The sequence below is a fragment of the Styela clava genome, chromosome 9 (genome assembly GCF_964204865.1).
Source record: "Styela clava chromosome 9, kaStyClav1.hap1.2, whole genome shotgun sequence".
NCBI classification, from domain to species: domain Eukaryota; kingdom Metazoa; phylum Chordata; class Ascidiacea; order Stolidobranchia; family Styelidae; genus Styela; species Styela clava.
In genome coordinates, this window is record NC_135258.1 from 11,025,710 (window position 1) to 11,147,605 (window position 121,896).

The 121,896-nt window shown below is 34.5% G+C and overlaps 9 protein-coding genes and 1 long non-coding RNA gene across 14 annotated transcripts; 7 read left to right on the plus strand and 3 right to left on the minus strand.

Moving 5' to 3' along the window:
• Nucleotides 1-7,045: 7,045 nt before the first annotated feature.
• On the plus strand, nt 7,046-13,250 carry LOC120339956 (uncharacterized). Of its 2 annotated transcripts, none has more exons than XM_078116333.1 (3): nt 7,046-7,225; nt 7,290-7,483; nt 12,079-13,250. In XM_078116333.1, the coding sequence occupies exons 1-3, from the start codon at nt 7,070-7,072 to the stop codon at nt 12,122-12,124; spliced, it is 396 nt and encodes a 131-aa protein (XP_077972459.1). In that variant the 5' UTR covers nt 7,046-7,069; the 3' UTR covers nt 12,125-13,250. The 2 variants fall into 2 exon arrangements, with proteins under 2 accessions (XP_077972459.1, XP_039264135.2); XM_039408201.2 differs by lacking the exon at nt 12,079-13,250 and adding an exon at nt 10,151-11,611.
• A 3,097-nt stretch (nt 13,251-16,347) lies between these two features.
• On the minus strand, nt 16,348-18,064 carry LOC120339364 (uncharacterized). The gene is made up of 3 exons (XM_039407472.2): nt 17,710-18,064; nt 17,451-17,644; nt 16,348-16,816 (listed from the first exon to the last, which is right to left on the minus strand). Exons 1-3 carry the CDS (start codon nt 17,863-17,865, stop codon nt 16,405-16,407), a joined length of 762 nt encoding a protein of 253 aa, XP_039263406.2. The 5' UTR covers nt 17,866-18,064; the 3' UTR covers nt 16,348-16,404.
• Nucleotides 18,065-18,347: 283 nt separating this feature from the next.
• LOC120338946 (uncharacterized) lies at nt 18,348-78,222 on the plus strand. Its single transcript, XR_005569153.2, has 4 exons — nt 18,348-18,361; nt 75,649-75,842; nt 76,301-76,350; nt 77,656-78,222. It is a non-coding gene; the product is annotated as an uncharacterized LOC120338946 (long non-coding RNA).
• Nucleotides 26,751-28,519, minus strand: LOC120338944 (uncharacterized). Its single transcript, XM_039406969.2, has 3 exons — nt 28,303-28,519; nt 28,063-28,232; nt 26,751-27,309 (listed from the first exon to the last, which is right to left on the minus strand). Exons 1-3 carry the CDS (start codon nt 28,456-28,458, stop codon nt 26,901-26,903), a joined length of 735 nt encoding a protein of 244 aa, XP_039262903.2. The 5' UTR covers nt 28,459-28,519; the 3' UTR covers nt 26,751-26,900.
• On the plus strand, nt 53,749-60,993 carry LOC120338941 (uncharacterized). The gene is made up of 4 exons (XM_039406966.2): nt 53,749-54,690; nt 55,574-55,755; nt 56,135-56,291; nt 58,661-60,993. The coding sequence occupies exons 1-4, from the start codon at nt 53,808-53,810 to the stop codon at nt 59,524-59,526; spliced, it is 2,088 nt and encodes a 695-aa protein (XP_039262900.2). The 5' UTR covers nt 53,749-53,807; the 3' UTR covers nt 59,527-60,993.
• A 2,429-nt stretch (nt 78,223-80,651) lies between the features above and the next one.
• LOC144427395 (uncharacterized) lies at nt 80,652-82,979 on the plus strand. The gene is made up of 3 exons (XM_078116568.1): nt 80,652-82,044; nt 82,237-82,352; nt 82,852-82,979. Exons 1-3 carry the CDS (start codon nt 81,824-81,826, stop codon nt 82,977-82,979), a joined length of 465 nt encoding a protein of 154 aa, XP_077972694.1. The 5' UTR covers nt 80,652-81,823.
• Nucleotides 82,980-83,212: 233 nt separating this feature from the next.
• LOC120338942 (uncharacterized) lies at nt 83,213-88,146 on the plus strand. Its single transcript, XM_039406967.2, has 5 exons — nt 83,213-83,299; nt 84,107-84,202; nt 84,383-84,530; nt 84,888-84,967; nt 86,004-88,146. Exon 5 carries the CDS (start codon nt 86,141-86,143, stop codon nt 86,888-86,890), a length of 750 nt encoding a protein of 249 aa, XP_039262901.2. The 5' UTR covers nt 83,213-83,299; nt 84,107-84,202; nt 84,383-84,530; nt 84,888-84,967; nt 86,004-86,140; the 3' UTR covers nt 86,891-88,146.
• A 505-nt stretch (nt 88,147-88,651) lies between these two features.
• LOC120338943 (actin, muscle-type) lies at nt 88,652-93,176 on the plus strand. Its single transcript, XM_039406968.2, has 6 exons — nt 88,652-88,808; nt 90,748-90,894; nt 91,076-91,400; nt 91,534-91,695; nt 92,086-92,277; nt 92,648-93,176. Exons 2-6 carry the CDS (start codon nt 90,760-90,762, stop codon nt 92,971-92,973), a joined length of 1,140 nt encoding a protein of 379 aa, XP_039262902.1. The 5' UTR covers nt 88,652-88,808; nt 90,748-90,759; the 3' UTR covers nt 92,974-93,176.
• A 1,214-nt stretch (nt 93,177-94,390) lies between these two features.
• Nucleotides 94,391-103,481, plus strand: LOC120338939 (uncharacterized). 4 transcript variants are annotated; one of them, XM_039406956.2, is made up of 22 exons: nt 94,391-94,543; nt 94,914-94,954; nt 95,059-95,226; nt 95,589-95,753; nt 96,076-96,234; nt 96,529-96,687; nt 96,889-97,044; nt 97,901-98,056; nt 98,615-98,770; nt 99,464-99,622; nt 99,827-99,985; nt 100,110-100,271; nt 100,350-100,496; nt 100,654-100,815; nt 100,952-101,092; nt 101,172-101,315; nt 101,513-101,653; nt 101,902-102,121; nt 102,194-102,368; nt 102,501-102,734; nt 102,980-103,226; nt 103,303-103,481. In XM_039406956.2, the coding sequence occupies exons 1-22, from the start codon at nt 94,518-94,520 to the stop codon at nt 103,422-103,424; spliced, it is 3,399 nt and encodes a 1,132-aa protein (XP_039262890.2). In that variant the 5' UTR covers nt 94,391-94,517; the 3' UTR covers nt 103,425-103,481. The 4 variants fall into 4 exon arrangements, with proteins under 4 accessions (XP_039262890.2, XP_039262893.2, XP_039262894.2 ...); XM_039406959.2 differs by having other exon boundaries at nt 99,470-99,622; XM_039406960.2 differs by lacking the exon at nt 98,615-98,770.
• A 139-nt stretch (nt 103,482-103,620) lies between these two features.
• LOC120338940 (A disintegrin and metalloproteinase with thrombospondin motifs 3-like) lies at nt 103,621-119,762 on the minus strand. The gene is made up of 24 exons (XM_078115882.1): nt 119,226-119,762; nt 118,815-118,845; nt 117,770-118,152; nt 117,152-117,287; nt 116,840-116,920; nt 116,251-116,408; nt 115,046-115,129; nt 113,470-113,629; nt 113,187-113,292; nt 112,970-113,113; nt 112,584-112,716; nt 112,350-112,463; nt 111,816-111,961; nt 110,572-110,741; nt 110,259-110,392; nt 109,775-109,904; nt 109,436-109,519; nt 109,017-109,189; nt 108,122-108,261; nt 107,719-107,841; nt 107,161-107,374; nt 106,598-106,733; nt 106,267-106,398; nt 103,621-105,849 (listed from the first exon to the last, which is right to left on the minus strand). Exons 1-24 carry the CDS (start codon nt 119,274-119,276, stop codon nt 105,797-105,799), a joined length of 3,216 nt encoding a protein of 1,071 aa, XP_077972008.1. The 5' UTR covers nt 119,277-119,762; the 3' UTR covers nt 103,621-105,796.
• Nucleotides 119,763-121,896: the final 2,134 nt, after the last annotated feature.

A 121,896-nucleotide genomic window follows, 5' to 3' on the forward strand; every position in this document is an offset into this window, starting at 1 on the left:
AAGATGGCAACAAATTGTAGCTCGACAATTGTACACTAGATTGCAAGATTTGGCCTGATCGAAAAATGCGTAGCAAAAAAAACCTTATTTCCTAATTGCTTGGTGGTGTGGCGCATCGTGTTGAATGACATGAATCCCGTGAGAATAATTATGTGCGAAAAGGTTGCTATACTCCTTCCCGACGATAGTCAGTTACGGCATCTCCTGCTATCAGGTCCATGTAACTGACTAATCCAGTGGTTCTTTGCATTGTGACGCTCTCCAAAAAATATGCTCAGGTTGCGACTACCCGTGAAACACGTCTTGATACTTTTCTATAGAAGGTATATTTGACAATTAGGTTCGTATAATTTTCGAGTGCAAAGCTACGTGGTTTTTGTTGCAACTGGGGATGCGATGTCACTGAAAGCCGTTTGGGCATATTTGGCATTGGTAACATGATTTCACTGGCAAAAATCTTTAATCAGTGTTTAACCACCAAATCGCAAAAAACACTCTCAAAATAAATGACAAAGCATAGAAATAAAGTTAGGGGGTCTAAGATCAAACATCCGTTTTGCTCTTATTCGACGTATTTTTACCTAATCATTTTACGTGGATGTACTGAACAGTAAATAAGGTCGCAAAAACACTATCAAAATGAATGACAAATAATATTTGAGGGTCAAAGTCAAACATCCATTTTGCTCTGATCAACCATTGAGGTGTATATAGCACCTCCCACGACAATTGCACCTGCATACTATTGCACCTAGGGAAATTTGCACCTACGGATATTTGAACCCATACTAACCCTAACCTTTGGATTTTAGCACCCGCATATAGATTGAACCCGCGGATATACGGGTGCAAATGTATGGGTTCAAATGTGCTGTCACTGTTATTTCCATCCACATAGCGATGTTACGATATTATCAATGATTACTCTCAATCTATTGTTCTCAATCCAAAAGGCTCCTAACGAACCGCGCATTCCGAGCAGTGAGGTCGCATTAGGAATGGCGCTGGTTACAGCGCTGCTCGTTACAGGAATTTTAGTCTACCAACCTCGCGCGTGAAAACGATACCGTACTTCCTCTGTCTTGTACCGGTATTGCAGTATTACCGCGTAAGTAAGATTCCCTGCAATTAGCTAAGAAATCTATAATTTGAACAAATACAAACTCTGCTGTTTCTGGTCGTAGATTTACGGTACACCCGTCCCGCTCTGCCTGAAATAAAGCAGCGAGAAAATGGCTAGGTAACTATTACCCACGACGAAATGATCATAAATTCAAATGGTAATCATTGTCAAGTCAAACAACGCCCGACCTGTATAAACACAGTAAATTTCTCATTGAAATAAATGAAGCATCCACACGAAGAGCTACATGTGAATGACAATAGAAACAACATCTTTTTCTATGGGATCAGCTGGGAGAAAAAGCCATCACTGATTTCAGGATTGAACTGGCTCTTTTTTTGCTTCAATTTGAAACCGGAACTAATATGTTGTGAGGAGTCTTCTGCAGTAGATGAAAGTGAAATTAGTTGACGCTTTGTTTTGGTTGAAAAGCAAATCATGGAAAAACTACGCAAATATTTTCCTATTTTAAACGAATTGTAGTTGCCATTTTGTAAACGTTTCAAAGTAATATCAGTGTTATGTTTGCTCATTTACCAGTAGCAGAAGTAATTGCACTTTATGTTATTCATGCCAAATATATTTTTCGTCTTGAAAGACCCGTTTCATTATTTCCTATGCCGATCCAATTCTTAATTCCTAAATACGTGTTATATATATATTTTTGATTAGTCATCACAAGGCTATTTCTTTTATTTTTTCAAATTTTGTTTTAAATCATGGGAAAACTGTTTCTATTTTATCAAGTTCTCGTTTTGTGAAGCGCATCTTCGTGTAGGACAGGGTCGTCCAACCTTTTTGACCGAAGTGCCACATGTAGTTTACTAATAATTGCGCGGGCCACTTAACATGACATTATGTTCTAGTTTTGCTATACTGACTACAGGTTAATGAAAAAACAAACAGCACACCAAACTTTCACAAATATCATATTAATAAAACTGTTGTTTCCCAACCATTGATGGGGCGCCATCAGTAGTTGTTTCCGAAAGTTTCGTCAAAGACAAACCAAGACGCTTGATCTTTTTCATCACAGCTCCCAACAGACCAATGCCCTTAGTCGTACCCTTAATAAAAACAATGGCTGACAAAAAAACGAGCTCTGCGGTTATTTCAAAATCATTATTAATTCCCCGCAAGAAGATCGCCAACTGGGCAGTAACCTTGATGTCAGTGCTTCCGTCAAGCGCCAAGGAAAACGATGGAAATTTTCTCGCCTTTGCGGATAAAGTTTCCGCTATAGAGTTATTAAGCTCTTCGAAATGACGAGGTATTTTTGCAAACACCTCTTTTATTTCCGGACGTAACATTGGTAACCTGAACAATACATAATATACATTTGTTTGATAGCAGCATCCGGCACATGCTTTTTGCATCGCAATCACCTCAGTTCTCAACCACTCAACTGTGGATTGTTATCCTCTGACATGAATAGTAACTTTACTTTGTTTGCGTCGACATCTAGTCCATTTATAATTGTGTATTTCCAATTAATATAAATCAACATATTCTGAGTTCACTGTTAAATATGCATCTTAGAACAAAAATAGCTTTTTCTGCGTTTTGATTTCAGATTACAGAACGTCTTAATGTATTTATTATACATGCGTGCATCTGAACAAGGGCTGGCTCAGGCTACCACAACATATGCGATAACGGTGGATCCCGCTCTTCTATAAGCCAGCGCTGATTTTCTGACTAAGTTATTAATTTTAACCGATATAAATTACAATCATTTATGGATCAACGTGTTTATTCTATATACGCTATACTCTTGAAATAAAGTTACTGAGATTGTGATGCTTTTTACTAAGTTGAGCGGTAATAGAATGCAAAGACGAATTTATTTTCTAACCAAATTTTATTTGTCGGTTAAAATCCCTATCTTTACTGGTATAACTGGGTACCGCGCGATCCGTTTCGAATAAGCCCCGCCACGTTTTTTGATTTGTTATTTCCATTAGTTTTTTCACCAAAACCAGCAATCCTTGACCAAACGAATAGCGAGACTATGCGAATAGAAGTAATACATTGCCAAAGTGAAAATATTCGTAAATATTTTTTTACAATGTTACAATATCTTACTTCGTACAGGTATTTGAAATATAACGGTATGAAAGTTTTCTTCTATAGTTGTCTGATAAATATCTTTTTTGCCATTGCCGAATCAATAAATTCTCTTCCACAAATTTCGAAAAATTCATCCCATTCTTTTTTACTCTGTGAAACTTTCACCTACATCATTTAATATGTATGTATAATTATGTATTCTGACGCTGAATATCGGTGCGATTCAATCACAGTATAGGTGTTCACGATCACGCTTGATGAACAGGTGCGGCAGAAAGCACCAGTTGTGAGGGAATTCCGCAGTTACTAAGAAATAAAATATGACAGACAGATTGAGAGAGATAGTCGAATTAACTAAGGAAATTATTTCCTTCAAGAATGTTTCATCCAGACTAGAGATATGTGATCCAGTAATGAAAGAAATGTGACAACCAACGTAATCCAGTACAAATACGAGTCCTACCCAACCGACTTCGGTCCAAACGTATTTTCTTCGATTTCAGTATGCAAGTTGAAAGTTACAAGCAGACCCGTCCAAACTTTTTTATAAATTGTGAAAAACGTATTGAAATCATCCGGTTATAAAGTCAGAATTGATACTCTTTTCACGGATTCAATGACAGTTTTAATAAGGAGATATATACTAATATGAATGCGAATTACGACGATAACGTCCATTTCAAACTCCTTCTTCGTGGATTGAATTTTCTTGCAGAATTCCACGTTCAAATGAAAAATAAATCGCAATATCCCGTTTCGAGAAGTAACGAACAGATCCACATACGCTAGCTCAGGGGTCGCCAACACGTCGATCGCGATCGACTGGTCGACCGCCACGTCTCAAACAGTCGATCGCGTCTAATGTTGAGTGAATTTTATTGAAATGCCCCCAAAAACTGCTTCGAACCAGTTGTGTGTTTTACAACAGGAAGAATACAGTATTTGACATGCGCAAAATACAATATACACATAAAGCAGCGGTTCCCAAAGGGTGCACCGTGACGAGTTGCTAGGTGCGCTGCAATAATTACCAGAATATTTTAGATATTGTATTTATCATAAATGTTTCTTATTTTAAATGCTGTATATAGATCAATAAATCTATTCTACTTTTATATGTCGTTTACTGTCTGTTACGTAGTGTCTGTCTGCCTCTATTGTTGTTTACTTCCTGTTACGTAGTGTCTGCCTCTATTGTTAAGTAACAATAGAGGGAGTAACTACTTGATGCAGTTTCGTGAGCTGCAGTTTATATACCTACTGAACCCAGTTTAGCGAATATGGGTGATTTTTCCAGCATTTCGAAGGAAAATAGAGCATAGATGAGGAAGAAGAGTTTACCTTTTGCTTTTATTCCTTATGCCTACGTGTTTACAAACTTTATAATGCATAAAGTACATATTGGCGATAACAAAATTGAGTTTTATTTGAAAAGCAGCATTTTTTCGTATAAGTGCGCCGTGAGTTTTTTCCGTGATAATTTGGCTCCGCATGAACAAAACGTTTTGGAACCGCTGACACACCGTATTTGAGTCTGGGGAAGCCCGATAAAGCATATTACTACGTAACAAATGCCAGTTTTTCCTCTGCCAGGGTTTAAAAATGAAGTCAAGAGTTCTAGATAGACTGACAAACGATCGTACGATCACTTCCGCAATATGCAAATGTAATGCAAGAGTAGTGTGATAAATTTTATTCGCAATGGTAGCAGAGGCATCAAAATGCTCATTTGTTCTAATTCTAAGCAAGCGAAGAATCGCGTTTGGAGGAAATTATAAATTGGATACTGAATTTCGAGCAGTCATGGAATATTCATGGTTTGAGAATATTTATTTTTGCTGTTTGGATTATACTTGGCAAAGTTTCTTGAAGAATTTTCAACACTTACGACTAAAAATTGGGCACGCCCTTTATCTGAATTGATTTAAATGATTTTAATAAATCCTTAATAAATAATGCAACATTTACTCCGGATACAATTAAATCAATCAACAATTTAAAAAGAACATGGAAATTACAAATTTTGTGTCGATTTTAATAATAATGTGCCCACATAGCCTTTTCATTGGCAAAGATGGAATTTTTTGTATGCGGGTGTGCAGTTATCTGCACATTCAGTGCCCATTCATTTTTGTGTGGGACCTTATTACCACTTTAAAGATTTTAGTCGATCGCGGTCGTCATTTATTGAAAATCAGAAAATGGGTCTTGTATCTTGCATTCACCAAGACAGATAATGAAAGCATTATATTAAAATACGTGCTGGAATTCGAATGCGCCAGAAAGTTACGTTACATGCAGGGACGTGTCAAACTTTTCTGCTACCCGGGGCGAGTTTCTCATAATACTGTCTCTCATACTTAACCTCAAAAATGATAAGATGGATAAACAAATTATAAATGTTGTTATACATGAGTATAAATCAATCAGTGGTCAAGTAAGAGTGGAATATTTGTATTAATATTATTTCAATCATCAAACTTAGAAACAAACTCACCCCTAAATCGGTGCTTCCCAGGGCTACTGCCCCCATGGCCCCCACCTAGACACTCCCCTAGTTTTATGTTATACGCAACTTTTGAATTGGCCCTTTCCAAATCCGCTATTTTAAAGCTGTTTTTGATGATAATTGAATATCTCATCTTGCAGAACACTCTAAATTGTATTCAGAACGGAAAGTCAACTTATGTTTTAGTTTGAATATTTGAAAAAATTTGGAGTGGGTGAAATTGCATAAAACTCTTGGAGTTGGAAAATGAAAATATATATTATATTGATGATAAATCTTGCTATGCACTCAATTTTCAACGTTGCCAAATGTGAATAGAGTTGGGAATTTTAAATCGAATAGTAATTTTTGGGAATCGGTCCGGGCGAAAATTTCGAATCGCCGCCATCTTTTTTTGTTCACTAAAGATCTAGAGCAGATATTTTTTTGTTGAGGCATATTTTTTACAATACAAACTGATATGCAAGTGATTTATTGATGAAACAGGTTTCTTATTCGGTGTGAACACAAAACCAACTGTCTGAGTGATGGAGTGTATGTTTTCAGTAATTCAATAAAAAGTCGCATTCAACTACCATTCTTTCAAATTATCGAGATTCAAAAAATATTCATTCAATTCTGAAAATGCCCAGCTCTAATTGCGAACAAATGGTTATGCAATTATGATAAATCTGTGAGGCAACTAAGAAGAGGATTCGTATATTGACACGCAAAACCAATAGTTTCATATGAGCCTATTTTAACACACACACACACACATATATATGGGCCACAGTAAAGATCAGTATCTGAATATATTTACATGGGCGATGTTAATGTATTATAAATATATTTGGACATTTTCTTTCAATAAAAAAAATCTGTAGAAGCGGATTTTGCCCGCTGTGTGGACAAGTATATATAGCAAACATTCATGATCGGAAAAGAGAAAAAATTGGTTTGAAATGTTTTTACATAAACTGGGAAAATGTGCTTTTTTCGGGACTCAGAGAACATATAGCCCATTTTGTTGTAAAGTTGATTAAGGTTGGTGTTCATTATTAGTAGTTTCATTGCAGTAATGGGGGTTTCAAGAAATTCAATCATCACCTTTCTTTCAAAATGTTGTTGCCGAACAACGTCTCAGAACTCGACGTTGACGTCAATATTTTTGTATATATGCTATCGGCATCGTAAATACCTCATTTCCATAAAAAAAATAATTTTTTCGAGTCTTGAATAAAAGGGTTAAAACGGTCAACGGGAAAACAACACGTCATCCTTGAAAAAAAGAGATTGCATCTAATTTTGATACTTTGGTTAATATTTGTAATGAAGTTTTGAAATTATTTAGAATAATAATAATAAAAATAAGTATATATTGTATAATGTGGCTGGAAGTTTCACAAAGTAAAGAGGACTGGGATGAAGTTATTGATATTTGCGGAAGGGAATTTGTGGATTCAGCAATCGCAAGAAGATATTTACCAGACACTGAAAAAAGAAAACATTTGATGCCCCTATTTTTTCGATACCTTTATGAGGTAAAACATAAATAAGATTTCCCAAATCGTTGCTTGTTCAATATCAATTTACTTATCTTTGCAGGCCCGTTACTCAGATGACCATGCAATACTGATTTCAGTAAAGACACGTGAAAATTTTACAAACGCTTACGGCATACAAAAATCCAGATCAAGAATTGTTGGAGCCTGGTTGACTATTTATGATTTTATTCCACGGAAATCGAATATTACGAGAATGATTAATGTTGATGAAGATGGAACCACTCGATTATTAAAGTCAGTAGTCATTACCATGTACATATAATATATACATCATTTCAATAAGCACAAATGTTATATCTATAGTGTAAAAAACGCTAAATATGATACATTTTCCTATAGATTTCTATTATTCAATCTTATTTGTGACATGTATGCAGCGATGGATCAACCATAAGCACGCGCTTAGGGCACTAAGCAACGGGAGGCACCACAGAGATTTTTATAGCAGTGTTTTCGATAGTGCATCAGTGTTTAACAAAATTTAAGAGTTGGTCTGACGACTCAGACTTCAAAATGTTCGCTTATTTTCATCTTCAAGTATCATGTTAACTTCTACTATTATTGCTTATGGGTTTGCGAACTATCTTCAAAATATCATGTAACATAATCATAATTTGGCCTGCAATTAGTAATTACCACTGAAACCTACTAATTGGACAAGAAAAGGGATATCTGTGAATTGTTTCGGTAAAATGTTGTTGTTGCTTTTTTTAGTATACTCCTTGTTATTGCATTTTTGTTTTGAAAAAATCGCTTTACTTTTCAACTATTGGACCAATTGATTTTTGGTTAAAGATTGTTGTTGGTGCTAGAACTAGGATATTCATTTCAAAAAAATTCTGGGGCTTCCATTGAGTACATTTTCAATCCGAAGTTTCGTGTGACGAAATTATCAAAATTATGGTTCCCGTACATTCGAACACACGTACATTTGAACCCACGACAATTGCACTTGCATACTATAGAACCTATGGAATTTTGGGGATATTTGAACCCATACTAACCCTAACCCATGGGTTTTAGCACCCGCATATAGATTGAACCCGCGGATATACACATGAGTTCAAATGTACGGTCACCCAAAACTATGAATGACGCAGCAGGATGTGGCAGTTCCGCGATTTAGTGGTCAACGAAGTCAGGAGATTTTGGCACCGATAATATTTTAAGCTGCAGTTGTGACTCGAATCATTTGCTATTTCGATTCACGTTAACTGGACGCATGAATTGTCATCGCCACACTCTCCCAGAATATATTAAAACCATATATTGTCACACCAGTTGAATAAAACCTAGTTTCACGTAGTTGGCCATTGCTTTTTACAAAATTGTAAGAAAACCTAAAAATGTTGGTGAAAGCTTTTTTACTGGTTGTAAATAATTTTGATGGTTAATTGCAGGGGTGGCCAACCTGCTTTCGACCAAAATCTTCAAAATAGCTCGCGATCGACTGATCGGTAATAAGGGAATTCACAAAAACGAATGAGTACTGAATATGCGGACAACTGCACACACGCGTACAAAAAATTTCATCGCGGCCAATAAGTTCGGCTCTGTGCTTTTTTAATGAAATCGCCACAAAAAATTCATATTTTTCACATTCCATTTATTTTGTCAATTTGATTATATAATTGTACCTGAGTAAATATTTCATGATTTATTCAAGATTTATTCAAATCATACAACTCAGATTTAGGGCCCGCGTAATTTTCTAGTCATAATTTAGTCACGTTAAGGTGTTGATATTTCATCAAAAAACCTTGCCAAGTATCCACGTAATATCTTAACAGCGAAAAATATATATTTTCTATAACCCTAAATGTTATACGACTGCTACAATTTCAGTATATTATGATTTGTTCCAAATTCGATTCCTCCATCGCTTGGAATTTGACATTTTGATGCCACTGCTACCGTTGCGAATACAATTTATCATACTATTCTTGGAGTGAAATAATAACTTTTGCATACTGCAAAAGGTATTGTGGGATCGTTTGTCAGTCAACACCGCCAAGACACCCGAGATTCGGTACATTCAATCTTTAACCTTGGCAGCAGCGAAACTTGCATTTGTTACGCAATAAAATGCCCCATGGGGCTTGTGCAGACTCAAATAATGTATGTGTATATCATATGTTGAGCAAGCAGGCTACAGTAATGTATGATATGTTTGAAAAAATAGAATAGGAGCTGTATGGAACTATTTCAAATCAATTTTTAGAGGTATAACTTCAAATTCGCTCAACATCAGACGCGATCGTCTACTCGAAACGTGGAGGTCAATCGCGATCGATGTGTTAGCCACCCCTGGTTTCAAATCAAGTATAAATATTTTGAATGACACATTTGGGGGCACCAAAATCTTAAGTGCGTAGGGCACAAAATGGGCATGATCCGACCCTGCATGTATGAATCTTTTTGCTAAGTTCTTGTTGTTGGATTGTTGCTATTGTCATAAAATTGCTTTCCGTCCAAACTTATGAATTAATCAACTTAAAGTTTACAGTACCTAAAGATGTAAGAATTTGCTAGAAGGCTATTGTTTATTTCTTCAATTGTATTCTGAATTAGACCTGTTACAAACTTGATCAAATTATTAGTACTTCAAGGATGCGGGCATTCCGATACCCAAACTAGAAACAGAACAGTAGAGCATTTAGTTCTGTGTTGAAAATTTAATATTATCACGTGTCATGAGTTCGTATTTGCCGAATGAAAAATGCATAATCTGAGTATTTCTTGAACTATTGACATACTCATGTGCACATAGTTACATGACTTGCGACTCATGATATAATGATGATGACTAGTATCCTGATATATTGAATTTTGAAAAGACATATATATATATGCGATAATACTGAAGGAATTTGTACAGCCAGTTATTTTCTGTCATTTCAGAATGGAAAAATGGCGGGAAGAAAATATTCATCATATTATCCAAGAAGCTGCGAAGGATTTTGATATGAAAGCTGTTTACCCAGCTCGTATAGTTGTACCCAAAGCTTATCAGGGTCAAAGCATTTTGACAAACCGATTTAGCCAATCACTACAGTTATTTTCTAAAGAAGTAGAAAAAAGGAATGATCATAGGAACCAATTCTTCTTTTATTGGATTAACCTGGAGAAAAAAGCCATCTCTGATTTTAGAGTTGAACTAGCTCATTTGCATTACAATTTTAAACCGGGACTAAAATGTTGTGAAGATTCTTCTGCAGAAGATGAAAGTGAAATTAGTTGTCATTTTGTTTTGGTTGAAAAGCGAATGGTGGAAAAACTTCGTAAATATTTCCCTATTTTGAATAAATTGTAGTCAATAAACCTTTCAACTAATTTCAATGTTACAATACTTGATGTTATATATATATAGCTATTAAAAATCACTTTGCATTATTCCTTCTTCCGATCAATGCCAAGTTTGCTATTGATATATATATTCATTTTTAACTATTGTCATGGCTATCGTATTACCATACTTGTTGCGAAATCTTGTGTGAAATCGAATCGAATTTTGTGCAGCAGTACGGCGTGTCAAACTGTATCACAATTTTTCGAAGTGATTAATATTTTCGCTTTTGGGCACTTTAGATTTAGAACACGAAAAAGATAATGAGGTAATAAAATAATTCATTTTACAATTCATTTTAATTGTCATGCTATTTATTTATTCAAACAATACTTTCCGAAATTTCAACTTTTTGTATTTTTTCGCATTTATACAAAATGTATACAAATTTGCTTAGTCGATCATTGCAAAATATTACCCCAATCTACATATATGCCTCTTTACATCATATTCTCATATGACATAAAAAGTCCAAGTACAATCACCGATCTCTGTCGTAATTCAAGGATCAGTTGCTCCCTAAATTAAGAAATTATTGAACGAATCTACTAATTCAGTCTAAAATAAACGAAAGAAGGAAATCTCAATTTTTTACAGCAACTGCAGAGTTTTGAATTCTTCTGTATGGTCGTTTGCAATTTTAATACTTAAAGTGGATCAGAGGATAGTTTTGCAAAATTTTTGTTGGTGCTGTGATTATCGGGAAAAAATAGCTATTTGCCTTAATTTCTAGACAAAAAACTTTTGAATAAGTGAAAATTCATAGCTTCAACCCAAATTTTAGAGTGAAAATTGCGCCACCACACGAGCTTTATATCAATTGATTCTTGCAAGTGCGCGTTTACGTAATGTCGTTATAATTTGCTTTTTTTGTTCTCAGATATTTTCCTTCAAATTAATTTTTGCATTCAGTCACAAATTCAGTGACAATCTGTGCTGGTTTCAATGCGATCCCATTTTGTATTACTCTTTACCTTGAGTAAATTAGTGTAAGAACAAAATTATTGAAATAAATTTTAAACTGCGATTTTACACAGGAAGTTGGATAATAAGATGAAGGATAGTAAACGACAGTATGCAATTTTGCGAGTTGCAGTTGAACAAGACATTTATCATCAAAAGGTGGTAATCGATATATTAAAATCATCATGTGAAATTGACTAAAAAGCGACTATTTTTTAACAAGTATAGTGGAGTCTGAAGAGTTTTGCTGATTATTGGTTAACAAGACTGACTCGTACATGTATTTCTGCGCCTGTATGCAACAAGACGAGTCTGTTAACAACTCTGGCTCTGGACCAATAGACAGCAGTTACAATACATATTTATATAGTAGACTATATATATAAATTTGAACACTTTATAGAAATATGTGGATTTTTAACATCACAATTTGTTTGGAAGATGAACATATTTGCTAAGTGTTTCGACCATTTCTCTGTCGTAACAAAATGACAGCTTATTTCTCTTTTATGTTTTGCAGACGAATCATCGGAACATTTCAATCCAGGTTTGTAATTATAATGTAGATGAGCTATCTCAAATATCTGGTCATCGAGCTTGTTCTCCGAACAATTCCAATAATTGAAGAAACGTGTATTGAAGAAAGAATTTGAAGTATTGTTCCCATATCATTTTTTCATCGATTTTGCACACACTTGCATGTATTCATTGGCATGTATTGTTTAAATATTTTGGCATGTGTAAGCTTTTATCACAACCATTCGAGAGCCATAAATCGCTTCAATCTTTAGGTCTTTTGCAGCATTTTCAATAAGTTGATGGATATTTTGTGCACGCCATGCTCCAATTCTGATTTAACGACAACAATAAAATAGTAACCATTTTTCTCAAATTATTATGCTTGTGATATTACAGTTTATTTTACGGCAAAGTCAGAAGTCTGCATAACGCAGCTTAACGCTAGACACTTCAAACACAAGGGTGCAATAAGAAGCACGTAGGCAGGTAAAAGCAAAGATCAATTACTAGAAAACAATTATGACATCATAATCACAAATCTAGTCCGTGTTAAAAACAACAAGCTATGACGTAAATGCACAAAAGGCACATTAAATGACTTTGTTACTTGATTGGTCCGCTTTACGCCGTTGCTCGTTTATAAATGTTATGAATGTACTTGTTACTTACAATAATTGTGCAACTTCAAATATATGGACTTATGGCAGTTAATGACTGTTATATTGGCACCCGGAGGAGCCCAAAGGCTTACCCCTTTACACCATATTACCGAGTAAAAAATTTAAAGATAAGTAATACGTTTGTTATGTATTACTTGATGCAGTCAGTGGTTCCCAAACTTTTTAGAATTGGGACCCACTATTTATTACTACAGCTTATGGCGACCCATCTCGTTTTCTACAATGTTATTTTTGATAAATGAACACAAAAGACCTCTTCCGAAAAAAAAACATAGTGTTCTTCTTCAAAAGAAAAATAAATCTATATCCTGTCTAAATTTCGGGGAAACACGGTAAGAAGTGCTTACAGTGTACAAAACTGCTATGCGTAAAAAGCCACATGGTCGTTCTTTGTGTAGCAAATTTTTGTTGCTTCGATAAGATCGTAAAATAGAAACTTTCACAGATTAGAATTTAAATTGAATTTTTTCTTTTGTTTGTTTGAAGATTTACGTTTTCGAGTCGCCACCCATGCTAATAACCAGTATAGTTAATCAAAGCTTTTTACATTTTTTGACGACCCACTAAGATTCCTTTTGTGACCCACCAGTGGGTCGCGACCCATAGTTTGGGAATCGCTGCAGTAAGTAATATATACTGTATACTTCATTATTTTAAAATGTTGTAAGCTCTTATCTCGTGCAGGTATTTTCGATGTCTGGTAGATAACTTCTCACGATTGCTGAATTCACGAATTCTCTTCCACAAATTTCATCCCAGTCTTCTTAATTTGTGCTACATCGACCCACATCATTTATTCCGTCACTTGCAATAATACTTAACTCCTGGGTTAATAACAGTATCAAAAATATATTAATAGTCTGCTCTAGTTTTGATACACAATGAATGAGTTGACTCATCAAAATCACTGTTGCCTTGTTGTCAATAATTGGTTTCGAAGCATTCGGACCTTGTACGTAGTTGATTACAGCTAGGTTACTATAGTACTGATGTTCATTACCGTTAGTTGGAATGGGTTAGCCTTGTTGATATGACTCGCTGACAAAACTAGTATCGCTACCGAACGCAAATGACTTACTTGTTTATATAGGAGACAACATTCAGAGAGGATTAGAATGTTCTCGTACGTGAATAGGCTTTTATGCAACAGACGAAGAAACAATATGGGTAGGGTTACCATAATTTTTTGACTTCAAAGCGGGACGCCTCTTGTAACATTACAGTTTCCGATTTTACTACATATGCCTACATATAAGCTATCCCGGCTGTCTCCATTGACTATATTGTCATCGACAGTTCATGCGCATATTCTCTGTCTAAATAAATATCGGGTTCAGTTCGAAATAATAGAAAGGAATAGACGCTAACAATACAAATGATCCGAATTTGTTGGGGATGCCAATGGGCAGAATGAAATTACTAATATGTGAAAAAATCATTTGTAGAAATTTTTAAAAGTGTCCCCAATGGAAATGATAAAAATTTTGAGTTAGGATTTTTGAATTCTGATGTTGATAACTGTTTTAGAAATTATTTGCTCACTGTCAATGCACTTGCAAGTATTGTTTTATTTCTTAAATCTGGTTGCTCACCTGGTCCTGATGAGATAACCAAGGAACATTTGGCATATCCTCATCCAATTCTATCTGTGCTTTTATGTTTGGACATTACCACCTGTATGCACCATAGTTATATTCCAGCATCCTCAATTTCAAGTTCTATTCAGCCTATATTTAAGAACAAAAATGATGACATTTGTAGTGCAAGTAACTACAGGCCTGTTGCAGTAGACTCTGTCTTATCTAAGATTTTTGAAAAACACTTTTTCAATAACATTGGGTCTTACTTAACTGCATCTCACAACCAGTTTGATTTCAAGCCTGGTCACGGGACTGACATGTGCGTTTTTACAATAAAGCAGCTAGCTACCTATCTATCACCAGTTTTTACAGCTTTTTTGGATGCCACTAAAGCTTTTGATAAAGTTAATCATTGGACTCTATTTCGTAAATTGATCAACAGAAGAACCCCTAAAATATTTTTGTCGCTGATTGTACACATGTATCGTAATCAATCCATGTTTGTTAGATGGGGTAACAGTGTGTCAGATTCTTTCTCTGTCCATAATGGTACCAAGCAAGGCAGTATCTTAAGTCCAAATTTATATGCTGTTTTCATGGATGACCTCTCTGAATCAAGAGACCATTGGATGTGTAGCAAATAACAATATTATCAATCATATTTTTTATGCTGATGAAATGTGTTGCATTTCACCTTCATCCATAGGCCTTCAACGTTTACTTAACATATGCGAAAAAACTCTATTGAACATGACATCTTGTACAACTCGAAAAAATCTGTTTGTATGTGTATCCAGAATAAAAAGTTTAGGCTGAATAATTTACCTGATATCAAACTCTGTAATTCTGTATTGACATATGTTTCGTCCACTAAACATCTTGGTGTTTTCCTATCCAATGATCTTAGAGATGACCTTGACTTGAAACGTCAGTATAAATCAATTTATTTTATAGCCCATACTATTTTGAAAAAAATTGTCAACTGTTCCATTACTGTGAAAAATCTTTTATTTAGGACGTATTGTTGTAGTATTTATAACTGTCAGCTCTGGTTGTTTTTCAATAATTAAAATTATGAAAAAGTTAAAACTTAATATATATAATAATGCTTATCGCGTAATTCACTGTGTTTTTAAATGTGAGAGTCCGTCACAAAATGGTATCTGGGAACATTCCCTCTTTCGAAGCACTTCATAGAAAATATCTGTGGTTGCTCATGACGAGGTGCAATGACATCCTATTACAACCACTATTTGACTCCCAGATACTGTTTGTGACGGGCTATCTTGAATTCTACACTTCACTTTTGACTTCTAGTTTACTGTATTTAACTCTTTGTTGAGATCTACTGTGAATCTGATTTTCGTATCAGGTATTTTATGTATTTATTGTGTTATTTTCGCTTATGTTTATTTGTTTGTGTTATTTTTATATGGACCGCAGCGGTCTGGAGTAATAAACGAATTGAATTCGATTTTTTTATGTACAGCAAAAGGAATAAAGAATAATGAAATAGTCTGCCGTTTTCAAGCATTGAGAATTTGCTTATTCGCCCAAGCATGCTTTTCTGTAGATAACACCTTTAAAAAAACGTTGTTCAATGTAACATTCACGTGAACGTCCGAAAAGGACCAATTGGAATTGATTTTACATGCGATACGTTCGCTAACATTGTTAGCGGGAAATAACGAAACAAACAAAATAACGCATTAACCTGCAGTAAGGACGCTAGCGTTGCGCTACACAGCAACAACAGTAACGAGAATATGTTCGCGTATTATGCTGGATGGCTGAACGCAAAAGCGGGACTTTTGCCTGACTTGTCAAGACGCTAAAAAGCGGGACTGTCCCGTCTAAAGCGGGACGTATGGTAAGCCTAAATATGGGTCACGTCTACTTCTGCGTGAGTGTGGCCTTGCATTGAGCAAATTTACAGTATTTATCATTAATTATATATATGAGCGATTATTTGAACTCGTGCTAGAGGTGAGAGAACAGATACAAGTACTCATACAATTTACCTATAATTAGACTGATATTGATTTGCAAAAGTTTACAGAATGACAATCATAATTTGTTAAAAATAGGAAAATATTTGCGTAGTTTTTCAATCATTTTCTGTTCAACAAGAACAAAATGACAACTAATTCCGCTTTCATCTTTAGAAGAAGAATCCTCACAACATCTTAGGCCCGGTTTGAAATTGTAATGCAAATGAGCTAGTTCAACTCGGTAATCAGAAATGGCTTTTTTCTCCAAGCTGATCCAATAGCTAAAAAATTTATCCTCATTGCCATTCCTATTTTTTATCTCTTCGTAAAATATTTGTTGTGCTTGGCGTGTATGTTTTTTCAAAATGCCTTCGTCCCGATAAGCTTTGTGCACGGCTATGCGAGCTCCATAAATCGCTTTCATATCAAAATCTTTTGCAGCTTTATGAATAATTTGATGAATATTTTGTTCCCGCCATTTTTCCATTCTGAAAAGACGGGAAACATGGTTGTATTAGTTTTCTCAGTAGTACGCATAAATATTCACATACATAATTACATCATAATTCAAGTGATCGTCTTTTTATTATTATTTGCATGTGGTGTAACTATAAGCACAGAGATACAAGTCCAGTTCAAAAAAGTATTCATATAATGGATGATTTTTATTCGCCAAATAAGCGTTGACGACAAGTAAAAAATTTTAAACTTTGATAAAATAAAAATTGTGGGTGAAATATCGGATCTCTAAGGATTCAGAGGATATTGAAAAAAAGAAAACAGTAGGCCTGTCTTTCTAGCGGCTTCAATTGAAATCCATTCTAGCGGCTAAATTGAAATCCATTGGTACGATACTATCGGGAAAAAAGTCATTTTATCGAACAACAACCATCTCCATATTACCAACAACCAGGATTTAGCATAAAGGTTCACAGACTACATGCCGGCAAATGCGAGTAAATGATAAGATAATAGGCATTTTTGTGAAGATATATCTATTTATTTTGTTTAATTCAATATACCATACATGTGACGTACTAAACTACCGAGAAGCTCGACGAAACTGACCTACATTCAATTTTCGCGAAGAATAATAGAATACACACGTGATAGCCTACTAACCTTAGTAACCGAGTGGTTCCATCTTCATCAACCTCAATCATTTTCGTAATATCTGCTTTTCGTGGTATGAAATCATAAATAATCAACCATGCTCCAATAATTCTTGATCTGTTTTCTTGAATGCCATGGCCGTTTGTTATCTTTTCGTGCATTTTCACCGAAAGCATTACTGCACGATTATCTGAGTAACGGGCCTGCAAAAATAAGTACATTGATGATGAACGAAGTAACAATATGGGAATTGCTATATCTTTTTTACCTCGTAAAGGTATCGAACAAATAGGGGCATCAGAAGTTTTCTTTTTTCAATGTCTGGTAAATATCTTCTTGCGATTGCTGAATCCACAAATTCTTTTCCAAACATTTCAAGAACTTCATCCCAGTCTTTTTTACTTCGTGCAACTTCCACCCACATTATGCGTTGTATCGTTAGCGTGTACTTTATGCCCTTTATTAAACTTTTCAAATATGTAGGACTAAGGAATAAAAGCAAAAGGCCAACTCTTCTTTCTCATGCCTGCCTGATTTTCCTTTGAAATACTAAATAATCTCTTATGTTCCATAAACTGCTAAGAAGATAAATAAACTGCAGATCGCAAAATTGCATCAACTATAGTGCCTACCTCTATTGTTACGTAACAATGGAGGCAGATACTACGTCACAGAAAGTTAATATTATGGAAAGATATTCTGAATTTATTGATTCATTCATTTCTTGATTCATCATGATACACATCATTTATATGAGAAACAACAAAACATTTATATTGAATACAATGTGTAAAATATTCAATCATATATTAGTTATGTAGCAAATCGCCGCAGCATACCCTTTGAGAACCGCTGTTCCTCAGTACTGTTTTTCTGTGTACTGTTTTTCATGGTTTGTTGTATTTTATTTGGTTGTATTAAGCTAATGCAGTTGTATAATTAATATAGTTAAGCTAACTGCAATATTAGTGTCCAGGAAGCTGGCAGAAGGAACTTTATTGGTGATACCTTTCTGCGCCTAATACAGGTACGCCACACAATGAGCTATTTTAGGAAAGAAAAGAATCTTTACGGTTAGGCATTGCCATTTTTGTGAAATGCGAATCACAGACTTTTTAATATTAGATAAATAATGAATAGCTTCCTAATTGATGCGAAAGCCACGAAGGCATAACTTATAATATAATTTACTGTTAACTCCCGTGTTATTTTTCTCAATCTATCTGTCGTGATTCCATTCTAGAGCGATTTCCGTCGCCTGTTCATTAAGCTTTCATACGTAATCTCTTAAGCGTAATCTCCGATTCGGTGGTTGCTTCGCACCAACATACAGAGCATAAAATAAACTATTTTACCCTTCCGCCAGTAAGGACCAATAATATTGGATCTTACTGCGATTCTTCATACCGAATACAACACACAAGTCTTTCGTGACAAATGAATTAAAATATTTGAACAGTAACATATTTCTAAGACACTTTCTATAACCTATTTCTAAGACAAGGAGTTATTATACTTAGTACATCGCGCTCTGAGGGCTATGCGCATGAGCGATTTACGTGTTTACGTCTAATGAAATATAAGGCCCATCACAAAATACCCACGGTTGTTGTACTGCGCAAAAACAAAAAGACTAATTCAGTAACGACTCAAGATAATCTTATGAGAAAAAACATTAGAATATTTTGTTGAATACATTTGTTGAATATCATGACAATTGCAACATTTGCCTGTTAATGAAAGTGTGTTTTTCGGCATTTATCAGGGCCACGATTTCCATACATACGTAACTGATGCATGGTCTACAAATTTGCACCGTTTCGGTATGGCCTAAATACATACAATACCAGGCTGTCGAGTCATACGAAATAGAAAATATTCCCCTATAGTTATTATGAAACAGCAAATGTTATGGTGAATACCGGGTACCAGGTACGGGTAGATAACTTAAGAAAAATAAAAGTATATATATATACTAGATTTTTAACGACGTCTGCCATATTTATTTACTGAAAACTTGAAATCGATGGGTCCGTCAGTTGCAAGAAAAGCAATTTTTTTCTTAACAACAATGAGAATTTAAAAAAACGAGTCAATGGTCTGATTCGCGTCAAAAAACGAAAAATTATCCATTTTCACACGAATTAAGTTATTCTGATGTTTCAAGGAATAAAGTAGCTGCAAGCTGCAACATTGCCGCCCCTCAATTATAGAAGAAAAAAGAAATGAACTGCACTACGCCTATCAAGCTCTGCATAAATAACCGACGATAAAATTATTAATTACGTGTGGCCAGCCTGCTTTCGTCAATTATTAACTATGTCAGGGGTAGCCAGCCTGCTTTTGACAGCGATCGACTAAAATCTCAAAACTAGCCCGCGAGGTCATACAAAAAAACGAATGACTACTCTATATGCAGATAACTGCACACAGTGCCACACACGCATGTCGATAAGCTCGACACCGTGGGCGCATTCTTTAATTGTATTTTTATATTCCATTCAATTTGATTATGTAGTTGTACCCGAAGTAAATGTTTCGTCATTTATTTAATCTTCATACCACCCAGATCTGAGGCCTGCCTACTTATTAGTCGTGAGTGTTTTCCATTCCCCCGCAGTTTTGACCGGGTCTGGACTTCGACCACCCACTTATACGTGTGAGAGAAAATAGTTTCCTCGTTCTCTTTATTTTGCCGGCTGGAGGCAGGGTTGCCATATTAGTTTTTTAACGCCAAATTTCACAACTTTGGCTTTATTAATGGGGGTGTTCCTTGTACGTTTGGTTAACTGGTCATTACATATTATAAAATGGTACAAAAAGTCGATTGTATACAGCGGAAAAAAAGGGTTAAAACACGTTTGACGTCAGAATTTCCGTTTGGCTTCTTTGATGTCTATTCTAGTGTCTATTATTAAAATTATATCAAATACAACATTTGGTGTGCAACAATAGCCCGAGCATCAATTTTCGGCGAGCACGCATACGGATTCGTTGAAATCAAATACGGTAACTTCCGAGGTTCAGGAAATGGGACGAATACCAGCGTAGAATAAGCAAGTTCGAAAAGCGTTACCCTGGAGAAGTCAACAACGGCCATGTGGACCGTGTCTACATTTTCGGAGAAGAGCTACGCGATATCAGAGCGATTGGCGGGAAATGCGAATGATGTGTCTTCATCCGGCGGAGGCAGTGAATGTTTAGTCGACCCTTATAGTCCGGCAGATAAGGGGACCTTTTTGGCCCAAATTTCAGACATAAAGTTTTTTTTATTTGTGATTATTCATCTTGGGGTCATTTCCCATCATTTCTACATGGGTGTGGAGTTTGTAGCCTTGAGCAATTTTTTTTACGGCTTGATATTTGTATTAGTGTTTTTTGTCAAACCTGTGCATCATAATGACGCACAACCTGAACCATAACCTGTTACAATACTATGTTCAGGTTGTGCGCAATCTTGGTGCACAAACTACACAAGCACCAAATTTACTAGGAAATAAAATCAATAACTTTTAGGTAATTGTTGAGCCCAATTTTGGGTCGCGACCCATTACAGTATATGGAAATACTGTCGAAACATACGCGTAAAATAAAGAGTACTATTTCAAAATACACGTTTTTGTTGCAATTAACATTACAAGCCTGCTAATGCAGTCGCCAGTGGTTCAAGTGGATATACACCTGGTGGAGAACAGTCAATTATTTGTTAGCGAGAATTGTTATGCAGCGGGATAATCACGACGACGCAGTGAAAGATAATGTTATCACGAGAACAAGAATGAGAAAAATTGTTACATTTTATAGTATATCCCTGGGAAAGAATGTAGTTCATTCTTATGTTCCATGCCAATGCTTTTCAAACTACCAAAGACTCTCAACACTTTTGCTTCTTCTCTTCTATAAAAATACAATGTTATTATATATTCGCATTTCCATCTGTTTGTTCGTGCTCCCAGATAACCGATCAGCGGCCTCCAAGGAGGACGTGGTCCCTGTTTAAGAAACCTTGTCATAAACTAAAAGAGGCGACCGTGCTTCTCTTGCCTGTTGTCTTGCTGTCCCTGGAATTCAGCTACAACAAAAATTTCTCGAAAACGGATTTTTAAATTTTATGATTTTATTAATATTCTCAACAATGAATGATATACGGGTGGTAAAATGCCAAGTTATTCCAACAATATGATCATGTTTTGCAATTTACAACCAATATTTTGTATGTAACTTTGTTTGACAGAGCCCCAAGAGCTCTAACTACAAATATCAAAAATGTGAGGCCAAAAAAGTCACACTACAACATTGCCAAATGTGCTGTATTTACGATAGAAAACAGGTTTACCAAAAAGAATTACATGAAAAATGGTAAAATAAAGATCAATTCAGCAATATCTACTTGGTGATATGCATCTGTTGATGATTTTATGTGTTTGTTTCGGAAGTTCAATAACAGAATTAATTGTGGTTGTTGGGGATGTTTTAAAAAAAGGTTGCATGGAAAAATGTTTTCACAAAATGTCAAGGTTTGATAGTAGTAGAGAAGTAGAAAAAATACTCCCATATTTTCTTTTTCATTTGATAACCACGCCACAGAACTTCCCCGATAAGTATACGCAGCAATTGCGAGAGGCAGATATGCCAAGATGGGATTTCATCGCATTGCAAACCAATATTAGCAATTCTTATATATATTCACGCATTCCCATCTGAACAGCGTGGAAAAGATTATACCCATCTACACACTTTAAGAACTATGTCAGATGAGCGTCATATTATCGAATATCAGCAAAAGAATAGTGCAATGGGAGAAGACATATAAGGCGGAACTTTCAGTAGTATGCAATCAAATAATCTTATTGTAGAATATATATTTGAAAACATTTTGTCACGCCAACTGCAGTCCGAAACTTTTTGTCTCTGACTGAGCTTAGATTGGCACTCATGTAAACTGGTAAGACTGTAAGAGGCACGCGATGGAGCAGATACTAAGAGTATCCATCCCCCAGCTGTCATTTGAGTGGGTACTGCTGTTTTTATTGCAGATGTTACTGATCTTTTTGTATTAAAGATTTACTGGCATCACCGATTTAAGGATGTTGGAAACCAACACGCAATATTACAAAATTTACTTTCAACACGCGGTTTGAATGAATGAAAAAGCTGAAACTAGTATTCTTTAGAACAGCATACAAATTCTGTGGAATGAAACCATACAAAAAGCTCGTCAAAAACCTATAGATCAATAATCAAGTGGAATTTGATGCATGTGCGCAAAAATGCGCGCGGTACTGCGTACAACCGAAGCACGCAGGAAAATGTGTGTGATGTACTAGTATTCGAAACGTTTGACTCAACTATGTTGGCATAACAGGTGCACATCTCGGTTTCGCATACGCATACCTTCTATCTCCACAAGGATATATTAATTTTGCCAAAGTCAATGCAGCACTGAAAGGTTGCGGTTCTTCCAAAAGAAAACACGTTGCACATCTTTAGATACCAGTGGATGGTTTTACATGGCCTTGTTCGGAGTGAAAGACGAGGTCAAGTATTCCAATCCAATTCGACTAATAAAATATTTCCCAAGTCCCTAAGCTTAAACTAGGAAACGAAATGCGCGCGGCAACGCAAATGTAGTTTGAAGAGCGCAATAAAAAGTGACTAGATGCTGTCGATGGATCTTGGCTTGTATTAGTGAAATAAACTACCATTTATTCTACTAAAATGAATTTCTGACATTTTAAGGAGATTCAATGTTTCTATGTACGCAAAACTAAACCATGTAGTTATAAAATAATTGTTTTTAACAAAAAGGCGCTCCTGAAGTATTTGTACCAAGATGGCGCACAACCTGAACATTGTATGTTTACCAGGTTAGGGTTCAGGATGTGCGTCATCTTGGACCGAATACTTTAAATCCACTTAAAAAAATTTGCTCAACATTATATACTCAACACCCACCTTGGTATTCTTATATATGTCATATACATTATATCTAAACAATAAAAAAAACTTTATGTCCCAAAACAATGTTAAGGCCCGATTCTGCCGGACTATTACCAGCAGTGGACACGGACCATTTTGATGTCGGAAAATTTCTTTAAAGTTAAAGATATTTGGGATGGTTTCTTTGTTCATTGGGTTTTCCATTTTTTAACTGATTGGCTGCCGAGATGAGCAGCAGGTGGTAATGGCTGACATAAATTAAATATTTCATAGAATGTTCATGAGACTGTGTGTTCCAAATTGCAGCAGAGTTTGAGAAACATCATTTTATGGGAAGGTGTGCGTATTCTTAGCGCCTTTGTGATATGCCTATAAAAGCTTTTGTAGTTTTTGAAGGGGTCCAGTAAGCAACACATTAGACCTTGCGTGTCCACTGAAACCGGTCCAGCGATCTACAAAAGAAAGTATTACACGCTTCAGTGGTTCGCACGTAATTTCAAATTAAACCTTCCGGTCCACGTCATTGTACCACCTATCTAAGAGGTTCTGAAATGAGCTGCTCCGCTCTTGCTCAGTTGCTTCGTCGTGTTACTCGAGAAATCGCCGTTACTCCCGTTAATCGAAGGGAAACGGGATTTATTTATTTTTTCTGGTAAGGGAGATGTTATTTCGACAAATATAAATTTAGCAAAACCATAGCATGTTCAATTCAAACCTTTTCCGCGTTCCGTGTTACTGTTGAACACGAATTTGAAATACCGGTACTGATATAAGGCCGGTGCGAGTAAGGGCATGATAGATAGAAAATTAAATCTCAATGCTTTATCGGTATAAACTATAGAAGCAGGTTAGTTATTACTTATCGATTTTAATCGGTAAGTATGTTGATAGGTATTTGTCTGTCTGTCTGTTAGATGCACGCGACATCTCACGAGAGCGAGATTGAATCTGCTCCAGATTTTGCATGTGCATTCATCATATCCAGGACCAGGATCCTATTGATTTTTCTCCGACCGATATTGTCGTTTTTGAGTTGATTGTTAGTTGTTGTTAAAAATTTGCCTTTTTTCTAAACTACAGGATTAATCGATTTAAAGTTTACAGTACTTAAGAAGGGTATTTTTTGTCAAATATCTTCGAATTTGGACTTGTTACAAACTTGACCATACTATTACTACTTGAAGGAGACGGACAACCTTGTTCCCTGACTAAGAAACAGAACAGTAGAGTATTTAGTTTTGTGTTTAAAATTCAAAATTGCCACGTTTGATGAGTTCGTATTTGTCGATTGAAAAATCCATCATCTGAATATTTGTTCTACTAGTGACAAACTCCTGTGCGCATAGTTACAGTACTTGCGACTCATAATATAATTATGATCACTAGTATCCTGATATAATGAAATGTGACAAGATATATATGTATATATATTTATTCGCTAATTCTACTGAAAGATTTTGTGCAACCATATTTTATCTGTTCAATTTTATCAAGTTTTTTCTTTTAAGAAACCATAATGGTCAATCAAAGCAGTTATTTTCATAAATCTGGAGAGTTAGAAAAAAAGGAATAGACGTTGGAACCAAATCTTTATTTATTGGATCAGCTTGGAGAAAAAAGTCATCTCTGATTTCAGAATTGAACTAGTTCATATGTATTACAATTCCAAACCGAGACTAAAATGTTGTAAATATTCTTCTGCTAAAGATGATAGTGAAATTAGTTTGGTTGGCAATTTCGTGAACGTTTCAAATCAATATCAATGTTAGAACGTCTTTGACCTGCTGGAATGAATGCTTATCTTGTTACTAATGTTAAATATATATTTATTACGAATTCTTGTGTCGGATGGCGAACGCAGGTACGCAAACATGACGTACTGATTACGTATCTACACAAAATGCGAGCGCCAGGCTGACGTCCTCCAGTTGGTGCCACGTACGATCGAGACGTATTGCGCGTCAAAGTGCGTAAGATACTAATCCCATTATATCTTGAAGGCTTTTCGGTTTGACTTTAAGTTATGGACAGGAGCGTGCCAAAATTTACTGTTGCCTAGGGTGTGTTTCTGGTTATGATGCCCCTTATACGTAACTTTAAAAATAAATTACAGATGATGTTGTACATGACAATGAATAAATCAAATGTCAAATAGGAGTAAAATGTTTGTATTATAGCGCAATGACCAGGCGACTCATCATCAACACAAGACTATATACGTAATGTCGGGTTTAACTAAATCAAAACGCATCGAGAAATACATCGTGAATCTGCTTATGGCCCTTCCCACGACATAGGCTTCCGCCATAGTTAACATCAATCCTGATCAGAACTACAGGGCTTAGAAGAATTTTCAATCTTCTTTATATGAAATTTGAAAGTGCAAACGTAAGGAACACTATTTAATTCTCAATTTAATGCGTTCTGATAGGGGTGCCCCTGAATGGCAAAACTTACCGCGTTTGTTTATTATCGATCTGATTTCTTTGGTAATATTTGTGATAGGTGAAACATGGGCGGGTTAGCTCTTTCGCAGCCCAGCTTCGTAGATGATAATTTTTTTATTTAATAAAAGAAAGAAGCATTGTTAAAAAATGATTTACTTTACTCACTTGTATGAATTGTCATCGAAATTTATTGAAAAGTTTAAGTTCGGAAGTTCCAGCCTTTTTTCGATTGGCGTCATTAATATTATATGACTATACAATATTCAGTGATTGTTACTGTTTTTTCTATTTTGTTAATTAATTTACCTAATTAGGGTGTCAAATGATACTTTGACGTCATGCGCTCCATTGCTGAATCTGTGATAAGATGATATAATTTTCTTAACCCTATTTTCTATTTTGATTCCGGTCTATGTCCAATAAAAAAAAATTGTGATATCTTTATGATTGTTGTAGTTCTTTTACTGGGCGTGCCCCGCTTCAAACAATACTTGACCTGTTAAAACCCTAAATTGCCTTCGATGACTTTGATAGTAACTTTAAATTTCCGATATACGGTAATTACTCATTTCTTTATCTTATTTACATTTTATATTTAATCTCATTTGATTTCACTTATGGTACTATACTATGCCGTGATGAGCTTATATATAGCATAAACACAAGGGCCGTAAGCCTAAGTGACCTTCATCGGTCCTGCACACCGACCTGCATAAAACGATAAACAATTACTGTTGAAATATTTATTCATTGGATTATGTTTATAATAGTGCTGGCTTTGTTTGTGTGACAATAAATCTCTCTCTCTCTCTCTCTCTCTGAGGGTCATTTACTTAGAACATATTCTTGAGAGAACATAACTTTTGTACAAATCTTTCTAGATTTCTGTAACTCCAAGATCATGCGCAAAAAAAAACTGAAATGAATTTTTTTAATTTTCATAGAAGTAATTAAGAAATTTATGGGTTAAATTATTTTTATAGGAATGGGGAGGGGGAAACTCTGTATAATACATATTATGTAGTATAGAACAATTTGAGTACTTTATATATAAAGTATTGATTTAATTACATCACAATTTGTTTAGGAGAGAAAAATATTGCCTTAGTTTTTCAACCATTTCCAGGTCTGCCATGACGAAATGACAGCTTATTTCGATTTCACGTTTTGCAGACGAATCTTCGGAACATTTTAGTCCAGGTTGGTAATTATAATGCAGATGAGCTATCCTATATGTTTGGCCAATGAGCTTGTTCTCCAAACTGGTCCAATAGAGAAAGAAACTTGTATTGTTTCCATATCTTTTCTTCGTCTCTTTTGAACACAAATGCAACATTTCATCGGAATGTCTTTTTAAAATATTTTGACCTGCGTATGCTTTTACCACAACCATTCGAGAACCATATATCGCTTTCATGTTTAGGTCTTCTGCAGCATTTTCAATAACTTGATGAATATTTTTTGCACGCCATTCTTCCACTCTGATTTACCGAAAATAATAAAATGGTTACAATATACGTATATTAATAAGAATTGAGAAAGCAAATAATAGACAAATGAGAATATCGGTCAGAGACCAAAAACTTATCGATCGAAAGTTGGGGGGATCCCCCAAAACAGCGCTATTACTCCATAGTGACACCTTGTGTCCCATCACTAATTGATTATTAACTCGCTAATTATACGACATAATTCGCCCAAAATCAATAGGCTTCTGGTCCGAGATAAGATGAATGCACATGCAAAATCTGGAGCAAATTCAATCTTGCTTTCGTGATATATTGCGTGCATCTAACAGACATACAGACAGACAAATACCTATCAACATACTTATCGATTAAAATCGATAAGTAACAAATACCTATCAACATACTTACCGAGTAAAATCGATAAGTAATGAGTACAATACTTTTCAGGATTTTTGCGCGTCAGTTAAACACAGAGTCTTGAGCGCTTTTAGAAAGCGACGAAGTCCGTGCAGACCAAAAGCACGTATTATGGTTTTCATACTTAACTGTCTCGCTTTACTTCTTTGCTAAATGTTATAGTTATAAATGTACTTTTTACTTCTAATAAATCACTTCGATTTTGCAATTTCACAATATATGGACTTAATGCAGTTAGGCCTACTGTGTGGTATATTGACTCGTAGAGAAGCGCAAAAGCTTTCGCTTAATACCATGTTACCGATCCACGAAGTGAAAGTAAGCAATACGTTGTTCTGTAGTACTTACTTCATCAATAGGTCGGTTCCTTCCTTATAAACTTCGACCATCTTTGTGATATCTGCTTGACGCGGCGAAAAATCACAAATAGCTAACCATCCTGCCACGATTGATGTTTTGATTTTTTCGTTTTTTGTTTTCACCAAAAACAACATTCCTTGATCCTCCGAGTAACGAGACTATATGCAAAAAGCAAATACATTGTTAAAAACATTACAACATTCATTTTAAAATGGTATAAGCTCTTACTTCATACAGGTATCGGAAATATAACGGCATTAAAAGTTTTCTTTTTTCAATGTCTGGAAGATATCTTCTAGCGAATGCTGAATCCACGAATTCTCTTCCACAAATTTCGAAAAATTCCTCCCAGTCTTCTTTCCTTTGTGCTACCTCGACCCACATTATGTATACCGTCACTTGTTGTGATATTACCTAACTCCCAGGTTATGTATATATAAGAGTAATAAAAATACACTGTCTAGTCTGCTCGAGTTTTGATACACAATGAATGAGATGACGTATTAAAATCAGCCTTGTCAGCAATGGTTGGTTTCGAAGCATTCGGACCTTGTACGATATAGTTGATTGAGTTACTATAGTACTGATGTACCATTACCGTCAGTTTAAATAGGTTAGCCTTATTGATATGACTCCCTGACAAAACTAGTAGCGTTACCCAACGCAACTGACTTTTTCTGATTGAAGACAACAATTCTACTTGTCACTGGGCAATGGCCACTCGCTACGATACTCCCGTAGTGTGTGTACCAGGTCAGGGTTAGGTCATAATTTTATTCCGATTTCCCTTTTTTCAGTTCTATTACGAGTTCGGGGACTGTCTGTGTTAGCCAAGTGAATATTCCCCCTGCCCAGTGCCCTCGCTAATATAGATAGTAAGCATAAGATTAGAACAGTTTCTATTAACACTCCTCCCTATAATAATCAATCTGATTTAGTCATGGAGTTGGTGACAATCTTCCTTTCCAAAAATATAAATCACACCTGTTTGTACGGTTATCCCTATGTTTTGCCATAAAAAAATCGTACAAGGAGCGTTGACTTTATGCTGGCTTACACCAAACTGCAGGACCGTTTCGCAAGCTGATGTGTTTGTTTAGTCACGGTCTCACAACATCGAATGGATTGAGAAAGTTAATGATTTTCCTAACTGCTTTATGGCATCATTTCGTGGCAACGTTGATTGTTGAACACCATGAAATGGCATGTAGCATCGTCTTCCAACTGCAGATTTACAATTACGTTGAATATTCATAAACAACAAATGAGAGAAATTGTGTAGGTTAAAATAAAATGCAAATTGAATCGCATCCAATACCCGCATTGTGTAATACCTATTTGACTACGTCGCAAAGCTTCTTCAATATATGCAATAATGCAACATGAACCTAATACACACTTTGGAATTTTTTATTTAATTTGTATTTAAATACGTTTTCCGTTTTTGTAAAATAGACAAGATGTGAAATTTTCGCTTTCAAGCAGTTGGATCAAAGGAGACAAAGATCAATGATGTGAAAACATATCACCCCAATTGTTCCTCCTTCTATAGTTGCTAGACATTGGATATTTTGAAGGAAAAAACGAAACAAAAAATATTTTACTGGCCAAATTATATTCAAAAAATGCCATCATATATAATTTTGAACTTATTTTTTTTGTATTTATCAGCATTTGTATATACGAACTCGTCGAGCCACACAATTCGGCACATAAGCTCAATTAAAAGTTATATATCTCTCACATCATATTCTCACAAATTTGAGAAATCTTAAGAAATAAATCATGGGTCACCGGTGTTATATCGTCATTCTGAAGATCAGTCGCTCTTTAAATTGAGAAACTATAGAACGAATCTACGTCATTTCGTCGTCATCATATCAATCTCAGCATTGTTTCTAAAATACAGGGAATACGAAATCCATTGTTTTTAATTCCATGTATCGTAGACTGGACATTGTTTTTTATAGCGTGGCGTGGTTGTCAAACATAAAAATGTTAGTAGCGAGTATGAGCCTCTGGTCACACATAAGGTGATTTATTTGAAGTGAAAGATGCTAGATGCATTCAGAACCAAATCAGAATCAAAAGTGCAAATTGGCCTGGAGAAGTAACTTTAAATCAAAATGATAGAGACTTTTACAAAATCGGACAGCGCAAATTGTAGAGAGTTTCATCTTGCAAATAGATGAGGAAATAGCGACATTCTCTTATTAATAACGTTTCGAGCAGTTTGATTCTGGCCATGTTTATTTATTGTGTATCGCATGCAGTTTTTGCAACGTTATACCATACAAGCATATGTTACTTGATGAGTTACTTGATAATAAATGTTTGAGAATACATCGTATTCATTTTTAAAAGTGGTGATGACTGATGGGCCACAAGTTTACCTTTTTTTTAACTATGCCATGTTTTCCCCAAAAATAAGACCTAGCCTTCATTTTGAAAAAGATTTTAATATAAGCCATCCCCTTAAACCCCTTAAAATAGGACCTATTAACTAATCCTGTAACATTAATACACCTTATCTGCGATGTTCAGTTGTTGAATCATCGGATACCATGTATTTGCGACCTGAGCATCAAGATTTCAATCACACTTTTTGGCGCTAAAACAGTATTATGACGTAACAAATCCAAAGCTCGAGTGGTTAAATCTTAAAGATTGATAATCTATGTTTTGCAGTTTTGAAAACGTGTTATTTATAAGTAAATGATATCGTATTTTATATTTTGTATATATATTTAAAAATCTCGTAATTTTCTAATTTGTAATTATTTTTTTGATAAATGAAAATATAAGACATCCCCCCAAAATGAGCCCTAGTGTTATTTTCCGGAAGAAAATTGAAATAAGACCCAGTCTTATTTCCGGGGAAACACGATATGACCTTTATCCCGTACGTACCCTGTGATATTCAATTTTGATTAATTGAAAATATTGCTCAAATTATGGTGAAATATTCTGTATAAATATTCAGGCCTTTCTCCTGAAATCTAAACATTTTCTCATAATACCATATTATTGAAAATGATGAGTCAAATCAACAACAACTGTTTGTCACGACTTAGAATTCGCAAAATAGGGTAACATACTTTAAGATTTAACCACTCGAGCTTTGGATTTGTTACGTCATAATACTGTTTTGGCGTCAGAAAGTGTGATTAAAATCTTGATGCTCAGGCCGCAAATACATGGTATCCGATGATTCAAGAACTGAACATCGTAGATAAGGTGTATTAATTAATGTTACAGGATTAGTTAAATATACATAGACTATGTAATGATCATCCGACTCTCGTCACACGGTGTTAAACCTGTCTATATATAAGATTGATGGAGCCATGTTTACTTGCAACGGGTCATCCATGAAAAGCTGGGGTAATTTTTTGCCGAAGATATCGATCTATCCTCTAAGCGTTTGAAGTGTCTTGTTTTTCCGGTCATTAGACAGACCTAGCCATGTTGCTATGAGTTCGAAACGAGGTTGGGACGAAATATTCAGGTAGATGGCGAACGTAAGTTGAGGTTTCAGGTATACATTTTGTCTTCGTTGAAAATAGCCTACCTAGAATACTCCAGAACTGATATTTGTAACTTCTTCCGTATCAGAGAAGTGTTCTAATTTATATTATACTTTATATAAACATTACATTTAATGAAAAGTTAGAAGAGGTAATAATGTCAAAAATGTACAGGCCAAGCCACTGCTGCCGAGTTGAATATTGGCGTTTTTGCTTGTACTGGAGTCGAGACACAGTCTGAATTTACAATTTGTTTTAAGATTTGTAAAAATGTAGAGTCGAAGTCAAAATGTTCATCAAAAAATTAAAACGATGAAATTTCATTTTCAAAATATGGCTCTCTAGGAGTCGGATTCGATTATTTCAAATTTAGATGAAGCTCTGACTCCACAGCCTTACCAGTTTCTTTTTTTTTATTTAGAGTTATTCACAAAAGTTTAAAATATTTCGTTAAAAATATTGCTTGCTTAAAACGAGCAATGAGTTTTATACACATTACACAGTACTATGTGAGTATGACTACATTGCCACTATCATTCATCGGCGACTTTGAGATACCACTGTGATTTGGCTGAGCCTATAATAGGCTGTTGAAAAAATATATATAAGAGAGGTTTGCTGAGAGCTTAAATCACATTTTCAGACGCAAAATTTTTGGAACATAAAGCTGAAGCGTTGACTGATCACTCACATATTAAACATATTTTGTATATATATCCATATTTTGTATTTTCACTTGCAAATTAGTATATTGTAAATAAAAGCTATCCATTCCATATGGTGCGGTAATTGATGAATATTAAAACGAAACAAAATTAGCTCAAATTTGCGGTCAAGTTCTCTGTTTATGCGGTTTTAATATAATGAATTATTCCGCCGTTGTGTCTCCGGACCGCATCTGGGGACCAAATTAGAGGTGTCTCAATTGCATCGAGGCCTATATTATATTATGATGAGTTTTTGATGAATATTGTGGTTCAATTGGCTGAACGTTGAGCGATATGATATATTCAGTCGCCCACACGATACACCAAATGTTGAACTAAAATGTTGGTAATTACTAAATTATATTTCATTAATTTGATGTGTGAGTGTGTTCTATTTGGTTACCAAACAGCGGCAAATGTTTTAATGACGTTACCGTTTATGTGAGGTTCAATGACACAATCTGTTAGAAACGACTGATCATTCAAAATTTGAAAAAAAATGAAATATTATCCGGAATAGAATTTTGTCTGTATATGGCCACGGAAATAACTGTATCAAAATTATGTATTTATAAAATGTCATTCTCAAAGCTTTGACAACACGCATGGGGCCATCCTACTGGATGAAATTTTTGATTCATGTTCTCTTTGAAGCATAAATTTCCTGGAATTGCACGTAGGCTTGCAATATTTTTTATTATCATATTACCACAATCGCTAGATAAAATTATTCAATTTTTCACAAGAACGTAAAAACAAATTTCGATTGATTGATGGTGTTTTGATCGACAGTTGGGAATAGTTCACTTACCAGGATCGATAATTAGGTTACGTCTACCATGCCCCATAGAGGTACCCACCTCCTCTCAAGCTTGACATACATGTTTCGGTGGTCCGTTATGCTTGATTCGAGGTAATTTTTCTATTTAAGGAACCGCACCATAATGCGCAGTTGATAACAGAATTAATCCAACCCCTAATATCCATTAGCCTGATACATTGGACGAGTGACTAGCATTTTAAACAAGATTAAAATTGAAGCTTTTTGTAACAATTTTGGCGGTCATCGCTCTTTCAGGTTTGAAGATAAAATCGTAATAAATTGGGGTAAAAGTATACGATGAGCTAAAAATGAATTCGTTTCCTCCTCCAGCGTTAGAGTCATTAGTAATTTTATTTTTCAAATTCGTTCACCAAGGCTACATGGATACCAAGGTTAGAAATCGCATGACGCCGTTAGAGAGTTGCAATGCTTTCGGTGTTTATCACATTTCATTTCTACATTTTAAATATTTATTTATTATTATTTAATTATTATCTTATACTCCGCTTTTTATACGTTTTAATTCTTTTCTAGAATCTTATTCGTGTTATACTTGCTATTTTCGGATACTAGACATGGTTGTGTTCAAAGTCCTATATTATAGACCAGCTAAGCAAACTCGGAACATCGATCACATTTTAATTTCAACCAAAGTTCTAATTCGACCTAGTAATGTGATATATCCAAATGGTGACAGCCGGCAAACCGTATCATGTCACTAGCAGATGATGTGAATTTTGCGTTGCTTTCGTGAATGTGTGGTTGTTCAATATTGCATGTTCCTCGTCCGGTGACCGGGCGATGATACTGTCTTCCGTGGACAACGTTTGCTTTGCAAAACTTCGACAAACCTTTTTTTCTATGATAAATATTTGCATAATTATATTACTCAAAAGTACGCTAATGAAGCATAAAATGACACAACATTAAACCACTAATTAAGGTTTTTAAATTACAATTCTACTTTATTTAACTGAATAGCGGTATCACCAGAATTTATTTTTAACTTAGGTAGCCAGGTAGTTTACCCCTATTAATATGAAACTTGCATACATTTCAGTCAATGTCTTTCTTATATGCAGTCGTATGGCATCCGGTTTGCCTTTCACAAAATGAACATCTGATCAAACATGTATGGCCGATTCCTCGACTGTGGTTGGGCCCATCGTTCATCCTTGGGTGGCATTGTATGTGATCTACTAAATTTCAACTTTGAGACGTTAAATGATTCCTTCTCTTATATTGCAGTTTGCAAAATCACTATGAAAATCACGCAGCTGGCGTGCGTTTCAGATTGATAGCGTATTTTGATTAAAAAAGGCCAATTCTTTAGTTTTAGAGTTGGACGTTCTGAATGTGACTCGTTTTCCATTAAATTGATGTGAGAATTTCTGAAGATGTGGTATGACTGTTCTCAACTATATTTAATTTGCATTTGCGGTGACACAACAGTTAGTCTACTAGGATTTGTCGGTTTTAATAGATTTTTCTTCATTTAGTCATTGCCAATATTTCTTAGTAAGACGACGTTCAGAATCAACCCAATTCATCGATCACCACAGCGATTGCGTTGCCCCCGTTAATTATAGTTAATCTTTTCATGTTTGATTTTGAGTGTCAATTGAATTGATATAGAAACATTGAAGTTTTTTCTCATTTTAATTTTTTAAATAGCTCATTTATTTGAAAGCGTATCGGGGTCATCATTTTGTAGTCAACAGTACAAATTGTCAAAAAGTACTCTCCATACTGCAGTCTAGCACTCTTGAACGTCGACTATGGAACCGTCAATAAACGTTTGTGTATGTTGTCATGTACGGCATCATGGACGAATAAGCCGGCACTTTTGGTAGCTATCAATTTCGCTTTATCGGTGTGTTATTTACATGAAATTTATGTGTGCTCACTTATGGTCATTGCTTATCAATAAGAATGATCTAACTCGATTTATCTGAATAAATTCAACACACGTTTCTTACGTTAGTCTTACACTTAAGGACTCCTAGACAAACATTACCGAGAAATTCTGTAGCAGATATCAGGCTATTTCAGAAATTATTATTACTCTTGGAATACGACTTAAATATTCAAATGTGTAGTGCAGGCTTTAGAGTAGATGAGCTGTGAAAGTCAAGCTATGAACCAGTTCAGTAAGCCATTTTTGTTGACTTTTGTGCCTGTACTTTGGCTATTTTAGAGTACTTATCCAATTAGTATTTTTATTTATAATTTCGATCGATCGAAAATTGAGAAAAACTTCACCACTGACTTAAAACTGATCTGTTTATGACTAGGCATAAATGAGTCTTAATCTGATCATTTCTTATACTTTTTTGGCCATTCGATTAGAATTTCATTGAGAGAACAATTATTTCCAGACCGCTGTGAAATGGGAAATTACATAAATACAGTCGCCCATACTTCGTTTCAATCAACAAACTCGATTCAATGAATCATGTCTCTGAGTATTACTGTACTATTTCTATGTGCACGTCTAAATTAACCAGTCCAACAGACCACACTTGTATACTGTCCAATATAGTCGTATGTGGTGTCTACGCTGAGAATGACGGTTCAGGTATCGTGGTTAGAGATGTCAGATAGAGTGAAGAGTGTATTTCAACTCTTATGCTACATGGGACAGACAGAGGGTACGCTAATGTTTATCTAAATGTAAGCAACAGACTACAGATTGTACCATTCTACCTTTTTAGTGTTCTTTAGTAATCCGACAGAAAACGGGCATTTTAACAGCTTGTGTCGTCAAGTCATTCCCATGAGATGTTTGGTCATAAGAGGTCATTCTGTGCTGTCAAGAAACAACAATTTTGAGAAAATACGAAAATCAACAATATTTTGTAGTATGTATTGCATGTTGAATGACTGGTACTTTTCTAATCTTTGGTAAATTCTGTTGTGATATACTATTATATATTATGTGAAATCTCAAGTAAAACGTGAAATTGCAATAACACATACCTTATTAGAAAATGAAAACGTGACATGCATTGGGATAACAAGCTGTGACTGGTAGTAATCACAACCCACAACTATCAGTACACAACGCCAATTTTGCGGACTCTCCGAGGCCACAATGTTTAAATAGTGCCATCCATTCATTCATTTGACTCGAGTTTATATTCTTTGTTAATATGAGATAGAATTCACTAATCCTTGCTCCGTACCCGGATACTTGAATATAAGGGTATAGTACGAGTGTGCTTTTGTTTCGTTTTTGTATGGTACGATGACATCCTTCACAAACACTACATATATATTGTATACTATGAATAAAGTTATTCTGTTTTCGTCATCGATGGGATTTTATCACAGAGTGGGAAACATACTTTCCTGTTCGTGTTATTTGTGATTTTGGTTTTATTTCTTTGTCTTTTTGACACGCATTGCTATATATAAAGGTCTTACTGTTGACAAGAAAAATCTTTGATGTAAATTGCCAGGTTCGACGGTTTGTCCAGCATTAGAAAAAAATCGATATTATAATTCAGTTCATCAGCTGCGATTAAAGGGAATTGTAATAACTTGGATTTGATGATCTGTTATTGAATGTAATCCTAGCTCAAAAAAATTATACCATAAGACCAGACCAGAAAAATGTTATAGGAGTTTAAATGAACTAAACCGTTTTAATTCTAAATTGTTTAAATTTCAAACAAGACCATCAAAAAAAGAAAAAAAGGTGGAAATATATAAAATAATATAAAAGAAATAAAATATTGAAATTTATAAAGACGAATATAGACAATTTCAAATAACAGCGTTAATGTGCACATTTACTGTACTGTATTTTGTTCCTCGATTTTTTGTTCGATCATATTGAAATTTCCGGAAATAGAAACATCCCCTTTTCCTTTAACTCCGCTAAAAAGTTGTGTCTTTCCATATCAAATATCTCTGTAAGCTCTTACGTTGAAATATTCATGCTTTTGAATCTCAAGCAAACAACTTTCAACAGGAATACATCGGGCGATACATCATCAACGTGTAGTAACTATACATCTTCAGTAATATGCTATGGCTGAGCATGAGCTGAAAATGAGGGGGAAATAACTATGCATAGTGAGAACAAAAAAACTCGTAAGCTAGTTGAAATCTCTTTGTTTCGTGTTAGGCACGTGTTTGTAATTCAATCGGCTTAATTGACATCGTATAGGTTTAAAGGGTGGACGCTCATTTAAAATGTTGGTTTGTATTGGAATGTGCGAGCTTTAGTTAGGTGATTCGAGAAACGCAGTCAGCTAACACGTTTTCGTAAAATAACCGCAGAATAGTATTGCAAGTGAGTCAATCTTTTTAAAGCACTGTATTGAATTTATTGTTGTGAGGCAGTGACTATCAGGGACCACAATTATTTTGTGAAACGGTGCAAGAAAACACATAAGCTAACTTAACAATTTCGTGCTATGATGGATGTAGTTCACAATAGATTGAACTTCATCTATTTTTAATATGAATTATCAGCGGTGATTATATTGCATTCAAGAAATTCACTTTTTGGAGATCACTGGTTATATGATATAAAGACCGGTGTGTAGGGCATTTCGTTAGTAGCCCTTATAATATTCACTTCCTCAGCTATTAAGAATATAAACTTTTGTATTAGGTGGTCACATTGGAAAAATTTAAATCATTGTGTGTATGTGTCAAAGTTTCAAAAACACAGGTGTGGTAGAATAATCCCTTATGATAGATTAAAATATTAGATTTTCTCAGCCCTTTGTTAAAACACTGTTGAAAAAATAGGTAAAATAACTAGTTTCTATAAAACCTACTATAAGGTCTACGAAAGGGTTTAGATATATTTCTAGTGGATTTCCTACTATCTCAAGCTGCCTATAAATCATATTTCCTCACTAGATTCATATGTAAAATTTGTAAATTTCACTGAAAAAAATTAATGATATTTTCTGAAGCGTTGGTCAATAACACGTACGATTAAGCGTCTAAATCAGGCTTTATTCAAGTTTTTCGCACAAAAGCTTTTTCGCGTGCTATTTACTTTGCATTGACGACAATTATAGTCATTGTATTATCAGATCACAAACACAACGATCAAATGCCAAAACAAGGAAAAAATCGAAGAAAATATTGAATTTTGGAATGATATGCTCCTAAATATACAGAATATTCGTTAGCTCAAATCAGTAAGAGATGAATTGTATATATATATTATCAATTTATCTTCAATAGAAAGATTATCGTTTGAAGATAATTTTTACAGCAAGCTTAATTTCATATGTTTGGTATACTTACATCTATAAATTTTTTTTATTATATTTTACTTTCAAAATGAATGTAGTACGATTTCACCCTTCATACTTTAAGTAAAATAAGCTTTTAAATTACGATCAATTTTTTCTGTGTCATTGCTTCGATGTTTTGGTGTATGATAGTGGTGGTCATAAGAAAAACAACATCATTAGCTATGAAGGTGCAGCTGTAGCCAGTCTCCGAGTTGAAAACATTGAGATCTGGTCGGATCTGATTTCAGACTATAGCTCCCCAGACCTGGTTAAAAAAATCGAAACTTTGTTTAATGTCCGTCGGACATCAGCAAATCTTGCTCACAGTTCTAGGCTCTTGCTCGCAGCCATGCAGTAGCGTTTGATTGCATTCATCAACTTGGTTGCCGTATTCATAGTAAAGTTAAAGGGATACCAGGATAGTTTATATTTTGAGGTTAACCTAAAGCTTCGGCACAATTTGAGAGTGAAACCACAAAAGTGGGATTTATTTTTCCACTTTTACCACACAAGTGTGGATTAGGGATTGACTCGCGATTTCGATATTGTAAAGAAAGAAAAGGTATCTCATATTCATCCGCTAAATGCAGGGCTGCCATAACGTCCTTGTTTCTAAGATTTGTCCATATTTTGAAGGTTTTTGTCTTAAAAAATATTTTGTCCTTATTTCCGAGAAACGTCCTTCTTTAGACATGTGTCCTTATTTTTGTTTTATTTTATGGGTAGAGGTTCTTATACCAGGCACTTAGATTGGCCAATTCGAATGATTAATTTGCTAGAAATGATATTTTACAACCTCATTGATTGCACGCGCATTCATTACGTAATAATTACAGCAAATTAATTGACACAATAACAAAACAAAAGCCTACCGGCCAAAATCAGTTCGTGTAACTTGAATCAAAATACAACATAAAAGTGAAATGGAACAGATAGTTTCTAATAATAAAGAACTGCGGAAGAAAATCCTTTCTAGTGCAAAGTAGGATTAGACATGGGTCGCACTGGCATGAATACATTTTGTTTATTACATTTTGTTCTTTGGTATTCCATTATTACAGGATTTTGCATCTTGATCAACTTGAATATTTTGACGTGGTGATTGGTGAACGTGCTTTGTATTTATATATATTTTTTTTTTCAAATTTGTTCATTCCTGTATTAATTCAAAGAATGAAACGTGTTTGACTACATTATGCTATGACGCAGAGAATAGGTTGAGAATAAACTTTAAAATGCTTAAACTGCAATATCTGATTAAAATGCACTTGTGTTTGAAAAATTTGGACTATTAGGGGTGTCAGCCGTAATGTTTAATTTCTGAACGCGTCCGCTTATATTGTGTATTTTTGTAGTTGTAAAATGTATGTATTCATCAACGCATATTTTGTATATTTAAAAAGTACATAATCGGGATTTATAGGTGTAGCAACGTCTAAGTAAATCATATTAATTGTGAAAAATTGAATTTTATTCCGTGAAACTTGCATGTTTTTTCACGCCGTTATCTAACGTATAACGCAATAAGTATAATTTTTCTAAAATATATCTCAATCGCGGATTTGTGTTATCATGTCCTTAAATAAATATTGAAGTTTTGGATTTACTTAATGTTTTGTAAGGCTCAACAAATTGCAAAAACCACCAGAGCTGATGCATAAAAGTTAAGCGAGTTTGTTGACAACTTCAGTTTGAGTACCGGTAACTCCGATGTTTTGATCATATTACAAGACGTAAGTAGATGATTCTAATCAAAGAAATTTCAAATATTGTTCTTAATGTGGCACTTTTTCATATATAAGCAGCAAATGCATGTTACCTCTTAATATTATGCTGAAGCGGAAGAATGGCGTTTTGTATATATGATAACCTGTTTATCAAACTTAATCACGAAGAATTACTTTTCTTCTTATATATATGCGCATTCCAACCACAATTATGCGCCATTAGGCAGGCTGGGTTCGCCAGGGCAAAGGCTAGTTTTTTGCGATTTTAGAAAACGATTTCGCGCAACATTCAAGTTTGCACTCACAACATATCACGCCTTGCTGAAGACGATAATTACTTGTTTGAGCAGGTGTTATATATAGAAACGATTTTTCATTCATAAATTTATCATGTTGAATAGAAGTATTTTTCTTTTTTGTCACTTTTGATGAATCAAATATATGACCATTTGTAAAATTTTGCATACATGTCATGATGTCGAAAAATTGTGTTCGTGTAATACTGTCGAACATGTTCCAAATAATTCTAAAGTTAACGAACCAATCGAAATCGAAAAAGTGTTTCAAATTTTCTTCTAAAGTCAAATTGAATTTTACGCCATTTTTTAATGGCGTCAAAAATACCGAATTCAAAATCTGATCAAGCAGTGGTTCTTTTATAATCGGCTACCATACCACACAGAAGTATAATTAAAAGCAAAACAACGAACATACTCAACTGTCTAGGCATACTTGAAAAATAAACACAGCTAACGAAATTAATCCTAATTTCAACATCATAAATATTGACTTCTCCGTTAATTGAAAATTCCAGAAAGACGTATATTTACATGGTCAACGTTAATTAAGAAATATTACTTCGCGATATTCAGACGTCAAATGAATATTAAACAATGACAATATTGTCATCTCTATACCATTACAACGTTTGTTTCAGGTTGTTTGTACACCTAACCAGAAAATAGCAGTACGCCACTGAAAAACTGTATATACTAGGAATTGAATTAATATAGAGAAGGTCGGAGAAAATGTTCTTACAGGCATGCATTCTATACAACTTTTGCCAACATTATTATTCACAAGGCCGGCAACAACACTTTCTTCATTTCAAATTCATCTTAAGTTTAAGTGACTGCGCATGTGCAGTGTCTGGCTCCGAGAGAATGTCTGAAACACCTGATAAATTGCCAACACTTCTCGTCACCGCACAGACGTCAAGATCAAGGCCAAGTTGTATACACACCTGTGCAGTGCAATTTTTCATCTATTTTGAACATTGTGTACAGAAATTATTCACACAGTGTGTATATTTACTCAAACATATACAAATGTAATTAAGACTGTTAATACAACAATAGTCCGACTTGATATATGCTTTAATTAAACTCCAATTCGACTCATTTATCATTGCGCTTAGCTCGGATAAGGTTTTCGATTAGGGTCAGTCAGTAGGTCTATGTTTAAGGACATATATATATATATACTTTCGAGAGATATTAATTATTAATTTTATTCGTTTATTTGACAACATGGCGGATCATATGTCCATTCATATTATTAGCTTCAAGAGTATTGTAACGTGCCAAGTAAAGTACGTGAAGTAAGTTCGATATCAATATACCTCGGAAGGTTAAGATAGCTAAAATTAGTCGTACAAGTATATACAAATCAGGAGAAGGTGCATTTTTGCATCTGAGTTTTTTCCGAGTCTCGTATCGTAAAAACCAAAACAAACCTGTAGATTTTGTTTCAATATACTTAAATTGAATTAGATTCTCTTACAATTTGTAGTTGCGAAGGTTGGGTATGGGTTGGCTTGAAATCAAGAAATTAAAAGTCCGGTTAAAAGAACGATTCTAAGAAATACATTGTGTAACACAATATAATATGAGCAATATTTGATGAACTGATTTATTCTATTTCCAGCTTATTAGCAAGAAAATTTGTCTGTTTTGTGGCAGGTGTTTCAAAACGACAACCCTAACTTTATAAGTTCTATTTCAGTGAGTTAGTTACGACATTGCTTACATGTAGAAACAAAGTTTCTTTAAAAATTCCCAGGGGGGGATTGTTAACGTTATTGGCCTCACTATTATTATTAATCGAAAATGATTACATATTTTTGTTTACGTTGAAATTTTATTAATGGGCCTTACTTGATCTTATGCATTTCCGTTTATAATATTGATTGGTGATAATTCAGCCATCTCGTTTATATAGTTGATACTGTGTCGATCCCATAACAAAAATGTGTGTATTCAAGAAAAATGGGTATTTCCTCTTGAGTTTTAGCCAAAACACATACGTTAGTTACATTCGGTATCATATAAACAAAGTATTCTGAAATGCAAGTAGTTCTTCTGCTCTTTTTTACTATTTGTAAGGCGTAGAATCTCAAATTATTTGTACTTCCGTTTTTCCGCGAAATCGGTTTGGTCACGGAATTAGCGAATTTTTTTATTAAACAGGTGTTACATAGAGTTAAGAATTATAGCATGTTTATCATTGGCCGTACATCGATGATAAAATGCTGTGCCGCAACGAAATCACAGGTAGAATACATGAAAATTTACAATTCTTTTCATATTGTGTGCAGACAATGGAGCTCATATGGTATAAAATAGTTGATAAGTCATTGTCGATCGATCAGCCGTAAAAAATTCCTTAGCAATTATGCTGCCGATCAGAGTCGTAAATAAAATGGCTACCCCATTATAAATAAATTTGGATTATAATGTGACCTCTATTTCGGGTTGATGGGATAAATTTAAGTGCTACCGAGTTTGGTAGTGGTATGTATTCATGGTTGTCGGTCTAGCGAACCTATACTGCAAAATTCGGTATTCGTGAACACACAGTTTAGTACCATCAGTAGCAGGACATCTGACAATTACCTTTTAATAAATTTTTTAGTAAAAGTTTAGACTTATCTTAATCCTAATGTGAGACGTCTTCTCTGAGTTTTTAGTCTTTGAAAAGGTCGAAAATTGAAAGATGGAGGAAAGTTGTCCCCTACGAGCAAGATATCTCCCAACTCGGTAATTGGTGCATCACGCCGCTGGTTACAATCAGCTTGGTCAACTATCCACATACCCCATTTGGACTGGTGACAGAACAAGAGGCTGTGGTGTTGTATATGATGAAACCGTCTTGTCGGTGTTACACCCTCGAGATCCTATCCTACTTCGAAACAGTTTTTTGTGGAAAAGTGGTTGTTATGGAGACAGAATAGAGACAAGTGTACTACTACTCATTATTCTAATGAGAGTGTACAAAATGCGTTTATAACTCGTGCCATGTCTACTATTTGTATCAGTTCGCTTTTTGATAAAGTTCCGGAGAACTGTCAGATTACTATGTGGTATTTCGAATGTGATAGGTTGTAGGTAGGACTTTGTCTGCTAACATTTTATTTATAATTTATCTATTCAACAACCATGTGGTGAAAATGGTTAAAGCACAAATATTTTTCTTCTTCTATCCATTGGTAATATATGCATCGCATACGCCACACAATGATTTATTTATTATATTTACTTTCATCCGAATCCTTATCCTTTTATCAGGATTTAAATCGTTCCCAAAACAACTGTTTACACCTGAATAAATTACCTTGCCCTTATTTCTTTTGGCAGATTTTTATTTTGATAAAATAAAGCTTATTTTATTTGGCGTTTCTTCGCACATTTCTACCGCTTTCAAGTATTCATTATCTGTTGATTTAGCTTTTATCAATACTTAAAAACATATAGCTAATTATTTTTTTTATAGAAAATGACGATTACACAGGAATTCGTAAACTTGGAAATGTCAATCATGCTTGAAATATTATTCTGTCCAAAATTATTTCCCGCCACGCATGATTGAATATAACTCACCATATCCTGCTTCTAATATCTTTGATAAGGATCGACCCTTCCTACACGAGATGGAAAAGTTGAGTTTAATGCATTTTAAATTGAGCGTCGCAGATCTGTTGTAATACGTTCTGCGGCTTCTCAAGCCAATTATTATTGATATCCACAATGCGGTATCAGTCAGAACGATGAGACAACCGAATGTGTTTTGGGTCGGTGGGGGATTAGCATTCGTTTTCGAGCATAGTGGGGTACGGATGGTAATTTTAAGTTGACTGATAAAAAGTTTGTGTTTCAGATATATTTCCTAGTTAATAGCATGTTGAGGTGAACATTTTGAAGTGGTAAAATAATTACACCACAAATCGTATAGAGTTGGCAACTATAACGTCTGATCATCATCGATTATCTTGCCAGAAGATTGCCATACTTTGAGCATAGTGTGGTACAGATGGCAATTTTAGGTTTGTTGATAAAAAGTTAGTGTTTTAGATATATTTTCTAGTTAATAGCAAGTTGAGGTGAACATTCCACCGTTGTAAAATAATGACACCACAAAGTGTAGAGTTGGCAACTATAACGTCTGATCATCATCGATTATCTTGCCAGAAGATTGCCAGACTTTGAGCATAGTATGGTACAGATGGCAATTTTAGGTTTGTTGATAAAAAGTTAGTGTTTTAGATATCTTTACTAATTTATAGCAAGTTGAGGTGAACATTCTACCGTTGTAAAATAATGACACCACAAAGTGTACAGTTGGCAACTATAACGTCTGATCATCATCGATTATCTGACAGGAAAAAATTCAATATGAAAATACTGTTGTTTGTTGCCGAAAGTTTGAAACATTTTAATTACACTTTCTAGTAAATAAATCACATTTCAGGAAATATTGAATAATATTTAAGGCAATTTATCTGTTAATTGTATTTTGATATATTCACTTAAAGGTTATTTAAAAATCGTTTTATTTCAGTCACAGAATATGTTTATATTTTACTGTTTTTCTCAATAGTATCGGCCCAAAAATCTATAAGTTTGAGGAATATTGAACTGGAAATGTTAATTGCTGTGTGTAGGCCATTATCTGCTTTACAATTAAGATTTTAAGGCATTGACGCGCACTTTGTTTTACGTTTAAGATCGTCGACTGAATCTTTTGTGTCGGTCACGCACAGACCTAAAACGATACATACGCATCTTTGTTAGATGCCAGATTTTAGTGAACTGATCAGATTTTAAAAACGTACAGTTAAATTAACATTCGTTCCACGAATAAAGCGTAGGCGTACAAAATTTAAAAAATGTCGTTCCAGTTGAGAAGTGATTAACTTGCCTCAACGATCGTAAAATTGCGATTTATCGTCGTTTATATCTCAACAGGCATTTGTGGTCAGAACAATTCGGTCGTGTATTGATGTTTTTGATCCTTCTTTCTTTCCTCACTACAGCCGAATTGATGACAAAGAAAATTTGTTTAAATTTTAATTCAACTATGCTGCGAACCCGATTTTGTACTCTATTTCTCCCCCCCCCCCTACCTTCTATTTACTTTATTGAAGGGTTACTTTTTAATCTTACTCTGACGCATTGAATTGGTAATACATCTTATTTCGAGGTTAACCGTTCAATGCCAATGTGGGTTCTAACATGGTAGAAATAGTTGTGTTCCCCACGATAAAATTGGTTTCGCCTACACAACTGTATTTTGTATAATTGGCCTTGAAACTTATTTCTTCGCTTCTATTTTCTCTATAGGTAATGTATATTCAATATGAATTTTGATGCTTTTTGCCTAATGCTTTGGAGGTATTGAAATACATGACCGTTTGCGTTTTTTTTCTTGAAAATTTTTTGTACTTGTTTCAACTTGATAATTGATATTTCTTCATAATAATTTTATAGAAAAATATACGTGTGTCCATTATTCACGAATTAATAGTAGAATTGCCTCACTTCCATACTATTTTTCTAATCAAATTGTCTGTTTCAAAAAAAAATCGTATATCAAAAATTGGATATTGTCTATCCTATATCCGAACGTCGAAATTTGAAGTCTGGACTAATGAAGTTTGTAAAGGGACTTACTTTCTAAGAACCGATATGAATTGATAATGCATGCAGAAAATCGGCCAAAAATTGAAACCCCTGTGGTAAGCCCGAAAGCTGAAACGACGCAATACACAAAACAGCTTTAATCATGCAAATTTAACATTTCAGAATTTTAAAATTCCCAAGTTCTCATGCCCGTAATCGATTACTCAATTGATCGGAAGTGCACACTAATATGCAAATCAGAACCACAATACGCATATGGAACCAAGAAGGAGACCTACTATCAATAATACGTATTCGAATAAATTAATATGACGTCATAGAAAAGGCCACAAAAGCATTACATATGAATTGACTCTAAATGTATATTTCGCAGGATTTAAATGCGATTGTTTATCGCTATATTTCTTATGATACGTTATTTGTTGTAAATATTTTTTACTCCCATAATTCCCATTTTAAAATAAAAAAACGACTATGCTTATATTTATATATAAGGATTGTACGAAACAAACATTATATCTTATTTTGTTGAATTATAATAAAAAACTTATAAAAGTGTGTTTTCATTGCTAATCCCTGTCCATTCTGACATCTCACGCAACTGGCTTCCTTTTTTAGTATTTATTATTTTTCTGATCGACGTCATGACATTGTTACTAATAAAACCTTCAAAATATTTTTTCATTTTTTCTTCGACTCTTCGTTCAATTTTGTTTACTTTTCGGATTTCCTTTCCATATATCGTGATGGAAAAATTTAAATCTTCAACTTTTATTGTAAAATTTATACAAAAGAAACATTGAGAAAATAGTAAAATAAGGATTGGAATAATTTTTATGTAATTTTATGTTAGGTTTTTAGGCAATACTACATTACAGCTGGACCGATACCTATTTTTTCAAAATAAGTAGGTCTTCACATATTATTGACTGCTTATAAAGGCCCTTGTTCTGAGTGAATAAAAGAAAAAGTTGTATAAAAATCGTCAAATGCCGATATCATTATTCAGTGTCTGTCGGCTTAGAAGTCGAATAAGAGGTTTTAAAACTAAATTAAAAATAAAGCATTATGACGTAACATATGACGTCATTTATCTAAACTTCGCTTTAATTTTTAAATCTCCAATCTCGATTATGACTATAACAAACTCAAACTTGTAATTCAGGATCTCTTGAAACCTTCAGCATGTATTTTAGAATTTTTGATTTATTTTAAAATGTGTCGTTGTTCTGTTTTAACGTTTTTTGCTTCTAAATTATCGGTAATATCGCTCTTCAAAATTATTTATCCGATACCGATATTATCATAATGTCTGATATTGTCGATATCAATATGGAATAGCGTTCTGAAACAATAAATATACAAGAAATAAACCTTACTTCACGTATGATTTTAAAACAAATTGTTACGCCAATTTTGATAATAACGACACACCTATTTTTGAACTAGAAAAACAACGATTCCGACCGGAACTTGACGACTCTGACCCCGCTGAAGTAGTAATTTACCCCTGTGCGGTCTGACGTGAGGATTATCTCAAGATTTCCAGGGTTAATCTTTTGTAGACATTTACGCTGTGGTCGCTATTGTCATCTGACACAATTAGGATAAAGCAGAGCTTACGTTGGATCACGGCTTCAACACTTTTGACTTTTATAATTTCACCGATTTTTTGTGACGTGAGTGCCGTCCAGTACTTGATAATTGAATTGACCATTTTAGGCCCATTACCGGTCTTGTTTTTTATCGAGTGTAGGGCATAAATGGGTTAAATTTTGAGGCCGCTTCACTCCTGTTACGAAACCTGTTATAAAGATGTTTATTGAAATCAATTACTGATAAAATACGATGAATAACAGTTTTTTTTCAAGTCAAAATTTCCGATTGTTTTCGACATTTTGACAGGCGATTCAAGGATACTGTGAGGATGGTAATTCTTGACAAAAAAATTTGAATTTTTCAGTTTAAGCTTGGTATGGTGCGGTTTTTGTGGACAACTTTTAAAGCCTATAAATCTCTCCTAAATCCGAAAATATGACATTCGTGATAATTTGTAATATAAATCTGAGGCCTTACGTGTGGCCTTAACACGCATAAGTCGTGAGAGTATAAATTTTTTGGTACGCTGCGAGCGTTAATTTTATGGACAAAATAGAAAGAAAAAGTCTGTAGCAAGAAAAAATGTTACTCTGATATATAGGTAGTAAGTAGATTGTTATTTTTTTGAAATATAAAATGGCGTTCTTTTTCTTCATTTCACACATATACGACATAAAATTGTCATGCCTTTTGCTATTTTCGTGTGTCTGTTGGGTAATAAAAGGCTCGAATGTTTGTCAGAATGCCAGATTGACAGAAGCCTTCCCGGATAAACTCTGGCCTATAGGTTTTGAGTTAATCCGCGTAATTTTTCAATTAATTCATCTCCATTTCCAGTACAAATACATAGGGTGTCAAGTACCAATCTTGTTAATCAGTCTTGTGTAAAGAGATTAATTTATACATTACGGTTTTTGTCATTAGGGATTCAGGTTTAGAAGGAGGGCGAGGACTTACTTTACCGAGGTTGGATTCCGCGGTTTTGGTTGGAGTTCAGCCTGCTACAGATGAGTATTACTGACAGGATTGAATATCGAAGATGCATCATTACCTTCTGGAATTTTATATTAATAGTTTAATTTTCCTTAATTTTGACCCTGGTGTCTGTCTAACTATGTGAATCTTGGCGTCATTTATTCCTTTGGGAATATGCAAATATTATTAATTATGCTTTATAAATAATTGAGAAAATTTAAGAGTATTTTATTGTATTTTATTCAAAATGGATATTTTTTGACCAAACTTTCACAAGTTTGCTGCAATACAGGTAAAATCATTGAAATCAAGGATTAAGAAGAAGTTAAAATTCGCAAATGCGAGTTATTCTCCTTGTTTTTTGAATTGTAAACACTGCATAATTTATATAAAATATAGAAAAAGTTTTTACTTTATCTATATTGAACACAACGCAATCTCTCATTTATTTTCACCCAAATTGCTAAAAATATTACATTTTAAAAATTCTTAGTTTTTATATAATTATATTAATATTACATATTCAGCCCAAATTTCTGAGCAAATTGAAACATTATGTCGAATTCAGAAAACGATTTTAAAAAATACGTATGCAGAAAAGTCTGCCATTTTACTATTACAGAGATCCTAATACTTTCTACAATTCTATGTTTGAGGGACAAGTTATCTAATAGGTAAATAATTAGTTCGTAACCCCTCGTTTGACCTAATATTTAGTTCATCAGTGAAACCATATTCATTTGGGATATCTATGTGTCGGTGACGAAATACATCGTCGCGAATAACGACTTATTAATATGATTGGGTCAAAGTAACAATTTAGCATCATTTACAAAACAACATCGCTGTTGGAAAAATAACTAATTGTTTCAATATTTTACAGTAATAAAATGTATGTATTTTTAAAATTCTGCCAAACTTGGTAGGGAGATAAAGCACACTTTTGTGACATTTTTATAAGCTGCCCATATTTAATTTGCATATGTCATAATAAACTTTTTTTAAATAAATTTTATATTATATTACCTATTTATATGATGTGCACTCAAAACTAGGCTCTACACAAGAATTCATTGCTGGGTAATAAGTAATATGGTTTGGAAGGGCCGGAATCTTACCGGTTCGGCGTTACCCACTCTGTTTTATACACTCTGAGTGAGGTGGTGATCATGAGATGTAAGTCGAACGCTGAAATTTATTAAACGGAGAGGAAAGCCGATAAAAATCAGTCCGTGTCACGCAAAACTCAAGTAATTCTGCATCAAGTGTGTTAAAAGTCACTCAACTTTTAATTTTACTGTGAAAAGTTACTTTACTGGTATTTTTGTTTAATCAAGTGCAGTAAATCAATGTTGTTACTACACGATATGTGAAAAATTCACTACTCTAATTTCAATCGATTGTACAAGGTTATAAGGGCGTCGTCAGGATGGGATTACACAAATAAATTATAGCAGTACAGAAACTTGTATTAAAATCAATAACACTGGATGACAAGTGTTTGAAAATACTATGAAAAACTACGCAAGAAATATTGAAATTTTAATATCACTTAAAAACATAAAATGTCTTGTAACCAGAATACTCAAATCGGTTATGTCATATGAATAAGATATTGTCATATTCAATTTATAATCACTATTTACTATTGTGACTCAATTACTGTAACAACTTGTACGTTAGCGTTGTGCGAAAATAGATTTTAGTTGTAACAAGCTTGATTGAAGTTCAATTCAAATTTGGGTTAGTTTAGTATGCTTAATTCGTAAAGTGGACCATATATGGGCGGGGATAACATACCAAACAATTTCTTATCGTAGAAAGACCTAAAGAGAAAACCCCATTTAGGGTTCATTTCTTCTTTTATACTACTTTGCTTAAAAGGTAATCCTTAGTTACGAAACCGCAAGCACTTTGAACTGAAGTGAATTAGCATTGAACCAAATAACTCATTTGAATTTTGTTCGAGGTATAATGGAAATTTGCGGGACTTGATTTACTCTAGGGGTAGTTGGTAGGTTGGTCGTAAACAATCATTGCTTTCGTCTATTGATTTTAGCCGCGTGGAAATTTAATAAATTACCACGGCGAAAGTGGTTATAAAAATTTATTTCACAAATGGTGACGAAATTCTAAATTTGTTGGCAGTAATATAAATTTAAGGATCCTTTATATTTTTTTTGCGATTGTCAACAAGAACAGACAGTTGTTTTCCAACAATGGTATATAGAGAATACAACGTTTTCGGAGTTTTCAACAGAACACAAACCTAAACTAAGCATCTCTGTAGTACCGAAATCAGATAAGAAAAAATGCGAAATTTGAACTGTTTTTATTTATTTATTATACCCCAATTCTGTGCGGAAGGGAATCGGATTTTAAAAATAGTGCGTTTATATTTTTCAGAGTCTTTTTACCTGTAAACGTAATCGGTGACGGTAGTAGATGAAAAATTAGACGATTTAAAGTCGATGGTATTTCGATTTTAAAATAGTTCGTTTTAGAAATGAATGGAGTTTACATCTGATGCACTGATCTTTTCGTTGTCAGACAGTCGGCGAATCAATTTTTATATTACGTAGTGACAATTCAAATAAAATAACGCCAAAACGCCATTGAACGGTAATCATTTATTTAATAGCCATAGAGAGCGTGACAGCTATTGTACCAAGATGGATCGTATTCATCAACGAATACATATTGTTTGTCAATTGTCTTTTCAACGTTTTGTGTATTAGAGTTTGAACAAAAGAAACTGTATTATGCGTCGCTAGTTCAAAGAGCTAGAATATGACAGTCAAATGAAACTACTTATTAGTCCTATTATTCCTGGCCGCGTATGAATTGTATTTGAAACGCACAAAACAGGGGTATGCAGGTCATGCATGACATGGCAAAATTTTTTCATGAAGTATATTATACTTGATTTAGGGCCGCAATACCATGCCAATATTGGGTTAAATATAAATAAAATGTTTGGTTGCTTTATATATCGTAATTTCATTGAATACTTTTAATAATAGTAATAAACGTTTTTAATATTAGCAAAAAATACCGAAATATAAAATGTCATTTTTATAAATTGCTAATTGATATTTGGCGTAAACTTGTGCGGATTATTTTAGTAGCAAGCGTTTTGGGATAATTTAGGTAACTTTAAAATTTTTGTGTTTCCAGTTTACTAAAAGGTTGGTTGTTTTGATGCATATACCAAATCATAAACATGCTTACAGTCAATATTGCCAGAACTCAAAACCGCCTGGATTTGAGGGTCTGATTCTGATACAGCTCATGATGGTTTACCCTATTCAAATAATTGGATAGTCTTATCTTCCCTGTTTCCTACTTTGAATCAACTAAACAATTGAAATCGCGTCTGGTTCGTGCTTGAAGTTTTGTACATTAGTAGTTCCATTTAACAAGACTGTCGTTGCTTTCTGCGTAAGCTGAAGACAAATTCCCTCTCCCCGAGAATAACGTAATTTGACCACGCTTATTAGCAAACTTGTTTAGTTGGTCTCAAACAACGTTAACTTTGAACGATTAAAAATAAATTATTCAGTTGCAAACTCGTTTCTTCCACACAATTCTTCAATGTGAGATTAAATTGTCTAATCAGTTTTTAAAAATCCGAATGAACGTCACTAATTTCGTCATCGTGGGCCTTATATCACTACATCGTAAAAAAGTAAAGTTACAAGCAAAAGCCAAAACCTTTGACCACGAAAAAACCACAAACACGTAAATGCAACTGAAAAGAGATTAAATTGGATATCTAATACCAATTACACAGTGATGACAGTAATCAATGATATATTTTTATTGCAATATGATTGTCGCGAGCGTGTATATAAAGTACGACGGTTGAAACTGAATCCATTTCAAATCTAGTTTTGTGCATAATATTAAGTAGCAAGTTTTATTCAAACAATTGACTTGGCTAACTTGTTCACCATTTATTCGAAGTTTTACTGAAGTTCATTCTAAAAATGAAATAACAGCATTATTCGTTTGACATATTTATTCTATTGCATTTATATAATGACGTATAATTGCAGTGGCATAGCAAGTTAAATACGAAATGGCAAAAATTGGAACCAGGGTCAATTTGAACATATTGCAGAGAGGACATCACTTATGTGCAAGGAGTAGATCACTAAAACTTTTAGGTGCAATCATACACAAAAAATGACACACAGAAAAGCAACTAAGCAATTTATGGGTTTTGTTTTTGATGTGTCACCCTGTATATTTGATATAATTAAACCCTGTCTATTTTTCTGACATCTCCCGTCATGCATCTATATCAGTTTTTTATAGCATCTTTTATATAGAACGTTAGCTGTAGCATAGAGGTCGAGCGCATGTTTTCATATTAACACAAGACACAAAACTGAATTGGCGGACCATTTAGTATATGTCATTGATAAGTTATATAGATTGAGCATATTGATCAATATCAACTCGTCAAACCATATATCTCAAATACGCAATTTATTTTACTATTTTTCTCACTTTTGTCAGTAAATGTCGAGGTGGTGTAAAGATAAAACACGAAACCGAGTCACAACAATTTTAACGCGAGTTTTCCTAATTATACGGTCATTTTATTCAATTAGCAATAGGTCGATATTTACGAAAAACAGAAAAATACACTTTATGTTGGCTTTTAACAACCATAAGAAGGACCGTATCATTTGATCATCAAATCAAAAATGTTGAGCAGTTCGCAACTTTCTCCTATATATATTATGTTTCACTCTATGTCTGCGGAATTAGTTTACTAAATACTCGCTGTTGTTGTGTATATGCGTTAGCACATTCATAAACTCAATTCTACAGCAAAATGATATAAAACACCGTGATGTCATTCTTCATAAGGTATGTGTGTTGTCCCAATCATATCCACCAAAAATATTACTATTAAAAAATCTTTCTCTAATAACTTCAGTTTAGATTGTGCGAATGTTGTAAATGTATAAATATTATTGTTTTACTTCTCTATTCCCATAAATGACAAACATTTTCTTTATCTCAAAAATCTTAACGCTGGATATTTTATTATTTCCGGTTCGAATTAGTAAATGTTTGTCTTTTTACCTATTCTACTATTTTTGTATTTCAATGCAGGTAATAAATTAAGTACACATTCTGTTCTACACTGTGAAACTGAGGTCATAATATGCTTCAAATATGTTTTTAAAAGTGATTTATAATCAGATGGGCTATAGAAATACCTTTTCCTTGTTACTTTTAATCTTCATGCTGGAATTAGTAAAGCCAGGATTTTCAAATACAGTAACCCACAACTTAACTCAGGGGACAACAAATGCTAACAACCGCACCCCATCGTTCATCACAAAATCAACATCAAATGTCGTCGAGTCATTGCCGGAAACAATCTTCATCAGCTTTCGTCCAATTTCTGGGAATAACATCTCAAACAGTGTCTACAATTGCAGCGAAGAAGCCGGCCCTTCGGAGATGACTGGCGCTGCAAAAGTCATTGTGGTATTCATCTTAGTAATCGTCGTATTCGTGACAATATTCGGCAACGCATTGGTGATTTCAGCTGTCTTGGTGTTTCATGAACTTCAGACTATAACAAATATGTTCGTTGGAAGTTTAGCATGTGCTGATCTTATTATGGGTGCAGTGGTTCTTCCGTTAGGAATTCCATATGTAATCAACGGAAAATGGGGTCTTGGAATACTATTCTGTAGAATATGGGTATCAATTGATGTATTAACCGTAACAGCAAGCATAGAAACGCTTTGTGTTATAGCTCTGGATAGATATTTTGCTATAACAAAGCCGTTTACTTACACAACATACGTAACCCGAACTAGAGCCAGATTTATCATTGCGGTAATATGGATAACTTCGGCAAGTATTGCGTTTATTCCTATCCAACTTGGTTGGTGGAAGAAAGATTCAGAGAAAGCGAATTGCTGCTACAACAACGCTGAATGTTGTGACTTTATAACAAATGAAACGTATGCTCTTGTGTCATCAGCTATCTCGTTCTACATTCCTCTCATTATAATGGTCTTTAGCTACTCCATTGTGTTCAAAGGTATTTATTTTTTATTTTTAATAACTTTTATATTAGTCAGAGTTCTTTCTGATTGCATATCGTGCCCAATATATTACACTCTGAATGATAAGTCCAGATTCATACATTCCTAATACCTGTCTCCAGTAAAGCAGCTGGATCTTTGCGCTGATACTTATAAATTGCAGACACTGTCCATGACTATGATATATTTATGGAACACAACGAATCCCTGCCTGCTATACGGCGAAACCCCAACCAAGGGTTGTATAAACGGGGTTCGGGAACCCTGCTGAGTTTGACCTTAGTGCGCCTTCGTTAAAAGACACGCGTGGCGTATGGCAAGTGGGGCCCCTCGGGCTGACATTCTTTGTTATATATAATATTGTTTGCGATTATTACATAGACAAAATTGGGACCTCCTGAAGTAAGCGCACCAAGATTGCGCACAACCTGAATTCAGGTTGTGTACCAGGTTAGAGTTCAAGTTATGCGACATCTTGGTGCGCATACTTCAGGAGTACCCAAAATTGTATTTTATATATATAATGTATTATAAAAATTGCAGACAGTTAATGCTTAATTGTACTAGAATCGATTTCACTTCATTCAATTCCTTTCAGTAGTGAACAAAGAAATTTGTTCCGTGGTTATGACGCTTATGTTTGATTAAAACATATTCAAGGTCACGGGCACGCAGTCAAAAGCCATCTCAAGTTCAATCATTTACTTAGGTATTGAGCCGGACAAATATTGTTTATATATTATACACACTTGTCTATGAAGATTAAATCTGTCATACATTGGTCCTCAATAACTTGTCGTACAAATTGTCTTTAAGAAAAAGATACAAATGTTTTAGATTTGAAGATTTATTTTTTGTTTTTAATTTTTTTTTCTTTAGAGGCAATTCGACATGCGTCTCAAATCGATGACCAAACCGGTATATTTCGTCGAGCCTCCATGCCAGGCACGAATCGTCCACTGTGGAACAAACAACAAAGAAGAACCGTCTTCACAATGGGATATATCATGGGAATATTCGTTGTTTGCTGGCTTCCGTTTTTTATCATGAATTTAACTCAGGTTTGCTGCACTTTCTTCTTTTTTGTCTGTTTTCGTCATTTTATACTTTTGCAATTATCACTTTTTTGCCTTTTCTCATGAACATTATTAAAAAAAAAACAATCACGTTTTCATCTCTTTATGGCATTGTATTTTGAATTCTAAATTCTATTGCAATATTTTTTACAATATTTTTGCGATGATCCGTTGTTTTGTGATTTGTTGGAAATTATTTTCGCGTTTCCTAATTTTGTAGATAGAACTCATTTTGCATGCTTATTTCTGGCAATTACTCCCGTAATTAACAGCACTACTACTGTATATATGGGTAGGAATATATCATTATTCGTTAATACATAAAAAAAGATGTTTTAAATAAACTTAACAATTTTTTTTTCAGGCATTTTGTCCTGACAACTGTATTCCAGTCGGGTGGTTTACAACATTCAATTGGTTGGGATACGCAAATAGCTTTTTCAATCCATTTATATACTGTCATAACAACCAATTCAGACGAGCATTTGGAAGACTCTTAACTTGTTTGCCATGTTCGGAAGGTAAAAGCACTTTTGTGTTTTTAGCTGATATTGTACATTGCGATAAAAAAAAATATCAGATATTTTGGTGTGTCATCTGAGTTCTGCCGATATTTGAACCAGTAGAACTAATAATCCTTTAGAGTTTAGACAATGTCTCGCGCATAAGACGTTACTGGTTGCTTTTCTACCTTTAGTTTTTTTTACTTTTACGTTCTTGTAAACCCTCATAACTTATGTGTTTTAGGCGTTTTCAAACTTAATTTACCTTAGTATTCAATCTTTTAGTAACACCAAACACTGCGTTACTAAAAACTAGAAAGTAGTACTTCAACTTTGCATAATGGTACTTATATTATGCGTGGAAACAAGTTTTAAAATTTATATTAACATGACATTTGACCTTCATATTAGGTAATCGGGGTGCTCTCATCAGAAAAATAAAATTAGTTGAATTTTGATGTTACTTGCGACTTTTATAACCCATACGTGGTTGAGAAGGAATTGAGAAATTGAAAGAAATTAAAAAATCTGAGACTAATTTTGTATGAAATTTGCTCAAAGCAAGGTTCCTCACACTCACTTAGAAGACTCACTTTTTATTGAAGCTCGGAACCAATGCTTGGAACTCATTTTTTATCAAAATTTTTTAAATTAACATTTTGGGTCTCGAACCTCAAAAATAATTTGTTTTGAAATATGCCACCTTTGAAAAACCAATTTACGTTGTTTTCGCCGCAAAAAAATGGGGTGATGCGTATAATGGGGTCAAAAGTCAATCCTGTGCATATGTGGCGTTGAAAAGATAAAAAGGAAAATGATAAAAACACTGTCCCTTGTTTATACTACAGTCACAAACGACACGCTACAAAAATCGCAGGGATATATTTAATGGTATGGTGGCACAAATATGCATGAAGTGCGTCATCGTATTTTTAGTGCGAAAGTATATTACATAGAACGTATATGATGTGCAATCAGGCAAGTTTTCCGTTAAAAACGTACTTATTTGTTAAAATTCGATTCATCTAAAACTTTAGCAACATAGAAATCACGTGTATATTATTAATCATTCTTGACAGCGATGAAGTTCTGTTTCACAGACACGGTATAGTTTGAAAAATTTTCTTATTGGCTTGAACTTCTGTCCGAATTCTAGCTAGACTGTCTAATTCAGTGAAAAAAATCAAAGCATAACATATTTAATAATAAACTTGAATTTCGTTTATATATTATAATCTTTGATTCTTAGACCCACATATTACTTCTTCTTGTACTACCAATGTACACTTATTGAAGGTGAACTTAATATCCTGAAATTGCTAGTTTCCGGTGAAACTGTCATTCGTATATTCCCGAGACATAGCACTAAAGCAAAACCCATTTACCAGTGCCAAGCATAGAGTATTTTACGTCAATCACATCAAACCAATGTTTTTCAGTATTCCCGGAGTCAAAGGTCATTGAGAAATGTCACAAAATGGTTTGCTATAAACTCATATCCTTCGTCAATTTTAAACAAAAAGTATCAACGGATTATCTCGTCAGTCATTACAATTCGCTCTCTAGTCACCGTGAAAATTCCTACGGGGCTTCTTCCTCCGACGTCTGTCATGGCTCTTGAGACAAGATGATCACCGTTTATGATAGTCTCTTTAATATTAGGATTAAACTACATGATCAATAGAATTTCACTATCAATCAATGAGTTCCACAAGTTGACGTCCGATTTTTTATCATCATATTGACCTTTTTTTAACATAAACAGGTTTTGTTACCAAATAAACCAATTTTTATGAAATACTTAATATTTCTAATAAATATTTTTCATAGTGTACCCCAATTGTCCATTAAAGTTGGGAGTTGCCCAATCAGGTGATCGGAAGCATCGGTCAGTAAATTCGAAACCCATAGATGACCTTTTGCAGATATGTCGTTACTGGAAAATATTTTTTCGGGTTTTTTATGCTATTTTAAGAATCAAGTAGCGTAGCTGTAACTGTCTCTCGGTTGGCAATCATAATTTTTATTGACATTATTGGGAACTGTAGTTTGACTCATAGCATTGCACTTATATTGCATTATCTAGGTACTTGAAATACGTGATTTGAAAAAATAAAACAAATCATGCTTTGTGAACTTCAATTCTAAGTGTTAAAATAGCTATTTATAGTAAGTTGAATAAAATGGATGACATACTCGGTCATAAGGATGCAAACCTGAAAATTGTTTACACTGGTTTTTGTGTCTTATAAAACTCGATGTGTGTATTGATATAGTTGTAATGTCAGGTATAAATCATATAATATTTTGCTGAAACTATCACTATATTCTTGATTCGCTTTTTTTTCATCGGGTAAAACATTCACACTCAAGTTTCTCGATTTCAGGTTTTGAAAGAACAAAAAGGGCATCTCTATCTGACTCATTTCCTCGATATAAAGATACCACACGTGAAAGTACTTTGTACATGTTGACAACATTCTTTCTAAGTGGAGGGTCATCCCGAAAAAAGAGTCGAAAAAGTACAACTAGTACGTCCGGTATACTTAAAAGAGATTCTAGCATTTACAGTCGGTCCCCTACAAGATCACCGATTCGCCACCCACGATTTCGACTTGGTTCAGAAGAGATTGACGTCCATGGCTTCGAATCAGCGAATAATAACAATGAAGGCGATGCAGAGAGTGAATATAAATTATATTTAAACACAGACGAGGCTTTACATGATAGTCATGACAGCCCAACATCACCTCACAGTAGTAGAAATTCGTTTCAAAATCACACGGACGGTAAATCCGGGAATGGTGAAATATCAATTGTGCCATGCCACACGTATGAAAAAGACTGCTTGTCTGATATATCTGAAAGTGAAGCGGGAGACAGTGAATCTGCTTTGTTGTATCCTTCGCGCAGATATAGTGATTTTGGACGAAGTAACTCTTTGCAATATTGGGGAAACGACGATACAAATCACCAACCGTTTAAAAATGGGGTGGGGAGGTTAGGAAAACGGACAAGAAGGTCAAAGAGTCTTTTTCCCGCTCCTCCCCATGAAAATATAGATAACAAACCGCCAAAAACGAAAAACAATGTAGTACACGACCCATTACCTCAAATTGTCATATCGCCAGATTCTGATAAAGACTATACAGAGAACGGCGTCATAAATTCGAATATTCCTCAACATTCGACGAAAGAATCAGTAACTTCAACTGAACAATCCGAATCCGATACAGACAAAGCGTTAGTATAATCCTGTTACTATTACACCAACATTTTTTTATTATTTATTGCAAAAACGACATTTTCTTTTAAGTATTTGTATTTTTTATTATAAACAAATCTGGACAAATATTTTATTTAGAGGAGTCCAGAGAAAACTCACAATCACCAACATTCCAAAAATCGGCAGGTTATTTTGTAAAAAAAATTATTTTAACTTCGTATATCTACAATAATAGTGTAATAAAATGTCAGCCAACTGTAAAAAAAATCAGCAACTTACTTGTAAGTTAAAGTAAATACACCCAAGAGTATCAAGCTCTACATGCGAAGTCCAATCACTGAATATTTATGTTCAACCTTCTTGACTAATTATTACTATTACCGTATCATTAAAACAACCAAGTAATCCTTGTCGAATTACTGAAATTTTGAAAATTACGTTTTGTAGTCACAATATTTACCGAATGAATGTAAATAAATTTTACAACTAATCGGAAAGCGGTATAGATACCAAAAAATCGATTTCGTATTGTTATCAGACATAACGGAAATCTTAATATACGTCAAATTCATTCCTATTTACAGTTATTAAATTATTTGCACTGCTTATTTTTGGGTGAAAACACGTATTTGTGGTACCGTGAACAAATTTATCGATCTGGGATACTCAGAAACGCCCGATTTAACAATATTCTTATAGCTTAACCAAATATACATAATCGTTAAAATATTTGACTACAAAAATCAATGAAATAGCCAATATGGGTATGTTTTTCTTCTCAAATTTTAATGAGGTGTTTCACATGTCCGAATAAGCATTTACACAAGCAGCATTTTTACACGTAGGGGTTACTGGTTTTGATCGGCATCTTTTAAAAATAGTCTATTCTAGGAAACTATAAGAAAAGACACGAGCTTATTTAAACATCTCTTGAAATACTAATCTTGATGGCTTCTGTATGGACATGTTTGAATAGCTGAATAATCGCGACTGTTATGCACATTTTTTTCAAACGCTGTCTTTGGATAACCTAAATAGAATTATATGGCCACGTTTCATGGCCCAAATATCTATGGAAACGCTTTGATGAACTTCGTTCATTTTTTCTCACTTTATAGAAGTTCAATGCTTAAATATTACAAACATTAAAATTTATAAACAGTAATGATATTTATATGAGACAATTTTGTAAATTCCGAAGTCGTCAGCATAGTAAACCATCATACCTTCAAATGCCATGATGAAATTTTTACATGAAGTTTTAGAATACTTTTCGTTTTTAATACAAATTAAATTTAACTGATTATTCCTGTTTTTCCCATGAAGTGAAAACAATATAAAAAAACGTATAATTGACATTAGTCCGATTTTTTTTCTGTAACTCATGTCGCACACCTCAAACATATTGCTTATTTTTTATTATTTCTTTTTTTTTACTGATTAGTATCTTTTCATATAGCATGTCAGCTTAAATTTTGATTTTTCGTGTGTTTAAGTTATGTTAACAAATATAATACATTCATATAAATACGGTATAACCGGAAATTTACTAAATTCAAGGCAAGGTACAACTTTGCGTTATATAATACGAATTAAATCAAACAAAAGTCTTTTTGCAAAATTTCAACTTTCGGTTGCTGCCAAAAGTTGCCAGTCAGGCAGAGGAACTAGAATTGAAGCATCATAAATTACAAAAAATAAAATCAGGACAAATTAGTTTTTGTTATCATTTTCATAACATTACATATGTTTTGATATGCCAAATAAAAGTTAGAAGCTACCAGAAGTTAGCATTCTAGCCACCAAGTTACCACCCTAAAAAGTACACAAAACCATAACAAGTCTATGAATAATAATGCATCAAGTTGCGATCTATATAATCGAGTTTTTTCGGGTGTTGACAATGGCAAATGGTACTTTATTTTTGAACCTAATTCTTCAAGATACATACTTGAATTACTTACACTATAAACACGTGCAAATGAGGTAGTATCAGTCGTTGATCTTCATTTGATCTTTACTATGTCTACTAATATTTAACTGCAATAATATATTACTAATAGATGTTCCTATTTCTATTTTATATTTTTCTTAAAATTAATTTGAAAATCTACTGTATAATAATGACTTTATGTTGTTTCTGTTTTACTTTATCTTTACATTTTGTCAAACTGCACAATTTATACCGATTATTCTTCAAACTTTTAGTTGTGAACCCGTGCAGGCATAACTTTATAAATTGAACAGTAAAAAAATTCTTTGGTTTTAAATCACAATCAACAAATTTGAAGACATAATCCACGTGATAAGCTGCACCTTATTAATTTTGACAAGCAGATATAGAAAACATTTAAATATTTGCCTTTTTAATGTGTATGTAGCCTCTTTTTCAAAAAACCCCAGATTCGGACATTTTTTATATCATTTTTTGGAAATTAAAGTTTTTTTTTAGAATTTCATTGGCATACGTCTTAATTTAAACAATTTTGATCTTAAATTTGCAAGTATAGTTTGTGTTGAAAAATTAGTTTAAAGGTGCTTTATTACTTTTTCCGTCAAATTAAAAATTGTTTTTCAATCACTTTATTTTGATAGTTCATTGTAACTCAGTTACAACTATTGTCAGATCTTGAGTTACGTTATATTTACCTCTTTTTGATAGCAATAAATAAAACGAAAAGACTAATCCTTCATTTATCAAAAACTTCAATGTGGAATTGTTTGCCCAAAGGAATGCTTGATTGTGGAACACTTGAATGTGTCTGCGCTTGAATAAAAAATAAACATTGGGAAACGATAATTTGTGTTTCAAAGAGGTAAACAGCTTCCTTAGCTGTGGCTAAAATTGTGCATTGCACAATAGAATAAATCTTAGATGACAACTAAAATGTTAGGTGCATTCGCAGCTGCTTACGTTAGCGGGTTAACGCGGTATCTCAATTATTCGAGTTAATAAAATTACGGACGAAGGGGAAAATGGCGACTTCGCGATACGTGAAATTACTAATCTAATTCCAAACGAAATACAATTGAATTTCAGGAAAGTTCCAGCGATTGTGATTTCACCACGGTAACAGAAAATTGACCCTATGTTGAATAAACTTTCAGATCAATTTGCATGAGAACGGTAAAATCCAAACGACCACTTCACGTCACCACTTCATGGTCAAGTGGGCTTTTTAATAACATACAACAGTGTAAAATTATGTAGAATTTTTGTGTATATTCACAAACTAGACGCAGAAAGATTTATAAAAGGGAACAAAGACTGCATACTTCCACTTCATGTATAATCCAAACTTGAAAGACCAAACATAATTGACGCTAACACTGAAAAGAAGAAGATGTAGACTCAAATCAAATGTGTTCAGCCAATATTTTACATATTAAAAGAGGTACTTTTTGAGTCGTCGCTTACTGCTTTGAGCAACATGCTCGAAATATCCGGATTTTTCATTATAGAACAAAAGAAAGTACACAAACGTGTTAAAAACCCGTTCCTTGAAAGAAAAGACACGTGCTTCTGTTACGTTATCCTCAAACGCTTGACGTCAAAAAGTCGTCCACATTGTTTATTTTGTTCCTATAGACTCAAGGAAAATTTGAACAATGATGGTGTTCAGTTAAATATTCCTCAATGGAAACGTGAAATGTTTTTGTGCGAGCTTTTTTGTCAATGTAAACTTTGTACTTGATTGATGTGTGATACAATGTGTTTATGACAGTATATTACATAGGCATATGTCGTATTTCAGAGGGGATGAATCCTTGCAAAACACTAGATAATTGCAGAAAAAAAAATTATTTTCGCGGTATTGTTTTTTCTGAATTGCCATATACTTTGTAAAAAATAACTCTTTGCATTCCAGGTAATCGCATGCTATCAACGATGAATAACACAATTGATACGGTCGCTAAGCAAATAACTTCCTATTAGGCTATATGGGTTTTCGCAGGTTTGTAGCCCAACCGAGTCTCGAAGTAAGAAGGTATGTGCGCACATATAGACGGGCAAGTAGCATCCATCTGTAACAACTGGCGTAATGAAATCGCAAATATTAGATTTTATAATTTTATACCGGTTCAATTTCGGGTATAATAACAATATTATGTGCGTAAAAACAAGTAAAAAAGAAAGACAACGTATCCATTGGCTAGAAATATTCACAACCTAATAGTTACCACAAAAATAAAAATAAAACGGCAAATCATTTCTCCGTCTGTATGATCGGTCAGCTAAGCTTGAATATATCTAACTATGAGTTTACTTAGTTGGATATAAAGAAAACTTAATGTCATCAACCACTTAAAGCGATGTATTTCGTTGACGTCAAATAGAACCATTTCATCGTACAACGGTCATAGTGTTTGTCTAACGCAGGGGTCACCAAACTTTTCTGACCGCGGGCCGGGTATGACTCAAACTGTGTTGAAACGGGCCGGATGAATATTCTTGTCAATGCAATATAATAAATTTGGGAACAAAAGTTGGGAAATCCATTCAACAATACATCTTCTACATTTCTGAAGACTTGATTCAAATTCTATCTATATCGCAATCAGGAACATCCTAGGAAAACAAATATGAAAGATTTCAATATCTAAACAACTATCCTGAGTTTAGCTGGTATCAAAACGTTTCTGTCGTGAATTAGGAATTTTCAAAATCCGCATTTTCGCGCCAAAAAATGTACGCATCATGTCTGCTAAGTACCGTTATGCAGTGTTAGAAAACCGCTCATAAAAACGACTACGGACTGCTTGCTGTAGCTTAGAATTCCATGAAATTTTGACATAATTTAGATAAAATAAACATCTATTATCTGGTATTTGATTTTTTTCATTAGCGCATAAATTTCCCAACATTCGACGCTTCCCAAAATTACGCTCCAGTTATATGTAGTGCAAATTAATGATATTGTCTATGGACACCAATAACTTTTATATATATGTACGTGTGAATTTCCTTCCTAATTTGATACTTACCAATTTTTATGAAGTTTGCACAATCAGAACATCGTTAAATAGTACTCACAATGAACCACTGTCAAACTATCATGCACAAAAACTCCAGCGTTTATTTGTGACGATCTTTCGGCGGTGTCAATGACCGTTGCCAGAATAAAATCCAGAAATAGTCTCAATATTCCATAGATGTGACGCACATCGAAATATTAGTGAATAATATGTGTTCTTTTTTCCTATTTATTACAATTCTTATCAAAAAGTAATACAATCCTTATGGAAAAAATTGGCCTGTCGGGTGGTACTAAAGTTCCGATATTTCCGTTATTACTTGACCGTTTTTTATAAACTTGGTATTGTTTTCTATTTTCACTCAGATCTATCCACTGACGCAGTTTTTATTTATATCGGAGTTAGTGTGACTTGTGAAATTGGAGCAGTACGCGAGGGATTACAGTACTGTTAGCGCAAAATGCACATTCGATGTTTATTTTAGCACAAGAAACGTAAACAGTTTCGTCGAAAGCACGCGCTACGAGTGTACAAGTGCATTTTTCTCAGAAAACGTTGCGTACCGGTAAAGAATTTTAGCTTATTATGTCACAGCTATTCCTAGACTAATTTTTCCTTACTACTATTAAAACTACAACTCCTAAGGACGCAAATGATGATTGACTTATTTGATTCATACTTAAATTTCCGAAACACAACCAAAAACTAACGAATAGCATTTAAAGTCGCAAAAACGAAATATTGTTTACAACCACGACTGAAAATCTATCAGGGTGAAAAAAGTGTCCGAGCGGAAGCGAAAAGACCTATTAATACGTCACGTTTTTGCATCTTGCTGATTGGCCAATGTTACGAATTAAACAAGGAAGACGATGCACGGGAAAATCTCCCTTGGAAACATATTTAGCAATTTTTGCGTGTTATTGCGGGCCGGATCCGGCCCGCGGGCCGTAGTTTGGTGACCCCTGGTCTAACGTATCAAAAACATGTTTGGTATTACGATTTATTCATAATATACCTTGAAATATATCTAGGGTCACATGGGAATGACTAATCCATATCGATGTGTAATGTTGAATATTAACACTTTTCTAAAACCCAAGATAGTTACAAAATTAGTATCAATTATATTACAACATTGTGGTAAGGATTATGCGTTTACATATGTGTGATTTCAAAATGTATGGTTCTGCGTTCAAAAATGATGCTCAAAATTAATAATGTCAAACATTTCCCCAAATTCGTCTCAACTTTTGCTAGGACATCGCGATATCGCAAACATGCGCCGCCAGATGGTGTGAAAGTGTCATAATCTACAAAATATTTCATCTTCTGCAGCTTCATAATTGTACTGTTTATCGGCCAGCATCACGATACCCGCCTTTTTGCATGAGCAAATCTGTACCGAAACAGAGCCATTGCAGAATTGTGTTTACTCCATTGAAATCTTCTGTTGTTAAAATGCTGTTATATTTTGAATAAAGTCTATAACATGTCAAGTTGATGATGTGATGAAGTCTATAACATGTCAAGTTAACATTCACACCTTTCACCAAATACTGGAGAGACTTCGTTGAGGAAAACATATGTTAATGATGACATATAAACTGAAGTTTGAAGCGTTATTCTCTACCCTACAAGATACTTAGTTTGTTGCTAACATAACATTTCGTAAATGTATCGCGCAAAAGTTTTTATTTTGCATTCCGGGTGGTGTATGATATATTTACGTGACATTTATAACTTTTAGATAACTGTTTGATCTGTCTCGATAAATATGAAAGTGATGCATTATTAGCTGGCTTTATTAGTTCATAGTAGAGAATAAACTAAACACAAATGAAGGTTTTTCAATTGAAAATGAGTTGAAGGGTATTTTCAAGGCTCTTGTCTATCACCTAGTGCATTTTTATTCACAAAGAAATCCCAAATTTCTACAACTTCAGTATATTTAGAAACTACGCCTCATTGCGGTTTTTTTTTTTTTGTGGTAAAATGACAGAAACGGAAATCGACAAAATTAAACTTCAATCGGCATATTTTATTATAATCATGAACACTCATCATGAACATGGATTATAACTGCGACCAATGCTGCCCTTATATACATTTCTATTGCTCTATTAAAAACAATGAAGGTTATTTTTGCCCATATGTTACTCTTATATTCCAAACATGAACCTCATCAACAAAACCTCGCTTCGCCTTAGGCAAAAGATTTATTATTGCTTGTAATTGCCCCAGATTCTTTCGGCTGATCGCTTTGCAGTTGATTTAATAATTCATTCAACTTCAAACCAGTCTTTATTTTACAATAATTTATTTAATTGTATGGACTTCCTTCGTGATCTCACGCATTATGATCAATTCACTCAATCAGTCAAATCTCGTACTTAAGATCATAAATTTGCATCCAGAGATGCATTGAGATAAACAAAAGTCTTGATGTGTTCTTGTGTTTGGGACAATTGTTGAACTTTAACCTTCAGGTGCTTCCCGTTCCAGAAAGCAAGCATCAACGAAGGTTGGTTATCCTTACTCGGCGAATATTATTTAAATGCATACTTCTCATTTATAAGTTGTAATAATAACGATATCAAATTCATAATAGATTTTTTACAATATAAATTCACCACTTAAAACTTCCACTTAGGGCAACCAATAAAACAAATACCATGGTTTAGGGTGTAGACGATATGTTAATCGTTGGTTTAGACCTAAGCTATACAATAACATATAATTTGTCTCGTAGACTTTCAATTAGGATTGCTGGGGTTTGAATTTTGAACTTCTCCTTTTTATTATCGATTGTTACATCAATATTAGGCCAAATTTAGCTTTCCCGACGCCCGACATTTATCGAGTTATTCATGTTTCAAATTATGGCAACTATCATATTGTGAAACACATATCGATTGCAAGCTTCATTTGAATCATTAATGATTTATATGATATATATATGATACAACTATATTTTAAAAATGGGTAAATATTTTATACTGACAGTTTATCGATATTGCAACTCGTCAGTATTGGTGATATCAAATACTCACCAATGCCTTAATTCACAAAAATGTTTGAATAAGCTACCAAATGAATCTGTTGAAATTAAATTAGTTTAAATTAGAATAAGCGGTATCATCTGCGGTTGCTTGCTAGTCTCATACCGGTACCCTTCCCCTATTGGTTGAGTGCTCGGGATCTTGCTTTGAGCAAGCTTATATAAAGCTTGCAAGTACGTATTAACAACATATATTCATTGATTTATGTCATCAATGCAAGTATTGAGGCCACAAATCATGTTACATAAGTTATGTTGTTATCATCCAATCTCACAAATTTATAAACAAAAAATCTGGTTTTCTGCTTAAAAAAGCAAAATATGGTAGGTGATTCTAAACCCAGTTCCACGTGTAAACTATTAAGTTCTGTTACATATTCATAGAAGTTTAAAAAATATGATACCAATAACAAGCACAAAATATCACAATCTTGTTTCTCAATTATTCTAACGTACAGATATTTTAGTTTCCGAACATATGCTAGGTGATCGGATCCACCTAGCCTAAAAGCAAAATTGCATTTTGTAATTAGATCCATCCATTGGCAATATAGCAAAATGACTGTAAAGCTTAATTGAAATTCATAGTAATTGTTTTAAAGATTTTTTGAACACAGATGTAAAAACAACAGGATTCAAATGCACAAATGGTCCCAGGCTACGACAGGATGATGTCAATCGACAAAACTGTCCATTTGGAATGGAGAATATTAAAAAGTTATTACCGAATAACTCCTTTTAAAGGTCGAAATGGAATTTCCGGCGCTAAATATCATGACGTCATCATGGTGACCACTTAGAGAAACTCTAAGTTATGAATGAGTCGACGCAGCTCCCAAAATAAAAATACGTTCACGCATCATGAAGAAGTCAACATGTCTTCCAGTTATGGATAAATATTACATTACAAATAACTCGTTCTCGATATAAAGCTTATTGCATTTATATAAATATTAAATATATATATTCAAGGAATTACGGTAACATCGAAGTTGTTCGTACCGTGTGCTACGGTAAGGCAATACGTAGATGCCACAGGTAACCAAGTCAGACTGTAAGAGATTTAAAATATGTTTTCTTGCAACAAGTCGGAGTTTAACGATTAGTTTCTATCACTGATTAGATGAAGATTTTTGTTGAAGTTGGCGTGAATGTTTATTGTCGTGGTTAGTAGCATGCTTAAGCTGAAATAGTCAGAAGCAGCAACAATTTTCAGCTTTGGAAAGTTATTCAAACCTATGCCTTAATTATTCTCATTTGTTTGATTAGACTGTGTTAGGAAATTCGCACATTTAGAAAGTATTAGGTAAAATGATTGCTCAGACTGCCAAGGAGCCCAATAAAAACGATGAAATCTGTACAGAAGTTCGTTGCTACGAACCAATGGTTATCCGAGGGTACGTAGAACATTTTGTAATTTTGAGGAAGCCTACCGGTATAACTTACTGTTCATGTATCTGTGCATTGCCCATACCCATGCCCATATTGGAATATGTTACATTCCTATCACTGTGAATATTATTTAAACCGAATATAATACCAAGTAAAAATAAAACAATTCCAGTCTGATATCCACAAGACGGTTTGTACAGCTCTGTTCGCAGTACGCATAAACTAACTACACTGTCTTCAGATTGCTAGTTGCCACTCAAGCAGTCAGATTTCACAGCGTATTGGCTAAATGTAGTTGCCATATTTTCTACCAGCATATCCAAACAAATAATCGGAAATAAATAAATCAACAAAACTATATAAAGTATGCGATAATCAGAATAATTTCATTTTGAAGTAGTTCAATATAAATGAAAATCGTCAATGGTAGAAAAGAGATGACACAACCTTAAAACGATTAAATTAATGGTCTAGTCTAGTTTCACCAATCGGACAGTAGCGTTTTACTCTCTGGGCGTTTGTCAAAAGTCCAATTTAAAACGATATAAAACGAGCCAAGAATGCAATTACATTATAGACAAAAAAGAAATTTAAAAGCCAGGAACTTGTTTTCATCCGAGTTTGATGAACATACATCATGTTTCAGTTTCCGTTTTTCTAATTTGATTACCACAAAGAGGGTTAGGCAGTTGGCTACTTATCGATTACCATGCGTTTGGCAGGGTTTTTAGTAGTCGAAACGATTGTTCTGGACATGCGATTTTTAGAGGGTTCTCTCAGACTTACCCTTTGTATCTTATATGTTAGATTAACCTTCATTTGAAACTCATAAGAGTAGAGAGAAATGCCACAATGCCGAGTACGCTGTTATCCGGACAGGTAGAAAAAGAATAAAATGTAATCGCTATCTCTGGAGTTCAGTGAATTTCTAAACTCTTCGTCAAGATAACGAGACCTCTCACTTACATTGGAATTCAATGTTTGATTCATCTTTATTTAAAACATCGTGGTGTTTGGTGTTCCATTACATTTTGAGTTCATTTTGAAGATGTTTTTTTCGTTCAACAAATTAGTGATGTAATTGAATTGTTGATGTTGTGAAATGATTTTATAATGCATGCAATGTTTTTGCATCCCAAGAACTGCAATTTTGGAAAAGATGATTTTCGCTACCTAAGCGCTCAATATGTTAAAAGCTTCTCAATTAATTTGATATAAAAGCTAAAAATAATATTATAGATACTGGACGGCGCCGAATTCAGACGGTAACTCCATTAATATTAATAATTAATGTTCATTGAATAAAAACAAACATGTTATCACGTAAAACCATGATTTATCGATATCAATATTTACACCATATGTTGAATTTTATTCAGTTATGTTTTTTCTATTACCAAAGAGTCGGAACATAAACGGCTGATGATTATAAAATGCTTATAGAATTTACGTTCATTGCTTCGGAACGAGTTGGAGAATTAAGGGATAGTTAAACGTACATATGAATGGAATGCTTAGTAAATAAGGAAACGTTCTGCCCAGTGCATCGAATAAAAACTAAGTCGAATTAGTTCAGATCTAAATCTCTTTAAAAAGTTTAAAAAATATTCAGTTTGAAATATGTTGAATATTGCCATTTTGGAGTCAGTTGTTTGTTGGTGTTATAATTAGTGTCAAGCATATCAAAAAAAAAATTGAAGCATTTGTGAATGAGGCATACATGAAAGTCCATCTGGATTGTAAGTGAGTCGACCTGACTCTGGCACGCAAAATTTTGAATAGCAGACTGGATAAAAATTGGAACCATCGCTTAAATAAGACGTGTGTTTGAAGGTTGAGGATTTGGTTTCAACGTTGGGTTGCAGTGTTATAAAAACTTGTCAGCGAGATGTCGCAAGCTCCATTAAATTAAAAAAACACAAACGATTAAATTCGGCCCTACTGTAGGATATATTAAACGGGAATACAAGAATATATGCCAAACCGGGTTTAAACAACAAGTTAATATTTTCAACACTGTTTCAGAGTTAACCTTTTCATGTCGGTTCGGGAAACAAATCAGCTAAACGGGGCCGGAATCAGTCAAACGAGTTAATTATGAGTTTATATTTACAGTTAACAAGGAAATAAATGGTTGGGTTTTGTTTTTGTTATAATCCCAACAGGATATGTATAGAAAATCGTGTAAAATCTAGATGAATTTTGCAGTTATTGTGTGTAGAATTTTATTAAATAATTTTTTCGAAATAGAATAAAACCATAATGGTAGTTATAATTGAATAAATCATGTACGATTTTTCACTAAATAAATAGCAATGGTGTTCTAAATGTTGTACTTAAGTCTATATATTTACGCCTGTTTTGGGTCGAATTACACAAATATTAAAAGTAAACTATTGCATTGTTTGAAAACAAATTTGAAAGAAGTATATCAATACAAACCATAATGCCTGCGGAAATTAGTCAGTTACACTCATAAGGCCCTGTCTATTTTAATTCTTTGTGTTTGTTTCTTCATTCCATTGTACTGTGTGGATGTTTTCGTTAGTTTTGTTCACAAACGATATGATATACAGATGGCTGTTTTGATATTGTCAGTAGTGACTGTGGAAAAACAGGAAATATTCTGTTTACATCCTTGTTTTCATTAATTAATCCAATTTTGTGAGGCGCGGTATTCACCGTCGCTTAATTGTTTTCCATACGGTAGTTTGCGACCGATCCAAATTTGCGTTTTGGGATATAACCTCCGCGTTTTCTGGTTCAAGTCAGATGCTGCAATTTAGTGAGTCTTGTGTGCATAAAGTTGCAGAGACCTTCCATTAAGGAAGTTATAGAACTAACAGTTTTTACCGATTTCTTTAGATTTACTCGCAGTTGCTATGTGGGAAATCCAGGCAATTATTTTTACAACAAGTTAAATGTTTCTTCAACACTTGCCAAATATTTAGTTATTCATTAGTGATTTTATTGGTAAAAAATATTAAATATTAAATGTTGTTTTAAATTATTGTATAAATACAGTTATTTGTTTTATTATTTTAAAACGATGTGCTGAACAATAACGAATAATTAGCAATTTTTGCGTTGTTGGAAAATCGATATGCAGAAAAGAGCACATTAAATGAGCGATGTACCATACGTTTTTTTAGTTTATTGAAACTCTCTGTAAATCGTATTTCAGCAGCAAAAACGCTTATTCAGTGGAAAGCAAATTAATGTTTCAAGATTATATATGCATATATATGCAAAATTTGTGGTAAGAATAATATTTTCATCATCTGTTTTACTAGAATTTCTGCTGCTTATGCGAAGAAGATATACAGATATATTTACAAAATCTTAGCTCTTGGCGATTCGTGATTCAATTGTTCACATCACACGTATATCGCTACATATTGTTTAACAGTAAATCTAAGTTAAATATTGCAGTCACATTGTCGCAACTCGCGGTGACTAAAATTTCTTTTTCGAAGAAAATTGGTTTATTAAACAACAAGCAGAGAAATTGCAAAAGTTAATGATGAAAAGATGTTCATATGGATATTTTTTTAATATTCTCAAAACACTTGCGCATTGCTCACCTTGGCCGAAAACTGTGTTAAATCATTTTACTATTGGATTATCGGTGATTATTGATTTTAGGCATTCGCTATTGATTAGCACATTTGCATGAGTTTGTAATTGTTAATGTCCGCTTTAATGTGAAAGACGAAGGTTTTGATAAATTACCCGTTCTAGCAGACGATTTTTTTCCATAGATGTGATAAACTTCAGCTGGATTTCCGTTTTTATTTATTTTTTTTTTCAAGACTGTTTTGGGATGCTCCAGCTAAAGTTTGAGAATTTATCCAGTCTTGGAGAAGTTTTTCAAATATTTTTCTACGTTGGAAATTTTCCCAACGGCAGTCATTTTTTTTGTTATTTTGTGCTGTATTAGTTTTGAATATTCACGAAAGCGTGTACGAGCGTTACGTTTTGCCCCGAATATAAATGTAGCTATCCTCCATTCCTCCGAATCTATCTGAGTCATTGCATGTGTAAACAATAGGTATATGTAATGTTGTTAGTTATATTTACCTAATTTTTTCAACTCATCAGCGTTTACTTCATTGATACAAATAAACTGGTTCGGATTGTATCCGGGAAATACCGACCCCTCGTACCTGTAAACGTACCCCTATGGCCTCGGTGTTCTTAAAGTAGGATTTGAAGCAGAAATCGCCAGCAGTGGAAATTCTTCTTTAAACTTGGTGCGTCACGAATATGTTTCAACGTCGAAAAACTGAAACCTTGATTTGGGCCTATTGTCAAATGTTGCTTTCAGACCATGCGTATTCTGAGATTCGTTGAAATTAATTACTTTAAAAAAGAATTTATAATAATTATTATTCACGTTTTTAAAAGTTTTATTGGAACCTGTGGTGCTTGGAAAATAGATAAGAATATTTATGGTTTGTGCGTTCTGATACTAAATTTCCGAGCCTCGTTCAACATGATTAATTTTTATTTAATATTAGATTATGTTCCCATTCCAATGACTCATAATATTATTTGTCAAACAAATTTTACGATCAAATAATCATGTATCAAAATATTCAAATAACAATTATTGATTTTTGCATATATATCTGAGTTTATATCTGGCATAATTCCTATTTTATTTTTGAATATACATTTTGAAAAGCACTGGATTTTATTATTGATCTGTAGAAAAAAAAATCACAAATGGTTAAAATCTTCTGACGTAGGTTCCCACGTCAATATACTAAATATTAATCATATTGTCTATTACTTTAAAAACTAATAATCGAGTCACGCATTTTTTCCAAATTTAATTTCGTTTGTAAAAACATCGACGAAAAGGACGAGGAACGAGGACGAGGATGAGAAAAATTCGTAAAAATACACTCACACTAACTATCAACTTTCCATGAGTCTTCAAGTCTTCTCTGGGTTGAAAAACAAAATATAAAATATGTTTCGTTTTTTTATATTTGTATTAATTTACCATTGTGATGGAAAATACAAAATAAGCAAAATCAACAATTTAAAAGTATACCAACACTAATTTGGAACATAAAGGCATTTTACCAACTCGAAGTTTTTTGTATTCGAAACCTATCTCATGTATTGTTATGGCAATTTGCAAGCTAGATCGAACTATTTTAAATCTATCTGAGCAGTCAAAACAGATGGCAAGTTGAGAATTTTTATGGTTATAAATGGCGCAAATGGATTTTCTAATGTCAAAAATCACATCGGGATGTTTTCGTGGAACGAATTGCGTGACTAATTCAACGAGAACTGTAATTGAGTTCCGTGAATACGGCATAAATGGCAAAATATTGTATGCGAATAGGACCTCCGTATTCTATACTTTGAAGGAGACTATAATGAGTCAAACGTAGCTATCGAGCACGGACTTTATACTATCAGAACTCGGGATTCGCATTGCCATGTCATAATTCAAGCTACGATCTGGTAAAAGTTATGACGGGGTTTACAATACCTGGTTCTAATTCGAACCTAATAATTTGGTTCTAATTTGCACGATAATATAAGCTTGAATACTACGCAAAAATACGCGAATGTTATACTCGAATTGTAGTTCGAGTATAACATTCGTTCTCCGCAGAAGCGCGACAATGGGTGGATGTGCGGTCTAATAATACATAGAATTGCATCACATCGATATATTCCATACGGAAGTTTATTTTGATTTTTTGATAAGAAAATAGCAAGTCGAGTTAACGTTGCTTGAAGAAGTGTTCATATGAACATCCAAATTATGTTCGCATAATATATTCTCAATATAAGTTTATTAACTGAACTATGCCAAAATATGTGTTGTAATCTTTTGAAGTTTTGACTTGATATTTTTGCGGTTGCAATTTTTGCATACGCAAGTCTTATTTGAGAATCACTCAATAAGGGAAATTCTCGAGACTCATAACTCGTATATTTATTACTTAGCGTACAGTGGACGTTAAAGCATTTTGACCCTAAAGTGCGCTCATAATGTACGCTCCTTTACTTGAAAAGTGAAAAATATTTGATTCAGTTCTCTTTGAACCATCACGGATAAGTACGACCGTAAAATTTTCTTAAACTCATTACCACACAAAAATATTGATTTCAATATTCTCTCCAATCATTAGGAACGAACGTTTCCTTCATTTCTTGGTGAAATCTGATCTTGAATCTTGTTAAAATGGACTTTGCTGTGCACCAATGACAAAGCTGGCGATTAATTGTCTCTGATAACGCCATATGAAAAAGAATTTATTATTTATGAATAGAAATTACATGATGAACCACGAAAAACCAAGTCACATGCAACGATCGAATAGCGATAAACGACACACCAAGTGCAATAATAAATTGATAATTAAATTTTGACATAAATGCATGAATATGCAAAAAAATCGGCCTAGGAATGGTGAAATATGACAGATTCCAAGCCAATAAAGAAATCAGAATAACACTCAAGGGGATATCGTGACATTTCGGTTGAATATAATATAAGTAGAACACATCGAATTTCACTCTTCAGTCATTGAGGGTAGGTATATTTGAGCGAACATAACGCAACAAATCAATTTTTTTTTAACTTTTAACCAATTAAGCTTCAAATTTCGCAGATTTAAATAAACTTTATCAAATCAGATTTATACCGCTATCTTTAAAATAAAATAACCTAAACTATTATATTATTCAGAATTTAGATTTTAGATTGAAAACTTTCATATTTAACTTATCACTATCAAAGGAAGTGCTATACTTTGTAGTTAGGCCTCAGCGAAAAAATTCAGAATTCAAAAAACAACATGAAGTTTATGAATACAATTATGCTGATTGCAGTTATCTTCTTGGTCGGCTCCGAAATTACGGTTCAGCGGTGCGATGCCAAGTAAGTTTGTTTTGTTGTCATTTCTTCTTTCAATCAATTTTGTTTAAGCGTGTATCTTCACTCGCACTGCCAAAATATTAATTGTAATTTTACAAGAATTTAATTTGACATTTGAAAATAGGAAAACAAATCACTGTATTTAGTTATTCAGTATAGATTTACATTTTGCATTGACAAACAAACGATTTGAAAAAAAAATTCGAGTTTCAAAACTGTTTTCGTCGAGTCTTGGACTGAAGTTTGAACGGACTAGTGTCCGCGTGCGTGAGTTGGAAACGCTGCACCCTACATAATTTCGAATACCAACTTTTGAACTTAATATAAACATTTATTTGAAAGATTCATGTTCACGTGTTAAGATTCTATTATAACAATTCTTTGGGTAATAAAAATCAACCTGAATTTTATGTCTCTTTTATTTTATCCTCAGAAAAAAATATTTGTTTTTTATTATAAAGGTGCAGTCATTACCGATGTCCAAAGAATGAGATTGCGGAAAAATACTCGGGTGAGTTTAAATCATATCACAGAAACCTGGCGACCAATATTCTAATTCTCTTTGAATCGTTACTACTCAAAGAATCATAATGAATTAGTCCTAGTAACCTCTGCCTTATTATGACTACAGAATTAGCAATACTTTTATTCCGTTTTAACTGGTATTCACCAGCCTCCACATTCTGTCAGTGCAGTTGTTTGAGGTGAGTGAACCTAAAAACTTTATATAGTAAATTTCATGTCAAAGAAACATTTTTTGAGAAGTTAAATATAAATACAAATAACTTTATTGGAGCCACAGTAGCGAGATATATAGTTTATGGCTAGAATATTCCAATAGGCAGCCCATGCTTAGTACTCCGCCTATGATGAATAAACTATTTCGTTATGTCAAATCAGACAAATTAAAGTTTTTCAATACCTAGGATGTTTAAAATTGAAATTTTACATGCGTCCCAGAGTTGCATTAACGCTCTCTTTTTGACTCCAGGCCCCAAAATACCAAGTCAGGTTCAATGAGAAAACATTTTTATTTTTCAAGCCCTAAAACGCCAATATAAGCTTAGGCAACTGATTTACCTACTTAATAGTTTTAACAACATGAGTTCAGAAATGAGGGTTCGAAAAAACATGTCCGATGTGAAACTTAGAATTCTCAAGGCCATCACAGCTACTATAGATACAATACAAAACGTAGATAGTAATTTAATTCCATATAGTTTTTTCTGTGTCACTTTGCGTTTATAGAAGTTGAACTCATCGTTCAAATATATATAATAATTGAAGTGGGTCGTTGTACGATCATGTGTATGCATCATAAAAGAAATATATATTTCATAGTCGTATTTCGACACTGATTGATAGATTCTCTTTAAATCTGATCTTCTGCGCAGTTTCCTTCTGTTTACATCAAAATATTTTGCTTTCTGTCAAAATACCGATAAGAATGAACCAAGCTCAGAGGAATTTTAGGAAGACTTGCTAGGTCAATTTTGCATTGATATTGGCTTGACGTGGTGATAGGTTTGAACTGGAAACAGGTCATTGCAACAATAAAAAAAAAGTTTTAAAACATTATTGAGGGGTTGTCATTGTTAAAACATTTTCAATTTTTGCAAAGCATGATATAAACTACAGTCCAGAGATGTTGAATTTCCATCGGAAGCAAAATCGAAAGGGTTAATGTTGTTTCGACAGACACATATTGATGTATTCCGCGATTACCGCACTTTATTTTCTGATAACATAAGCCGCAGAGCATATAGATACATTGAGCCGATATTTCCAATTTTCATCTTATTTATTTTATATATAGATATGGTTCGTCGGATGTTGGATATAAAGAAAAGAGTCGACGAGAAACAACAATATGACAATTACTTTGATTACTAATGACTACTCTTTGCAATACTAAAAATGACTTAAAATTACCGTGAATTGGCCGAAATTGAAACTTCTAATTTTACATATTTTTCTATTTGAGATTCACTTCAAAAATTGATTTGCAATCTTTTTATGACCAATGAATTTCTTCACAATTTTATTTGCTATTGTTACAGGCTTGTGTGTTTTTGAATTCCATCGACATGTCATTCTTTTGTTTGTTTCGACATGAAAACTTAATCTCCAAGAATAAAAATATAATCAAGTTTCCGATTTTTTATTAATTTTATTTTTGCTAAGTGTACGAAATTGACTTCAAAAATATTGATTACAATTCGAAAAACTACAAATTTAGTATGAAAAATATGTACAAACTAAAACTCACTTTATTTTAGGCTTGTATTTGACACTAAAATTTATTGAAAAATATTTTGTGCCCGTTTTGTTTAAAGTATCGTAATTGTTGAGTAAACGTTCGAAGAAATTAAATTCAGTACACTTTTTTCGAGTAATTATTTTTATGGAGGCTTAACGGTTTTTAAGTCACTATGTCTGTCAGAATAGCTGATGCTATCGCTGTTTTAATGAAAATGGCTTGGGTCCTAAGTTAAACACAAGATGGAGGGTACTGACGTGTGAGACCAATCCAGCAAAAAACTCTTTAGCCACTAGTGATAAATACATCAATTATCTATTCTGTAACGAGGCGAAGAGGCAAGGCACAATATAGCATTCTTGTAGCGAAAATATGACTACTCGATGTTTTTTGAATAAATTACTGTTTTCTTTATCATGGGATAAACTCAATTAGACACATCATTTTCCATATATCATATTGCATCTTCACGGGATGAAGCTCTAACCCCGGAAGTTTATTTTCTAAGGAAAGGGAAGTTAAAAGATTCGCGCTGTTCTTTCAAAAAAGGTCACGGATTACTGCGCATTTCTTAAATACAAGCGAAACATTACTTTATAATTTCATTTAGTCTCAGTAGGTATTGGCATTTTTATGATCTTCTGATTTTGTGCGTTTGACCTTGCTTTGAGCAAATTCCCTTCAAATAACACTCATGATCTCTAGTATGATCGGGGCTCCTTCTGATTAGATATTAGAGGCGTATCATCCTTTACGAATGGTAAGAAAGACATGTTTAATGACTTCAGTGTTAAAGGTGTCCATTTGGGTGACAGTCGCTTATTCTTACTCTTTGAGGCTAGATCATACAGGGTTTTAATCTAATTATACCTTCCACATTTGGAATTGATGAGATTTGTAACAGTACACCTTGAGATCTCAGCTTGGATCGAAAATAAATTCATATATATATGACTCGTCTAAAAATCGTTGAATATAACAATTTAGGAAAAAATGCTTGAATCTTTCGAATTCATATGATTACTCGGAATAGGAGGTATTTGTATGCGATTTTAATCTTAAATAGATCTTCTTATTTTGCAATCCTCTTAAATTTTCCCTATGTCTATTTTAGTGTGCAGTAATATGATAGATTCAAAAAAAAAATTCAAATTTTAACCCGATGAAAATTTCAGTTTTATTTTGGTTGTGTTTTTTACTAGTACACCCTTTGCCGGGAAGAGGAATAGAGGCCATGTCTTCGAAAGCTGAATAGACAAGCGTCTATACTCTATAGGGAACTTTGACGCATTTGCGTAATCGTTTTTTGATGTGCGCTGCAATAACGTGCGTAACGTCAATCAGAGTCTGACAAAAATTCTTAATTATTCATTTGTAATTTATTTTGTGTGTAGCAGTTGTCAATACTGCAACTTAAACATCCCAAGGGTATAGGTGATATGCCAATTGTCTGAAGACGAATTCCATGAATCTAAAATCTATTATATTGCGAAAATATTTGATTTCATCCAAATTGCACTGAATAAATTGAAGGAAGGACAGGACATCCATTGAACCGATTGAACTTGTTCGAAGCCATATTATGTACAAGCATCCATTGACATGGCATATTTTCGCTGTAAAGACGAAATGTTGCTGCCAATGGAGTTTATGGTGTTCGTTGTGATTCTGTTTTAGGAATTAGTCAAAGAGATGTTTGTTATATGTTGATGAGGTGGTATATAAAAGAAAATACATTATTGAACTTGAAGGAAGCTCATATTTGACCAGTAAGAAAAAGATGGTAACCTTGTTAGTAATTTCGAATTAAGTACGGTATTTTACGTATAGTTTTCAGAACGCTCGCAATTACTCTTCATGACTACCAATGTGTTCAGCCAATGACCATTGAATGTAAGTTTCTAAAATCTAAAGAGTTATGTAATTTTTAATGATAATAAATCTAAGAATTTTGATTTGTGATGCGACGACGTATTCTTTGACAACAAACAATCTCATTTCCTACAGCGACTTTTATTCGATTCAGTAATCATCAGAAACCAGTGAAATACGTTGAATCAAAATATAATTTTCAATCTACCGCTAGGTGGTATACAAGCACAATCTAGATCGCCCGTTGATTGGCATTGTGGGTACCAGCAAAGCACATTATGTAAGTCCAAATCACATTCATAGTGAGAGATGTCACACAAAACTATTCTATGATATGCAACAGTAGCCTTGTATATATTAAAATTTTAATTGATTTTCATAACAAATTAAACAAAAAAGTGTGACAGATAGTAGTGTAGTATAAGAGCAATACAGTTTCAAACGCGGATCCATAACCCAAGGAACCCGGCCTTTTTCTTAGTTGGAAATCATCTACACACTGCTGAGACGTCTCATGTAGTCAACAAAGCTTTAGTCAACTGGCAGACAACTAATTCTAAAAAACGTAAAAAGTATGTCAACGGTTTGCCATAAAAATCGGTTTCCATCTTCAAATTACAACACGTCGTCAAATTGCACTGTTAATCTGGCGTGATGACCGTTTTTTCGACCGTTTTTTCTCACATGTGACGTAAATTTGGGTTATATAGTTTTTAAGCTTGCTGACCAATCGTTCATAGCACCTTCCTATTAAATATAAGTAGTCATGGCATGCAATTTCGCCGCCGGATGAAAGCATCATTAAAAGAAAGTATTAAAAAAAACACGAAAAGTTGAGTGAAATTTGAAATAATTTAAAAATTAATCTTATGTTTATCAGGTAGGCTACATGTTCTTTTTTTAGATCTGCGAGCGATGACAAATGAAGCAGTTGCGAATATCTGAATGATCATAAATAATAAATGAACAACTTCGCTAAACAAAAATAATTTCAACGAATTTAGATTGATATGAGAATTTACGTTTGTTGATTGAAAAATGTCATTTTACAACATTGTGATTTTAGTTTCAGTTGCGGGGAACTTTGATATAAGCTTAGTATATTTCTGCTGGCCAGTAGAAAGTCGTAGAACTTGACTCAGTATTATGTTTAGATAGAAACGCTGCATACGTAAGAGTCGTGTTTGTAACTGAACGTTGATGCAAATACGGAAAATAAAGACAACCAATAAGTGGTCACAATAACTGATTGTTTGTAGCAAAATTTACTATGACAGTGTACGTCATCGACATTTTAGGTCCAGTATCAGTTTCCACGATTGTAAGAATTCATCCTACAAACCAGGTTATTATACTCCAAATCGGTTTCCAGCCTAATTCAAAGTACCTTCAGGGATATTGTCAACTTTGGATAAAAACAACTTTAATTTGAACGATTGTAAAAAGTTTTAGAATCAGTTCATCATTGCTCTTAGCGATGGTATATATATCGATAGTTTTACGATTTTGTATATATGTCAGAGTGTTGTGGAGGAATATCATAATTCTTCTCATTCTCGAAAAATATGGTAGAATTAGGTTGATAGATGAACGAACAATCATTTTATGTAATATAAAATTATTGACAGAAAATGAAATCTATACAGTGTGGATCCTGAGCTAAAATTTTCAAGATCATAACATTATACAGACGAAGAGAGGGATTTTAGATTGCGTTAAAACTTTCCGAATATACTAATAATTGGAAAATGCAGAAAATTACTTTTGGTGAAAATATTTATGTAAAGTTACTTGACGAAGTATTTAGCGGTATTATTAATATGAAAAGCAGGAATTAATAATTGTTTTAATTATGATATCCTCTTGCGAATCACTTTTCCGTAATTATTTTTTATTTATGACAAAACATTGTGTTAACCTTCAACAAATTAAGAATAATAAAGATGATAATATAGAGAGAAAATCAAATCGGGAAGTTATGAATCTACTAGAAGAGAAATACAGAGAGAGAAGACAAGACACTCGCATGAAATTACCCAGTAACGACACGTACAACAATAGCAATAGCACAAAGTAAGAGTATGGTTTGATTTTCGGATGCAAAAGTAGCCTACGGTATAAAGATCAATAACTGTAACTTTCAGCTCAATGATTATTAATTCAAAATTTTACCCCCCGCCATCAGGGTATACTGAAACGTGTGGATTTTTCCATAATAAAAAACACTTTTCCATGATTTGTAACATGTTTTTTGGCTTTTTACAGATCAAACTTGAGTGTACAAAACGATGAATACGTTGTGATCAAGTCAAGGAGCTTACCGCCAGAAACAGAAATTGAAAGTTTGAATCGGAAAAAAATATTTCAAGCCATAATTTTAAGTAAGAAAAAATATGACGAATTATTGTTATTAATCCTAAAATATTGATTGGCTAATCAAAGTCGATCAGACGATTGAGAACATGTTAACCCAACTACGTTGTCTTTGTATGATGAATATCTCGCCTTCGAGTTCTGAATAGTTCTAATGCGGGCCACCCACACATTAACCAGCGTTCCATTACTAATAGATTATGCCAGACCTTACTGTCATATTGAAATGTCAGCATCTACACATATATGGATGCTTGTGGGTAATTTTTGACAGCAAATTTAAAATCGGTTGAAGAAACGTGAAGTAAGAGTTACACTGTCAGGATATGTTTACTCGGCGAAATTCAACACATGTCATGGCTGAAAACACCATTAGTTGAATGCAATGGATAAATTCACCTATAGCATTGCCTACAATGTTTCGTGTTTCATGGAGCTTTAGTAACATTGGGTGTTTGGCGTTTGTAGCAAATACTATCCATTCTAAGCTTTTTCCTATTTACTCAGGTGCAAGAATTCCAAGATGCAATTATGAGGACTATGATGATGAGTTTTATGCACTAGCATCAGAAAACACAACTCATGCTGAAAAATCCGGTAATGGAAACAACCGAAACAATAGTATTATGGGCTAGATATTTTGAGTCTAAGTTGGTTCATGCTCATTTTAACCTGTAGTTTAAAAACGCCTGCTTCTAAATAACTTTTGTCGTTATCTTTGTTAGGGTGTTAGAACAATACATATGAACACAGAATTGCTTTTTGTGTTTATATTCAAATTTATATAAAAATACAAATATCTCAATAAAGGGGAAGAGAAAGTGTATAGCTTACAAGTTTTTGTTTTATTCAATTCATCTATATCAAACTTCAACCCCCACCATACGTTTTTCAAGTTATGAAGATTATCTTAAAAACCAGGAAAAGGAAAAACAAAATGTCAAACTACAAAAAGGTTTCTAGTTTATTGCACAATTTTTTTAGAAAGTTCTGTAAAATTTAAAGCGGAATTTAATGAATAAGTTTATTTTATATTCTACCAAGTATTCCACTTTTTATTCCTAACTTTGAAATGGGACGTAGTGGTAGGACTAGAAATTTAAAATCACATTTGAGAGTGGTAGAATAGTAATAAACTATAGAGAAAATGTAACTGTCGTCAAAAATGAACAGGGTATTGTAATCTTGTCTATCGCAAGTCTGACTCACTGTTAATTTATCAAGAATTGAATACAAAAGGTTGTGAACATTTACTAATTTGCACAGTTGAAGAGGTGTAACACATGACAAGGATAAGATAGGACGATGTGCTGTATTGCACGCACACCAACGCATTTATGAGAAACCTCAATGATGGATACCTAGAGTATGACGTCATAATATAATAGCGCGAAACAAGAGCAATGACGTCTTAATAATGTGGCTTCAATATAGCTTTTTGAGTTTAAATAAATTCAAAACTTCGTCTGCATGTGTGCTTTGAATTTAGTTTGGACTTGGTAGCTACATTGTATACAGTTACAATTATGGATTTAAGTTAAGTCCTGTGCTATGCTATAAACCAGTTACAAACCATTGCTAACTTGATTGGCCTCCGTACGTAATACTAGATTGCTGTTCCTTTCTTAGACGCATTCTATTATCAGAAAGACCTGTATACAATGAGTGGCAAGTTTCAAAGAGTTTGCAAAATGGTTTTAGTCGTCTACATACGTAAAATAAAGATGTTCAGAATGTAATTAGGTAATCTCACCTTTTTCAGGCGCTGGGATCATAAAATCAAGTTATGAAGATAACAATAGTACAAATAAACTTTTAATAACAACAGAAAATAAAATCAACAAAACTGAAGAACAAGGTATGTTATGTTACAACTAGTTTATGAGTATACTCAGTTCGGATTTTCGCCATCCATCGTATCCCTCAATGCATAACATTTTTCAATGAGAAACTTTACAGAATATTATTCATTTTGATTCTTCCATTTCTAGTTTTTATAGTTTTTTTAATTACCATCATTTTAACATATTTTCTTAAGAACTTAATCTTGAAAACCTACATAGTCACAAGAAAGAAACACAGCAATGTTCCGGATGTAAACATATTACAATTCTGCAAGATCGTGTTTTCACCTTGGAGGATCGTATTGTCAAACTTGAAGAACAAGTTAGGCTGCTGACATCACAGTAAGTTTAAATATTGTATTACTGGGGACGAAGTGGTCAAAGATAGTTGTTGTCGCTAGAAGGCTATTACTATTATTCACTTCAAAAATTTATGTGGGCTCTATGCCAATCTATATGAGATACCTTTTTAACTTTCAGTTTTGTCTGAATAATCCATCAAAATTAAAAATTGCGCATCGTGTGGCGGTTCTGCGATTGCATTTCAGCAATCAGCAAAGTCGGGATTTTTGATAAGGAAGACTGCCTGTGCTAAAATATTTGATACTACTTCGTTTTGGTTTTCGTGCCCATATATTCGAGCATTGCTTCCTTGTTTTGAATAGTATTGAATTTGTTAACGACTCTCTTTTGATTTAGTGAAAGCAGTGAAGAAGATGACGACAGCGATGATGATGATAATGATGAGATTGATGATCTTCAGACAAACGATTTAAAACGTGTGTTCCTTCTAATTTTTTAAAACTTATTTCCACTTTTGTAAACAAGTGTGCACTATAAAAAGATACTCATACCCAGTGTTCCCTCTAAGGTGTGCGCGTGTGCGCGCGCACACAGCTTTCAGAGGCTGCGCACACGCATAGATTTACTGCGCACAGACGTATTTCGATGTAATGTAACAATTTTCTCGGTTGGCAGGTTGAGAAAGTTTGTTGTTGGCCCACCCATTACCCGGTTAGAATGCCAAAATCTCTTCATTGGTTTTTGCACAAATATTAGCCATTTCCAAAAAAGTGCGCACACATCAAAATTTCTGCGCACACATACTACAATAAATTAGAGGGAACATTGCTCATACGTAACAAGCTTAAGGATGCTAAGTATGAATATTTACAAGTATTCGATTCTTATCCGATTCCTAAATTTTCGATTCCGATTCTCGATTCTTCAACATATCTTTCCGAGAAAACATACCCACCTAAGCAATACCATATAAAATAAAACAAGAGAGCGATGTTCAAATATATGAATCCAATCTGTCACAGGAGACAAAATCGCACAAAAAAAAAGAATCCCGCAGAACCCACAGAGATTTTGAAAATAAATAAAAGTAAAAGCCTTCAAGCGATATATATATATATAGTAAAGTTTGCGGCGTTGCGGAATTGCCCCAAAACGTTACACATTGTTTGCAATCAAGTTTTAACCTCGAGAATGGATTCCAATGCATCGGAATCGATTTCAGTCGATTCCACGAAGAATCGATTTTGTGATCGAATCCGGACTCGCTTCCGCCATTCCTAAGTCAAGCTACTGACTGACTTTGAAAAAATGGTATTCTTTTCGACTCGAAATTGCCAGAACGCGTTAATATGCCTTGAGTCTATTTGGATCTATCAATAATCTCAACTCCTAAACGAAAAACAAGAATCCAAAAATGATATGTTATGACTACTTGTTGCTAAATACATTTTTATAATTGTTGCGGACAATGATGCGTAACACGTTGGTATATTACCACTAATTCATTTTCAGAAATTCTGGATCTAACTAATTCAACTGGACTATGGAATTCGACCACTCTTCAAAATTTACTAAGAGATATCGAAAATTGTTTGATAACGGATCGAAAAGCAAAAGCACATTTCATCTTACGCATTGTAAAAGGAACGATGTCGTCAAAACTGTTGAATCCCATGCACATTATGAATATGGTTGATGATTGCATTAAGAATACTAGTCCCATCCATGCACTGGTTTTACTCTTATGTGCATCCAATTTGTATAGAATAAGGTCAAATCGCGATGACGGTGTATGCGGAATTGGTGATTGCTCATATAAAGCGCAGGTTGCAATTTCACAATTGATTAAACAAGGAGGCAAACGAAAAGCGATTTCGGGAGCTTTTGGACTTCAAGTTTTCCGTGATATTTTATCCGATTTACGTAGTTCACCTGCTGAGCATTCGAGAGTGAAGGCCATACAGGAAGCGCGCTGCCTCAACAATATGGGTATGAGTTATGGTGCAATTGGTTATTTTCCAAAAGAGATCAACTTTTATGAGGAAGGTATTCATTTATTGAAGAAAACATTCGGTATAGATGCAATAAGATATCGCATTTTGGGCGATTTGAGAAATAACTTGGGTGTTGCACTGACAGAGCTTGGCAAATATTCAGAGGCAAAAAAGTTTTTTGTTGGTGCGTGTGGTGCGTTTGAAAAAGCGGAAGATTTGTATGAGGACGGAAAAGAATTGTTAATGAATAGAGCAGATAGTAATTTACAGCAAGTGCAAAATAAACTGCAGAGCTTGCCTGTATGTAATGGTGACAAAGATCGCTTACATCAAGTGACAAATACAAATTTATATACCTCGTGTGACGACATCAGAAAATCACCGTTATTTTCATCGTCGGTGTAGGATGAAACAAGATGTACTATGTACAGTACTGATGAATTGTAAAACGCCTATTATCTATCAGAATTGGCTAATATATATTATATTTAGTTCGCAACCCTTATTGCGAGCACCTCCATGCTTCATCGCACTGTATTGATTTGCGTGATTGCTTTTATTGACTGTAAAATTGCACATAAATAATATAATATCGACTTATATTATGAAAAACAGAGCGATGTGATATAAAACGATGGGACTGAAACACGAACTAAAAATTAAATATCTGAATGGGTTATTGCAATCTGAAGCTTCTCATTTTTAATAATCGTAAATATTTCGCAGTTTAGTATTTACACCCAACAAAATAAAGTTACTATTTTAAACAAAATGATTCACAACAAATTTTTATTTTATATAATATGTTATTCTTTTCACTCCAATGTTTCTGTAATAATAGAAGAATGAACCCATCAAACACAATACGTTATGTTAAAACCGACGCTTTATGCCTCAAGCAAGCAGCATTAACAGTATCGGTATACTAAATTTCATATGGGATTCAAGATAAGAATCCCATAAGCAAATAAGTTTTAGTATAATATGTATAAAATATATAAAGTGAATACGGATAAAAGCTCACAAATAGTGATAACAAATTTAACAATAATGTTGGAATTAGATTTCTTGTAATGCTAATGGAAGCTTGAAAATGGAACTGACGTTGTTCAGGAGTCGGTTCGTGTCGTTTTAATACCTAAGAATTCTGCAACTGAGTATTATGTTAAAATTTATTCCAAATCTTTAAACAATTGTGTTGTTTAAACATTTGAGTCAAGTTCATTACTGTAAATATATGTATTCTTGAAATTTGTCTACCACTTTTTGATTTCAGCTTCTCTTGGAAAAGTGAAACTGTTTACAACAGAAATGATGAGTTGATAAGAACATACGATATGCATAAATCATAGAAGGCTATGCATCATCGACTGCTTAGTCCTAATTCCTGGCTTTCATCACAATTAGTAGTGCACGTACAGGCAGTTTATATCCAGTCTAAAGTATTTGCATAACTGCTACTCAATCAACAGTTTGCAACTTTGTATCATTTTTCCATTTTGAGTGTTACCAAAAATTCTACGAATATTCGGATATTGAGACTGTTTTAAATTTTTTAATAATTTTTATATTCTAAGAGCATTCAATCACTGAGTGCGAAGACACAAGAAGATTAGAGCCTGAAAGAATTTCCTATCGAGCGCATAGTAAATGCATTCATTTTGTCGATGATATTACGTACAAAGTAAAAAATGTGAATTGGATTCAATGAATATATATATATATCTATGTTAATTACATTTTAAAAATACTTATATTGACATAGAGAATGCAATCAAATTTTGTAATAGGCGTAGTTTAGTACGTGAATGGTCTTACATATAGCTATAGCTCTATTCCTTTCCAAACATGGCTTTATACGACCGAGCATTATCTAGACTGGTAATATGGACATATGTTACGAGTTCAGCATTCCTTTGAGATATCGTTGCTAACATGCTCAAGTTAACAGATTCCTCTTTTTATCATTTCTAGTTGGAATACTATATCGGTGACGTCATATTAGCATTTGTCGTCGCAATCGAATACTATCCAGAACCCCGCTTGTCTATTTCAGTGGACTCCAAATATGGAAACGCCGGTTTGTTTCAAGGGACGATGATACCGCGCGTGCGATTGGTCCCTAATGACTAGAGCGAGCAAATGCGATAACGGAATATTGTTTATTCTTTATAATTTCAATATAGAAAAGCATGTTTGAATATGGAAATGGGAGAGAGAGATCGGATTCAATTCACTGATATATAAAGAACTTATGAGACCAATCGAACCTCAGTCACTCGACGAAACCGCCCGAAGCTCGAAATCTAAAGAAAGCTAACAGGTTAGTACTATTAGTTAGTTGTCTATGTATCCGAATAATAATATAATAGTTTTTTAAAATTGTGATACACCTATATTATATAAAATTGTATAAACATATAATAATTTGATTGGTATAATATTCATAAAACTTTATTGCAAAAGCAACTATTGATAAGGCCATGTTTACGGAGGACTTCACTAGCGGTTTTAATTTTGTCTTCCTAGTGGGAAATGCAAAGGCGATGCATTTCGCGATTTATTGATTTCCAGTTAATAATACACCGGTTAGAGTACCACGAGACCAAAGTAGATTGCAGTGGATAATTTAACTGATATATACTTGATGATGGTTTATTGTATTTTTTACAAATAGCCCTATTTTTTGGAATTTAAACTGACGCTTTCTACAAAATTGAGAATATTTACACTTTCTTGTCTTCGGAAGATTTATATTCTTGCCGAAAACTATTTCACAACACAGTGCGTGAGACTTATAGTGCCCTCGCAAACGTTCGCTCATTTTACTTCCTGACTATACAGTAATCATTTTCAATTTTGCTTTCGAGAGTTAAGATTCCCTCACTTCTGAGTAAACTTTGTGACTTGCTTTGATATTATATATTCATATACAAATATGATCAGAAGATAGGTTCCATTACATTTGAACCCACGTACATTTGAACCCATGACAATTGCACCTGCATACTATTGCACCTATGGAAATTTTTTTGTTGTGCGGATAGTTGAACCCATACTAACCCTAACCCATGGGTTTCAGCACCCGCATATTGATTGAACCCGTGGATATAGACATGGGTTCAAATGTACGTGGGTCCAAATGTACGGTCACCCAGAAGATATACTCTTTTGGGGGTAGACGAATAGTAGCAATGTTAAATTGGATAGAATATGGTGAATTAAAAGACGCCCAACAGAAGTACATTGAGTGTAATACAACATATACTCCATAAATATAGCAATCGTATTTGAATTCCCTTACTTCCCTGCAGTCAATATTTTTGATGTTCATTTTCGGTTGAATTTGTCCTTACAAAAAGATTTACAGTTGCAAAACCAATACTATTGTAAATGACATTACCTCTAAACATCTAACATCTAAATCAGAAGACCAGGGGACAAAAAACGCATTGCAAACAATGAACTAAATAAGTATAACACGAAAATTTCATAAATTCTGATTTGATTTATAACTAATTGTAACTCATATCAACCTCCTGGTGCAGCTGTTTAACGAGCTGCATTGCTCAAATCCCATGATAGAGAAAACGAGAGAATAGCGGGAGGGAGAGATCATATTACTATTTTAAAATAAGATGACGGTATCATGTCTCTTTGCAACGAGATAACGACTGTCAATGCCCGCATGCCTCCTTAGGGAACATAGAACCATATATGGAAAGCCATCCGAGTACACGCCTTGCAGAGCGGGGATGTATTGAATCTAATGTTATATCGCACAATCACCATAGTATACAAAAATATAATTTGAATTACGCTGAAGAATCTTCTATATACGATGGAAAAACAATAATACAGCGGAAGATATATTCGCAGTTCGTTGATCAAACCACAATATTATTTAAATTATGATACATGACTTCGCGTGGGAAGTTCATTTTATAATACAACAACACAATTAGTCTGTTACGATGCGTAGTATTAACGGAGTGTGAGGCTGGTAACAATTTGGGTTGATTCACGCTTTGGGTTTGGTTAGGACTCAAAGCAAAGTTTTTCATGTTTGGGTTTCTACTTTTGGCTTCGGACCTGGAGTAGTAGTCAACTCTATATGTCCGGGGCACGCCGTCGATATGTCGTTTGAATAAACAATAAACAGCAAAATACTCAAGAATAGTACAATATATATTATTTGCAATTTTCACTCAAAACTATACTCATACCAATAAAAATTAATATATATATTTCTTCTATACTAGAAACATTAAAAAATGGAAGACGATCAAGATGAAGAACAGACCGCTCTGGTATGCGACAACGGTTCCGGTCTTGTAAAAGGCGGTTTTGCGGGAGATGACGCACCAAGAGCAGTCTTCCCATCAATCGTTGGACGACCCAGGCATCAGGTGTGTAATTGTTTGATCTACGACTATTAAATTCTTTACCTTTACAATGGACATTAAACGCCATAAGAAGCTGTTGATATCTTATTTGTTTGTTTTTTCAGTGATGTATTTAATGAAGTTGATTCATTTTCTTTGTCTAGTACAAATTTGTTACTGAATTCTTTTCAATTTTCGATGACAGGGCGTCATGGTTGGTATGGGTCAAAAGGACAGCTATGTTGGTGACGAAGCTCAAAGCAAGAGAGGTATTCTTACATTGAAATATCCCATCGAACACGGTATCATCACCAACTGGGATGATATGGAAAAGATCTGGCATCACACCTTCTACAACGAACTTCGTGTTGCTCCAGAAGAACATCCCGTCCTCCTGACTGAAGCCCCACTCAACCCTAAGGCTAACAGAGAAAAGATGACACAAATTATGTTCGAAACTTTCAACGTACCAGCAATGTACGTCGCCATCCAGGCCGTACTTTCCCTCTATGCTTCCGGCAGAACTACAGGTAAACTAGTCCGACGAACTTCTTTAGTTTATGTTCATATAAAGCCTACTTCCTTTTGGTTGCTGAATAAAGTTGTAAACGAAATGTCTATAACTTTTGACACATTCATCAAATTTGTATCTTCTCTGTTTAGGTATTGTGCTCGACTCCGGTGACGGTGTTTCCCACAACGTCCCAATTTATGAAGGTTATGCGCTTCCTCACGCAATCATGCGTTTGGATTTGGCCGGTCGCGATCTCACTGATTACTTGATGAAGATTCTGACTGAGAGGGGCTACTCTTTCGTCACAACAGGTTTGTTGATTTACAAAACAGAATTTGTTATTTATTTCAAGTAATGGCTTTCATACTACTTACACTCAGCACATGTTTTTATAAATCTCTTCGCAACCCAAGGTGGTTTACATATACTACCGGTACAACGTTCGTAATTGATAATTTGACTTTCAACATATTAATCCTCCCTATGTACTGCTGTTGCTGTTAATTTAAAATTTTGGTATGAATGCAGTCTGTGCGAATCATTAGTTTTGTATGGTCGCCTCGGCAGACGTTCAACTTTATCACCGTGAGTCTAGTTTACTGCCGGCATATATGTACGGTTTACGTTGTCCATGCTGTGCCTGAAATCCATCTATCGCAAAACCAAACTACTCAAATCAAACGAAAATATTACCTTTACAGCTGAACGTGAAATCGTTCGTGACATCAAGGAAAAATTGTGCTATGTTGCTCTTGACTTCGAACAAGAAATGGCAACTGCTGCCTCATCATCTTCACTCGAAAAGAGCTACGAACTTCCTGACGGTCAAGTTATCACAATCGGTAACGAAAGATTCCGTTGCCCAGAGACCTTGTTCCAACCATCATTCATCGGTGAGTTTAAATTTTACACACTTAGGCCTATATTAGGGTTTCACGTTTTGCAACATTATCAAAACTGTTCTGCACCATGGAATGTTCTGTAGACTGTAGTATACACCACTAGTTGCTATGAATCAATCTTTATTTCATATTATGAAACATAAAATTTGAGGCAAAGTAATAGTGGAAAATGGGTAGTTGGGCAAATTTATACTGCACCGCAGTAAATAGGGGTTGTGGAAATATCGTGGAACTTGTAGGATAAATTCGGTTGTTTGTCGTAGCCACGTATGTCAGAAGCAAATAATTTTTAAAACTAAATTTGCGGGTGTTGTATATGTTTTTTTATTTTCGCATTAACGAATTCGTCAAATTCACCTAGGTATGGAATCGTCCGGTGTTCACGAAACAACTTACAACTCCATCATGAAGTGCGACATTGATATCCGTAAGGACTTGTACGCCAACAACGTTCTCTCCGGAGGTACCACCATGTACCCAGGTATTGCTGATCGTATGCAAAAGGAAATCACTGCTCTTGCACCAAGCACAATGAAAATCAAAATCATCGCTCCACCAGAGAGGAAATACTCCGTCTGGATCGGAGGATCCATTCTTGCTTCCCTTTCCACTTTCCAACAGATGTGGATCACCAAACAAGAATACGACGAATCTGGTCCCTCAATTGTCCACAGAAAATGTTTCTAAATTGTTTATTTTGTTATATTTTTGGCACTTTACTATTACTACTACTATTTTATTTAGAGATTCACGATTTAGGCCGAATACGCTACGAGGCCAAACTATAAAATCTATCTATCAGTGCTATTTTCAATACATTTTAGTAACCTTTTCAATTGGACGACCGGTTAATCATTGGAAGAACAATAAATAAATTCGTACATTGAAAACAGTTTTTTATTTTTTTTTAAATACGAAAAAATATAGCGTTGCAGGGTCTACTTTAGAATATATTGATAGCAAATGGTTAGTGTGCATTGTTATAAAGAAGCAGCATTACTTGCATTTTATAGAAGTTAATATAACTTGGGGAATAACAAAACGGATATTGAGATCTTTAGTTTATTTATTGGCAGAGGAAATATCAAATAAAAAATTGTTATTTTCTTAGTATGATCCACAGATGACTAAATTCAGAAGTAAATAATGTATCATCCACAAGCCATGTAATTCTAAATACTACTTATTCATAATTTATTGTGATTATACGACTTATAACAGTCACAGGGACTGAGAGCAAATATTTCTTTGTTATCAATACAGCCTTGGCGCTATCGGCACAGAGAGTCCATATAAGTACACATTTACACATGTACATGCGTTACAATAAAGGGCGTGATGGGTCGAATTTTGGTTGGCACGGTGGCACAATTAGTGAAGCTAGATCTCTGTTATCAAAAGCTCGATAGTTCGTGATCGAATAGAATCACGAAGGAATAGCTTTCTAGAGACAACAGCAAGCTTTAACCACTGAAAAGTGCAAGCAATTATTCTTGTAGTTGAAGTGAAAGCGATTTTTTCACAGCAACAACATTATAACAAAACGATTCTTTCGTGCTGTCCAATAACATAGATATTACCAAAATTCTAGGAAGCAGTACAGAACACAACCTAAATATTGATGCATTGTGTAGAGCGGTTTTTAACACACGTTTAAACTTGTGCAAAATTGTGAATGCCTACCTATTGGAAAGTAAAAAAATCTTTACATATATATAACTATACGTCGCGCATACTTCGTTTAACCATTCGTTTAAATATTCTTTTATCATTCATTTTCTTCTCGATTTTTCTTTTGTGACTTCCACCCAATTTCACTGAATGAATAGAGAAAATATCGGTAAAAAAAATACATGAACTTTAAAGCCAAAGGTCCACGCACAAAAATCTTTTGTTTTTCTGTTTTACTTCCTAGGGTACAAATATCAGCCTGGAGACACTTAACCTAAATCCCAATATACTTAACGTTTGACTGTATCTGTATTAACAATCACTTGGTCAGCAGTTGCAACTGTTTACAAACAATCAGTTAAAATACGGAATTCGCAAAATATAATTGGTTGCAATTATTACAAGGTGACGCGGACACAGGGACGGCTTCCAACATGTGTAGGCCTGGAGTTTTAGTTCGTTTTTGTGTTCGCTGTAAAGACGTTGGTTTTCTTTGTTGGGTTACTTTGGTAGTTTTGGAAAATTTTTGTTAATGTTTTTTCCTTCGTTACTCAATTAATATGGAAATATCGGCTTTTGGATTTCTGTGAGTATAGTAGCCTGATGTTATTAGATTTATTATTCAGCTCGTTCAAACCGAACTACAAAAACCGGCGGAACCGAAGCGGGTTAGATTTCTACGTTGAATCCAGATTTGAGTGGGAAAAAATCAACGTTCAAAAATATAATCACAAGACGAATCTCAAATTATGAAACTGGTGCTCACGTCGATATAATTTATGTCTTGTTTTCTAGTAGTATCATAAAAACCTTTTCTTTGTTTCAACCGCATAGCAGCAGTAGATTCGCTGTCCGCATGGCTGCTAAATACTTTTTACATTCTAGCAAATAAAATAATATTGTATTTGTAACATCTTCCACTGCCTATTAATCTGTTTAACTTTGCTATTTTGCAGAATCTGTGCGCTGAGCGTCATGAAATGTCTGGTTGCGAATGGTAAGATTCACAATCGGTTTATATGTAATTTACTGATCTATCAATTTTTATCTTAATTAGTTTTAACCACCATAGTTAGTGGTTTAATGGATTGTACATTTCAGCTCAACATGTGGGTATTGGAGAGAACAATTATTGCACCGTGGTTGGAAACCAGTGTTTAAACGGTGGCCGTTGCGCGGATCGTTCTGTCCGTCCATCAATAGTTTCGTGGTACGTTTGCGATTGTCCACCTGGGTTTTCTGGAGATCATTGCGAATACGGCTCTCCAGGTTGGTTGAAATTTTGAGTAAAAAAGTTTAGATCTTCATACAGTATGGCATGTATCTCCCATTATTCAACAAACTATAGATATCCTCTCTTCAGAGCTGTGATCAGTCGAGTTTCCATCTGTCCGAAACTGCACCCGAACATAAAAATACAAGACTGGAATACTTACGCTAACCCAAAAAAGCATGTCTTATATTAAATAATTTCATTTGTATCGTATTTATTCTGCAAATATATCTCGCATTCTACCTGTATTCGTCAGAGCCCGACAGGCAAACTGTCTTATTCGCCCTCTCGTACTTTATTCATATATATTTATTTTGAACACATAATTTGTATTACCATTTTTAATTCTAATCAACAGTGTCTGGCGGAGGGTTGAAAAACGATTATTGCAAGGTTAACAGAAATCCATGCATCAACGGTGGCTTGTGCTTTGATCGGTCAGTTTTGCCTTCCATTGCTTCTTGGTACGTGTGCGAATGTCCTGCGGGTTTTAGGGGAGATCATTGTGAATTCAACAGGCCAGGTAAGCATGTATATGATAAAATATTTTTCGTTCATTTTCGTTTTGGGAGTTTGTACCCATTTTGCATAAGGGAGTGAACAGGTCGACTAACATCCAATAGCCTGTACGACATCTACGTTATTAATCCAGAAATTTTATTGTATTTTAACGTTGGAAATATTTAGATCTATAATAGTGTAGTACTTGATTATGGCACTACACTCCCACAAATCTATTTTTTTATTTAACCGACTGAACATAAGACAACATTGGCGCAACTTTTGTGAAGCACTAACTATCAGCTCGTAAGGAAATGAATCATAATAATATACTATTCCAACAGAATCTGGTGAAAGACAACGTAATAACTACTGTGCAGTAAACCGAAATCCATGTTTAAATGGTGGATCTTGTGTAGATCGTTCAGCTCGACCTTCAATAGTGTCATGGTATGTGTGCGACTGTCAATCCGGTTTCTCAGGAGATCATTGCGAAACTTCGGGTAAGGGCAAGATTAAATCTTAGTAGAATTTATAAACCACCTAATATACCATTACTGATGATGCAAGATTAGCATTTGGAACATTCAATGTCAAATCGAGTTTACGGTGGAGAACATGGTGCCAGGATGCAGTCTCAAATTTCTCCTTGGCCTGAATTGTGTGTGTGGAGTGAGATGGATCTGACGCTATAGTGCAATAAACGACTAGTAGCACTCTGCGCAAGAAAAAGAAATAGATGCGTTTTTTTTACAACCGTTATCAGATCGATCAATCCTGCTTTCTTTTATTCTCAGGCCAATCAGGTGGGCAGCGAAATAACTACTGCGCGATGAATAGGAATCCGTGTTTGAACGGTGGATCGTGTATAGATCGTTCAGCTCGCCCTTCCATAGTTTCCTGGTACGTGTGCGATTGTCCTATGGGATTATCTGGAGATCATTGTGAATTGACAGGTACTGGTTGAAAGATATTTGTCAAACTAGTACGCAAATATTAGTGGCATTCGATCCTTCGAATTTGTCAGTGAGATTTTGTTCATTTTGTTGTCATTTTATAATAGGACTGCTCGATGGTAAAAACATAATATATATATAGCGACGTCTTCTCCTCACGGACTGCATCAGCAACTTACGTTTCTTGTATGCAACTTTAAGGTTCTGGCAATCAGAGGAATAACTATTGTGCAGTAAACAGAAATCCTTGTTTGAATAGTGGCAGATGTGTTGACCGTTCTACCCGGCCCTCAATAGTATCTTGGTACACGTGTGACTGCGTATTCGGCTACACTGGCGACCATTGTGAACATTCTGGTAAGAATTTATTATCTCTAGAGGTAAGGTACGGTACTAACCTACATTCACTAACTACGCATTGGGTCGAACGTCTCTTTTAATGGTCAAGCAGGTAGGATCATTAGTAGGCTTCTACCATACGTCCCGTTTCAGGCGAGACTGTCCTCCGCTACTTAACGCCTTGTCCCGGGTCCCGACCGGTCAGTCGAAAGTCCCGCTTTGGCGTTCAGCCAGCCAGCATAATGCACGAAAATTACCAATTAGTATGTTTTCGTTATTGCTGTTACTGTGTAGCGTGGCGATAGGCTACCCACTAAATGTGGATGTGTGATTTTGTTATTTTCGTTTTGTTAGCGGATAATTGGTACAATTTGTTACAGTACGTGTAAATGTACATTTACAAATGATTTAAACAAGAATACCCATATTAAAAAGAAACCGTTGGTGATAAAGTGCACTGCAATCATGGTGTGGCTAAATCAGAATTATTTTTGTATCGATATAGACAATTCCTTTCTATTTTTCAAACCGAAACAGATATTTTGACAAAGAATATGCGCATGAACTCTCGATGACAATATGGTCGATGAAGACAGTCCGAATGGCTTTAAATTCAGCATATATATGTAGTAAAATCGGACAATGTAAAGTTGAAAAATTTCAGCTAAGGGTTTTGTAAAGTTGAAAAATTTCAGCTAAGGGTTTTGGGGTCGTATGAGGCGTCCCGCTTTGAAGTCACTAAAATATTGTAACTCATCATTGGGTAATCCAATGGTAGGATTGAATACGGTTAAATTCATAGTATTCAATTCATAAACATGACATTCGTGTATGCGTCCGTCAAACCTAATTAGATTGCTTGATTTGAATCTAGACTCTGGCAATCAAAGGAATAACTATTGTGCAGTGAACAGAAATCCTTGTTTGAATAGTGGCAGATGTGTTGACCGTTCTTCTCGGCCTTCAATAGTATCTTGGTACACGTGTGACTGCGTTTTCGGCTACACTGGCGACCACTGTGAATATACTGGTAAGAATTTATTATTTCAAGAGATGTGTAACGGTACTAACTGTACACTGGGTCGAACGCCTCTTTCATTAATCAAGCAAATGTGATCATTGTGTAATCCGAAGATAGGATTAAATGCGGTTAAATTTATAGGATTTAATTTAGTAGCATGAGGTTTGTGTCCGTCAAACCTAATTAGATTGCTTGATTTGAATCTAGACTTTCGTAATCAAAAAGAATAACTACTGTGCAGTGAACAGAAATCCTTGTTTGAATAACGGTACAGTATTTTGATTTCTGTGCTTCTGCAGAAGTAGTTGCACGTATTTGAATTCTCAAATAATTATCTCCTGTTTTCTCATACTTGTTCTCGAGTGAATAAAGTTTTCAAGTTGTATACGTTTTCTACTGATAATCTGCCAAAAAATTATTATTTGGAAAATGTCCGATCGAATGAAATTTTGATCAGGATTTAAAACTAAAAAAATACGTTGCGGTGGGTATGACACTGACTTTTTCTTTCGTGGCCAATATTATCGATTTCGATTTCATTCTCAACCCGTTGAACCTCCGTTATAGACTCTGGCAATCAAAGGAATAACTATTGTGCAGTGAACAAAAATCCTTGTTTGAATAGTGGCAGATGTGTTGACCGTTCTACTCGGCCCTCGATAGTATCTTGGTACACGTGTGACTGCGTACTCGGCTACACTGGCGACCACTGTGAATATACTGGTAAGAATTTATTATTTCAAGAGATGTGTAACGGTACTACCTACATGCACCAACTGCGCACTGAGTCGAACGCCTCCTTTAATGATCAAGCAAATAGTTCCATTGGGTAATCCGTAGGTACTAGATAGGATTGAATACGATCAAATTCATAGGATTTAATTCGGTAGAGTGATTAAAAGTTTTCTACTGATAATATCCCGACAAAGTGAGAAAATCAACATTGAAAAAATTTAGTGAAATTTTGATCAGGATTCGAACTAAAAAGAAAGAATAACTACTGTGCAGTTAACAGTAGTTTGTGTTTAAAGTAATGTTTGAATGATGGATTATGTGTTGATCGTTCAACTCCGCCTTCGCACATGTGACTGCATTTCCGGCTATTCTGGCGATCACTGTGAATATACTGGTAAGGTATTAAAGAAACTTGTCACGTGTCACGTACCAGCTGCTAAACCTCATCTAACGACGGTCGTAATAATAGCCAGTTTATAATCTAAAGTTAAAATTAACGAACTATCAAAGTTCGTTCCATCGGCGGTCTTGGAAATTTGCGAAACAAGCGACTTAGGGTCAATATCTAGCGAGTGGACACCTTATCGACACAGAATAAACACTGATTTTTGTTCAGACTCCGGGCGAAAACGCTTTTTCATTTAATTACTCATTTTATGCTTTTGCGATTTCCATTTTCAGATTCAGGTGGCCAAAGGAACAACTATTGTGCAGTGAACCGAAATCCTTGTTTGAATAATGGAAGGTGTATCGATCGTTCAATTAGGCCGTCAATATTACCATCTTGGTACATATGCGATTGTCCTTCCGGATTCACTGGTGGCCACTGCGAATATACTGGTAGGAAATTATTGGTTTCGACTACTTGCGAGATGAAACTTTTAAATCTAGCGTGTGTAAAACTCTGAAAGTACAGCTGAAATAGGGCAGCAGGTGAGAGAGAGAGCGTTGCATTGGCAGCTGGTTTAATTCGGAGACTAAATCATTTATACCCATCTCCGATGAGTTTAGTACTCAAAAGTAAAGTAATGTTTACTTATTCAGATCAAGATAAACAGAAAAACAACAATTATTGTGCGGTGAATAGGAATCCTTGCTTAAACAATGGAATGTGTATAGATCGTTCATCTCGCCCGTACATTGTGTCGTGGTACGTGTGCCAGTGCCAAACTGGATACTCGGGAGATCATTGTGAATTTACGGGTGAGAAGCATTGTATTTATGGGTTGAAGGCCTGTACAATGCAATTGTGTTTGATTACATTATGGTACATAAGACAGGTACACACAACACTAGCATTTGCTAATTAGTAACCAATATTATTCAGGATCAAGTGGAACGAGAAACTATTACTGCGCAATGAACAGAAATCCTTGCTTGAACCGTGGCATGTGTGTGGACAGATCAACTCGACCTGAACTTGTTTCCTGGTACGTCTGTGATTGTCCCGTGGGATTCTCTGGAGATCACTGCGAACTTTTCGGAACAGGTAACTACAGATATATATATATATGTGGAAGGGAGCAGAGTTGTACATAATAAATAACTGAACTTACATTTTTTTAAGCTAACATTGGTCGATATTGTGTTCAAAATCCGAATCTATGCCTGAATCGAGGAGTTTGTGTGGACAGATCTCAAGATTCTTCTGTGTCATTATACAAATGCCGGTGTCAAAGCGGATACACGGGAGATCGGTGTCACATTCCATCAGGTTAAATTTTAGAAATAATATTAATTAAAAATTAGGTCTAGTAAAATTGTAAAGTTTCTTAGCCACGTTCGTCTGCGTGACAAACGTATACCGCTTGCAGTTATTGGTTTAGTTATTATTTTTTTTATTCTGCACCTTTACTACATTTATTTTCCAGATGTAAAGATATATATAGCTACAGGTTTTTGTGCAACCAATTCAATCACTTGTCTTCACGGTGGATACTGCGTCGACCGCAGCATTGACCCGACCTTACAAGCTCTGTATCGCTGTCGGTGTCCGATGGGGTGCAGTGGGCAAATCTGTCAAAATTGTTACGGTATGTATCCGCTATAAAAAATACCTTGTGCTTTCACGATGAATCGTCCACGTCACACAGGAGATTTATGACATGCAAAAGAAAACGCAGCCTACCATGCTTAGGCTGGACTCAATGCAATGACTTTTGGTTTTAGGGCTGGGATACGAGTCCAGGCAAGGACCGAATTGTGAAGAGGGAGCTTGCCAGAATAATGGAACCTGTGTTGACCTTGGAAATACAAGAATTTGTTATTGTCCGCCTGGGTGTTCCGGTTACAATTGTGAAACTTGTACAAGTGAGAATTTAAACATAATTTGTGTCATAGCAGTTGATCTACAAAATTATTGCCCCGCGTGATATATGTTTTTTTTTAGAATTCATAGGAACTTCAGAAATAACTTCTCCTTGTGATCCTAATCCATGTTTGAAAGATTGTTCTTGTGAATTGTCATGCAATCGTGCTGACGGTTACTTCTGTCAAAGTGAATCCGGATTTTTAGGAAAGAATTGCTCTATACGTAAGTATTCCCCTTGTAAGCTGCAGCCGTTTTGTAGAAGTCGTTTTGTAAAAGTATCTGAACTAATGAAAACAAATGCCCAACAATACCGGTAAATCTAAATGCCCGCATATCTAGCAAAAGTACTTTTTGGGAACTTAAAGGAAATGCTTTCTACTAAAATACAACTTTGTGTATTTTTCTGTGTAATTTTCTAGGTGCACCGACCCTGGTTTGTGGAACAAATAGTATCGAAATTTCAGTATCCGAAGAGTTTGTCATCGAAAATAATTTTGGCATTGCAAACGGCTTTCTCATTCTGTCTCCTGCTCCTGGCATTGAGGAGTCTAGCTGTGTCGGTAAGTATCTTTTGTTTTCAAGCTAAATTGTATTGAAATCATACTATGCTGAATTTTAGCAAATATGGTAATGGTCATCGCATTGACGCTTAAGGCTAGTAAGTAGTGATATCCTCTGGCCCAAAATGTTAGCTCAAGTAGGGAGTGGGCCAGCGGCAAATATCCTTCATTGCATAACTGGCATTGTAAATAAAACACGCTTTGTGTACCATCGCCACACTTTATTGCCACTAACGATCTAATTTCAGCCAAGATTGCCACGAACGGAAATTATGATTTTTCAATCCCTCTACCGTTCAACGGGTGTGGGATGACATCGCAAGTTTCATCAAACGGCGATGTTGTTTTCGGGAACACGGTGTGGTACAACAAAGTGCTTACAGGTGGATTTGATGTTCCAATACCAGCTGCGCATTTTCAGTGTACATATTCGAGGCAGTACGGAGTTGTGACATCGATAAGACCAGTGTAAGTGTATAATTACTCAATCAATATACATTTCTTTCCTACAGATTTATTAATTATTTCCTATTTTTATAGGCGTGTGGATATCACACGGATCTCAAACACATTTGAGCTAAAGCCGCACATCGGTCTTTGTAAATCGCCATCTTGTCCAGAGAAATGTCCTTCCTATTTAAACTTATCAGATGGTGCAGCATACTCTGTTGGTGAATATCTACATTTAACGCTGTCACTTGACATAGGAGAACAGGTAATATAATATATTTATACATTGAACATAGGCGAACAAGGAATATGGTACATTATACAATGCGATGTAGAAATCCGGCGTAGAAAGCAGCAAACAGGTTTTAACGCTCTAAACTTCCTGCTTTTTACACAGAACATGGACTTAGTGAGCACCGTGGATGAATTGTATTTGTCTTGCTCCAATGGTGGCTCTGGTTCCGACGTGTATCTACTACGAGGAAGTTGTGAGGCAAATTCGGGAATTCCTTTCGAAGTTTCATTATCGGGGCATTCTAAAGTTTGCGTGTCATTTGCCGTACCGGATCTTAAATGTACTACTTTCTTTATACATGCCGTGATGAAACCTTGCTGGTCTACAGATTTGCAGGTAATGGTTAAACGAATTAGCTGTTATGAAGCAATATAATATTTGCAACAGCCTAGTATTTACGGTGGATATGCCAGAATTTATCAGATTTATTTAACAATATTGAAAACCTTATAACAATATATAATTAGTATTGCTTTAACATATTCGGACGTATTTGTTCCTAGTGTGGTAGTTCCTTTAAAACTCAACTCGTTAAGACTGACATACTACTTCCTCGTGTAACATTACTAATTCTTCTTCAGTCCTGTTCGTCGTTCGAAAACCAGTTCTGCAAGAATGGGTTATCATCCACACGAAAGAGAAGATACGCATCCAAGGATGATATTATTGTCGGGCCACTATATTTAGTATTGAATGCTTCGAATGGGATACCAGAAATGCAGATGTACTCCGATGGCCCTAAGATACTGAAGTCGAAAGCGCCCACAATTAACTCTATCGGAAAAAATCTGTTATTTACAACTTCCGCAACGGATGTGGCAAAATTTGGTGAGTCTTCGTCATTTGACTAAGTTTTAACGTTACATTCAAGCCATTATGAAATTCAATCCATTCTACTTAACAGGAATCAGACGCATCCAGATTGGAATCGCCACAACTATTTCTGTAGTGCTGCTGTTGATAATTATCGCCTTAGCTGCAATTTCATTTGCACGGAAGTCCAGAAATCCAAAAGTTCTGGAATAGTGTTCAGTTAAAGTTAATTTTGTTTCAGTTGGTGTAATAAAACTAAACGGCAAAAGCTTCCTTGTTTGCTAAATTGAGAGTTATGAGCATCACGGTACACAGGAAATGTTGCTGCGTTGACGCAAATGTGTATTTTCGTACCGCTTGTTGGTGGTGTCGTATCGTACACTGAGGAATCGTTGTTCACTTGGAATGCCGTTTCCGGTGTCCAATAAGCTCTCCAGAGCTCGTGGTCGCTGGATTGTAATTGTCGGAAATGTGAAGATTGTGAAAGTTTGTGCCAAGCTCCTCCGCTTTTAGGGCCCATAAAGTGGTCCCGCAGATTGCTATTCATCCGCACAACTGCGACGTACTAAATTTCATAAGCGAAAGTGTCGCTTGTGCGTGAAACAACGAAACCGTCAACGTAATACTTTAACCTACCATTCTCGCGTGATTAAACGATCGACGCCCAATTAACCCCCACCAACAACTTGCCAAACGCACTTAATAAAGAAGTTTTACCTATCCGTGTACCTTCATAATAACAACCTAGTATTTTTTCCTTCTAGTTATATTCAAGCACAGAACACTGTTTACGGAAAAAAGCTTGAGCACTGGAAACGCCATAATATGCAAATAGTATGAAAAAACGGTCTCTATTGTCCAAGTTGCTAGGTTCTATTATTGCGAACCGATGGTGCTAAGGTGTTGTATCGCCATTGTATCTAATAGTCCTATTAAGGTTTCGGCAAGGGCTCGTCTATTCTAGACGTCTTTCGACAAAATTATTTTTTTACAGCCAAAGCTTCTACTCTATCTATATATACGTGCTACCATAAATTTTGACTTGCCGCAAAACTAGCAAATTTCTTGGCTGGGTGCCTGCCTACCTTCCACGTGTATCCAATATACGTGGAATAGTAATCCAGTAAATGTACGGTACGTCAGTTCAAAAAATAACTTATTGGTACGCACTTCGCATAATGTAGGGGTAATTTAAAATCTTAACTGCTAATTACGATAACTTGGGTTTGCTGCTTGCTGTAGTTTACTGGTACCGGTACCACAAGCAAACGTGTCATAAGAATAAGTCCGATACAGTGCGCAGCTGCGTAAGATCACCACGAGGTCTACTATTTGACTACTGTAGGCTTGTCTCTCATTAATACGCTACGGCACTTTGGTTGGTCAGTAACTTGGTGCCGGTCCACCATCGTCGTAAGCCCCGTGTTTCATTTTAATGCTGATCTGATTTGTGGTCCCAGTTTATTCTGTTCTTCACCTTATGTCTCTCATCGAACTACATCTGCAAAAAATATCACGTAAAGCGTACGTACAGTTGCCAGCGAAAGTATCTCATTTTCGTGCCGTATCATTTTTTTATGGTAACGCAATTGAAGAGGCACGATACACCAGTGCCACCTGATGGCTTGCGTTCCAGATTTTAATGTCCAGAATATGTAAGCTAATAAAAATCGTTCCGTTATTGGTTACAGCCAGTAAACTGATTCTTATGAGATGAAATGAATTATCTTAAATTTTAGACACATTACTAAGAAACTGGTAGTCAAAACGACGGAAACTAGTACATATTCACCATACTTGACGTCTGAGTTGAAAGGGTGTCTGAGCAGCTGCTGAAAACTTATTGTGGCGACACTGATATGCTATTGCTGATTGGCTCGGAACATAGTCGATGCGATAAAGAGCAAGTACAGTATAGTGGTAGAATTCACAATTGATAAATGCGCTTGTGGTATTATATATATATTGTTTGCATGTCACCAAATTTATAATTCGTTGCTATTAATAAGTCTATTATTGAGTCTTGAAGTAGCGTAAATTGTATTTTGGCAACGCTCTTCTGCCTGGCAACTCACTGTACGCGATATTGGTTATTGCAAGATAATCTGGTTCCTAAAATTTTACCCCTGAGAAAGGTCTGCACTGTGGTTCAGAATTCAGTCGACTATTGGTACTGGTACTATTGGTACAAATTTAGAGGGGGAAGAACCTATTGTTTGTTTTGATAGGCTCAAACTATTGGACACGTCAGTGTACATAACGATCGTTTCAATATTAGGTTGTTGTTCCTGTTCGTATTATTCTTCTCTTTCGTCATGATGAAATCGCTTTTCCCTTCGAATACTGGACCAATTGCTTTGAAATTTTCAGTGGTTAAAGAATGATATTTTTGCCAGATGGCTATTACTTTTACTTATTTCAAAAATTTCTGTGGACTTTAAGAGATTCGTTTTTTTATGTGTCAGAATAAAAAATAGCGACACCTTGTGACGTGTCAATATATTTGAGCACAGCTCTCTTGTCTTAAATAGCTTTAACCGCAGTATTAGAGTCGTTAGATAATATTGTAATTTGAAATATTGTATTTATCTCGGAGATCGAGAATTATTATTCTTTGTAGCTCTGTGCACCCGAGTACCTGCAAATATAAATAAAAATAATTGGTGAAAATATGACAATTATTTATCCAATTCACATCTTTGTTCTTATCGATGAAATCTTATAAACGTTCAGATTGGAAAGGCCACGTCGAATCACAAGGAATGTAGAAAATAGTACAAAAAATGTAACAAAAAAGGCATCATGTTAACTTAGTACGAAGTGAACTACAACAACATGGCGTTATAATATGGGAATAGCGTCATAAAATTATTCAAAGGAAGATCCATTGACCACGGATTCATTTACTATTCCTTTCCGTAAATACGACCCCATGCATTCAATCATAATCAAAACAAAACTGATGAAAAATTAAAAATGTGAAACATATTATTCCCTGATTTTTTTTTCAGACCCATAAAAATAGTGAACTATAGCAGAAAAATCATCATCATACCTTGGCTATGTCTGGCGTATCTGGATCTACAGGAATGACAACACAGTTGATAAAATCCAGCTACTGAACAATATTTTGCCATTGAATCAATGTTGCAGATAGAGTTAGATTCATCTCTTTCGCAGATTTTCTCTAAATAAATTGGATTTAATAAACTAATAAAATCTTTGACCTGTATTAAATATGAAACTTATAAAAATGAAAATACCAACTTTCTTTCCCGTCTGTATAGTGCAAATATAAATATCTAACTCTTGAATAACCAAATGAAATTGCCAAATTTGAATAGTTAATCATGCTGAATAATGTGGCTTATTATCGCATATCTCACCAGAACATCCTGGTCGGTGACAATCTTCAACGTCCATCGGTTTTGTTCCCAAGCATTGGACATCCGAAACGATTTTACCTGTCGATACACATGCTACTCGGCGTTTACGAATTCCACTACCACAAGAAACTGAACACTGAATTATCAAAATGATACATATTTTACTGATAATATAGTCAACGACAAAAGCATTATAAAGCCTATATATTTTGACTGTTGGTTGATATAATGATGTGAGTATAAAGTTTAGCTCCAACTTATGCAAATATCTGCAGGCACCAACGCACCATGAGGTAAAAAAAAATGACGGTAAAAAAAATGATCTGAGAATATGTAGTTTTAAAAGTTTACAGCAACAATTCTCAAAAGAGAAAGCCCCCAAAAGAAACTTAATAATGAAAAATTGATCACAGATATATCAAAAGCACTAACAGTCTAAAATAGGTATCAAAACGCCGACCACTAGAAACATTTAGTAACTGGAAAAATACTTAAAAAAATATAAATTTTGGTCTTAGTTGATACTAATCCACACCCACTACAAGAGACTAATTGTAATTTACCAAAGACCAGTTCCCAGTTCTCCACTCTGATGGACATGTTGTTCTTGGACATGCTTTATTTGATGATGGTTTTGCCGAAATATTCCTGCATGCTAAGTCCTCTGTTTTTCCCCATGATTCATGACTGTCTTGTCTTTCACAATAAACTTTTCGAGTCTTTCTGCCAACTTGACCACACGATATTGAACAAGTGCTCCAATGCCCAACATGCCATCTAAGAGAGAATAAATTATATTTTTATATACATTCTGTAATGTTATCTTGAAAAAAATTGCTACTGAACTTAAAACTTCAGTCTTCGGGGAAGCTAATAAAACGCGACATAGTGTATCGTATAAGTGAATGAGTACGGTCAAAAATCCAGCCATAAGTAAATCTATGTCTAAGGCATATACTTGTATTTATTGAAGTAACGTTATCGACGTGATTCACGACTATTGGTCTACAAAAACAACTGGTTCTTCCTATTATTTTATAAAGGATTTAGTCTTCTAATATCACTAGCTTATAGTTTAATCAAACCTCAAAATAATAGTAGTAGAATGCCGGTAACATTACCTGGCTCGTGACTCGCATTCCTTGGAGCATCGTTCACGTATTCGTCTTGGTGGTACAGTAATGCAATAGGTTTTTCGCACCCACTTCTTTGTGCACTTGTTCCTGCAGCCAAACCTGGCTAACCTGAGAAAGTGAGGTACTTTTGAAAATACAGACAGAATAAATTAAGCAGCTGTTGATAATGGAGATAATTCAAGTCGCTGGAAGACTTTTAAAAATATAATAGGTACGGGTGATATGGGGGCGAATATATCACATATTTGTAGCAAAGTCGGCGCTCAGCTACACAATTGAATGCCTTGTCTTACCGCCACCGAAACGTGATAATGACCCCGGTAATTTTCAAATCTTGTGTACGACCTTTGGTGAAATAGTTGATTAGCCCTGCTATATAACAACAAACCTCGTTCCTTCTCCGCAGGTAACGGAGCATGGATACCATCTTCGTATTTCATACTGATATAATCCGTTCTCTACAGCGCTTGAATGCAGTACATAACTGTAATGAACTCTTACTCGCTTCCCACGATTTCGTGAAACAAGCTGTATATGTGGAACACAGTAATGCAATAATATGAAATATTATTAACGGGTATCTTCGAAAATAAAATAGAAAAATTATGAACATTCCATGAATTCTAAGTCGCCGTATTACGCGCCTCAAGAAATCTTTTTACATTGAAATTTCTGGTTTCAGGTGCCAGTAGCTGTTATACCGTGTTTCCTCGAAGATAAGTCTTATCTGAGTTTTAAAAATGATTTTATTATAAGCCTTACCCTTAAAATTAGACCTAGTCTATAGCGCGATTTTTTTCTTGACTTAGTCGATAGCAAAAAATCTCTCTCCCACTTTTTAAATGATTAATAATCTACGCTTAGCAGTTTTTCAAACAAAAACGTGTTATTTATGAGTAAATGAATGTCGGTTTTCATATTTTGTATATATATTTAAAAATCTCGTAATTCTCTTCTTTGTAATTTTGTTTTTGGTAAATGAAAATAAGACATTCCCCAAAAAGAAGCCCTAGTGTTATTTTTCGAAAGAAAATTGAAATAAGAACCTGTCTTATTTTCGGGGAAACATGGTACTTTTGTAAATAAGTTTTGATTTTCATATTTATCTCGGAGGGGAGAAAAGCCGACGAGACGTCTCAATTATATAGCTGTAACCCACCAGAGGTTACTAGACTGCGACGATGAGGAGTCCAACAATCCACTCGCATATAATCATCATGCACGGGATTCAGATCTGAGCAAATGTATTACGGAAAAGCAACACATTCTTTGCTGTGTCTTACCATAATAGCATAATCGGATTGGAGGGGTCCTGCTGACTGTAACATTTCCTTATCTCGATTTCTTGTGTATGTCCATTTAGTACCAGCATCGATTATTTGTCTTTGAACATCTCCTTCACTTATAGAACCTTTTTGGTTCAACACATACCTTCCAGTTCGTCGATTTTTCAAAGCTGCAATGCAAAAAACGGTACGGAATACTTGATGAATATTTAATCAGTACTTGTACTGCATAAATCTTATTCACGCAAAGGACATCATTTACATAGTCCTGCGGGATATTCAATACTGGCTCGACTAGATTTTTAACATGATGACAGAATTTTATGCCGATAAACTAGGGAACCAACTAGAAGTTTAATTTGTCTATTTATTGGAGTTTATTTGAAAAAAAAACACTAAACAGAAAATAATCATACCTATGATATCGGTTGGATCAGGCATTGCTTCTTTTATCTGAACTCGTCTTGCTTTCCTTGGTATTGCAAACATTTTCATGTAACCTAATTGAAGTATATATTCATTTTTATAATTAAGACATTTTTAATGCCAAAAATATGTTACAAACTATTGTTTGAGACGGGAATATGAATTTTGTTTTAGAAACGCTGTGATTTGGAATCGGGATAATTTATGGAAAAATAATCATTTCTGCTGAATTTTTTTGTGCAAACTAAATTGACTCTATAAATGAGCTATTTCTTGAATGAATTCACGTAATTTGTTAGAAATGTTGTATAATTACTGCAATACTCAACTATTATGAGGTTTTCTGATCAATTTTCTGTAAGTTGAGTTTATTCGTCTGCACTGACTCCCATCACCGTCGCATACTCCACATTCATCATCGCGCTTGTCTGATCCAATAATACCGTCGCACCCAACTTTCTACGAATACATTGCTATAACGATCAACAACCTTACTGATTGACCCAATACTTTGCAATAAAATATCGACAATTTTACTGCGATTGTTTCGAGAAAGGTGCGATTGTTTGACAGTGCTACTCAGAACGAGAAACACTCAGCGATCACTTGTGAAGGTAAAATTATTTTGAGGTAAACTTATTATTAAGTACAACGCAATTTTTATTATCATCACTTTGAACTGAGTTCCGAAAGATGAAACACTCAACAAAAACGGAATTCTCCCAAAATCTAAGACAATCAAAATTTGTAAAACGCTTTCAATATGGAACAAAAAATATAAAAGTATTAAAAATATCTGGTTAGCTTTCTTACCATACATTCTGCGTTAATACAAATACTATATGGATCATCATAGCTGCATCTCGTGCCATCAGCGACAGGAGACCCCATTGATAATATTGTGTTTGTTTCTTTCGATGTACAAAACAATTCGCATTTCAAATCAGCTACAAAAAAAATAATACATATCCATGATACGTTTTTAGCCATTGAAAAAAATTCTCATTTTACTCCCAAAATGAAATAATTAAATTGCTATCTTTGAATGAAATCGAATTTTAAAGTATTTGGGGATTTTTTTCGGGATTATGGGAAATATTAAAGCAGTTCAACCCCAATATCCCACCTATTTCACTTTCATACGGTAACCAAGTATGTCTACGATTTGCATATTCCTTTTTCTGATGGTATATACATTGTTCTGCTCTGTAATCGTACGATCCAACGCATGATTGTTTGTTACAAAGCCCATATTCGATGGACAATCCGGGACACGTTTTGCCCCCGTATGCTGGCCTGTAAAATATAACGTGCCTCGAGTTAATTTTTCCTTTTTATCCGATTCTAAATGTAAAACATTAGGTAAAACTGTGCGTTGCCATCACGGAGCCGTTTTTATGAGGAAATCTTCATCCGAGCATGATATGGTTAAAATACATTATCGTATTACATCGTTTAACACCGGTTGTGCTTTATATATTCTAAACATAGATATACCTGGTGGCAATCATGGATCAGGGTTAACCATGGGCAATTATCTTTACCGCAAGCACTTCACGCAAGTTCTAATAAATTAGGCAGCCTATATCAGAACGCATCTTTTCTAGTACATTTAATGAAAGACTTATTTCAAAGGTTGTTGAGTGACCGCATAAATTACACAACGCAAATATCAAACACCACTAAATTTGTATTACCGCACAAAAAACGTAAACAAAGAATGGTAAATGTATCTATAAGTCTTTGAACTCTGAAAACTACATCCGATGGCCTTTACCATACGTAAAAACAAATAAGCTAAATCTATTAAGCATTCACATTTTATCTACGTACATGGAAAGATGCCACCCGTGTGTTATTATCTCAAGAAAAATCAAATACTATGTAAAATACATCCTGTTTTGATGATTTTTTCGAGTTAAGTAAAATAAATAAAATTGATGAACAGAGATATGGAGACCACATGACGTGATTGTATCAACAAATATGTAACAAAAACTTTCGCTTAGTTTTACGTTCCAGCTAAATTGATAGAGTGAATGAATACATAATACAGAGTGAATCAAAAAACGCAGAACCCATGTCATTTGAAACATATTCTAGAATCCAGAGGGAATTGACGTTTGTGTAAAGAATCCTGAATTACCTCCTAAACTTCTGGATTAAAAGGAATTTATGGTGTCTGTTTTTTACAGGAAATCACCGATACTTACTTGTTAAATTAGTTCATTGGAAATAAATATCATGAAAGCAGGGACTAGAAATATCTAAAATTGTATGTTCAATCGCCAATACATGCGTTTCTTATCTAAAAGTTGCATGAAAATCAATTGGAATCTTAAATACGGGGGTGGCGAATATGGATCTTACCGAGGTCTGTTGCATTGACGCGTTCGCATCATGACCCCCGTCCCGCACGATCTCGAACATATTCCATAACTTGACCAAACTCCCCAAGCCCCGTCTACCGGACCTTGTCGCTGATTTCTCCAGACGCAATGACTTTTGAAGCACCACTGACAGACAATAAATATAAATCTGATTAGGACTTCAATGCAAGAAAAGGGAAGAATTCTCGATTTGCCAAACCAGAAAACATAATACAAATATGTGTATACAATACAGAGATTTAAAGTTTTTGGTAAATATTTGGGACCGTCTAAATTTGCCAAAATTGACAACATTAATCATTAGAATAATTAGGAAGTGGAGAGTTTAAAGATAAATTTTGATTCACTTTATGTACAAATATCTTATCTGTATAATATTTCAGAAGTTTGTTTAAAATTCTCATATTTGTGATCGATTTATTACATACTAAATCATAATAGGTAGTAACAGAGCCTTGCCATTTACACCCGTATTCCAATTCAAAATTACCATTTACATTTATACATATATTACCATATTCTCCGCACATTCCGTTCCATCTACAGGCGGCCCATTTTTAGTTTTGCAAAATTTGGGATTATCGTCATGACTGCACCATAGAGTTCTACAGACATCCAGGTTTTGAAACTGATGAATATAAAATAGTTGGAAATTTACCCGATATTGTCATATGTAAAACTAGAATAATTTCACAATTGAAGGAATAAGGGAATTTGCCGAATCTCACTAAAAGATGATCATACTCACAGCCATGCATTGCTTATATCCAGGACCAAAATCGAATCTACATTGATCATCCAACGAATAATAAACTCCAGGATATTCTGGAGTGACTCCCCAGTCAGGTGTGTGAGGATTATTCAACAAGCAGTCAAACTTTCTGTCAAATGTAGTAGTGAAATTAGTCGTGAAAACCTACACACGATTTGTAGCCAGTGGGACCAAGTATGCGTAAAGCAAGAACAATAAAAAAGCATTTCTCATATTATATGTTAAAGCACAGCCGAGAGCTGAATCTAACTATCCCCGAAGAATATACTTCCCTTACTACCCTCACAAATTTTCTTGACTCAGAACGCTGTGTTGACTTTTTAGAATCTAATTACTATATGTTACTTATGTTATTTTCATACCGAATATGTCCCTTCAACTCATATTGGCTACATCTTGACCAGTGATAACGATGAAATGCAGCTTGAACAAGTGGAGCCATAATTGATCCCATACTCGTCTCGTCTCCACATTTATTACCTTCGCCATCATGCTCCATGCCTAAACTGTGTTCATTAAATGTAAGTTGAATTGGTATGAACCGTAACCAACGACACCACTAAAAATACTCATACTCACACATGTCCTGTCTCATGAGCAACGACGAACGAGGATGAAAAACCATCTTCATGATTGAGTGTGCAACTCCTGAGTGGATGACACATCCCAGTAACATGAGCGTAACCTTCGAATTGAAACTATGTAATGTACATTTTGCTATGATATATATATAAAAGTAATATAACTGATAATAACAAATAAATATGCGAAAAAAAAGATCTTTTGAAAGTGCCGAGGTACACTGGTATACTTCATAATTCAGTGCAGTAATCTGCGATTGAACAAAGTAAATACACCGTACCTTCCATTCCTGTCGGCCCAAATTTTTGTCTTGTTAAAAATATAGCGTGGTCGTAAGTGCTTCCTGAATCTTCATGGCCAGCATTATACATGTCATGTGCCCACTTACAAACGTTTTTAAGACTTACTGAAGGATCATCGTGTGCAATTAGATTTCTCGACTGTCAAGTATGAAAAGCAAAAGTTATCATCTACATTTTTGAGCCAATACAAAAATTGATTTTTGAATTGGTAAGGCGGTGGTTCTCAACCGAGGGCCGGTGGCCCCCCGAGGGGGCCACCAAGCAGTTCAAGGGGGGCCACGACACAAGGCTAAAAATTGATTGTGAAGCGACTTCATTTGCATACTTTCCATTTAAAAGAAAATTCCCCGTTCACCTCAGTTTTATTTCCTGAATAGATTGTTTCCAGTCACGAGGTGTATTCACTTTCTTGTATGTGTGAATTGTTTGATCATAATGGAATTTTGAATCTACTAGTCAGAATAGCTCGTTGGTGGGCCGTCTAACCTGCAGACGGGCAGTTTCGCTAGTCTGCGACATAACCGTCGATATCATATAACTGCATAAGCCTATATGTAAATTCCCAATGCCCATAATACGAAAATGAACCACAGTTACGTTGGCTTCATTGGTGACATGGCTGCTTATGTTTGCCAACAAGTTTGCTTGAAATCGAGCAAAGAAGACTTTTCGAGTTTATGGTTATTTCTTTGCGATTCTTACCTACTACTTAGTAAGAAAGCTTCTTCATTGCTAGTTCAATTTGCCACAACCTATCTGTGCCAATCTATTTTTTTTCTGATCTTTTTACCAACAAAGCAAAATCTAGTAACCGTCCGGATGTTGACAGTCACAATTGCCTGGCTATATGAAAGACGGTGTCTAATATAATGAACCTAGTTAGACAGAACCGAGCGCAAGATTCCCATTTATTATTTACTAATAAGCTTTGACTTTTTTGCCTGTAGTTTGTTTTTGCATTCTATAAAAGGTCGTAAATACATAATACAATCTAACACGTCATTTTTTTCAGAATGGTGAACAGGGGGGCCACGAGTGCAAAAAGCCTCCGGAAGGGGGCCACGAGCCATAAAAGGTTGAGAACCACTGTGGTAAGGTTTTTATGAAAAGGCTCAAGATAAAATACTACGTCGACCAATGTTAGACTAATGAAGAATTTTCCAGAAATTTCATTTCGTGATAAACAAATAAAACCTGAATTCAAGTTTTACAAAGATTTAGCAGTAATATTATTGATAATTTCAAAAAACTTTTTTCAATTTTTCTGCGTGTCAAATGCAAGCGAATTCACAGGATGAACAACTACTGAGCTCGAGCAATAAATTCGATTCATTGGCTGATCATGAAAAATACTTGTGAATTTATGGAATTGTTAGACTGTTAGAAAATCTGGAAGAACAATAAATTCGATTCATTGGCTGATCATGAAAAATACTTGTGAATTTATGGAATTGTTAGACTGTTAGCAAATCTGGAAGAATTTGAAAAACGTGTGTATATAAAAGCAATGCAAAATAAAAAAATATTAATATAAGTGATTAACATGTTACTGACATCTTTCTTGTTCAACAATGATATCCGAACAATAATGATATTGATTTGATGTCCGATTGTGTCGTCATGATATATCTCATTAACCTGAACAATTGATAACAAATTTATAGCCTTAAATGCTCTTATTGCTCCTGGTAGTTACACAGGCCACAGGCAATCGGCAGAGATATAAGTAATACTAACGTTGCAAATCGTTAATCTATATCAAAATCTTATTTGTATCGGAATGTTTCGATCAATGGTGCTGATAGTGAAATCTTCATCGCCATTGTTAATGTTCAGGGACAATTTTTCATATAGTAGGTCGAGGTCGGCGTAAAATCTCATTTTACCCCATTCAATTTTCTCCCTACAAACGTTTAAAATATGTCCAAGGTCATGCCAAGAAATCACAAAGTAAATACCTCTAGAATCTAGAAGTTTGTATAAATAAGATGTAAAAACTGCAGTTGAGAAAGTCTAAAAAATTTGTTGTTTTTCCTAAAGCTGTTTAAGCTCTTTGGAAAATTGCCCTGTAGTATCTTTTAGGGGGAAAGACGGACACACTGGTTAACATGCAGGAAAATGCTCTGTTTAAACAAAATGTTAAAAGCCCTGATCCTAAGGCATCTAGGCGTTGACCGAAATCTTATCAGACACCATCAAGTTTTTTTTTTGATGTATGTCCGTCTTGCCCACAAAATGTTCAACTTACCCCGATATTTTTCAGCTGAAAATTGCGCGTAAATTCTGATTCGTTGCTATGGAAACGATGTGCAAATGTGGTAAGATAGCTGGAGGGTGGGTGCATAAATCACACGTAGAACAAATGCAGCTGCAGCATTTTGTAAAGAGTTATTCAAAATAATTTATTAGTGGGTCCGACTTCCCTGACCTACTCATATCAATATTTTTAAAAACGAATATTGTAATTTTTAACCGGGCAGCTTTCGATAATTCAGTATATATTGCTAGACGCAGTAATTCTTACAAAGAGTACTAAAAAGTTTTGACTCGTCTTTTATTTTAGATTCGAATAAAATTTTATTTTTTATCATTCTTATGAACAATTTATAAGCTTTAGTGGAGACGAATTTACTCATATCAGCAATGTTGTTATCGCGTAATATCAAAATTGAATAGAGCCATATCAGTATCTGTTTTCTTCTTCCTGATCGGAACCGCCATAACATTATATCTCAAGCTGATAGAGAGAATTTACTTACTATATTCATAAGTGTTATCAGATAATCTTGAACTCTGTCATTGCCATGAAATTCGATGACGGTGTCGTCAGCTGTCAGCAGTACTTCTATGTTGTAAATTTTTTTTTTCTTTTTGACCTGACGCTTGGATCTTTTAGTTGTGTTATCGAAGATGTTTTCTTATAATAGAAAATATTTTGATCTACCCAAGTTCAGCAAATACATTTTGAGCAAGATGTTTAATTGCCATGCAGTGTTTATCAAGGCAATTGCCCAGGAAGGAAGGGCCACGAGGTAAAATTTGTGGATGATTACTTATTAGATATGCTGAAGAAATGAAAAATATAAAATTGTCAACCACCACTATACATCAGCAATGAAAATAGTGGTTTTATGAGATTCTCTGAACAAAGCTACAAATAATTATTCAGATACACAGAAACGATTTACTATATATACGTGTATCAGATTGCAATATGGACTCAAATCTTCCAAGTTTGGTTAACCCTCAGGGCGATGGGCACTGGATGGTGACTAGACTGGCATGCAATCCCGAAACCTTACAATTGCGCCATTGTCCTATCACATTTAATGAAATTTATTTCCTCACCGTCATCGAGCATTTCATATGATGGAAATTTCATATTCTCCACAGCTGGCCACAACGTTTGTTGTCTGTTTCCATTTTTACCTGGTGAAACACATAATAAATTTATATTTTTTAAATTCGTATTCGTTCGTCAATACATATATTATATTCAGATCAAAACGGGAAGTATACGCAAATAATCACAATTAGACTGCTTTCAAATTAAAATCGCAAAGTTCATAAATTTTTTGTAATATATTCTATAACACCAGTCTTAAACCGAGACATCGAGTGTGCCACCACATGCAGATAATACATGGAAAATCCACCAACCTTCCGGTTTATAAAGAAGATCACGTTTCTCATAAACAATATGTCTTTGAGGTTTGATATCAATTTCATTCTCGTCCTGACTTTGTTCTATTGGTTCGATAAAATATTCACCTTTGTCAGTTTTGATATATCCAGCCTATGAATATTTCAATAAATATAAATATAGTCAAAATCTATATATTGACACAAGCATATTCATGTAATTTTGATCATTGAAGTAGTATATGTTAATAGCCTAGGACTGTGAAACCCATGTGTCCAGCGTCAAATTCGAGATTTCTATGTTATCATACATCTCCACCAGACCCGCGATGAGTATCGAGATATTTATTGTACAAAATATAAACAAACAAATAGGCTTTTTCAAAAGCTATTTGTTAAAACGTAATAGTAACGTAATGAATAACAAATCTTTCTGAATTTCATACATTTTTTCTGTCCACCTGATAAATAAACCAATGAAACACCCATGAAAAACAGTAACCAGAAGTTCATAGCGCATTATCATATAGAAGCACTACACCACAGGTAAAACTTCGATTTCCGTTTCGAACCAGGGACAGAAAAAACTTGGAAACACACACAAATAAAAGATTATATTAATAAGTAAGTTCTCACCAATCCATCAAAACTCGTCATTGCTACTTTGCTTTTGTCAAAATATTTAACATAGCCAGCATATATTCCATGTCTTATCAAGTCTTCCTCAATGCTTGTATTCGTTAAATGTCTGACAATTTTGGCATTTGGGCCAATAAGTTGATCTTTCTGCTTCAGAACAATATGGTACGACTCTCCGAAAGCCGTGATATTATAATATATATCATTGTCTTTATTACCGGAACATGGTCCATAAGATGTTGTGTTGCAGGGCTCGTGTGCTGCGGATCGTCTCTTACGAATACTTGAAGTTTTCAAATCGTAAGATAAAAATTTCCCATCTGAGTCAACTTGAACCGGACTTGTAATGACATATGTTGAAAACAATTCAGATAGTTCCTCTGCCAATATAAGTTGATATTACTTTTAAAATCCTAAGACCTATACGCGATTTAAGAGTCTTGCTGCACACTATAAACAAAATAAATTTCTGTAACGTTTCTCCAACCTCCCAGTTTGATAAATGTTTGTCTGGGGAAGACTGACTTTGGTCAGACACAACGTTACAGAAATATATTTGTATAGTAAGCAGCAAGACTTAGGATAGTTATCTTTACTCTTGCTACAACATCCTTGCAATATGTGCATACGGATCTACCGGCACAAAATCCTAGAAGAAGGATAAGTAGTTAGTCTAGTAGAAACCCAATCGATAGCACAAGTTTACTTTTCATAAATGTACAGCAAGACGGACTAATTTTACTCAAATGTAATACATTTGAATATTTCGAATTTCGTGGCGCTCACAAGCGGCAACTTGGCAATGACGACAGCGTCCAATGGACCAACATTGAGAATTATGGTCAGATTATATCTTACAAAAACGCTGAATTCAACAAATATTAGAATTTAATAAGAATGTGTACATTGAGTAAAGTGTATTTGAAAATAATTATTTGAAACTTACTAGTGACATGTGATATAATAAAGACAATTTTAAGATCGGCGTGTATACAATACACACAAAATTCCTAAATCTATGTGGAAATAACTCAAATCTCACCTTCTGTCTTATGATGAAGAGAACAATAAATCTGAAAGTGCATATTATGGTAAATACAAGAGCATATAATGTCCAATGCAAAGAGTTTCGGCACTTTTTTCTTATGAAATCCAAGGCATATCCTTTTTACGAAAGTTAGACATTGATTTCAGAGATCAATGAATAATCAAAAAATGTTGTAAGATATTCTATATGCAAATTTACATTTCTCTCATTCCCATGCGCTAGATTTTTCCAAACTAAATGCTTTAAGAAAAATTTATAAAAACTCAAACTCGCTTCAGAATATTGAAATTATGGTTGCAAGTCAACATACTATTTCTTCGATTTTCTTTTAGTGCAATATTAGCCCATATCTCAATGCGTGTGATCTTATTTGTCAAAACGTCGACAATAAAAAAATTTACTCACCCTTGAAAAGGCAAAGGAGGCCAACAACATCAGAGCAAATCCAAACTTCATCTTGCCAAAGAAAATATGTAATAAATAAAACTAGAAATATTATTATTTGGCACGAAATGCCATTATTCTCGAACTTACATTCTTATTTAATTATCGACTGAAAAATGTCTCAGTAATTACCAAAAGTGGAAAAAATGATGAAATAGGAAATAATGGACATATTCCGAAGGGAGTAAGGGAAATCGATTTTTTTTTGCTCTGAGCAAACGTTATTTTCTGATTTAGCCAATTTCTATAACCTCGAAAGTAACTCGGATAAAGAAGCACAAAGGACGAAACACGGTCAAATCGTCTCTCTTTAATTAAGGTTAGGCTGAATATGAAAAGAGGATCCGTATATGATATCCCAAAGGCTAAACTCCCCTTATAACAATTGATCGTTTCACTATAATATATGCAATTAGACACTCGTAACTCTACCTCTTGGGAAACAAAAATTAAATATCCCACTATCCGCTCTAAGAATAAGCCGGCAATATTCCTCAATTCAATGTGATGCACTCAGTAAAATTGAAAGAAAATTAATAGAATAATTTAATTCAAACAATTATGATGTCACACATTTCTAACTGTTGCTTTGGCGTAAATTCTTATTAACCTTTTAAAACAATTAATCCCTCTGTAAAATATTATTATCGTGTCAAATTTATCTTCTTGTCAAAATATTTCCTCATCCAGATGTCAGCAATATTATTCGTTGAATAGTACTTTTTGAGCGTTTTACATAGCATTAACCTTGTTTCTCAAATATTAATCATCTTTTAAATCTCATCACAAAAGTATCGTTGTTCTGTTGACGACTGTTGTGCCACAAATACTAAAATCGCTGCAAATATTGCCTCGGGTATCACGAAAAGTTGGATGTTTTGACAAAACATCAGTTTATCAACATTTATATTATGAGATTATCATATTTAAAACATTAATGATTCAATCCAAGAAGTGTGATATAAAACAAATAAAATGTTTGAATGTTTGTTTGTTTGAAAATTAGGATATCGAAAATTGTCCGATTTAATACGCTATTGAGGGTTTACGGTGTAATAGGGCCATTGATACATGTTTGACGCAAAAAATCATTATTTGAAATTGTTGCAGTAGTTTGAAATGAACTCAAAAACTTCCCAGATTGAACAAAGTATTGAATTTTTATTTTTAAACCGATTTAAAATCAATTTGACTATACGCTGCAATCTTGTGTGTTTCCGTAATAAACCAATTTTCGTAGGATTTTTTGTAACAATGATGCATTCTTCGCATCGATGGCATCTCAGTATCTCCAGGTCTGTATAAAGAAAGACTGTATAGTTGGTATAAATCAAATCGGCCATTTGATATTCTGTTGTTTTAATTGTTTCGCTTGTAATCTGGGATCTGAACCTCTAGTATCCATTATCTCTGTAAAATGAATCATGTAATGATAGAATGAAGGTTTGGCCTATTCTTTTATTCTTTTTCGATCGGTAACAAAAAATTGTGGACAAGTAAGTCGTAAGTATCCCTTGCAAAAATAATACTAAAAAGTATGGTAAAGTGAGTGCAATCAGTAAAAAATGATAATCAGAATGTGTCACGCCTGTAGGATTGGACTTATGAGAGTACTCTACTCGTGATAATATATATATGAGCAGGTGAATATATCATGCATGGAAGTGCGCCTAAAATGAACCCTTTTGAGCGTGCAACCTGGGTTGGAAAATCTCAAGTTTACTTCTAGTCTAGTAAATACATGGATTTAATCAATATTTCTCTTAGTTTATCCTCAGTTCATGACCTATCACAAATGTCTAATAATTTCTAACCAATGTACAAATTCATAAACGTGTAGTCGCGATTGAAAAAGATGGATCATCGATCCATTCAAAACTGGAATATATATTTAAATAAACAAGATATCAATGCTCAATTATATAGATACGAGGGCGAAAACGAAGTAACATCAACTATTTTACAGTACCGGTAGTCTGACTACGAAATCGCTGAAATGCGCTTAGAGAACCACGGCACGGTGGGCAATATTTAATATCGATGATGTCATCGCACACAAAAAACGAATCCCATAGAGCCCACAGAAATTTTCGGAAATAATAAAAGTAATGCCTTTCTAGCGAATAAGACAATCCTTAACCACTGAAAATTTCAGAGCAATTAGTAGTTAATGAGTAAAGTTTTTCTTCTTCCTGAAGTATGCGCACCAAGATGGCGCACAACCTGAACCCGGTGGTGTACACTGTACAGGGTTAGGGTTCAGGTTGTGCGACATCTTGATGCGCATACTTCAGGAGTACCGCTTTTTTATAACGATGAGAGAGGGAAAATACCAACAACATATCACCAAACGAAGTATCAAGCCCTAGCTATTTCCAATTGTATTCTAGCAACATTTACTACAGTATCAACATGGCCATTTCAGAGTAATTGCTATGAAAAGTCAAAATGAAAAGTGCATTGCTAGCGTTGTATCATTTTCACTGAAAATCAATCAAAGACTTGAAATTGAAAGACTGAAGTGCAGTAGCCTACCTTTCAGTACACTATGAAATATGAAGCACGATTGCATCTCGCTGTTTCAGAATTAAAAGTCAAGGCCAATGCCACAAGTTTAGCGTTAAATTGGTGT

Coding starts and splice junctions, on each gene's coding strand:
- LOC144427395 (XM_078116568.1), top strand. CDS start 81,824: ATGATATCCTCTTGCGAATCACTTTTCCGTAATTATTTTTTATTTATG. Junction 82,045..82,236: donor AACAATAGCAATAGCACAAA/GTAAGAGTATGG, acceptor GGCTTTTTACAG/ATCAAACTTGAGTGTACAAA. Junction 82,353..82,851: donor ATTTCAAGCCATAATTTTAA/GTAAGAAAAAAT, acceptor CTATTTACTCAG/GTGCAAGAATTCCAAGATGC.
- LOC120338940 (XM_078115882.1), bottom strand. CDS start 119,276: ATGAAGTTTGGATTTGCTCTGATGTTGTTGGCCTCCTTTGCCTTTTCA. Junction 118,153..118,814: donor TCTTCATCATAAGACAGAAG/GTGAGATTTGAG, acceptor TTATATTGGCAG/AGGAACTATCTGAATTGTTT. Junction 117,288..117,769: donor TGACGAGTTTTGATGGATTG/GTGAGAACTTAC, acceptor AAATATTCATAG/GCTGGATATATCAAAACTGA.
- LOC120338943 (XM_039406968.2), top strand. CDS start 90,760: ATGGAAGACGATCAAGATGAAGAACAGACCGCTCTGGTATGCGACAAC. Junction 90,895..91,075: donor TTGGACGACCCAGGCATCAG/GTGTGTAATTGT, acceptor TTTCGATGACAG/GGCGTCATGGTTGGTATGGG. Junction 92,278..92,647: donor GTTCCAACCATCATTCATCG/GTGAGTTTAAAT, acceptor AAATTCACCTAG/GTATGGAATCGTCCGGTGTT.
- LOC120339364 (XM_039407472.2), bottom strand. CDS start 17,865: ATGTGGGTGGAAGTTGCACGAAGTAAAAAAGACTGGGATGAAGTTCTT. Junction 17,645..17,709: donor TTGTTCGATACCTTTACGAG/GTAAAAAAGATA, acceptor TTATTTTTGCAG/GCCCGTTACTCAGATAATCG. Junction 16,817..17,450: donor GGAACCACTCGGTTACTAAG/GTTAGTAGGCTA, acceptor CCGTCTTTTCAG/AATGGAAAAATGGCGGGAAC.
- LOC120338941 (XM_039406966.2), top strand. CDS start 53,808: ATGTTTTTAAAAGTGATTTATAATCAGATGGGCTATAGAAATACCTTT. Junction 54,691..55,573: donor CTACTCCATTGTGTTCAAAG/GTATTTATTTTT, acceptor TTTTTTCTTTAG/AGGCAATTCGACATGCGTCT. Junction 55,756..56,134: donor TTATCATGAATTTAACTCAG/GTTTGCTGCACT, acceptor TTTTTTTTTCAG/GCATTTTGTCCTGACAACTG.
- LOC120338942 (XM_039406967.2), top strand. CDS start 86,141: ATGTCGTCAAAACTGTTGAATCCCATGCACATTATGAATATGGTTGAT.
- LOC120338944 (XM_039406969.2), bottom strand. CDS start 28,458: ATGTGGGTCGAGGTAGCACAAAGGAAAGAAGACTGGGAGGAATTTTTC. Junction 28,233..28,302: donor ATTTCCGATACCTGTATGAA/GTAAGAGCTTAT, acceptor TTTTGCATATAG/TCTCGTTACTCGGAGGATCA. Junction 27,310..28,062: donor GGAACCGACCTATTGATGAA/GTAAGTACTACA, acceptor TCGGTAAATCAG/AGTGGAAGAATGGCGTGCAA.
- LOC120338939 (XM_039406956.2), top strand. CDS start 94,518: ATGGAAATATCGGCTTTTGGATTTCT. Junction 96,688..96,888: donor AGATCATTGTGAATTGACAG/GTACTGGTTGAA, acceptor TGCAACTTTAAG/GTTCTGGCAATCAGAGGAAT. Junction 100,272..100,349: donor CTGCGAACTTTTCGGAACAG/GTAACTACAGAT, acceptor CATTTTTTTAAG/CTAACATTGGTCGATATTGT.
- LOC120339956 (XM_039408201.2), top strand. CDS start 7,070: ATGTGGCTGGAAGTTTCACAAAGTAAAGAGGACTGGGATGAAGTTATT. Junction 7,226..7,289: donor TTTTTCGATACCTTTATGAG/GTAAAACATAAA, acceptor TTATCTTTGCAG/GCCCGTTACTCAGATGACCA. Junction 7,484..10,150: donor GGAACCACTCGATTATTAAA/GTCAGTAGTCAT, acceptor CTGTCATTTCAG/AATGGAAAAATGGCGGGAAG.